General features: G+C 41.6%; 5 protein-coding genes across 8 annotated transcripts in view; 1 reads left to right on the forward strand and 4 right to left on the reverse strand.

Moving 5' to 3' along the window:
* ANXA5 (annexin A5) overlaps window positions 1-11,528 on the reverse strand; it is a 22,815-nt gene extending 11,287 nt beyond the window's left edge. Inside the window, exons 1-5 of the mRNA XM_056358351.1 lie at window positions 11,422-11,528; window positions 11,285-11,340; window positions 4,092-4,176; window positions 2,937-3,031; window positions 2,020-2,133 (exon numbers count right to left, since the gene is read on the reverse strand). Coding sequence (XP_056214326.1) covers window positions 2,020-2,133; window positions 2,937-3,031; window positions 4,092-4,176; window positions 11,285-11,293 — 303 coding nt within the window. The 5' untranslated portion in view covers window positions 11,294-11,340; window positions 11,422-11,528. The remainder of the gene's footprint in view (window positions 1-2,019; window positions 2,134-2,936; window positions 3,032-4,091; window positions 4,177-11,284; window positions 11,341-11,421) is intronic.
* A 28,114-nt stretch (window positions 11,529-39,642) lies between these two features.
* Window positions 39,643-45,078, forward strand: EXOSC9 (exosome component 9). The gene is made up of 12 exons (XM_056358365.1): window positions 39,643-39,771; window positions 39,906-40,000; window positions 40,527-40,646; window positions 40,760-40,862; window positions 41,290-41,427; window positions 41,909-41,991; window positions 42,330-42,462; window positions 42,916-43,004; window positions 43,199-43,345; window positions 43,729-43,919; window positions 44,233-44,311; window positions 44,826-45,078. Exons 1-12 carry the CDS (start codon window positions 39,706-39,708, stop codon window positions 44,905-44,907), a joined length of 1,326 nt encoding a protein of 441 aa, XP_056214340.1. The 5' UTR covers window positions 39,643-39,705; the 3' UTR covers window positions 44,908-45,078.
* A 415-nt stretch (window positions 45,079-45,493) lies between these two features.
* Window positions 45,494-54,880, reverse strand: CCNA2 (cyclin A2). Of its 2 annotated transcripts, XM_056358385.1 has the most exons (8): window positions 54,672-54,878; window positions 54,359-54,587; window positions 53,046-53,161; window positions 52,444-52,667; window positions 51,662-51,866; window positions 49,573-49,686; window positions 48,946-49,079; window positions 45,494-48,521 (listed from the first exon to the last, which is right to left on the reverse strand). In XM_056358385.1, the coding sequence occupies exons 1-8, from the start codon at window positions 54,795-54,797 to the stop codon at window positions 48,470-48,472; spliced, it is 1,200 nt and encodes a 399-aa protein (XP_056214360.1). In that variant the 5' UTR covers window positions 54,798-54,878; the 3' UTR covers window positions 45,494-48,469. The 2 variants fall into 2 exon arrangements, with proteins under 2 accessions (XP_056214360.1, XP_056214353.1); XM_056358378.1 differs by having other exon boundaries at window positions 54,359-54,880.
* A 588-nt stretch (window positions 54,881-55,468) lies between these two features.
* BBS7 (Bardet-Biedl syndrome 7) lies at window positions 55,469-76,126 on the reverse strand. The gene is made up of 19 exons (XM_056358423.1): window positions 76,024-76,126; window positions 75,789-75,854; window positions 75,049-75,111; window positions 74,014-74,189; window positions 73,236-73,422; window positions 72,459-72,531; window positions 71,457-71,573; window positions 69,931-70,061; window positions 69,144-69,228; window positions 67,336-67,438; window positions 66,566-66,758; window positions 65,005-65,079; window positions 63,874-63,939; window positions 60,988-61,127; window positions 59,838-60,002; window positions 58,644-58,753; window positions 58,425-58,528; window positions 56,797-56,920; window positions 55,469-55,778 (listed from the first exon to the last, which is right to left on the reverse strand). Exons 1-19 carry the CDS (start codon window positions 76,057-76,059, stop codon window positions 55,642-55,644), a joined length of 2,151 nt encoding a protein of 716 aa, XP_056214398.1. The 5' UTR covers window positions 76,060-76,126; the 3' UTR covers window positions 55,469-55,641.
* Window positions 76,127-76,485: 359 nt separating this feature from the next.
* TRPC3 (transient receptor potential cation channel subfamily C member 3) lies at window positions 76,486-121,261 on the reverse strand. 3 transcript variants are annotated; one of them, XM_056358408.1, is made up of 13 exons: window positions 120,477-121,260; window positions 110,791-111,562; window positions 99,507-99,692; window positions 92,020-92,184; window positions 89,134-89,350; window positions 87,575-87,808; window positions 86,018-86,282; window positions 85,354-85,549; window positions 83,351-83,560; window positions 80,976-81,059; window positions 79,848-79,923; window positions 77,688-77,723; window positions 77,127-77,266 (listed from the first exon to the last, which is right to left on the reverse strand). In XM_056358408.1, exons 1-12 carry the CDS (start codon window positions 120,698-120,700, stop codon window positions 77,713-77,715), a joined length of 2,640 nt encoding a protein of 879 aa, XP_056214383.1. In that variant the 5' UTR covers window positions 120,701-121,260; the 3' UTR covers window positions 77,127-77,266; window positions 77,688-77,712. The 3 variants fall into 3 exon arrangements, with proteins under 3 accessions (XP_056214374.1, XP_056214371.1, XP_056214383.1); XM_056358399.1 differs by lacking the exon at window positions 77,688-77,723 and having other exon boundaries at window positions 76,486-77,266; window positions 89,245-89,350; window positions 120,477-121,261; XM_056358396.1 differs by lacking the exon at window positions 77,688-77,723 and having other exon boundaries at window positions 76,486-77,266.
* Window positions 121,262-121,896: the final 635 nt, after the last annotated feature.

Raw genomic sequence — 121,896 nt, forward strand, 5'->3', positions numbered from 1 at the left:
GATATGCCTCAGTTCTTCACTCTTACAGTCATCGACATCAGGGTAAGTGAATGACTAGAGTAACAGTTTCCATTTTAGCTCTAGTTCATATACTGTCTTTCATCAACTAGTGCACAAATAAACACAGAGCCACCCACCAATGATCTTTACCCTTCTATGAACTGTGCTGTGTTAAACCCACCCTTTCTTCCACTGCAAACAAACACATTTTACAACAGAATTGCTAACCCGGATAATTTAAGATGCTACACTCCAATTACAGCAGGCACAACAGGCACTCTTTGCTTTTACAAGGATAAAATTTACAAAAGCCAAGTCAGTATCTTGTTGCCACAAGTCTGAGTCTACTTTGCCTGTAAAAATAAGCCATTGCTCTTTACACTTCCCAAGAAGTCATTTCACAAAAGGAACACTGTAATACTGCACATTTTTTGCTTCAGCATGTTACTTACAACCCTTCCTGCAAGGAAAATCCCAATACCACCTGCATACAAAGATATCCAGTTGCATACAAGGATATTCAAAATACGAGTCTGCCAGGTTACATGTAATTGTTTTTAAAATACAGGTTGTTTCAAGAACATGTTTACTGCATAAGTGAGGCAGGCTCAGTTATATTAGTTCTAATCTAGAGCAGCAGCAGTGAAAATTTATAGGACAATCTTCAGCACAGACTTAATGCTCTTAGCTGAGTTGTTATCTTGAACAGAAGACTCTGTTATCGCATCTTCTTAACTGGTGATACACACCTTAACTGAACTGCAGCCAGTATTGACAACTTTTCCTGTGCAGACACATTCTCTGAAATCCTGTGAGCTTGTGTTTAACATCATTCTTTGTAAGTGACAAGAACAAAACCACTCTTGTTTCACTATCTCTATTTTCCCTCCTACACCCATCTGTTCTGTCATTTCCCTGTCAGTCTTTGACTCCTGAGTCAACAAGAGGAGTTTGGGAATACATTTTTTTCCTTTTAGTCAACAAGGCCTTTATCAATTTCTTTGTCAAGTGCCATGTCCCCTTCCTCCACTGCATATAAAGAGATTACAGAAAATTTCCAGGATTAAAGTTTCTGTTGTCAGAGATACTATTTGCTGGGTCATGGGTTCACAAGCACTAGCTTGCACAGTTACCTACATATTAACCAGTTGGTCATCAAGGACCTTGGCAGTTTACGTGTAAGTGTCGCCCAGCCAAGCACTACCTGACACTAGTCAAGTTCAATGTCCTCTACTTTAATCAACAGGTTCTGTCAATAATCCAGGGACATGTAAGTCCAGAATTTCCACACACTGATGATATCAGACAAGTGTGACAGAGGGGCAGGGGAAAAAAAAGGACTAATGGAAGAAAACACACTAAAATATCTACACATACAGACTGTAAATTTTTTACCTGGCCTTCCCAGAAAGGCACTGGATGCATTCAGCTAAAGAGAAATGTTATAAAGGTAACACTGCAGGGCTATCAACTCTTCCTTCTGCATTATTGCAGAATTTCCCTTGTGATACTGTATTATACAACAACTTTAATGAAATGCTTTGAACTAATTTGCAGCCTAGGCATAGAGCTATATAGCTATTAAACCTAGGCTGCTCACAGCACAAAAATCTAGTGTCTGCTGGACTGCAGCAGCAAAACGAATGTAAAAACAACATGTACATTTACCCGTATTTAAATCAGAAGGAGTAAGTCATATGCTATATAGATTTTAATCTGCATCTACAGTAACACTGTTCTCTTAAGATTACATAGTTTCTAATAAAAATAATTTCAAATAAAACATTATACAGACTACATTTCTAAACTACCTGTAACGAGTTATCAGGATGAATAAGAAACCAGGCAAAACCATGGTATTAGCAATAATAGCTGGTGTTCGCATAACATTCCTAATTTTTTTTAAAAAGGCTACTTCTATTAGCATTCCTCTTACCAGCCAGGAGATCATTCCTAAAAAACAAGAAAGCAACAAACATTTCATATAATGTATTTATTTCCTTCCCTCACTCCTCTTACCTTGATGGCATGCTTCAGTGCATGAGCATCAAAAATATATGTTGGTCTCATCAAAGATACCATCAATGTTTCAAATTTGCCGGTAAGTTCTGATTTCAGGTCATCTACAAGATCCTAATGCAGAATAAACAGTGCTGTAATCAACAAAGACTACCCATTTTAAACGGATGCATGTGCATCTGCAAGTTAGAAGACTCTGAAGACAGCAAGGGGTGCAAGGGCTCTTTTTAATAGGTACCTGAACTGAAACAAATGTAGCCAAATCAGGCACAAGGATACATGGGCATTTGGAGAACCAGAAACATACTGATTTTTTTTTTCAATACAGAAATTCTTCAAACCCTAGTTGTTCACTGAACTTGTTATTTGAAACAAAGGTTACCCAGCCAGAACATTAAAGGATCCAACAATGCTGGAGGAAAGAAACAAGCTGCCTCTGCTTTGAACTCACTCATGGCTTTATCTACCAATATATCTGGTTTTGTTCTCTCATGCTGTATTAGGCTGCTTTATTTCTGTCACGTTTTCTAGCTTTAGAAAATTCTTTTCCTGCTATCACCTTACTTTGCAGACCTTGCATCAAAATAGTTGATAACTCCTCCCATACTGAGAATGAGATCAGTATTAGAAATATATTAACAGGAAACTATAGGAGCTTTTGCACAAAACCCCACCTCAGACATACTGGACCAAAAGAGGGGAAAAGGAAGTAACTTCCTTGTGCTGACCTAAAGGGAATATTCTAACTTAGTCAGCAATTAAGGATGTGGCAGGATGGGGGAGAAGGGGAGACAGAAGGAAAATGAGATTTTCTTCAAAGGACCCGTTTACAGGGAACATGATGCATATGCCTCGCAGTTTTAAGTAATCATTACAAGCCACACTCAGCTCATTTCCAAAGGTATTTTTCTTCTCACCCTGCCAAATAAGGTTTTAAAAGCAGATGCAATTTCTTGACGCTGAGCATTGTTTCTGCTGGTAAGGATCTTCAGAACAGTTTCTTCATCAGTCCCTGAAGTTAAAAAGAACAAAGAGTTACAAACACACTAAAAAACCAAATAGCAGTGGCACAAACCCAAAAGGCAGCAAAAGATGCTTTGAAAATAACAGTCTACTGACAAACAGCAGAAGCATTTAAATAACAAATGTCACCATACCCCAAGCTGAGCCACCAGGTTTGGTGTTCTGCTGTTGCAAAAATATGACTGGAGGACATACATGTTTGTTCTCCATCAGTGCTCTGTTCCAGGCACTGCTCCCAGCTTCCCAAGCATCAGCTGGAACATTTAGTCGGAGTCTGTATTCTACATAGGAGTCTTGCCTTTGGGATCACTAAGGCATTTGCTCTAGACTAAACAATCCACTGACTCGCAGCAAAACTCAATCCAGTAATGCAAAACACCCCAGAGCACAGAAGTGCTGAGCTACTACCCATTTTATATACAACAGTCTGCAAGGTAGCCCTCACAGCACAGCGTCTTACTAGCCCTAGTGAATTTGCCAATAGGCCGAGGTGTATCACATTCATGCTTCCCCCTGCAGGCAGCTTCAAACAAGTAGCACATTAGGATTTGTTCTCACAGGGAAGTTTTGGGGCAGAAAGCTACAGTGTGAGTTTACAGACCACTTGTTAAGTCTACATTCATGCTGTGTGCTTGTATTCTTTGTTCACACTGTCACATGCTTCTGCACTTCCAGACTGAGGGGACTGTTGCACATCTTCCAAGCACAGAGCTTCTACTACACCATCATAATTCTCCATAGCTGTTGCCTGTAAATCCAGTCTAGCTTGCTGTACAATAAAACTCTGTGCAGAGAACCCTGTGGAGTATCAATTTTTAATGGGGAATGGGCAAACCACGTTCTTTTTTTCCTTATGCTAACTTAAACATCTTTGAGAGAAGCGCAGTCAAAACTAGGGCATGCCCAGACCCGAGCAGTCCTGGGGTTGTCATTCCATGGCATGTAGACACATGCCCGACCCTCATGTGCTAATATAAAAAAAAAGCTCTGAAAGGATATTTTCAAAGGAGTGAGAGCCCTTCCCTTTTCATAAAATATATTACTCTTACCCATTCCTTTCATGGCCTTACGAAGAGCTTCTGCATCAGCTCTGGCATCAAAAGGAGAGAAGGCTGTCACGGTGCCTCTCGTGTACTAGAGGGGGGAAAAAGGGGTGGGGGGAAAGGGAAGGAGCCATGAAATAGAAGATAGCATCTTCCGTTCTCCATACATGAGCTCAGACTAATTTTGAATCCACAATCCAAAAGATGATCACATTTTTTTTGCCATTGCCTGACTAAATAGCAGTCTGTGGGTATTTAAACACAGCTCATTCAAAAGGTACTCCTATGGTTTTACTCAGCGGTACACCAGCTAAGTTCAGGTATATTCACATAATGGTGGTTTGCAGGATTGGTATTTCCAACACTGGAGCCTGAACGCTAGAAAAGGACTAAGAAATTACCACTTGTAAAAGTAATTTGGAAAACTAATTACACAAATCACGTATGCTAGAAAAGCTGCACAAAGATCCAAGACTTTTGGAAATGACAACTTCCTCTCCTCAAGAAAAAACCGCTGGAGCTCTCAACCTGTATTCACATTGATTTTCTCCATCACGTTATAAAGGAGACCTACTGAACTCTGCAATGGCTTTCAATTTTTCATCGTGTTTCTTTTGACATAAGCAACTTTTTACTCGAGTGATTAAGCTACTTTCTCACAGTAGTTCACAGCTAAAAATAAAAACAGTTCAAACATAAGGATAAATATCAGCCCATCCAAACACAAAAATAATTCCACTAGGTTTCCACGGAACATGGCTCTTCAGGGACTTTCTCTTTGGGCCTAACACAAAAGGATATTCATCACCCTTATGGAAAAATCTTGCCTTTATTTAAATATGACTGTTCAAGAACCTGTAACTGGATAGCACAGGAGTTAAGTTATAAACTATAAAAGTTGAGCAATGGCCAAAAGGGGAAACAGCTGGGTTTTGTGAATAGGGAGGTTTTTCTAACAGCTGAAGAAGGGAAGTTTCTCAAAAGCATTGCGGTACAAAAGCAGTAATTGGTACAGGCAGGGCATTTTTCCACTCTCCAGAAAGAGCATGAGAGGACACCTACTGAGACTGGCACCAGATTACTTCACAGGCAGCACAGCCATCTGGCCTCTGTGATACAGCCTCTCCCTCAAGTTAGCAATTTCAGCCACACAGTGCTTTGGTTTCAAGTCAACGTACTCATCCAAAAAGAGAGAAAAGAGCAGGTGAGCACTAACCAGAAACTGCCGCGAAGCACTGCTGCCTCTCAGGCCACCTGCATGTTACTGCCATCAGAGACTCTCTACCCCTCCCCATGACAGAAACAGTAATGATTAGGCTTACCTCCACGGTATTTCAGCAAACCAGAACACAAAGTATCACGGTGTTTAATAGCAACAACAAACTTCTTTCTGGTAGATGCTTTCCAGTATCCAGCGTACTTCAGACACATGGCAATTCCCCTGAAGCATTCTGCTTTTCTCATTACAAGAAAGTTTCCAGGCAGTATTTCAAATTTAGGCACACCAACATGTACTTATTGCCATTTCCCCAGCTAATTCTAAAGGCTATCATGAAAAAATCTCAAGGATTTGGGACTCAGTTTTAAAAACTGGATTTAACTTGGTTAAACAGTTCAGTTAAAGACTGAAAAGCCTTTGTACTCCTCCTCCCTTATTACCATGCCCATCAGCATGGGGTAATTTAAAAGTGTGTTTCCTGCTGTTTTGTATCATATCATCTTAACATAACTAATATTATAGAACTACCACAATTCTCCTTTGTAAATTACCAATGGTCAACAGGTCTCAAGAGGAAATAGTGATTGATCTTTAAGTTAAAAGTTTTCCTTTGCTTATCTTATTATAAGCAAGTGGAATTCCCCTGCACAATTCCTAAGTCTTGTGACAACGGGCCAACATTCCTCTGTGGCTGTTTTAGACAACATGTGTGAAGACTAAATGCTAGATTAAATCTATCTCTGCATCATCCTTCTCATTTTTGTTAAGTAAGAAGAATCCTTCCATAACTCTCTTTTCCAAAGCACAGTGTGGAAAGCCTTCATACATACTAAGGTCCACATACAGTTCCTGAAAATCCTCCAGTGCAGCTGTAGTCTGAGTTTTCTTGATGTGAGCACCATTTGCATTCCAGGCATTCCCTTCTGATTGCACAGTATTTACTGGATTTTGGCTACTGACCTGCCACAATCACCCTCAATCAGTACCTGAGCTGCACCTAGCTGCAAACCAGAAGTATTGCTGTGGTTCTGCCATCCAGCATAACAAAAATCCACGTTACCTGCAGCTATAACTGCAGAATCTCCAGCTACATCTGCTGCCCTTGATACTATACACTGGTGCAAATAGAGCACAACCACAGCAGGAACAAGCTTTGTATAAGACAAGCTCGGATACAGCTTTGTGGGCCCAAGTCCGACCTACAGTCTAACTGCCTGAAGAAGCCACGTATGGGTAGATGTGACATTGACAATAGTTGGTCCATTACTGGGAAAGCGTCAAGGCATTCCTAACTTTCACATCAGAAACCTACTCACCTAGCTTTTGAGAGCGCTGCAGCAGGGCCCAGCAGTCAGGCTCTGGCAGGAAATACTCAGACTCGCCATGTTTAACAACCACAAATCCATCTAAGACACCTCACTGTCCAGAAGGACCCTTATTAACTATTCCAGTCTCAATTTCTCATTTACAAAATCAATGGACAATGGCAGAAAGCTCTGCAGTGGCAACAAACTAGACCCCAGAGGGAAGAGCTGTCTCCTCCCTCCTTCCCAAACATGGCACTTTTTGGCCAAAGAGGGGGCAAGCATCTATTCTAAACTACCATCACTGCTTCAACCACTGAGGTCAACTTCCTGTCATGGAGAATCTGCAACAGGAGCTACAAACCAGACATTTCTAACAAAATAAAACATCCACACAGTCTCTGACAAAAGCCAGACACTCATTTACCAGACAACTCAGCTACAGTTTCAACATTAAGTAGTTTAAACTTTATCAAAATGAACTGGTCCTTGCAGGTGGATCACAGCATCACAACTAAAGCCACCCTGACCTAATATGAGAAATGGTGAACTGAAAAACAACTATTTAAAGCTTATTTACAAACTTTGTAACTTTTTATAGAGGTAAATAAATTATCTTACTTTTAGTATCTCTAAGAATGTTCCTTGCCATTTATGCAAACAGATACACAATACCACTACAGCCTCACAGGTTTTTGTTTTGATTAGTAAACGTCCCACCCAGTAGAACCCAAAGCACATCAATGGCAAGAACTTGAATAGGCTTTGATACAAATCCTTTTGTAATCTGGAGTGATCCCTTTCTAAATCGCAACACCCAACACTGGGCAGTAAAATACAAAGAGAAGCACAACATGCAAGACCTCAACAGAAAGAATACCTCAAGACTGTAATATCCAAAACCTACCCACCTTCTTTCCTTTCTCCATTCCCCAATACACTGCCTGTTGTTAAGCAATCGTGTACTGCAAGCACAATTTGTGATCATACACTAGAAATAAACACCAGCTCCCATTTTCTCCAGACACCTACCAATGAGACTAACGAAGCCCCCAGATACACAATATTAGCGTGAAGAGGAAAGGCAGCGGGAAAAAAAAAAAAAAAAAAAGAAAGAAAATAAAAAAAAAAAGAAAATAAGAAGAAAAAAAAAGACTTCAAAGCAAGAGATGATCTTGCTTTAGAATTTATACCCCTCCAAATGAGGAAATACACATTGTCTGTTTTTGTTTATTCTGCTCTAGTAAATGTTTTCAGGAGAATATGATAGTCTCATCAGGTAAGACGTTTCTAACTAGCACCTCAGAGCTACATAAACTTCTCCCAAGAGACAACTTGGCTTCACAATTTGAAGTCATGTGGCCACATATCCTGGCAACAGCATTATCTCTAAGATCAACAATAGCCACTTAACGAGGTTCCTTTTAGGTTCCCCCCCCCTTCCCGAAAAGAACACAAAAGATTTCCCACCCACAAGATCCCATGTTTAGCCATTGTTAATACAAAGCATTATCAGCAAACTAAAGACCATACTTGAACCTTGAACCGATTCAGACTTCCCAGCTTCCCTGGTCCATACACACTCACTGCAAGTTCTCACCCATCAGACTTCCCACAGGTGATGAGCTACTCCCTTTCAGTAGCATCTCATCAATTTGCCACTGGAAAGCCCAGTGTCCAGTGTAGAGAAGGTAGTATGTGATTTTATTTTTTATTTATATTTAAAGCAACTGTCTGTTCACAAGATGGCACAGGAAAACTGTGGAGTGGTAAGAATGGAAATGGAGAATGTTTTCCAACACACAGCGTTGAGGAACAGAGAAGGTATGCTATTTTCAGAAGACAGAAGAGAGCCCAGAAGGTCACATGCTGGAATAAATCAAAGACAGCCTTAAGATTTCCTACAGAAGAACAGCCATCTTGCAGATAAAGCACAACACAGTGTTCACTGGTAAACTGAAAGCCTTTACAAATGGCTATTGAAGACTACACAGAGGTCCCAGTTTAAACTGTGCTTTAAAACTAACATCATGCAAGGTAGATGTAAACATTTCATTACATTCGTACCAATATTTCAAGGGCAGTAGGATGCAAATTACATTGTGGATGGATGAACATAGACGCAGAGCTGACACAAATGCACAACTATAATGATGCCTCTCTAAGTCTGGTAATGCTTCAGATGTCCACTTCAATGAAACTGGTAAACCCTGGTCAGCAGATTATATTCACATCTGGCCCACTAAATCTGAACTCCTGACAAAAAACTGAATTACACAACATCTGTGTTGAACTCTGAGTCAGTACACCACAGAAATACCAAAGATTGGGGGGGGGGGGGAGAGAGAGAGAAGGGCAAACAGCAGCAATGTAGGAACTAATGCAGGGACATTTGCAAAAACACTCAAAGAACCTGTCCTCACAACTAAGCACAAGAAAGCCCAAGAGCTGCTTAGGACCCGATTCTGAAAAGTGTTCATACTTTGGAATGCGACACAGAACCCTCTGAAGCGCTACTGTAGCTGGTGATAACAATTTCTGTGCTCCAAGTCACACATGCACATTGGCAGAACAGGAACTCCCGATATGGCACACAAGCAGCCACACCTTCACCAGCAGCAAGCAACCCTTTCCAGGCAGTTTACAAATGGATACACAAAATATTCCTAACCTCACATTCAGGGAAAAATTTGGGAGTAGCAGACCAAACCAGATCAGTCCACAGCATGCAAGCAGCAAATATTCTCGTTGGTTTCTTTCCAGATTTCCAAATTAGCAAACACGGGGTAGCATTTCCAAGGCAGCCTAGGTGTTCACTGAGCAGGAAAAGATCATGCCATGTGCATCTACGCAGTAACAAAGACCACTACACATACAGATGTCTGAGAAAAGGCAGCTTGTTAGGACAGCAGCGCTTCTCCAAAGAAAGCAGATAAACACGGGCATGGAGAGACCAGCCTGCACCGTGCATTTTAACATGCAGTAGTTTTCCCACAAAATGAATGAACCTTTTTGTCCTGGACATGGAACACACAAAAATCCTCAGGTCTTGGGGGGGGGGGGGGGGGGGGGGGAATAAAAAAAATCTTCCCATAACTGAACAAGAACAAATACTTCAATGACCAAGACTCCAACGATAGCTTACCTTCTTCAAAGGATTTATTCTTCAGTTATGCACCTACACTTAGACTTCAGTAGACTGTGCTATGCAGCCTTTGTGAACTTGGAACCTTTGGCTGTACATATAACTAGCTGTTGTCAATTGACACTCAACATTTCGTGACTGACAGACATTTTCATTTCTTATCATTACTTCATGGTACTTTTTGATTTTCATAAAGTGAACTACAGCCTACAAAGCTTTAACACTCCCAATCTTTCATGGCTGCATAATCGCACAGGCAAAGAGTACTACCAAAGTGGAAAGCAGCCCTCTGAACGTGGAGGACAAGGCCTACCTAGTACAAGACCTCCTCGTTCCAGTGACTGCCACCTACCACCATCCACGGTTACAGTTAGTAACCCTGCCCAACCTCAGGCAATAGAAAATTCTACTACATTACGACAAGAGTAACTCATTTGCACTAGCGAAGAATGAAATACTCCCTCTACAAAGATCAAGAATTAAAGTTTGTGTCTCTGAGGAAAACAGAATTGCAAATTTCCATGCTTTTATTAAGAAGTTACCCACAAGCCTATAAGCAATGCTATATATACTGTAATAAAAGGCTGTCCAAGTAGATCTGTCTTGTTAGATGCCCTGCACTAGCATGGGTAGGGACCCCTGTTTTCCCAAGATGCGTCCTGCAAACCAGGCCTGATACTTAAAGAAAGAAAAATCCCCTTTGCCCCTCAAAAAAACCCAAAACAACAAAAAAAACAAAAAAAACCCCACACACCACAAAAAAAACCACCAAAACTTCAAGGATTTAGTGGAATAATTATTTTTTTTTTATGCAGTACACTTTCTTCCTTTTAAAACTAAATCCAGACAGAATATGAGTAAATATTTACAGGAGTGTTAAAACACCACTAACCATTCCACTCATCAAGTTAAAATGAGACTACTACAACATTAGTGTGCAATTACCCCGACTTTTGTGAAGGTACTCATACAACTTGATGGCTTTCACTTCCTACAGCAGTACAAAACCCATAAATATGCCATTAAACTCTCATTTTACTTTTCAGAGCACAGGCATTTGAGGCAACTATAGAAACAATCACCAGAGTCCACCCCGTTTTCCAAGCCTTCATCCAGGCTCAAACCACAGCGACTCAAGGGCTGCAAAGCAAAAAAAAAAAAAAAAAAAAAAAAAAAAAAGACCAAAGTACTGCACAATAGCTGCAGGGTTTCCAGAAAAATTCAAGTTAGACACAGATCAGCCCACGGGGCAGAGCCACAGCAGTGGGGTTTTTTTTACTCCTTCCACCTCCAGTGGAAGGAGCCTCCACCCAGGCACAATATAAACACAAGAGACCGAAAACTTGGCCAAATTAGTGGAAACTAGCAGAAAGAGAGAAAAAAAAAAAAAAAAAAGTTGTGCCTGACATGCGCCTCACATGATGAGCTACCCTGTCCCCTCCGCCCCTGCCCAGCGGGCTGCTTTAAGGGAGACCGAAAACAAATCTGGGGACAGACGGGACGAGGGTGTCCCGGGCCGGGCCGCGCTCACCTTCGCCATCCCTGGGGTCCGCCGGGCCGGGGCCGAGTCCGAGTCTGAATCCGAACCTGCAATGAGAGATACGCCAGTGAGCGCGCGCCCGCCCGGCCCCCCCCCCCCTCACTCCCCGCCGCGGGCCAGCGCCTTACCGCCTGCCGCTCCGCCGCGCCCGGGGCTGCCCGCAGCACTGAGCAGGGCGGGAGCTGCGCCGCTCGCCTCACCAGGGGCCGTGCCGGGCCAGCCCCACCCCGCTCTGGGCTGGGGAGGGCGGGCCCCGGACCCGCTGTGCTGCGCGGCCCCCGCGGCCTGGGGCGCTGCCCGGCTGGCCCGGGCGAGCAGGGGTAGCCGTCCTGCGGCCGCTGCGCCCCCGGCGCCGCTGTGCCGCGCAAGGGTGCAGTTAGTGCTCTGCTCCTTAGCAATAACCCCTTCAAAAGGAAACTTGCATTTGCAAAGAGAAGGCCTCCACCAGGTGCTCCAGCCCCCTCCTGAGGAAGTCTGTATAAAAATCCGTTCCTGTTAACCTGAAGAGGGTCCCCCTGTTACTGAAGGACAAGTCTGCCCTGACCTCTAAAGCAGGCCTAGGTTAGCTTCCGAGTAAGCTGGCTCTGCAAAACAAGCTCCATGCTGGCATGGAACGTATGGGGTGTAGCTCTAGGCCTTCCATGCGGTAAACGTTTGGGGTGATGACACCCTGCATCCCAACACCTCACAGCAAGGCATCCCACTGCCCCAGGTACAGAGAGGCTGTGTGCTGTCTGGGAGAGCAGCGAGGACACAGTCTGCACAGCCTTGTCATCTACAGCTGAGGACGTGCTCCCTCACCCATACAAATGCAGCCCAGCTGTGTGTTAGATCAAGCAGGAAAAGAGACCGCAACACAAATGGAATTCAGTGTCTTTGCCAAAATAAGATATGAACATAATCTCGCCACGTGAGCATTTTAACATGTAATGGTCATTTCTGTCTTCAAGTCTGTTGTGTTTACCTCAGGAAAAAACCAAAGAAATGCAGATCGTGATGTAAATTTAAATATTAGTCCATCATTTCTTGTTGTCCCAGGAGTGCACATAAAGTTCAGCAAAAACATGAGATCCACCCAGCTGGCTTCCTTTGCAGGACCGAGGATCAAATGGCTTGCTAAAAAGGCCTGATTTACTTATTAAAGTCTAATTTGAACCTAATCCATTGCAGTGGCATGCCACATATGCTGAAAAATGCACAAAGGGAATAGCGAGCTGCTCATAATACGCAGGTGGAAATGCACATATGGATTACACCTAGAATAACAATATTTAAGAAAACATTTTGGGTTATGAAATGTTTTTTAAAATAGTGGTTGATGTTCAAATGTGTTGCTTTTGGTTTAAGCAGAACCTCACTTACACACATATGCCTCTTTCTGCAAAAGTAAGTCTTTTTCTCCTTACACATTATATCCAGAGCAGATACAGGCCATGCTGCAATCATGTTTCAAGCTTTACTATCTACAAAGTGCACACATGCACACACAAAGAAATGCAGTGGGATTTAAATCTGCCCTCTGTAACACACTCCAAAATTCCGTCCATCAGACTGAGGCACATAAACACAGCAGTAACTGCGTGTCAAGCACCAAATGACATGGGTGTAAGCACAGCTAAATGGAATTCAAACCTTAGCGACTCAAATCTGTGATAAGGAAAAGTTATTGGGTAACGTGAAAGTTAAAAAAAGGCTCTATCAGTATCATGTGAACAATTAATAGGTGTCTAGAAACCAATAAAGCTGTAGACGTCTTCACTTTGAAATATGTTAATAGAATCTACTGCAGCAAAATCATACACAAAGATTGGTATAAAAATGTAACTATTAAATTTCACAAATAAACTCTTGAATAATTTGGAAAAAGGTGTATATTTGTCTAACAAGGTATTTAAGTTCGCTTGTAACCACCTGGAATGCAACTGCACTGCCTCAGAAAGGCAGCAGTCCTCCAGCCTCCCCTCCTCTCCACTGCAGACCCGCGCAGCTGCCAGCCCTGCAATGGGTGCTTTGAATCCTTGCCTTCCTATAGTGTCGAGTCTAGTTTAAACCAGGCAATGTGACATACAATTTCCGCTAGCATCATGAAAATGGTGCTAGCATGTCACCTGTATAACAGCACGTTAAGAGGCAGGGGGGGAAAGGCTTGTTTACTCCACACCTCTTCTCAAACATGCTCACTTACGAGGATGGATTTTTCTGTATTATAGCATTTTTGTCTCCTATGTCTTATTTAGTGTCCCTGCTAATTTATAGCAACTCTCACATTTAAGGAAATTATCAAGCAGGTGACTAATTCCATTTTTACCTTTAGACTTTGTGTTGGAGGTTGTGGATTTGGAATCAAATTTACACGTGCCTTTTGTTCTGCAGTAAGTGCCTCTGTGTACACTTTGCTTTTCATTTCCAACAGAGGAACTCTATCTTTTTCATTTCAAGGCACTTGAAATGGATTTTCACTCTTCTGCCTCTGACTAGCTTACACACAATAGTTAATTATTCTGATTTATGTGCACAGTGTTACCCTCAGCCACATAAGAGGTGATGTTCAGTCAATCCAAGGTAACCTCTGGATTTCTAATCAATGAAGGACAAAGAAAAGAACCTTGGGTGTGAGAACACAGAATATCTTCCTTCTCTGCTGGGGGTCTGAAATACATGATCCAAGATGAACTGCAATGGTAGGAAAAGGCTAAATGGAGACAAGAATGATCTTCTTGCCAACAGATGAAGTAAGGAGTAAAATCTAATCAATCTAAACTGTCATGATTATGTGGCTAAGCAAGAAAATATTTGCATAACTTCATGAAATAAAGAGGCAGGAGGTGTGGGGGGAAACGTTAGAGTAAAACCACGTGAAAGATTTGCCAGTCCATTTGGCAAAAGCAGATGCTTTAAAAAAAAAATATCTCCTGATCATAGAATTCAGCCTTGGCAACAATTTGAATGCAAAGGGAAGAGGCAGAAATAGCTATATCAGCAAATCTAGAATGAAGACATGAGCATAAACTGGAGGGCAATGCAAATTGTACAGACTGCCTTCAGTGGAAACAGTTCAAGTTAGGCTAAAACTGTTACAGATGGCAACTCATAAGCACCAGATGCAGGACCTTCATGGTCACCACAGGCAAGTAATTAACCTGACAGCAGCTTTAGTGTTCAATAGTGCTCACCCACAAGCCAAAAATAGGCCTTCTGGATTTAGTATAATTCTTTTTCTCTCTCTCTTTTTTTTTTCTTTTTTTTTTTTTTTTGTAAATGAAGCCAAATTTTCATACAAGGAAAAAAGCCACATTAGGCAAAAGCCATCTTTTCCCCTTCCAAGGCCCTCCCAGCTCTTTGCCTCTTCAAACACTAGCAGAATCATACCAGGATGTAAGTCTGCTTCTCAGTGCTGCTGCTGGCACAGTGCACTTCCAAACCTTCCTTAACAAGGAGCTGCAAGCACCTGGAACAATAAAAAGCAATATAAGACAATGAGAAACAGATTGGCAGTGCCTTGATGATGTATTTAGCACTGGCACACACTGCAACTTTGCAAGCAGGGCTCTGCCAGTTCCCAACTCGCTCAAAGGCACAGGTCTTGTCCATACAGAGTGAAATTCTGGGGTTGGTCTCCATGTCACACTTTCAAAGGGAAACAAAATGCTGAAATATCACACTGAGGGTGAATGTGCCTTGATTAAGCAACCAGAAGGTATTCAGCAGCCAGAAAGCCAAAGTCACCTCAGAAGTACAGGTTACATTAGCCACCTTGCCTTTTCTCAGAAGGCAAAGCTATTAGGGACACACTCCAGGGTCAGGTTTTTTGTTCTGGAGATACATTGGCTGGTGTTGCTATGTCACAGCTTGCCGCTTCTCTGACCTAAGCTCTTGAAAATGGATTTTTAAAATGACACATTAATCCAAAACTGAGTCATGACAAAAAGATGAGATGATTAATCTGCATCAGGGCTTGCTCACTATGCGTTTCTGTTCCTCCCTAGGAGGTGAGGACTGGGAGACACATGGCTAGCCTGAACTAGCCTTCTATGGGACTTCACAACATCTTCCTGCAGAGGAGGTGACAAGAGAGAAGAAAGGAAGATTATCATGAAGACCCATCTTCATTTCTCAAAACACTTCTCTACATTTGGGAGAGGACAGGTTTTGTTGCTTCCCAAAGAAGTGCTCCAAAAGCCATCTTTTGTTCTTTAAAGTTACTGCTCAGTACACTCTTTTCCTTAAAAAAATAGTAAATCCAAAACCTCAGCATAACGTGCACCTCTTGGCCTAGGTTTGAGAGCCTGTAGGCAGGACTGCATATTACATAGGACAAAACCAGTATGCACCCGCTACCTGAATAAATGTGATCCCAGTAAACCTTCTCACTTCTGTGTGAAATTCAGATATGCAAGTAGGTCTAGGCATATTTATTTAAAATAAGTAAGCAAGCAAATTTTTTCTTGAGCACTGACCACAGCATAAAGTCCAAAACTGCCATCACAGCATAGTCACACAACGGAGTAATTACAGTTGTAGAAGGGAACAAAAAGGCTGTGTACAGGAATCATCAGATAGGTGAAATAGCTAACTTGACATGGAATTTCTAATAAGGGGCTAGAAAACGTTTTCAAACTCTGGTTGTGGCACTCAAATGTATCCGCATGTTTTTCCAGAAACAATGTAAAAGTCTTAGAGGATGACAAGTTAGCACAAAAGCAGTGCATTTCAAAAGCATGCCCTCTTGCAGTTGCTGTCAAGAGCAGGCTGCTAGATCACAGAAAGACCAATAACTTTTTTTTTATTTTATATAAACAGAAAGATGGATGGTTTGCTGTATCAAGATGGTCCTCCAGTGGGTATCCTCATCTCCTGCCCAAAAAGCACCATACATCATTTTGCTACCAATATTTCTGAGCTATTATATGACACTACATAGTTACCTTTAAATGCATCACAGAAAAAGGAAAAAAAGCAGGGCCTGCGTTAAAGGAAAGTTTGCTTCTGCTATGTATCCAAAGGCTGCTGAAAAGTGTAAAGTTCTTCAATTTCTCTAACAGAACTGAAGCACAGTAATCACATGAGAGCCTTTTTCACATGACACAGAAAGGCCAAGGACACGTATCGTCCAAGTTAAAATATTTGCTTTTTTAAAAAAAATCCAATTGCAAAATAGTTTAAAAGCTATTGTAGAGCCACTAAAGTGCAATAGGTTTACCAAGGGAGATTTTCAGGCTTGGGAAATTTCATGGAGCAGACAGTTTCCTTATGAAATTATAACTGAAGCTCAATCTTAAATGCTTTTCCACACTTTAATATCTCTTTCGAAGTGAAACAGTCAAAACTGCTTGATGAACCACAACTCAGAAGCAAGGGGTGGGGGTGGGGGAAGAGCAATTTCAAGTTCATGCTTTGATTCATACTGACAGAGAAGAAATCAGTTCTGTTCCAGGCTGGGTGCCAGTAGATGGCAATTTCTTAGTGCCTTATTTCCCTCTGCTCTTACACAGGGACAGCAAACATTCCAGCTGCTAGCACAAATGAAGAGAGCTTTGTGCTGCATTCTAGCACCTTGTGTGGAAGGTACGAGGCAAACACTAAGCAGTAACACCATTAAAATAAGGGAGAAGAAGGGAAGGTGATACTGGAATATAGGCAGGGTAAAAAGTTCAAATTTTAATACTGACAGAAAGTTTATAAAATTCTTTCCATGCTGTATGTGCCAGCATTAGGGAGCTGCTGCAGGACAGGCTAAGAGTACAATGTAGAAGAAGATGTATTTATTTTTTAAAAGCACTCTGAGGCTTGATTTGGAAACTAAATATTGGCTTATATTCCAGCAAAGACAACTTCTTGTAAATGATTCATTACCTGTAATCCACAACCCATTACAGAGCAGTGCTGTCAGATCTTGATTTCTCTTGGAACACCAGTACAATGTCAAAAGTTTAATAGGAGCTAAGTGCATCCATACCAGTTACAGCACCAGGCAGCTGAATTCATCTTACCGGGAAAGTATGTTATTTTAGTCAGCAGAGGTGCAGGTTTCTTTGAAATTGGCCTATTAGAGAAAGACACATCACAAGGATGTGATTAATGCAATACTCTCAATTCAAGCAAAAATAAATCACTTGAGCCAGATTCCAATACTTGTCTCAGGCCCTGTATGCTAATCGTGATTCCTAAGACAGCTCTGCAGCGCTACACTAAGGCACAGCTTGATCTCTGGGCTGCCCTTAATCCTTCCTGAGAAACAGAATGCCCATCCCTGATGACTAGTGATAAGGACTCCTCCTCTGAGGCAAAGGGAGAAAAAAGGAGCCAAGTGCTTAGCTGTATTTCTGTATTTCCAGCTGTTCTGCACTACAATTTACTTTGAGCAGATCACTTGGGCTTTGTGCTCTACGCACTTCCACACAGTGATGGTGTATGATGGGACAGCCCATCAATAACAGCAGGACACTTGTTTTGTCCCCCATCTAGGAACTTGAAGCATTGTGTGAAGATTTTAAGAGCCATCACAAATCTTTGAGATAGCACTAAGTAACTATTGAGAGTAACCAATGCAAGTTCAGAAGATATTTCCCTTAACCAGTTAGGCCATTAGTTCTACTTATGAAAGAGGAGCAGAGAGAAAAATAATCCCATTCTCTTAGCTTAACAGAAATCTGAGAAATCTGACGGAAGAAAATGAAAATCATCTGTGAGTGGTTGTCTCCCTCTCTGTCGGGAAAAGAAATAAGAATCAATTTAGCTGAAATGAACTAGCATAATGTCACTAAAGTTTGGCCTTTTGCATTTATTATTCCCAAATACTTCTAACTGAGGTCCTGTAACATTAGATCTCTTTCTCATCAAGGGACCTACTATTAGCATCCCCACGAGAGTCTTGAGATACAAGAATGCTATTATCTTCATTTTCAAATGGAGAATAAATGTAAGCTGAGGCTCAGTGGTTCCCCCAAAGTCACAGCCAGTGACTGGTAACTGAACCCCGGTTTCAAGTCACAAGCTAATGACTTTGCATTTCTTTCTATTTACTTTGCCGAAGGGCGTTGGTGTCACTGAAAACTGCCTCCTTGGTTTACATATTCACTGATGAAGAAAAGAATCCATAAATTATTCTAAAGGTGCAAGGATAAGAAGCATCCTCCCACCTCTGCAGGGATGTTCTTACCTGAAACAGTACGAGCCCTGACTCCCGTAAGTGAGCAGAATCAGGCCCACAAAATTTTAGTTTGATTACTTAGGAAAGAAGTCTGAAGGCAAAACCAAACAAAGCCTAGATAAATTTCTTTTCATTTCAGCCTTTCATTAAGTTTCTAAAGCATGTTGATCTCAAATCTTCCAAGCCACTATTTACCCAAAGCCTCAAATAACAAGAGTGCTTCAACTGCAAACTGTGTGCAGCCCACACCACCACCTAGATAACCCAAGTGTTTTATCAGGAGGCTCACTAGTGTCTTACTAGTGTCTGGAACTTAACTTACTTCCATTTTTTCTGTCTATAACTTTTCATATATTCCCCTGACAATGGGTGTTTAGTGTTCCAGTAAACACAAAAAACATTTTTAGCACTTAGTCTAAGACCTAAAAAGCCTATTTCCTGGTTTCTATGATACGTTTTGATCTGACACCTGAACTAGGACAAATCTACCAAAACTGCCAGCACATAGTAAAGTTTGTTTTAGCTGCACCTGATAAGTCATTGACAATCCACACCCAGACACGCTCAAGATTAAAAATGCTCCATTTCTTTACTTAATTTTGAAATTCTGAAAGGTGAGCAAGTCACTCAAAGGCTTATACATGGACAAAGACCTGCAAATGTGAGACTCTGGGTATAGTCCTGTATAGGACAAAATTCCATAAGCCTTCTCTTGCTCATTCTCATACAAGGTTGAAGGGCCCACCACAGCCTAAACCCCAACCCTGGCCTCAAAAAAAAATTTGAAGACACTTTTAAATAGCGTTTCTTAGCATCATTCTGTTCCCACTTTGATCATTGCTATGCACAAGGGGGTTTTCCCCTCCATGGATTGCTGGCACTATTGTTCAAAAATAGGACTAGCTTTCAAGTAGTGTAATGTCCATTTCTTCTGTAATTGTCTCTGGATTGCATTGCCAATCCTTTTCTCTATAGCAACAAATGCTGGGTATTGGGGGTGTGGGGGGTATATGTTTTAATGAAAGGTGAGATTTCCAGGTGATAATATGATTCGAGGAGTCCATGTTTTAGCAAAGCAAGGCAGAAAATATAATGTATTTCATAAATTTGTATGTGTAATCAACATTGCCAGTAATTTAAACTTCTCATCCCCATCATGTTTTTAAGAGCTGGCTGTCCAACAGAGTATTTTTGTTCTTCTTAAACTAGCTGTTTGTCTGAAAATAAACTATTAGTTTGGGAGAAATGCCTGTGGTAACATTCCTCTACACAGCCTCAGTGCCTCTGCACCTCCTCTTTTGGTGAGTTTTTGTTGCTTTAATTTACGTATTCAAGCATAAAACAATTAATATAGCACACCAACAACTTCCAGTAGCAGCAATCACAGCAGAGCTTTAGGTAGAGACAGGTTAGAGTCCAGGAACACAGTAATGAGATTACATCCTGAAAGTCAAGGGCTGCAAGTCCTCTTCAAGATCCACTCTTAGGCTACTATGAAACCCCAAGTCTCTTTTTCCAGAAGTAATATGGTTAAAATAATATTTATTCTTCATAAAAGCACTGTGATTAAAATCTCTACAGAAGATCTAATGTTATTAGCACTAAATTCTCAACTATAGTTTAGCATCATTTTTGCAGCATGCATGTAGTTACTGCCACGTATCCTGATCCATTACCAGACCAAAAACCTGGCTGGTTTTTGGCATTCAGATGCAACAAGATGAGCACATTTGCTAGGGGAACCACAGACCTCGTTATGTTAAATGCCATTCCCTGCCTCCTCCTTGTTCAGCTCTTCATTTGGTTCCATCTATTTCCAGTCAGTAGTTTGAATGGCTTCTCATCGGTTGCATGCAACAATCCTTGCTTGCCCATGTTGCAGGTAATTAAAACACTACAAATAAAATTGCAATTACATTTCAGGTCTGGAGGTTATTTCTAAAAAGCAAATACCCAAATACCTGCTTGGAGCTAAGAAGGAATGAGATGCCACAACTGAGCTAGTCAAATCATTTTCCCAGAATAAGAAAAGAGAAATACCCAGACCTCACTATCCCCTTGCATATTTGCTTGCACTTGGAGCAGCAGATCAGTGAAACAGAGCTTAGAGAACACTAAAGTTTTGACACACAGCTTTTCTAAACTCGGCAAATCTTGCTCCTATGTAACTGCACGCCTCCCAGCTCTGGGCTGGTGAGACCGAGGAAAAGGGGAGAAATCCCTGCTGTGATCCCTCCAACATTCTTTTAAAAACCCTCAGGGCTTGCAGCACCACTGGCATAGGCAGGATGGGCAGCAGCAGGCTGCGAGCTGTGGGGAAAGGCAGTGCATTCACATCTGTGCAAGGGCACTAGGCAAACAAGCACGTCTAAACTCTGCATCCAACCTACCAAACATGAGCAGGTGCATTTTATTCTTTTAATACCCAACTTATTTACTTCCTGGTGTTATATTATTTGCTGAAGACATCTGCAGACATCAATTACCTTTTTTCCTTCAGTCAAAATAAATAAATATTTATGGCTAATTTAGGACTTCCCTTTCTCAGTTGTGAGTGTTCATGTAGCTAAACTGCTGCAATAAGAGGCAAAGCAGCAAGGCTGACCTGAGCAAGGTGAGCAGCCATATGTCCCAGAAATGGGTAGCAGCTGCTGTGCCTCTAACCCCAGGAGGAAACCAGTAAACACACAAACTTTATACCAACACCAGCTTCCATCTGTACAGTCATTAAGAGCAAGCAACACCCCTCCTGCCTCACAGTGTGGCTCTACGGGTCAGAGCTGCAGAGACAGCTTCAGCGCGCATTACAAAGGCTCTTGGGACAAACTTCCAGGGGCTTACAGCAAGAGGATCAAGAAACGCTCCTGTGGGATCTAGAGGCCAGAAACCCCTATTAGTTGTGCCTGCTTAGTTTTGGAGCCCTAGTGTATATAATCTGCATGAAGGCAGTGGTGAATGTCGCCATCTGAACACACACTGGTGCTATTTCAAAGTATAATTCATATACTGCTGCACAGAAGCACAAACCCTCTGCTCAGACCTGCACAGAGGCGTGACACACAGCACAATTCATGCATAGCTTTACTTCACAATTATTTTTAAATCAAAGGAGCCCACCAAACAAGTACTTTATGCCAAATATCTCCCACTGTTAGCAGCTACAGAGCCAAGGGCTTGGGTTTTGTACAATAATTTAATTAAGATGTATATCCTAGTATAGCAGTGCTGCTATACAACAATTTGAAACCAAGTTATCCTGCTGAATACAGTGAGAAGGGAGGGATGCCTGCATTTTGTCAGACCCACATTCCCAGTCTTAGCCACTGTAGGAATTTCAGTTAAACCACTCTTAGCAGCAAATTTTTCAAAAATAGCTATGGTGATAGTCAAAGGGGAGGTGAAAACATCAATAATGTAAATGCTGACTTGCTGAAATCCTTTCCCATATTTCCAACACAAAATAAGAGCAGTGATTTTGAAAGCGCTACAAACCTTATAGAAAACGGGACATCTAGTGGCAGTGCGCGGGGACTGCAGCACAGAGCAGATCTCAAACCCTCTTCCATGAAGACTGTGACAAAGTAGAGCATTAACAATGACGACACGTAAGCGTCCTCCAAAATCCTGACACATGGTAAAATTTTGTTCCAGAAGTTCATGCAACAACGTCCCTTTCTAAATAATTTAAAAAAATACCACGAAGTGATCAGGCAGATATTCCACCTGATGGGTTTTTTCTTTTACCACACACTTACTCGTTGCTTACTTTTCTTCCCCCAAACCAGTCGAAAGGTTTACATTATGACATCCCACTGTATCTAAATTATGGATTCACCTTTTGAAATACCATGGTTTTGCCGTTATCTATAATAAATTAAAGCACAGAGCTCTGGTGTTGGGGAAAAAGAAAAACGTTACCTACACTATTCCCTACACATCCTTGTATTTGATCCCAGAATACTTTTGTTTACTCAGCATTCCTAGCAGGTGTAAACAGGTCCCCCACTAGCTCTGCTCTTTTCAGTATGAAATCATGAGCAGGTTTCTGTAAGTAAAATGCTCCATACTGATAGGTAATCTCATGCCAAGACTTTAACACATGAAAGCTTATTTCTGAGCTGGAAATGGACCCAATACAGATACAGTAGTGCCAAAGGAGAAGAAAGTAAAAGGCCCTGAGGTTTTTGATTTTTGTTTCATCAGTCCTTATTCAGACTTTGCATTTAAGTTTGGATTGTGTTATACATCGAAGAAAAAAATTTCATGCCTGAGAAACTGCATACTAGCAAATCCTACAGTAGTGATGAGCAAATAAGGAGAAAACAATAAAGCCTGCAGATCAGTCAGGTTACTTCAGTACAGACCGCAACAAAAAATATCACAATTCATAAAAGCATTCCATTTCCCCCTCTGCACTAACACGGAATAGTGTGTCAAAACCTTCTAGCATTCAAATAACTCCCTTCAAAGGAAAGCTGAAAGGGGAAGGATTTTCATAACAGTGAACTGTCTGTACAGTCAAGGCAGGCTTCGGTCAAGCAAACCTTTTTTAATTTGATATTCGTAAAAGACATCAAGGAAACTGCTTTTAAATGGCAATAATCCAGTCATGCATTGACTGTGCTTAAAACACTGGACTAAACTGGAGGTACCAAATTAAAAAAAAAAAACAAACCACAAACTAAAAACTATTTTTCATTTGATTTCTCTTTAAATTAACATTGCACAGTTCCGGGATTATGCATTTACTTTAAAAGCTGAAGTATTTCTACAGAAGTTCAGAGGTAATATTTCCTTCCTCAGAGCTGCAGGCTGAGACAAGCAAACAGTTTTGTTACATGTCTTCTCACATCAAAAAGCTCTGCTCTGTCACAAGCGTTTGTTGGTGCTTGAGGTCTCCTACTTTCTGACATGTTTTGTCACCTTCAGGTTTTCCATGGAGCCTCCCATTACTTTGGGTGCTGGCAGCAGAAAGGAGAGACTGAAAAGGAAATTCATTTGGGGGCTTAAAGCTACCAGTAAAAGCCACCAACTTGCTATCAAAGTGAGGGGGGGATGACTTCCATGGGTTCATTAAGCAAGTTTCCACAATGCATCTCCTAGTAACCAGCCACCCACGTGGCAGAACAAACTTTCCCCCTAAGCAGTTTCACCTGCCTTTCACACAGTAGCAGGACAAGTGCTGCGTTTTGCCTGAAGGCCAAATTGCAAGCTTTATTCACCTGGCTTTGTAACACACTTTCTGGCAGCCTTTTGGGTTTCTGAGCAGCATTTAAGCAGCAGGTAACAGCACATGTAGGTATAGCTAAGTGCATTTGGATTCGGTTCCAGGGACCCAAAATTTTGGCTTCAGCCACCAAGGAGCTCAAGGCAGGTAGGACACCTCAGCCCATACTCAGGTTCTGGGAGGCACATGAGCTCCCCACTGGTGATCACCACCAGAACCTTGTGTTGCATCCCTGCCACTAACTGTTCCTGCATGCTTAGAGCCAGTTTATGCATCAGTTTTCCCATATGAAGAATAAGGGTAGTGGGGTTTTGCCAAACACAGAAGCTAGGAGAGGATGAGCAGTGTGCACACGGACCAGGTGCAGCACATTTTCCTCCTGGCTTTTTTAGCCTGTGTAAGGTGACTGAGTTCAGCCAAGTTTGAGTGTGTTATGTGAATACAGGGCTAGTGTAGAGCAGTGATGAATCACCTTTTCCTCTACGCTTATTCTTTGCACAATAATGTATTGCAGACCTCCGATTCCTCTGCTAAACATCCATAATCTTATGACAGCTGAAGAATCTCCAGGGATTTCATATTTGAATCAGGGCAACAGGCACAGACAGGTCACTTAAAGCAGACTTCAGTAAATCAGTTACAGAATTGGAATACTTCTATTTTAACCAAACTGTGCATTTTAACACAAAAGTGGCTTACATCACTTCAACTACTGACAAATTACCATAAGTCACTCTTGAAGAGATAATTTCATTAAGGGTTTATAAAAGACCATAAAGATACAATCTCTTTCCCCCCCAGTTTTAGAGTAAAAGAGGGCACCTCACCCTGAGGAGGGCCACACCTCTCTCCAGCAAGAGGATACTAAGCTGTACTTGCAGACAGAAAAAACTTTGTGCAAACACCGAAACCCCTACAGAAGTGCTGCGAGTGTGTTAACAGACCTCTCCATATCTCCCCATGTGCTAGCTTAGGCCCCCCCTGCTAGATACAGGGGTGTTAAAGGCTTGCCTTCCCATTCCTGGCATGGGGTGGCTGATTCCTCTTTGAGGGTCCAGAGGTGAAGATGAAGGCAGCAAGTCTCCTATGCAGTCCCAGGGTCTATCTTGTGCCCAGATTTGAAAAGCATGAGAGGTCTCATTATCTATTGTTTTGTAAAATCTCACTGTTTTCCTGGGTAGTATTTGGCTGAAGAAGAAAAAAAAACTAAACTCACAAGCACAACTCCCCTCCATAGAGGTACTTCACCATACAGGACCTCTGCTCTTTCCTACACAAAAGAAACCAAGTATGGCAAAATACACATACATGCCATCTGCTTTCCTGCATCGCCACTGCTCTGAGCCAGTCCACCTCCCTGCCTCTCTTAACACCTACCAAGGTGCTACAGAGGGCATTATTACTGCCCAGGTCAGCAGGCAAGACCTAGAACACCCCTCCCCATGCCTCACCTTTCTCCCAGGAAACCCACACAGGTGCCTGTCCCACTCCTCTTAACCTCTCTGTTCCTACCCTCCCCTGCAAGTAAACAAGCCAGCTCCTGTCTCTAATGGCCACATCTGTGCTTTGTCCTGCTGCCCACCACCCACTCCCCACATGGCTCCATCTGGCTGGCTGCATCCCACAGGGCTCACAAAGGCAGCCCTGGGCTATCCCAAAGAGTCTGCAAGCCAGTGACACTGCCATAATATGAAGGTCTGAGCTGGGTTTTGGAAGGCTTTTATCAATTCCAGCATGGGAACGTCAAGTTTTCACCACACAGCTGATGTTACATGGCATTCATGTAGTGTAGAAAGGACCGGTTTGAGTTCATCAATCACCCCGAAGAAAGAGAAAACAAAAGAGGAAAAGTATACGCCAAGGATCCTTTCTCACTAAGCAGAATAGCTAAACTTGTCTTCAGCAATCAATCAAGGCTCCAGCAAAACCTGTTCTCCAAAGACAGACGAACTTTTGCGAAAGAACAGATACCTCTGAAAACTTCATTATCATTCCTTAAGACAAAGAGTTGCCTCTTGACAGTCTCCTTAATGCAGTATAAATTTTAATAAGGCATGTGCAAATGACCAGCTACAGTGCAGCTTACAGACTCCACTGAGCTTTAGGAAAACAATTCTCTATGACTCCTTTTCACCTCCTGTCCCAGTATTGCTGAAAGTCTCTCCTGCTAATCACATGCCGGAGAAACAGCAGCGTGCATGTGCAGGCTCCAGGTCTGGTTTTAAGTTTACATCCATCATGATCTTTCTAATAATCACTTGTTTCACATCAGCTGCTACAAAATCGCTTAGACAATCCAACTGGCTTTTTTGAATCATTAACTGGGTACCGAGAATACTATTACAAGGGGAGAGTATTAAGGTCAGAAGCAATGGATACTTTTTTTCAACAGCTACTTGGTAGGATAAAGAGATCAAGTAAAAATCTCTAGGTCATTCTGTGCTTCTTAGGTCAATACATAGATATTGCAGCCAAGCCATGGAATTAATTTTTAGCATTATATTTGTGGTGGGTTTTTTTAATCTTGGTGTATTGTGTGTTATGGATTACTTTGTGCAACATTTTTGATACAGCTGATACATTTTTAAATTTTCTACAAATATTAGCACTACACCAACTGTAAAATTAGGATTTGTACTATATTACCAGGCACATTGATTATTAAATTCTGATGTCTTGATAACACTGATAAAGAAATATCTCACAGTAACATCAATCTGTATGAAGGATACCCAGGCATGTGAGGGCTCACTTCACTTGGAAGGAAAACATAAGGAAACCTAAGTTCAAAATGAAAAATAGCTATTTCAGAGTGTAACAGAAAAATCTCACCTTAGCTAGAGTTTTCCTTGGATTCAGCCTCCACCACTGCCTTACACTAACTCAATTGCTGTTTAACAAACCAAAATAAGGTTCATTGCTTTTAGTTGCTGTGGCTTGGCAGAGTGCCTACACCCTGGGAAGATCATTAAGCAGCCTTTGCATGACTGCAGAGGTACTAGAAGAAAGCAGCCTCCCAGCACAGCAGGTACAGCTCACATGGAACGCATCTTTCACCCCAATTCAGGTGTTCATGCCATTTCAGCACATACAGGGCTCCAGTATGAACAGGGGAGACTCACGTCCCAGGTCACACGGGGTCTGAGGTCATGAAAATCTAAAGATGAGAAAAAGACTCTTGGATGAGACCAGTCCAAAGCACCAGGCAGGTTGTGGGAGACAAGCAATGAAACAAGTCCTCATGTTTGCTGTTGTCATCTTTTAACAACCTTTCCAATTCTTCTTTTGTCTCCTGGCTGCGCTATTGAAAATGAAATCACAGACAGGCAACTGAGTACTTTTTACTCTATGTCCATTTATCTTAAACAGAGCATCCCTCACTGACACAGGAACACCCCAAGCTTGTGGTCAACCCATTGCAACAGTCTGGAGAGAGAGGCTGTGTTAGGAGGTATTTCACTAACCGCTTGAGAAAATGTAAGCACAAGGAAAATAATATTTACAGCGAGGAAAATATAAGCACAAGGGAAATAATACAGCGAAGAAAGCAGATTTAGTGTTCAGCAGGAGATGCATGCTAGTACACACAGGTGTTAAATAGGTGTGAGTACAACTTGGTGATCACAGCAGACTCACAGTCAATTCAGCATTTAAGGATATTGAAAACATTATACTGAATCTTCTTGGAAGAGCAGAAGTGCCACTTACTAACATAGAGATTAAGTAAAGCCTTGCGTACAAAGACTGATATGAAAAGTAATTTGTTTTTCTCTATCATCTGATATCTTCAGCAAGCAGGGACTTGGTCTTTTAACCCTTTTTGCAGAGTGCTCTTTCTGTCAAGGCAGGTTCAGAAAAAGAGTACCAAATTAATTTCTAAAAAACACCCATGAAGACAGAAATAATAAACTAAGCAGACTGAAGACATGTATTTTATCCTAGATCAATAAAAAAAAAAAACATAAAAACTGGAATAATTTTAAGACCATTTCTATTGACAAGCTCTGTTCTAAAAAAGTCATTTTCCTGTAAAAAAAAATAAAGTAAATGCATTTTCAGAGGGAAGTCAACTGAAGCATATGCTGCTGAATTTCACTAAAAGGCATACTGAAAATATATAACATTTGGATTTGTGAGGCTGTTCTTACACAATTCCTCTAACAATTGTCTAGGTCTCTCATAGAACTGAATCATACTTCCATTTTTGTAAGTGACATTTTCTAAATTTTCTAAAACTAGTCATTATCATGAGGGAAGGTAAAATATGAATCTAAGAAACAAACAAAAATTTCTTCTGTAAGCCCTAATCAGATGGAGCATCATATTCTGTACTGAAAGCTTTGTGCATTCAGAGTCCTTTCCAGCTATCTGAAAAAAAAAACATAAAAAATCAGGTATTTTCTGCACAAGGAGTAAGACACAACCACAAGACCTTTGCTGATTACCTTCTTCCCTTTCAAACTTCTTCCTTGCATCGCGGGATCTAGAGAGCTTTCTGAAAATGGAAACAGATTTGTGCCCACCCACCCAAGTCCAGGAGCCAGGACTCTCAAACCAGCACTGGGTCTTCTGAGCGTGACACAAGCCGCAGGAGTGGGTGGCTCAGCACAGGCATGCGGGTACGCCTGAACAGAAAACCTGTTTGGCTGAAGTCCCACCAAGACACCTCAAAACAGGTCTTAAATGACTGGGTGAGTTTTGATAGCCCTCCACAGAGGCAGATTTTCAAAGTAAAATTTGAGAGATGCAACAACATTTGAAGAGAAGCAAAAGAATAAAGAGTTTCTTGGGAATGCCAAGGAATTAAAGCTACTGAGCAGGTCTGGCACAGCTGTGCCTATGAGTAGAGCTACACCACATGTCACTGTGAAAGTACTCATACCATATTAACCGTCAGAAAAAGAAATAGCTTTTTGTACTTGTTTTAGAGTATTTGCAAATGCCCAAAGTAGGACATTTCTGGCATAAATCTTCAGGCCTCACAGGAAATTATTTTGGTCCACTGAGCCTTTGTGTCTTTCAATATAGAGATGGGGAAAAAGGTGATTACATAGTCAATGCCTCTTCATAAAAGCACAGCTTTATTCCCTCTTGTGCACTGTTTAGTTTTCAACACACAAACATTGAGTTTTGTGTGTTTTCCTTGGGAGATTATTTCTTGACTTCTCATCAACTACTCTCTCCTGCTCTTAGTTTTACTAGTACCTTTCTGTACCTGTGGTGTTATGCCTACTTACAGACTATGCTAAATAAGTCATCTGCTTCCTCGTGTTTTATATTTCAAGTATTTGCAGATGATTGTTCCCCTATAGCTGCCAGCTAACAAAAGCATACATTTTTAACTATTTTATTCCTTCCTTCTGAATTCCCCAAGGGCTTTTCATTGCTTTTATCTGAATTCCCTCTGGCTATCAACAACGGCCTAGTAATGAAGTGTAAATGAAGTAAAGAAACTGACAGCACCCAGCACCTTAGGGCTGAACACAAAGGAGACCTTACCCCCTCCTAGGACACGGATACCTATGCCTATGCAGCTCAGCAACACATAAGACACTTTTGTTGCTTTGCAAACTCAGGATTAATTTACTACTAATGATCACATCTTGTATTTCTCTCGCCCTGGCCCCGCAGTTTATCTGTTTATCTTGTCTTCCCAAGATGATTCATCTGGCTAATCTTTTAGAGCCTTTCACTTACTTCTGACTCTCCCCACTGATTAAACAAAATGATGCATGTCCTTTGTTGTGAAGTTGGACACTGGGAATTTAGAAGCTTCCCAGAAGAGCTCTGGACAGTGGGACAGGCACTCTTTGCACAAGAGGTGGCCTACCCTCCTCTCTGAGCAAAAGGACAAGGAGCTATCAGCAGCATCAATCTTCATTTTGAAAAACAGCCAGATACAACACCCACACAGAAGATCTTGGCCTCCATTCACCTTTCTGCCCTGTGACACCAGAGGGGAAGGTGTTGCCTCCACAGCTGTACCCTAAAATCCAGAAATGGAAATCCATTTGAATCATGCAGATGTTTGATGCCACTTGTGTGTGTGATGCCAGCTTCCCTGCTTGTCCTTCCAAATTACACTGCAGGTGACAGCATTGAAACATGGAGATTACTTACAAGGAGCGTTCATCTTACTTGCATGGGAAGTTTGAAGTATTTATTCCCACACTGCAGGTATTTGTGAAATTAGGACATTTGAGATGCAGTGCTAATAGCGAAACAAGACAAAGAGCTGATAATCCTCTGACTTCCAAATCTTTAACTGAGGTAATGCCCCCAAACTCTTTTATTCACTGTGTTGCTGTACAAGGCATATATGCCAGAGGGAAATCATCTATTAGTTTCCATTTTCCAAATAAAGGTAACTCAGCCTGTGCATTGTCAGTCAGAGTCATTACAAAAATCAGATTCTCGCTACTCTATGCAATACAGTAAGTATGAAGTGCTTCTGAAAATCAAGTTATTAAAAGTACCCCAACCATTTGCATGATGTGAAATACTTCAGGGCTACTTATCTGCAAAGTCAGCTGGGTATAAAGGTAATCTCTTTGTGCTCATGCAGAATATGCTATATAGTTTTATGGCTACTTATATGGATTGAGTAAAACCATTAGCCACCCATTTCTAATCACCAACATGAAGCCAAAGTCATTCCCACCACTTTCATAGAGGAAGAACAAGAAAGCCGTATAGATAGGAGGTTGACTGGTCACAGGCAGGAAAACACATACAATACTGTTTTCTCATCATTTTCCCATGACTTTGGAAAAGCTACCCAAGAGTGCAGAAGGGCACCAGGCACTAGGAGGAGGCATGGCAGGACTAGAGAGGATTGAGGCTCTGGCCCTTGCCCATGCACCCACTCTGGGAATTTCACAGATATAGTTTCCTTCAATCGAGCTTAATTTGTCCCTGCCACCCTGTGCGCTGAAATCCTCCTGGTGCAGGAGGATGCTGGGCAATGGTGAGTGCTGCTGTCCCTGCCTGCGTGGCTTAGTTACGGCACCGGGGTCCAAGAACCAGAGAAAGGCTGCCATGGACAGTGGAAGCCACAGTCCTGACTTCACAAGCTCCTACCAGCCAGCTACAGACAGTGAATCCTTGCAGCCTGAAGTGTGTGAGGCAAGATGGCATCAGCTCCAAGCCTCCCGTACTAGTAGCCGAGATAAAATGTCCTTTGTCTCACAAAGTCCCTGGCAAGCAGAACTGCTTGTTGGGACAGTCTGTATAGGAGATGATGGGGTCTATAATGATGCAGATAAGAGACTGACATAAATCACAGAGCGTGCAATCATTTCAAAAGCTTGCAATAAAAAGCCAGGGCCAGCCAGATGGAAGAAGAGCCAGAGCAATGCCAACACCCTCTGGAGGAAGGCCTCTCCCACTTGCTATTAACATTACACCTGCACCCTTGAGAGACTCTTGCCCCCATGCCAAGTTGCCCAGCAGTGAGCAGAAGGAGAAGAGGGCTCAGATTCACTGCTGCAAGGGCTGGGGAGCCCGAATATCATATGTGCGCTGCGGCCTCTAACACTGGCCCCGTCATCATAGCATATTGCCTTGCAACAGAAAAGTGCTCAGCAGGTGTGAATAAGGCAGGCTGTGTACCGAGAGGCACTTATTTGAATTAGCAGCATTCTGCCCTGTAAAATTCATCCCATGGCAACGCTGGAGACCCAGCTGCCTGCTGTTCCACAGCCAGACCGCCCCCAACAGCTGTCATCTAATGGGACCTAAAAAAGAACCCCTAAAGCCCATGCATTTAAAAAAGAACACCAGCTCTATAGTACTTCTAACATATTTTCCTTTTGCCATGCTTACTGCACAGCTGTTAGCACCTGCCCTGAACTTCTCCATGTGTCCTTCCTGTAAGGACAAATCTGTGTCCACCCTTTGCCACGGTGCAGAAACTCACTTGAGAGCTTCATCTTCTTGCTTCACTGTGGTGACTGCTAGCTGCCACCCCGATGGCTCAGTAACCTCAAGCCCAACGCAGTGCATTACTGAGCAGTTTGCCTCACAGACCCAGCAGGTATCTACATGCCATTCCAACCATCAAAAGTCATTCCCAAATCCTCCTCTCAGATTTTTGCACTGATAAACATGGAAATGGTGAGAGGCTCTTGTAAATAAATGGATCAAAACTTGTGTCAGGGTGCAGGTTGTACACGACAGAGCTCCCACTCGCTTCAGCTCTCTCTCTGCAAACCACTATGGTACAAGAGAGCTATCAAAAATGATGCTGTGAGAGAACAACTAAAGGTCGTGCCTCAAGCACGAGTTTCCTAAAGGCGCAGTGGCCGAGTTGCTACCTCTGTGCCCCTCCCAATGCCCAGCACAGGGTGGGGGCAGCCGGGAGGAAAGTGCCCTGTGCCCCAGAGCTCTGGCCCTGGCAGTGCCTGGGGAACAGCAGCTGCGGGTCTGGGGCCAGAGCAGTGCCTGGGGATATCAGGGATGGGGAGAGGGCAGCTGGGGGATGTTGCCAGGTCTGTCCTCACCTACAGGGAGTGATGCCTACTTAGCATCTTAGCCATATGAGGGAATAATGCCTGTGGAGTAAAAGGAGGAAAACTGTTAGATGTGGTTAAAGTAAAAAAAAAAAAAAAAAGACAAAAAACAAAAAGTAATTTAAAAAGGTGTCTTCTGCGCTGGAAAACGCTAAATTTAAAAATACTCTAATCGGGCCAAATTCAGATCACTGTACGTCCAAGTAAAACCAACATAACCTCTTCCGCAAAGAGGGCCCGAGGAGAGTTTGGTCACACTTTGTTACAGAGTAAAAGCTGCAGGGCAAGCCCACCCTCAAATTTCCCCTGAATTTTGCGTGGTACATGTAGCTGCCCCAGAGCGAGCGGGGACCGGGGGCGGGCGGGGGCGAGCGCTCCGGCGGGGCAAAGCTGCCGGAGCCGCGAAGCCGGCCGGTGCCTTCCCAGGGGACGCGGAGACGCGGCGGCGGCCCCCGGGAGCGGCCCCCCTTGTCCCTCCCTGCCTCTGGCCGCCTGGAGAAGCGGCGGACTCACCTGCGGGGCGCCCCGGGGCGGCGGCGGCGGGGGGGCTCACAGCTCCCGGCACGCACCCCAGGGCTGCCGCGGCGGCGGGCGGCGGCGCGGGGGGGCGCCGGGGGCGCTGCCCGCCGAGCCCCGCAGCTGCCGGAGGAGCAGGCAGAGCAGCAGCAGCAGTAGCAGCAGCAGCAGCAGGAAGAGCGCCAGGTAGAGTAGCAGGTTGAGCTCCCACTCCATGCCGTCCGCGGCTCGGCTCGGCTCCCCGCGGACCGCTTGGTGCCGGTGCCGGCCCAGCCGCCGCTCCTCTCGCCGCCCCGAGCCTCCTCCCCTGCGGCAGGGCGGCCGGCGGGCGGAAAGGGGCACCGGGCGGAGGGGCTGCGGCCGGCCGGCCGCCGAGCCGATGCTGCCTGCAGCCCCCGCCTCTGCGGCACCTCCCTGCCCAGGCCGGGCAGCGGGGCGGTGGGGCCGAGGGCACCGTGGCGGCCGCTTCTGGGGCCGCGGCCGGAGCTGGGGCGCGTCGGCCGGGCTGCCTGGGCATGGGCTGCCTGGTACAGGAACGGTGCTCCGAGAGCGCCCGTCACCACCAAGGGAAGCTCGCTGGGGGGACTCGCCTGGGAACGGAGCCTGCCATCCCAAGTGAAATGCCCCCCACAGCGGCACGCAGGCCCTGCCTCCCCACCCTGCATTTCACATGCGTTCACCAGCACAGGCCAGCCAGCTCTCAACTTTATGGGTTATCAGGAAATGTCTCTCTCCTTGAAGACATTTGAGAACCGTCCCCTTGGCCAGGAGCGAAAACACCTGTCAGATATTGCCACAGGAATAGAGAAGTTAGATTTTTAAACCACTTGACTCAGATTTCGGTGAACAATATAATTGTGATGGACCTGCCATGACTTTTGCTTTGAAGGCGATGAAAAAACATACTTCAAAAATACCAGATGCCCGTCATGGTATGGCTAACACCCAGCTGTCGGTCAGGTAACAGAGACACTGCCCTTAGAACAGAGGGATGCACCAGGGTTAGACCTGGCATGACCTGGTGGCTCTTGCACCCACTTTCAGAAACACTGCTCAGTGCAAAAATCCCAACAACCAGACATATTTCACAGTCTCAAACTATTGCATCTCAGCTGCCTCTGCTTCTCCCTACTCCTCAAAGACCACTAGTGCACTGAGGCTGCAGCAGAGCAGGCAAAGGTGGTGGAGGGATGTCAGCTTGGACTTGCACCTTTTGGGTAGCACCTATCTGCTTGCCCACAGGATTCATCTTGGCTCCAGTCACATCCCCAATGCCTCAATGGATTTCTAAACATCAGAACTGAAATTTCACAGAGTGAACATAAGCACTGCTGCATATATCGCAAATTTTGTCAGTGCCATAGAAAGTGTGTTACTTCCTGAAGAAATACACCCAAAAAAATGCATACTACTACATAAAGCCTCCCACATTCTTAACATAAGTATAGCATCACGCAAGTGTGAGCTAAGGAGATAGCTATGTATTGAGTTACCATTTTACACTGAATCATCTATCCTTATTGCACCTCTAGAATAATACTTTGTAATAGTGCTCGATAAACCAACTTGAAGCAATTCAGGAAAATGATCGTTCACCTTTTCTTGAAGTAGCAAAACTTCATTCTGACATCCTCATCAATACTGCAGAAAGCATTAGCTGGTGGAAAAAGAAAAGGCCAGCATCCATCATTCTCTGGTGCTCACACATCCCAGCTCTGTATTCTCTCAGGCGCAATAACTAGCACTTTCCCATTTCGCTTGTGTCATTAGCGAGGAATTAAACTACTCAAAACACAGTTTTCTTATCAGCATTTCTTTGCAAGGAATTAAAAGTTAGGATCTTTGGGAAACAGGGCAAGATTAACGCTTGCATTTGATACGCACAGAATATTATCAGAAGCTCCATGAAAGACAGTCTGTTGTGGTGCAGGAGACACTGGTGATACAATGCCTTGTGAGCGGCTGTTGTACACGACAGGGGGTCCTTCCAAACCATGCTTTTAACCTTTAACAATGACTGCATTTTAAGATACAACTGTAAATGTGAAATTGTATTTAAAATCAGCTGAATCAAAAAAAGATACGTTGCTTTGGGGGGGATTTGTGGGTTTTATGACCAAAACAGGTTTCTGAAATTTCTTGAAGCTGTATGGAAGAGAAATAGTTGATCTTCTTTTACTATTAAAATGTTTTGCTTAATCCTATAACTAAATGGTGCAGGCTGTTTCTTATAGTCTGAGCAGGAAAGTGTAACAATCTGAATAAGCAGGTATGCTAGAATTCCTCCAAGTCCTTACTCCTCATATAAAGAAGCAGTCAGGCTCTATGGAGCAGTGGCAACAGGATTACTCAGAAGAGGCATATGCATAAATTTTCTAAAATGTACCTCCTGATTTAAAAGAAACTTTTCTGTATCAAGAGTTATTAGTCTCAAAAGAGGTTGGCCATACAGAACAACAAAAAGACTTGCTTGGAAAAGATTATGACTTTCAATGTTTCAAGTAACCAGGCGGTCAAGATTAATTTCTGGTTTATAACAGATACGTGGAAGCTGAATAAGCAGGAGAAATAACTGAAAAGAGCTGTTCTGATTTAATGGTTTAACTGGATCATTTATTATTTATCCCAATTATCCCGGGGCTGATACCATCTTTCCTGTAATTGCATCAAGATGCACTGTTCTAACATGGTTACAGCAGGCGATGCTGCACGTGCAGTCAGATTTTCCTTGCCTGTTTGTAACTGAACACACGTGTTCATTCAGTTATCGCTGAGTCACGATGGCACTTTGGAGAATCTGGGAATGGGGATAGTACTGGTTTGTTAGAGCTGCAAAGCTGGGCCGATTCAATTCACAGGCACCAGAAATCCAGATCACGTTATCTGAGCAATCCGTAGATACTTTTTCCACCAGTATACCAGCAGCAGTGTGATCAGGCATTCAAGGCTAATAGAACTGTGGACTGTGAGAAGAGTGGCACAACACTGAACTGAATTATTCAAAATAATCCACATTTCAAAAGAGAAAATTATCCCCCAAGTTTATTACATGTGCTATCGTCTCTTACAGATCAAATGTGACCTTAGAAGCTTTTCAGTAGTCTGGATTTCCTTTGCGTTGTATGAGTATTAACACGTGGAATGGGATCATACATATGTGGTACCAGTAAACATTTTCTGTCTTCTTTTTCCGTAGAGAAAACCAAGTTGCCAAATTAATATTCACTTCAGTTTCACGCTCCTGTGTTCTTGTATCAAGCCAGTATTTAACCTGTCTGCCAAGTAATATTTAAGACTAGGATATGAGAAAATTTTGGGGTTTTTTTTTCCCCAACAATTTTGACTTATTTCTGCCTACTCTCCATGAAAGCAATCTAGAGTTTCTATTTTAACATGAACATTTGTTACTTTTTAAGGGAATTTGAAGATGCTTCTAAAAGGCCTGAAAATCTTAAACAACACTAAAACCTAAACCTAGATGTTGGGTTTGCATGTTAGAGCCTTCAACTCTAGCTGTAACAATGTTGGCTTAACATGAAGCTTAACCCAGCAACTGTTTTCACTTGAATCAATAAAAATCATGAACACAGTTTGCGTGGAAACAGAGAAATTGTAGGATGTGGAGACAGCTGACCTCTCAGCCTTTAGCTATTGTGCTGAGACTCAAAGCTGCACATTAATTAATCGCACTCACATGTGGCAGGACAGCACTTTGGCCATTTCAGTAGCTCTTTGGAAGACTATTATAGAGTGAAATAGTCCCCCAGCTTTGTTGCTTGTCTAGAATCCAGCCTTGCAAATACTTCTCACTTCCCCAAAAGGATTGCTGGGAGCTGGGAAGTTCTGGATGCAGCACTGTCTACAAGATCAGAACTTCTGGTAGGACTCTTTGGTGCAAAAAGCTTCTTTCACAAGGGTAACAAAACCCAAGAGATTATGTGAAGGCTAAGTATGGGTGGAAAAAGCAAGACTATTTTAGAGTTTGCTCAGAAATCTAGCCTATGAAAGACAATCAAACAGACATCCAGCGAGTAGATGAAGCAGAAGTTATTACCAACTTGCTTTAAGATGGTATTTGGATGTTGTAATGATGGTTCCAAGTCCCTTTTTTGGAATAAAATTACTTTAGCATACATATTAGGCAACAGCTTTCCGTTGCAATTTTACCGTTGCAAGCTGTGACACCTTCCTTCTAATAAGTAAGGGACAAATGTGCTTATAACTGCACTTCAGATAAAAAGCCTGTTTAAAGTGCTTCTCTGGACCGGGACCAGAATACCCCACACCTCACTGCATCAAGCTAGTACGCAAACTGTACCGTTCATGCTTTATTTCTGCCAGCTGCATTGCTTGCAATGATTACTTATCCTCCCACCTGCGTGGAACTGTTATCTGTTTCAACGCCTCAGAGGCTCTCATAAAAACAAATTATAAATGATATTATTACATCTATGTGGAGCATTTCTTCCCAAATAACCTCATAAGCTGAAGTACCACATACATCATGTTGTGTGTACATGTGTAAATGTGTATACTGGAGGCTCTGGAGGACAGGACTTGCAGCTAACCAGCAAAGGCACATCACAGTTAAGGCTACCATAGAAAAAGAAGATCAATTTTTTATTTATTTTTATTAGACCATAAAATGTGATTGCTGGAAGCTTGCTGTCAAGATGCTGAGATTCTGATGCAGTTTGTTTTTTTCTTCAGTCCTCAAATGTGATTTTCCCTCATGGCTCAGTTGGGTAAGGTAATCCAATTCAGGCATTTCAGGCTACAGAGCATTCATCTAAAATGAAGAAATGCTTCTATGTGGGCACAATAGATCATTTGGCTCTTCTTTCTGACAATTCCTGCTTTAGCGTAAGTGCCTGTGATTTATTCATGCATTTATTCACTCTGCAGTGTAAAACACTCATGCCTTTTCTTTCTGGTTTCAAACACCCAGACTATCAATTCCTATTACTTGATTACAATTGTAACTACCTTTGTACAGAAATGTAGTAATTGCTCAACTTCCATTTCATTAACCTATTTATATTGACCTTATTTTCCATGTAGTCTGCTTCAGATTTCAGGTGCTATGATTTTATGCCTTTTTAATTTGTACATGAAATTCTTTACCCTTCCTAGCACGTGTGCATGCACAAAATCTGCAAAGTAGACTTTGTGCAAAGAAGATGGTGCGAGTCAAAGGATGTAGCGGATTTCCAGCCACACACCACACCCCCACACACCCCCCCCCCCGACTTGGTTCCCCTGGAATCACATCCACTTCCTCCTGAAGTTCACCATCAACCTCTGTGTGTACTACTCTTGAATAGGAGCAACATCAGCAACAAAAACCCACCACACCTGCCTCCCAGGCAATAAAGGTATTAATTAGTGCTTCAGTAAATGTTTCTGGCAGAACATGTACAAGAAAGCCTAATGCAAAAGCCTGACAATCTTGTTGAATGTTCTGGTTTAATGAAAAAAAGTGTGATTCCTTTGAAAATACTGTTTCATCAAAGCTGTTACAAAATTTCTCTAGCAAAAAAGCTATTGCTGTGATTTGCTAGCAACAAGACTGCAACTCCTCACCAGCCCAAACACTCAGTCACTCACTTCTGCCAGGAGGAGTGATGCCAAAGGGCGCTTTGCCACCAGCCTGACAGATCGAGGCACATGATGGTTCACTGGGAGAGCCGGAATTTTCCCCCCTCTAGCCTCAGCACATGCCCCAGCTGACTTTTTGTAATTGATGGAGAATAACACAGTTTAGAAGACTCCTACAAACAATACAAACCCTTTCCAAGGCTGTTGATAGTAAACAAAAAGTTCAGAATTCAACCCCAAGCCTTTACTAATGACTATTATTACTGAATTTAAATAATAATAAAAAAGTAAAACCAGTCAGAATTTCTGCCTAAATGCTGCCAGTTAAACCCCAAGGAAAACACGCAGTCAACCATACAGCTGCGATGAGAGAGTGCTTTATGCCAAATGTTGCTTTATCTGTGTCTAGAGAAAAAGTTGCAAGTGTTACCTCATTTTTCTCCTGTCCCTTCACAAGTAGTGCTGTTTGGAAAAATTATATGCTTATTTTTATCCCTAAAGAAAGATGGTCTTTTTGTAATCTCTTCAATAGTCTTTTACACTGAGTTTTTGTGATGGTATTAACTTATCCTTATGGGAAAATGTAAAACCAGCACAGAAAAGTCAAGACAGCAGTTGTCCTCACTCTCACAAACCTGAAGTTTCTGAAACATGACTCACTTTTCAGTTTGCACTAGAATTTCAGCATGTTACTAAGGTTTAAAAAAAGACAGTATAGCTGAGATATTTCTGCAATTTTGGGTGAGAAAAGTCAGTGTCTGGGGTTGAACACTGGTGGGAAGATGCAGTAATGGGCTTTCTCATTTCAACTCGAATAGAGCATAAAAGCCACTTGTAAAGGCCTGGAATTTTTACTTACAGGTGATACTCCAGGGTAAGAGGGAAGGCGGTTCTGGTGAATCTGAAGCTTTGGCTGCATTTTTTCTGCAGCGTTAACCGCCGTGACCAGCACGGCCGCCCCCGGAGGCTGGGCCCTACAGCAGTGTCACCGCTGGGAGAGCCTGGGACGCGTGTTTGGATTTCCAGATGGGTTTTCCCGGTGGCCAGCAGAAGCCCGCTCGGCCCCTGTCCCTTCGGCCGCTGAAGGCGCCGGGGGGGTGGGTGGGGTGGAGGGTGCGTGTGTGATGGGGGTGACTACTGTAACAGCCCCATAGCACGCAGCCGGCCTCCAAACAGTGGTTTGAGTTGTACCGAAGTTGTACCCACCGTGAGGCCGGCCCACGTGCCCGTAGCGGGGCGGCGGGGACGCCAGGTGCCGGCTGAGTGGCGGCCGGGGGCGGCTTTACCTCAGGGCCGGGCGTAAGGAGGGGGCGGCGCGTGGGCGGGGCCGGCGGCGGGAACGGGGCCGCTGGCGCGCGGCGGTGATGACGCGGGCGCGGCGCGCGGCTCTTCCCCTTCATCCCGCCCCGCCATGAAGGCGACGCCGCTCTCCAACTGCGAGCGGCGCTTCCTGCTGCGCGCCATCGAGGAGCGGAAGGTGCGACCCCCCCCCACCCCCGGCGCCCCTTTCCCCGGCGCCCCCCCCCCCCCCCCCCGGGCCGGCGCGGCGCCCCGCTCCGCTGCTGCCGGTGGCCCCGGGGCGGCGCTGACGCGGTGTGTGTGGGCCCGCAGCGGCTGGACGGGCGGCAGTGCTATGACTACCGGAACGTCCGCGTCTCCTTCGGCGCCGACCGCGGCTGCTGCATCGTGGAGCTGGGCAAGACCAGGTGAGTGTGGGGCAGCGGGCCCGGGGGGGGGTGGGGTGGGGTGGGGTGTCCCTGGGGACCGCCCCTCTCCCCGCCGGGGCTGGTGCGGCAGGGGGAGGGGGCGTGTGTCGTTCTCGTGGTACATTATAAATAACTTATAAAAGGCAGAGTTAGCGTCATCCTCCCATCTCCTCAGCCAGTGGCGGGCCTTACGTCCTGCCTGCTTCTACAGGGCCAACGGCCCTTCTCTGTACGTGGAATATACACACTGGTGGGTGTAAACATTTAGCGTTAGCTTCTTCCGTGTTACAATCTGTATTTCTAACCCTAAAAGGCAGGAGGATGCGCCAGCTCCTCCATTTGGTTTGCTCAGTTGTTGACCAAAGTCTAAAACATATGCTAGGCGCTGAATGAGAAACTCTCAGGAGTAAGAAATGCGAACTAAAAGACTAAACCTGTGCTTTTTCAAAGCATGTATTTTATCTCTAGTGGTAGGAGGTTTTTTCCTGCTAAATTCCACAACATAGGGGTTTATTTACCTTTGCAGGGTTCTTGCGCAAGTCTCCTGTGAGCTTGTACCCCCCAAGCTAAACCGGCCTACGGAAGGTATACTTTTCTTTAACCTTGAGCTTTCCCCAATGGCTGCACCTGGTTTTGAGCCTGGCAGGTATGTGGCTTTCTTGAAAAAGGCTAAACGAGGATGCCAGAAGAGCCGCTGTTTTGATACGCATAAGTATATGGTGTAATCGTACTCGATTTGGGATAATTTTCTTTGAATAGGCAAACCGAGTTACTGGTGAAACTGAACAGACTAATAGAACGATGCCTGAGAAATTCCAAATGTATAGATACTGAATCTCTCTGCGTTGTTGCTGGTGAAAAGGTAGGAAAACCTACTAGTTTCAAACTGAAGCTACGTCCAGTCTGTTTTTAAGGTCTTCTCTATCTTCTTTTGGAAACTAAAGATTCTGATTTTAGGTTAATGTAATGACCCACACATCTGTCTTTACAGGTATTTTTATCTTGTGTACCTATATAGGCTTTCTGAAGTAGTTGGAACCCTGCACACTCAAATATTTCCTTGCAGGATAAAACTTTAATCTGTACTGAAATGTTATGTGTTTTGATGTAATTAAATCCAGAACACTGGGTACCTTGGAACATAGATATCTTTCATCTTCTTGAGCACAGACCCAAAGAATATCTGCTGGTTCTTTCTGTGGTTCAAAAAGTGAAGTTGTTTTGAAAAATAGCAACTCCTGTAGAATCACGTCACAAATTACCAAGCAGTCCTGTATGCTTTTTCTCAGGTTTGGCAAATTCGTCTGGACTTGCACCTGTTAAATCACGATGGTAACATTATTGATGCTGCCAGCATAGCAGGAATCGTAGCTCTGTGTCATTTTCGCAGACCAGATGTGTCTGTGCAGGGAGAGGAAGTGACTGTGGTGAGTTGTACCAGATCATAGTAAATGTTGTGGCATCGCAGGTAGCTGTTTCTTCCTGTCTAAAAGGGAGAATTAAATGTTTGTGTAAGCAGATAAACTCCTGAGATCCTTAAGTTTTAGGATAGATGTGTTGCTATTCAAAAAGTGAAAGTACAGTAAGGAAGTCTGCTGAGTACACAGTTTTATTAACCTCAGTTTATGGGAATATTAGTTGTAAAAGATAAGTATTTTACAGTATGTTGACCAAATTAAGCATAAGACTGATGAACATGCTATATTTACCTGTGAGGTAGTAAACAGTAAGAACTGCACAAGAAGAATAAAAAGAATTTTTTTAACATTTAGATAACTAAACATTTGCTAGCCTTTTTTTCTTTGTGGTTTTTTTAAATTATTTCTTTAAATATCTTTGTACAGTACGTAACTTTACAATGAAATCTGTTTCGTAAATAATTGTCTTCTGGGTCAATTATTTTCAAAGTTCACTCCTGAGGAACGTGATCCCGTCCCTCTAAGTATCCACCACATGCCTATTTGTGTCAGTTTCGCCTTCTTCCAGCAAGGGTAAGATTGTTTTAAGTCTTTTGACAGAAATGGCGTATTGCCAGTGCTGCAGAATTTTTTTTTAGACATAGAAGAGTCCTAAAAATATCTTGACAAGCCGATTTCATAAAACACTTTATCTGAAGTGATATGCCATGGGGAGATATTGTTGTGTTCCTCACACTGTAGCTAACCAGCAGCTTTCAACAGGTGACAGAAAAATTTTGGGGGTGGGCGGGGGGAGTTTACCCATAACTACTAATACAATATGTAAACTGATCCCTTTTTAAAATTGTTTTAGGGGTAGTAACTCACCTTAAACTTCTATTGTCACCTTATATTTAAAAACTTGATTCTAGGACCTATTTAGTGGTGGATCCAAGTGAACGTGAGGAGCGTGTAATGGATGGCCTCCTTGTAATTGCCATGAATAAACATCGTGAAATTTGTACCATCCAGTCCAGTGGAGGGATTATGCTGGTAAAGGATCAGGTAAATCTTTGCCTTGACTAGTCTTTCTCTTGTATATAAACTAGTTCCTGTGTTGTAATCTTGATACTGAAATATCCTAGACATTTGGAAGCTAAGAAATTAATTGCCTGTCTGATTTAATTGGAAAAGGTTACATATTTTCAGTCCTAGTGGAAGAGCGTAGTACTGTGTGACATTTTGAAGAGAAGACACAGAAAAAAGATACTGTTTGGTCAGATAAGCATCTTTTTCCCCTGTGATTTGGCTGAGAGAGTCTAAATTAATTCAGACTGCACTCTCATGAATAGCTGGAGGCTGTTTTATTGACCCTTTGCATCAACTGGCGGCATATCCAGTCCCTCATACTAAGATGACATATTTTAAGTATTTGTGACTTTTATGATGTTCTACAGTTTTAGTTAAAACCATCTTGCTTTCACGATCATAAACTGTTGCTGTATGTGTAACAAACAGGTTTTGAGATGCAGTAAAATAACGGCTGTTAAGGTTGCGGAAATCACAGAACTAATTCAAAAAGCCTTGGAGAATGACAGGAAAGTTAGGTGAGTGTTTTGGGAAGGAAGGGAAGTAGTACATGTCTTAAAAATACCCGAAAAGTGATGTCAGCTTGTAGTTTGAACAGTAAATTGTTTTCACTTCTTTTAAATAGCAAATATTTGTATAGTTGAACTTGAAAAGAGAAAGCATTTTCAAGTGTGAAACATCCTGAAATAATGTCTTGTCACTGAATGACTAGGAAAGAAGGTGGGAAGTTTGGCTTTGCAGAATCTATACCGAACCAAAAGATCACGACCTTCAAAATGGAAAGTGCTGCCGTTGATACCAACAACGTGGAAGAACAAGCAGAGGAAATCATCACTAAAGCTGACCCTCCTTCAGAAGTGTATCTTTTCTGTTGTATTATTCAGGGGAAAACCAGGCTTCCCCTCCCCTGTGTTAGCACTGCTAGAAGCTAAACACACATACAGGGTTCCTCACGGCTTAGGTAGCCTTCAGAGCAGGTATCAACCCCAACCCAACTGGTTTGGGTTCTGACTGCTTTTGGATAACTTATGCTTAAGTTATGCAGAACGAGCATAAAGTGCAAAACTTAGGTGTGAAGTGACTGATTGTTGCAGTAACTGGGGAAGTACTCTTTCTTTCAGCTCCCTGTTAAGGATGTTCTCCCCTGGGGAGAAAAAAGGTACAGCTTAAAAAACAGCTGGTTTGTTCTCAGAGTACAAAGAGTTTACCAGCTGACACTAAGGGTTTTCTTGACAAATTCAGTTTTGCCAAACCGATATTGCACACTCCTGGAACAGCCCAAATTGGAGAAGGAATAGAGAACTCCTGGGGGGACCTTGAAGAATCTGAGAGGGAAGAAGCAGTGGAAGAGGAAGGTGAAAGTGAGGCTACTGCTTTTGAAGTTCAGAAGATGGAAACTGAGGATACAAGTACATTGAGGGAAGCTGAGAAGGGCAAGTATTTATTTGTCTTGATACCAGATATGTTTATTATATCACTTTATTAACAGTCTACAATTAAAATGTGACAGAGGCCCTTAGAAAGGGGGACCATTGCAGCCACTTCTCACTTGAGTTACATGCATTTGCTACTTCCACTTTGCCTGGTCGCTTCTGTTTTCTTCAAAAGAAAACTTGATTTCTGTAGTATATGGGGGGCTCCAAATCAAACTCTAGCTGCTCTGAACGTTTCTTTTAAAATGCTGTACTTATTAGTTATAGAAGCTGTAAAACTGATCACTGGTTTGTGGTTGGTTTCTTTGTTTAGATGAACCTATTGTACTGTCCGACAGTGAAGAGGAGGAAGTTATCATTCTGGAGCCACAGGAGCTGCCAACAAAAGCAAGGTAACAATCATGTGAAACTGGGAGGGAAGTGCGTAAGGAGTGTTTTCACAAAGCACTGAATTTTGGCAGGGCTGAGAAAGGTCTTGATGGATCAAAGGGAGGACTACAAAGGTAGCAGAGAGTGAGGAAGTTTAAATCTAGGCTAGTTTGCTCCTGTCCTAGGAGGCAAGTCACCCTGGCTGACCTGTGGCTCTATGAAACAGTTATAGGCATCTGACTAATTTTAATCGTTCCAAAAGGAGTGAGAGCATAAAAGTGGATGTGAATCGGCTGCTTCTTAGAGGTGCTGCAGATTGTACGTGCTGCACTACAGCTAACCTTAAGCTTTATCTCCTGAGAAGTGAGATTGCTTGCTGTATCCCTGCGCTCGTTGTGTGCAGTATGCTTCCTAGAAACTAAGTTTGAACATTGCACCGAGTGTGGTGGATGGTTGTCCTGTTATGGATGATCAGCCTGTGGTCTTTTGAAATAAAACTATTTGGTCCATTTCTTTGATACAAATGTTTGCTCACAGACCACAGGCCAACTTGAAACAAGAAAATACAAGTAAGAAAGCATTTAACAAAAGGAGAAGAAAGAAGAGAGCTGTTCGTTGAAGCCATTGTCCCTTCTTCAGAAGTGCTGTGTAATAAATAATTTGGTCTATCATTACTGAACTTATTTTTGTAGATAACCTTATTTCCTGTCACCTCATTATCTGGTCCTGCTTTTATGTACGTGTTACAAAACTATTGTACAAGCTTTCTATAAAATAATTTTGCATGTAAGTGAAATTCCATAGTTAGCATCCAGCTGCAGCAGAAGAGTTGCTATTGGCCTTGAGCTGACTCAAGTTCTACAATTTGAATTGCAGAGGCAAGATGCAAAGTTTTCTTAACAAAGCAGCCTCTGCTGGGGTGGGAGTGGGCTGCATGTAGGCAGAGTTCGGGTGGTTTAATGCCAGCAAATGCTTCTTCTAATTAGGGTAGCTATTCACCACCCCTTGGAAACATTTCATACCTTGGAATGTTCTTCACGGGGGGGAAAGGGTGTGCTGTGACTGAGGCGTTGCCCGTGTCCCTCTGTGTCTTGCCTTTCACTGATTCTCCCTTTGTACAAAACCAACCCGAGATGCGTGTACTTAACCAAACAGCGTAGAACTAATGCAAAACTTTCAGAGAGAAGCCACTCGTACTTCAGCAATGGAGTTTCTTAAAGACAGTTTAATTAAACATTACATGCAACAGACAGGAATGCTTCTTGAACTATATTCAGAGAATTATGCTCTGCGTTTAAAATCAGGCAAAAGGAAGAGATGAGGTTTCCATACCTGACATAGTCTTTGTTAGAAAACAAATTGGAAACATGCACGTATTTACAAGAGCAAAGAAACATGTATTTTACATGTGACTTTAGTATTAATGAAACATGAAGCTGAGAGAAGTTACTGTTCCAGATACTAGTTCCCCAAACAGGTTTAAAATTTCATGTTAAAAAAACCCAAAACATTGCTCCCAGCCAGGCAAAGCTTTAATCAAGTAGTGCTCTTTCAGAGAGGGACAGACACAGAAAGCCCCATTCCTCCGGGAGCCAAAGCGGTGCATTTTCTTAGTGTCAGTTCTTCCAACCCAAAGTCACTGTCAGGAGTACAAGAATGAACGAAGCTTCAGGTGGTTCATCCCTCCACAGTACCACACCACCATAAAGTTCTTCAGGGAAAGGAACAGTATTCTTTGCACCGCTGTTTATTTCTTCTTTGCACATAACCCCTCTTACCCTATGCTCCTTAAAGGCTTTATTTTGAAAGGACTAGGAAAAGTTAACACTGGATAGGCAAAACTAGTACGGTACAACCTGGGGTATTTTCTTCAGAGATGCCAGCCCCCAACCGAAGCATTTTTTAGGCTGTAGGGGCAGTTGTATCAGTATATTGAAAGGTAAAGCTCAGGGAGCAAGGGAGAATTTTTCTCTGTGGTACAGGAACAGTAACGGAACAACTTCCACTGAAACTAGAGCAAGGAGACGTTTCATCAGGCGGTAAATTAATACTATAAACAATTGAAGTCTTTCCACTGAAGTACTGCTACTTGCTCTTTTTCTGGGGAAAATACGGGATAAGCTTCCTTTAAATGACTTCTCTTCCAGTGTTCATCTTTCTTAGTGGTCTTGGAAAGTTTCCAGCACACACCACAAAAAAACAGAAGGGGAAGGCAGAACCCAGTTTTTCAGGCAGAGCACTGTGCTCTGTTTTCTTCAAGGAGGAATTGCCGGTTGGCATTCCGAGTCACTCTTCCAAGGTCACAAACTGATGTTGCAACTGTGGCAAACGGGTCCTGTATCTACAAACTCCCTCTCCTGCAAGGTTAGGGCATTTCCAATACTAAGCACCAGATGTGATCTACTGTGACATTTTCCTCCCAACTAGTTTTAGCTTTTCAGTGGCAACCTACTGAAATTAAGCTTAATAAAGGCTACTGGAGAACATGGTAGACCTATTAAATACAGTTCTTCACTCAATATGTATAAAAGTCAAAGTGCATCCTAAAAAGCTCAGATTGATCCAAGTGGTGGTGGCTTATACAGTCAAGAGGAAAGTGCAGTACAGGCTGCTGGTTTTGGCCGGTTTTATAACTGAGTTGGTTCATGGAGGGCTCAAACTGCAGAACTGGGGCAGAACAGCAAGTTTTTAGTTACAGAGGCAGGTGAGTTGTCACACTGTAATGCTTGCTTGTCAGCTTGACAGAAGGCTGATGTTTTTTTGATGTTTTTTCTTTTTAATTTCAAATAACCCACATTGTAACAGCTGTTTGACATCTGTGAAGAATTTATGCTGCTACCTGCTGCATGTCCAGATAACCTGACAGTGCTGAATCAGCTTTAAAGTTGAAGCGGCACAGGTTTCACAGGGCAGCCATTGGCAAACAGCTTTAGAAATGAACGCCAATTTAAGATGGTAGTACCACCCCTCAGTGGTATTAAGGCATTGGCAAGACCACTAACATCAGATTTAAAAATTGTTTATTGGCCAACCTGGAAGCAGCTTAATTAAACCCACTTCCATGCACTCCCTGCTTTACACACAAAGAACAGCAGGTACAGGGCAACATCACTGGATTTACACAAGCTGAAGGTAAACATCCACTTGATTTAACGCCGATTATCTACCAATTTGCTTGTCTAACAGTTCTAGAACTAAGAAAAAAATAAGACTGGTCGGTCTGTATTTTTGCTGTGTGCTGCAGAGGATCCCTTTCTAAGCAAGGGGGATGTACAGGAGCTGTACCGTTCTGCACATAGCCCATCCGTGCCAGAAAACTTCCCCTCTTGAGGGCACAGAGCAGTAGTTCACTCTCCTACATTTTAATCCCCCACCGCCCCTAAAGTAGCAAAGGATAACCAGACTGATGACTTTTTTTTTTTTTTAAGTGGACATGGGCAGGCCTTCAGGACAGCTAGCATATCAGTGGGGACACTCCATGGGTTAAAATTCGTATCAGTTTTACACTTCATGACTAGAAAATACCTGTGGCAAGACTTTTCTACATACTGGAAGAGGGAAGTATGAATGGGTATAATAGCTTTAACCGTGTGGTCCCTGCAGCAGAGCATTCACCCTCAAACCTGATGGAGATCTGGCAATACACAACATAGGGATCAAGGCTTCCAGTAACCACCATGTCCCAAAGTGCCTCACAACAGTCAATTCTAGCAAGGTGTTCTCCTCAGAGCTACTTCATTTTTTTCTTCCAGTATTATAGCCGTAAAGCCACATTTTGGATCTATACTAAGTCTCAGTTTAAACTAGACAGTACAAAAATGCTACAAATACTGCTGTGGAGTCCAAGTCATTCTTGAAGTGGAAGGAGAAAAAGCCCTACTATAGTAATGCACTGCTAATATTCGTGTTTAGTCTATCGTTAGGTAAGCAGTCTCAAGATTTCACTTGGTCTGCATGGTTAATTCTGTGCTTGAAGAGATCTTTATTATAAAAACCCAGCTAAGTATTTTATCAAAATTGCATGTACAAAAGATTTACATTAAAACTAACTTCATAATTAAGCTCCTCAAAACCAGTATTAATATTATGAATGATCACATCTAGAATTTCGAAGCATGTTTAAAAACTGTACATCATTTTCTTATAATATACATCTTTTTAAAAGATCAGTCTCTTGATTGTTACAATAAGTCTAGTGTCTCTGGTGGGTCAATAAGCGATACTCCATAGTACCTAGAGAGGGAAAGAAAGATGCAGGATGTCATCTTGCTCAAGAGCTCTCTGCCATACAGAACAGCCTATATACTGCAGCGAGGCACATTTCTCACACGGCAGGAAACATACTGGGGCTTTGTCAGCGGACACAGATTTGTAGGAGTGTTAGGTACCATCTCCTGCCCACCAATTGTAGGAACATCATGCAAATTCCCCCCAGTTTCTACCTAACAGTTCAGGCAGCCATAGCAGGCCTGGTAGGGAACACAAAGTATTGCTCAACAAGGTGTTGTGCAAAAACCTGAGGAGTCTTGTCACCATTTCACTTACACGGTGGCTTTGGTTAGTGGGGTCTGACTGGAGGCTCCAGATACACCCCAGTAGTGCTAGGACAGCTTGGGTGTAACACACCACCTCATCATACATCTCCACAGATACTTACTTTGCACTCTTGTACTTCTCCCTTATGGACTGTTGCATGTGCTGTGCTGCTTTGAGGTAGGTCTGGTGTAGGTCCATGAGGCAAGGCTTGATGTCTTCAAGGGTGTAGCCTGTTACTTCACACAGGGATTCGGGCTGAGGGAAAAGGGAAAGTAAGAGGGATATTTGAACATTTCTGTTTGCTTCTGACAACTGCTGGCAGAGCTTTTAGCTTCCTGTTGAAACTGTTATTCGACTAGGTTGGTAGTGTTGTTTTCTCAAGCACAAAGTAGTTTAATACTGCTCAGATTTTAGCAGTAATCCTGACAACTACCATATTAGAAACAAGTATTCCTTGTCTCCAGTGCTTAGGCTTTCTGATTGCCCACCTCCTCATCACAAGGAAGCTGCTTACAGCTTTGAGAAGGTTTGCCAGAACTAAGTGCCTCAGTAGATGCCTCTTCCTTCCAAGAAAAGGCATGTCGTCCCCCTATGTTTCAAATACCATAGGGAGCAATCCCTAATTAACAGCCTTGGAGCGCAGAGGGACTGGGATTCCTGCAGCCCAGGCTTCAGCATTCGGAATTGCATAAGAATGTGCTGAACAGGCATAAAGGCAGTTGACAGCTCAAGCGTTGGTGCTACATACCCAAGTTTGTCCAGTGATCGTATAGCCTGCTAGGTGAAACGCTGCAGCAGCAATAACTGATGGCAAGTATTTCAGGTAAGGATCAGCATCAATGAGACTCAGCTCCCCAAGGTACTGCAAGGGAAACGAGAGAAAGGGAATCACCTGCTTCCAAAAGGAAGTAAAAGTGCATTTAACAGTTCACTAGAACCCAAATTTAAGCTTCCTCCAACTGATGGCAGGATTGGAACAGCTTTTTACCTACCTTCTACTTACTTTCTCTTTTAGCATCTACTGTTAGCTACTGTCAGTGTTCCCAATACCTGCTTTTTCAACACCACATTTTATATTTAGAGGTATGCAAGATCTAGAGGGCAGAGTGTAGGCAAGCCTGACCTCTGCACAAGAAGACAGACTTTGTATGGGGTTGGTTTGCTTGGCAAAGTTTTGGTAGTGGGGGTGCGTGGGGGGCATGTGTGCTACAGGGGTGGCGTCTGCAAGAAGCTGCCAGAAGCTTCCCCTATGTCTGACAGGGCCAATGCCAGCCAGCTGCAAGATGGATCTGCTGCTGGCCAAGGCCCAGCCCATCAGTGACAGTGGTAGTGCCTCTAGGATAATGAATTTAAGAAGGGGAAAGCAAAAACACTGCACAACAAACTGCAGCCAGGGAGAAGAGGGAGGCTATGCAAGAGCAACAGCTCTGCAGACACATGGGTCACTGCAGAAGCGGGGGAGGGGGAGCTCCAGGTGCTGGAGCAAATTCCTGGGCAGTCCACGGCAAGGCAGGCTGTCCCCCTGCAGCCTGCAGAGCCCTCAGGGGAGCAGATCCCCACCTGCAGCTTGGGGAGGACCCCAAGCCAGAGCAGGTGGATGCCCCAAGGAGGCCATGACCTGTGGGCAGCCCAAGCTGGAGCAGCTCCTGGCAGGGCCTGTGGCCCCATGGGGAGAGAAGCCCAGGCTGGGGCAGAGCTAGCGCCCCCACGGGGGACACGGACTGGAGGAGGCTTTGTCTGGGGGGCTGCAACCTTTGGGGGGGACCCACACTGGGCCAGTTTGTGGAGAACTGCAGCTGTGGAAAGGACCCACACTGGAGAAACTTGTGGACAGCTGTCTCCTGTGGGAGGGACCCCACGCTGGAGCAGGGGCAGAATATGAGGAACCATCCCCTGCAGAGGAAGTAGCAGCAGAGACAAAGTGTGATGGACTGACTGCAACCCCCATTCCCCATCCCCCTGAGCCACACTGGTGTAGAGGCAGAGAAACTGGGAGTGAAGCTGAACCTGTGAAGGGGGGAAGGGGGTGGGGGGGAAGGTGTTTTTAGGGTTTAGTTTTCTTTCTCATTACCCTACTCTGATTTGAATGGCAATAAATTAAGTTTCCCCAAGTTGTCTGTTTTACCAGTGACAGTAATTGCCAAATGATCTCTTCCTGTCCTTATCTTCACCCACAAGCCCTTCATTAAACTTTCTCTCCCCTATCCAGCTCAGGAGGGCGGTGACAGCAGCTTCAGTAGGTGCCTGGAGCTCAGCCAGGGTCAACTCACCACAGGCTTCTATTTAGGAGCTCTGGTAGCTGCCATACAGTTAGGATTTGATGTAACTAGCCGAAACGTTATCTGTGCTCTGCTTTAGAAGTTAGGCTCTGGATTTACAGCTCACTGCTTGTTGAGGAGAAAACAAAAACAAAAGCCCTTCAGCAAAAGTGGGTGGGTAGATGTGGCAGTTTTAGATAAGACAGAAACATCTAGCAGTGAAACAACCCCCAAGTTACAGTTCATCAATCTCTGCCTACTCTGAGTAAGCACGCATGCTTGAGCCAGGCTGAGTGCCAGTCTGCGACAGGAATGGGTTATCTCAAACAGCAAATGGTGATAGGGGGCACTGGCTTCTGGAGGAACACACGAGCACACGGCACACCGCATGCACTCTGCAGCGCTCTCCTAGACAGACTACACATTTAACAGTAAGAAGAGGCAGGGAAGCCTGGACTGAAGAATCCTTTAGCATCTGTTTTCTTTTTCTACTGGGACTAGGAAACAGAGCTTGTAAAGTGCATTAATAATAGTAACAGAACTCTAGTTATGCAGACTGAGCTGGTACTTCTTACTTACCATTGATAGGCTCTCCACTTTACCATTTGTCTGCTTGTGTAGGAAATACTGAGTGAGGAACTGGTTGATTGTTGGAGCTGCCAAATCAAATGACAAAACCTTCAAAATTAAGTGCTCCATCCTTAGAACCTGCTTCTTGGTATAGGTGTCATCTGTGATGTAAACAAACTCTGCTACTTCAGGAGGGTAGATTTCTTCAAATTTTCTGCCAGAAGAAATATAGTTATGAGCAAATAATTCAGTACTAGAAGACCAGATAACCAGCAGCATTTAATGAAAGCCAGCATGCCAATAGAAATTCTGACTTGTGAAATAGCTGGGCACTGCTACCAAACAACTTTGCTGCTCTTGGTTCAGCAGCCCTTGAATCAGTAGAATTTGAAATTGGAGAGCTACCATAGCCTGTTATTTTAGCACAAAGCAATTTGGGTCTCAGAGTTACCAAAATTCCAGAAGAACCTACCAAACTAATAGATGGTGCAAGCAAAACTTCCTTTCCACATGCCTCACACATATTCCCTTCAAAGACTGTTCAGAAGCCTGCTGCTGCAGCTAGAAGTAATGAGTCCTCCCATTAGAGCAACCTACAAAGCTAGCCTAGAAGCTTGCTTGCATAGTTCCATACAAACTGCCAAGCTTTTAGGTGGGTAACTCCGATTTTTCTTCTAGCGTGAAGCCCTCCCAAGTCAGTCTGGCTATAGGCAACAGAAATGCAATAGCCACAAGATTCCCGCCTGTATGAGACCAGCAGGTAGAATTTTAAATTAAGCAGTTTCACTTACGATGCAAGAAGCATAGCTGCAGTACCCACAAGCTGGAGTTTTCCTCTCAAAACAGACATTGAGGAAAGAAACCTGTCAATGTAATTTACAGCTAAGTGCAGAGTTTCATTCTGTAATTTGTATTCTTCTCCAACTTCCACCAGCCAGTCCACAAGAATAGCCCGCATGTTGTTTGTGATATCAGGTTGTTTCTTCATGTAACCCATTTTAGGCTTGCATTTCACCTGTAGGTTTAGATGACAGAGATAAGATTTAGAATGGACCAAGTGCTGGCAGGGAAGCAAGTGTTTAAGCTCCATTTACCACAGTTTAAACAGATCAGAAGTAAACAGTGCTAAGTCTAGTTCCTAGTACTAGGATCAGTAAGTTATATTTCCACGGTCTTGCTTTCCAGCTTCTCTTCAGCACATGGCACAATCAACTTCATCATGGGAAACCAGTCTTGTGTTCACAACTGTGGACACAGCATCTTCAGTTCTCTATTTCTAGCAAGCTGATTTAGTCACTGTAGCAGTAACCAATGTTTAGATGCATTTGCCAACCCCAACCCCCCCCCCCCCCCCCCAAACTGTAAACAAAGAAGAAAAGAGACAGCAGCTCACCTCCATTTCCCTGAGGTACATATGGATATCGCCGATATAGTCTGGCACGTTATTAACATTTGGCTTTTTCTCTTCTGGTTCTGAGCTTATTGAAATATCCAATTTACTTGGAGAATCTAAGCAGAAGACAACAGCCTTGTTAAAATGGCCACCGTCAGACCATTCCCTGGCAGTACAGGGAACTACCCTGTCCTGTCCCACATCAATGGCAGCTCTCCAGGGCGGCTGGGCCTCTTGTCTCCCAGACAGGCAGAGAGGGCAGACTAACTAAAGCTCAACTACACAGTGAGGTGAGGGGGCTTTAGGAAAGCCAGAGTGTTACTGTAACAGAGAATGTTCCCATCCCCCTTCCTCTTCTTCACCTTGAGAACCAAGGGATGGAAAACTCTTTTTGCAAGCACACAGTGCTCAGGGCATCCTGTGTTACCTTATAACAGAGACGTGAATCCTATCAGCTTAGCTATTACCCCTTAGAACAGGACTGGAGTACCAGAGCTTTTTGTTGACTGCAGAAGTGGACCCTGATGAAGTTGGCCCTTGGATATTCATGCATATATTACAGAAAAAGGATCCGACAGCTCACATTTCTTAGGTACTAGGAAAAGCTCAAAACTTTTGCACTGGTACAGGAAAAAAGTCTGTTGAGTCTCAGAATCTGCCTGAGTAAAGTCCCCTTCTTGCTCTACAGCAATAGCAAAGGGCGAGGCTTTAGGTGTTGCTCTTCTCTGCAATCTGGTTTCTCTCTCAAGGCATCGATAGCTGAGAGCATAAAACTACCGACAGAGAGGAGGTGTTAGGAGCACAGAGGCTCGAGTTCTGGAAAGCTCAGCTGGACAGAAAGGCTATTGCATCTTAAGGGCAAGCTCAAAGGAAAAAAAACGGTGTCAGCAACTGAAAAGGTGTCTTTTGGGCCAAGCCATGAGGGTGGCGAGGTGCTGGCCCAGGCTGCCCAGAGCAGCTGTGGGTGCCCCATCCCTGGCAGTGCTCAAGGCCAGGCTGGACGGGGCTGGGAGCAGCCTGGGCTGGTGGCGGGTGTCCCTGCCATGGCAGAGGGGCGGTACTAGGTGGTCTTTGAGGTCCCTTCCGACCCAAACCGCTCCATGACTATGTGCCAAGCGGCTGCCGGCCGCGCCGCCCCCACTGGCTCGGGAAGCCGCCCCCGGGCAGCGGCTGGCTGGGCACGGCCGCCCCCCGCGGCTCCCGCGGGAAGGGTCCCGGGGCCGCAGCGGCGGGGCCGGCGGGACGGGAGCGCGCCGACGGCCGCCAGCAGCGCCGCCCTCCCGGCGCGCACGGGCCCGCGGGGCGTCACGTACCGAAGCTGATGTCCATGGCGTTGTCCAGGGGCGCCAGCGGCCGCCGCAGCCCCACGGTGCAGATGGCCGCACGCAGCCCCAGCGCCGCCTCCTCGCTCTGGGCCGTCGGGCCGCCCCGCCGCCGCGGCCGCTCCCCGTCCGGCTCGTCGACATGGATGGTGAAGGCCTGCTGCTGCTGCCCGCCGCTCGGCCGCCCCGCACAGGGGCCCTCATCGCCGCTCCGCGCCGCCTGCGGGGGAGAGCGGCCCGTCAGCGCCTCCACCGGCCCGGCCCGCCCGCTGACAGCTGCCCCAGCCCTCCCGGCCCTCCTCACCTGCGGCGGCTGCCCGGACCGCTGCTGGGCGCCCCGCAGCAGCCCCAGCACCACCCGGGGGCCGGCGGGCGGCGGCGCCTTGCCGCCCGGGAGGACGTTCTCCTGGTTCTCCTGCCCCGCCAGCATGGCCGCGCCGCCACAGCACGGGGCGCGATGGACGGCAGCCGCCGAGTCTGACGCCGCGGCGCCGCTCTCGCCGTTCAAGTAGCCCGCGACTATTGAATCAGCCAATGAGGGGCGACGCCGCGCCGCGCGGCCTACGGGTGGCTGCAGGGGACACGCCGGGCGGGGCCGGAACGCGGCGCTCACTGGCAACGCCCCGCCCTGCCCCGCCCCCGCCCCGCCCCCCCGCCTCCCCTCCCCGGGCAGGAGGGGCCAGGAGCCGAGCCAGCGCAGCACGGCAATGAACGGCAAGAAACGCAGCGCGTTTAACACCATCCCCGCCCCGGCCGGGAGCTAACGCGCGGCTCGGCAGCCCTCAGCCCCCAACACAGACAGCGCCCCCGCCGCCCACGGGGAGGGTCTCGTACCCCCCCTCCCAGCAAACATCCCAGCTCCATCCAGCAGAATGCACGCATCGCCTCTCGCTCTGATCAAGCCTTCGAAAGCCAGCATCGCCAGGCACGCCTGCTGCCCGGGAGCAGCCTGCCGCACGCTGCCTCTTGCTGCACAGAAAGCTTTTCTGCGAAGAGGGTGTTCGGTATTTCGCAGGCAATTCCAAGCGTGCTTTAGCTGCCAAGGACACCACGTACAGCGAGACTCCGCATGCACTCAGCACTTTACAGATACGCAACAGCTGATGGGAACCGTGTGACTACTGTATTCTGTACAATAATGAGTATGAATCAAACCAAAGAGTTGACAGTACAACGAAAGAGTTAAAAGTGTTTTTCTTAAAAATTGTTTTGGACTTAGTATTGAACTGCTTTGACTAAAAAAAAAAGTAATAAAAATGCTGCTTTTTTCCTTGTCAGGCTGTAGCTTCAAAAAAAGCAATTAGTCCATCTTGATCACAGCCATCCAGAATTTCCAGAAGAAGAGGAACTTTAGTTTTCACATTAGTGCCTTTAAATTTAAATTTATCTATGAAGAGATCCGTGATCATACCTGCAAAGGTAAAAATCCCAAGATTTATTATTTGCCTTGTTTTCATTATGAGGTATCTCTACTTTTAAGTCATTCTTATATACCCACTATTCTAGTCGATTCGGGGTTTAGAGACAAGAACTCTTTCTAAACTTGATGTTTTAAACAATGATTTAATTTTAAACAAGCCCAAAACGCTGTCAGAACAGCCCGGATTCCAGCTCCATCCTGAAGCATGTATTTCTGCCTTAAATTACCCACATCTGAAACACTAAAGAGAGGAATTATCACAGGATGGGTAATGTGGGCTCTGCTTAGCGCTGTATACACACAGGCTTATTAAAGCCGGTGCCTGGCAGATTCCCCAGGCAGAAAGCTGTACAGGCAGCACCAGGGAAGGTTACATCGTTTCCTTCACTAAACTAGATGATCTAGGAGTCTCTCCACCCCATGTGCATTTTTCTGTTTTTCTGCCCTCTTGCAAAGCTTAACCACTCAGAACTTAATTGCTCATTTACCCTGTAAGCATTCTTAAATGCCATCCTGAATTTGAATACAATCCTTAATCATGTCCAGAAAGACAACGATCATCCAAATATAGGAAGCTATTAAACAAAAAATTGAAAAGTCACTGGCATATAATTCTGGTATTTTTGTTCTCAGTGACACGCTTGTGATGCCAAATCAATTTTAGAAGTTTTTGGGTGACCAGTTCTTGAGAACCTCAAGAGTTACTCAAATTTGTAGTAGCATACAAGCCATTTTCAGTATGTCCTAAGTTTTACTGCCTCACCTCTGACTTCAGATTTGTATGATCAAAACCATGATGTAACTATGCAGCCTCAGCTGTATGACCAAATGGACATCCATGCTTGGCATACCTATAGCTGTCCTGAAGCTACCCAAGCCCACCCACTTACCACATTATTTCAATCCTGCTAATACTGACTCCATAACTCTTTCAGTCATGTCCAGCATGCTCTCTGGACATTAAGCTGCATTTAAATAAAAGTTAGAACTGATCAACTCATCAACAAACCGTAAAGTCTCTCGAGATGTGCAGGTTGCCTCTTGTATTCCTCGAGCAGCTGATCTGCCTCTTCCAAAATGCTGCGGTACTTTGGTAGCAGGAAGTCCACATTTCCTTCATGAACTTGTAATTCCTCAAAGATATTTTAAATCATAAGAATTAAGAGCAGTTAAGCATCATAAGAGAGCATAAAAGCAAGAAGAGATTAAGCTTGGGTCTAACAGGAGGAAGTACTCTCAGAGGCAAGACAATCCCCTTCTAAACTGGCAAGAGTTATTTTCCAAGTGCCTCGTTTTCTAGCCGTCTGATGAAATGCCAGATGTTACTTGTCACTTTATAGACTAGATTTTCAAAATTCTGCATATTACAGCCTCCAGCTCTGAGTTCCTGCCAGAACAGGATCACACGCAGCCCAGCCCTCTGCAGAATCAAGACTGATGAAGGCTTAAAGCCTTCACCGGGCCTTCATTTTTAGAATAAGTAAACTCCTAGAAAGTATAGCACATGCTAAAGATTGAAGGTAAAAAGCAAACTCTGAAAGTAATCACTGAATTCGTGGCAGCAAAAAGTTTTAAAGACTTCTCTAAAATGCCCTGGGGTCTACCATCAGACCAGCTTCAGATGGTCGATAGTATAGATCTTTTTATCCTCCATAGAAAGACTGTTCTTGTCTAGATGAAAGGTAATTATGCTGTGCGTCGTGAACTTGCTGGGATAACAGCCTTCATCAATCATATTATTTTACTACCTATGAATAAGATATTAACCAAAAAATGACTGACAAAAAGACTTGTCAAAGATTTGCTGACTCAAAAAAGCCTACAAGCGAGATGTGCAACATCATTATTATTGTATAAACATAACATGCAGTAAGAATAAATTCTCTATTATTCTCTGCCTCTCAGATTTGCTAAATCAAGCCCAAGCAAAATACTTTCAGTGGTAATGAAGATACATGCTATTCTCACAGGCAGTCAGTTTTTTTTATTAACTCCAGAACTCTGACAGCTGGTATTTGGTTCCCCCAAAGGACAAGAGAGAACTGGCTGCCCATTTTCACCCACTCCCCAAATAAATACCAAAAGACATGACGGCAAGTTGGCTGCTGGAAACAGTGCAAGAACTGAGACACACTGCCTAACTGGTACTTCCCAAAGACTAACCGTTGAGGAGGAGGGTATTAGATAGGGGGGTATTAAGCAAAGAGTAAAAAGCAAATAATTCAGAAACTATGACACACTGCGATGAAGTTCCAAAGCAAAGAAGTCGCATCTGGCCTGGATGATCATTCTCAGATCTAAAAAACTTTTGAAGGTTAGTGGAAAGAGACACAGAAGGAACTGGAAAATAACAGCAGGCAGAAAGAGAACGTTAGGTGATAAAGCTGGCTGCCTTTTACTGTCCGATTTAGGCATCCTCAACATCAGTCAGTAATCCTACATGTTATTCACTAGCTACACAGCACAAATGGGAATTTGCCTCAAAGAAGTCTGTCTCCTGAATAATTAAAATACATGTTCTGGGAACAGAAACGGAACAGATACCAGTATGACACACATCTGACTTAAGCCATACAGCTTGGTATCTGACAGCGTAATACCGCATAAAAATCCCTTCATGGGAGTTCAGGTACTTACCCTTAAAGCATCTATTAAGTGAACCTTCTTGGCCAACAGCTGCTGATATTCTAATTTAGGGTGGATAAGCTTTAATGTGTGCCTCACAGATTCTTCATTTATGTCTAGTAGGGAGTGAAAAAAAAACCAAAAACCCAACAAGCAAATGAATACTACATATTCCATTTATGAGAATATAAAATGAAGTCAAGGACAACAAAACAGAAACAAAAGTTTTACCATATGATATGCTGAGATTAATCTTCCTTTTAGTAGCCTCTTTGGAAAGCACATCTTTTAGGATGGATATTGTAGAAATGTTGTCAGACTTGAAACATCCCTCACCTTTTCTATAAAGGAAGAAAAACTTTAAAAGAACAAACTTAAATGCACATCCATGCATTAGATTTGTCCCTACGTTCAAACAGAAGGCCTGTAAATCAATGCCCAAATCGAAGAAAACCACCTCTGTAAAGGTCGCAACGATTCTCCATGTATCGGGTGGCTCTATACACACCTACGTTATTCCCTTCTTCCCAGCGTAATCTTGACACAGAACAGTTTGTTCCAGTAAATAAGACACAGTGGTGTACACAAATCTTGAAGTTGTTATCCTTACTGTATGGCACAAAGGTCATTCAAGTGAGATTCCCGACTGTATTCATTCCTCCTAAGTTTTATCATTGCAATACCTTGAAGCAAAACAGCAAGCTTCGATACCAGAAGGGAGAAAAAATACTCTCCCTTTCCCCACAAAAAAATCACCACCCAACAGCTTTCTACATTATGAGTAGACAAGACGTATGGCAGGCTGGGAGCAGGCTGCAATCTGTACAATTACAACAATTATTTTTCCCCTGCTTTATAGTTCCATTTTCAGGTGGGCATATATGACTTGCTGAAGGAAGATGTAATTAATTTGAGAACACAGTATTAAACACAGAAATAGTATTTGAATTAATATAAATTGCAGAAAAAGGTTTTCAGCTCAATGCTTATCACGTTTTTGTTTGCATGTGCATTAAATACCTTTTAAGTTATTTCTGCTCCTCAAAACAAAAAAGGAAGTTAGAAAACAACAGGCATTACACAGTATTTTCACTATATTAGTTAGCTATGTTCCTTAAATTCTAAAAGCAAGCCATCATCTCAAAAAATCTATCAAGCCTTTCTGCCCTGGCAATTTTGTTTTTTGGACCAGCTTCAGAAAAACCCTATTCAAGTTACAGATGGCATCATTACCAGATAGTTCTCACTCCTGGCAAAGTTTGACAACCCTTTTTAAAAAGACTCCCGTCTTCTTTAATGGGAGTTTTGATGGGGATGAGAGTGGAGAGGTACATGTATGAAATGGTACTTGCAGACTGGTAAAGAATGAAAAAGACAAAAGGCCCAGCACAGTCACATTGCGCTTTAGTAATAATTGTATCTTACCTGTAAGTACTTTCAAGCTGTGTACCCAGGAAGGTGTTCTGAAAATAAAAGGTGATACTTTCTCCAGCGGGAGTCTTTTCAGGCACCTCAGGCAAGCAAAACACAACCCACGAGTGAATTTCAGCAAAGCTGAACTGGCCTTTGAGCGTCAGTGTATTCATGGGTCTGTGACATTATGAAATTAAAAAAAACAACCAACCAAACAAAAAACCAACAGTTAGTAATTATGATGGAAGGGCACTGTCACTGCACTGGTTATCCACATGAAAAAAGTTTAGTTCCACACAGTGGTTTCCTTTTAATCAACACCCTGTAGAAGGTCAGGTACCTTGCAAAGTAGTTAAGTGCTGTGGATTATGGCTACTTTTCAGTATTTCAAGAAGCTATGCAGACATTCAAATTTTATCTCCTACTTGGCATGTCAGAACTGGATAAGAAACTAGCTGGAAGGCTTTGACATACCTTGTTTCAAGCTGTTAAACCTGAAACTTATGACCATGGCAAATATGACTAAGAGCCTCAACGGCTTCCCATGCTGTAAACCACAGGCATAACACTTGTATCAAGAACGAGGCGCAATGGAGCTCATTTGCACACAAAAGCATTTGGTATCATTCCTTCAATCTATCAGCTTTGTTTTGAAGCAAAGCAATGCCTTGGTGGCAACAGAAGGTGTTAACTGAGGGTGGGGGGAAAAATATCAAGTAGGAACTGCATAAAATACTGGGTTCCTAACAGAGAGATAAGCAGGGGTGGGGGAAGTCTTGGCTCAGTTCTGGAGCCAAATTAAGCTATAGGAAAAAATTACATTAAAAGGGTGGAGGGGAGAATGAGGCTGAAACTGAGCCTGTGGTTACTAGTACAGGGGAGCTTCCTTTCTACCACACCCTCAGCTCTATCAACACATGCGGCTACGCTATAACCCAGGTCAGTAAAATGAAAAATGACCTGAAAACAGGGATTAAGAACAACAAGGAAAGCAGGAACCCATCAAACCCACACATTCTGTCAGAAAACCCGTAAAATGGGCTCAAAACTGTAGGTTAGGAGTTAGAAATGACATACTCAAGTTCATAGAATCAATGTTGTAACAACCGGATTTTGACAGTTTTTCAAGAGAAAAAGGCATTGATTTTTTCTTTGCAAATACCTGTCGTGGTCAATAGAATGAGTTCTCTGATGAAGTGAAAGTGGTTTAATTTGATATTGGTGAACTTGGCAGGTTTTTGGTTGAATCCTTGGTGTTACATATGCTTGAAGTGTCCCATACTGTCCTTCAATTGATCGAACCTGCAGAAATAAAAGCAGAGCCCAGAAAAAAGAACAAAAGGGAACAGATTAAGTTATCACGACTTGGAAAATTGGTGGGTACTCAAAATAGATTAAAGAAAGACTGTAGTACTTCAAGAATATTTAGAGTACTGTATTTACTTGATAGTGCTATTATAAATAGAGCAGATCAAAAATGTTTTAGAACTAGATGAAGTAGTGGCCAATGAAATGCTGCTGTATTAAATGAATGAAATTTTAAGTAAAGAAAACCCACTAACTTACTTTCTGATCAGTTAAAATAAAAAGTCTGTAATTTGTGTTGAATTCTTCAGTGGCTTGCCCTGGTTTTGGCTGGGATAGAGTTAATTTTCTTCTTAAACTGGTACAATGCTGTGTTTTGGACTTGGTATGAAAATAATGTTGATAACACACTCATGTTTTAGTTGTTGCTAAGTAGCGCTTGTGCTAAATCAAGGACTTTACAAGTTTCCTGTGTTGGCCAGTGAGCAGATGCACAAGAAGTCGGGATGGGACACAGCCAGGACAGCTGACCTCAACTGGCCAAAGGGATGTTCCAGACCATGGGATGTCATGTTTAGTATATAAACTGGGGGGAGCTGGCCTGGCCAATCTCTCCTTGGGGATTGGCTAGGCATCATTCAGCAGGTGGTGAGCAATTGTATAGTGCATCACTTAATTTCCACCCCCACCCACCTTGTTTCAGTCCTCTCTCTTTATCTCTCCTTTTCATTACAATTTTTGTCGCTGTTACTATTATGATTATTATTATGTTTTATTTCAATTGTTAAATTGTTCTTATCTCAACCCATGAGTTTTACCTTTTTTAGATTCCCCTCCCCATCCCACCACAGGGGCGTCAGGGAGTGAGCCGGCAGCTGCGTGGTACTTAGTTGCTGGCTGGGATTAAACCACCACAGGCCCCATTAGTATTGTTTTGGGTTTTCTTCAGTTATGGAAAAAATAACATTCTGTAGCAGTTAGGAGCCAAGAACAGATCAAAGAATTTAAGAGTAAACTGAATTTCACAATATGTGTTCACCTCTTCATAACATTCCTGAGCTATTTTTGGAAAAGTAAGGGGCCAGATTTAAGTTCAAGTCTCAGAATGCCCAACAAGCAGGACGTAAAAACACATTCAAGACACAGTGCGCACTCTCCACACCTCTGAGGACACAGCAATGCATCAATCACTTCTCTGCTGAGATCAGTTAGGCAGCCTGCAGTAAGAAGCCTGCCACTCACACAGAACTGCCAAGAAACAGGAGTGTCCCACCTACAGCACCAACACAGCCGTGAAAGTAGGCAGGAGAGCTACCGAAATAGCTTCGTAAAAACAAAAGAGCAGACCGGACTTCAAGTACAGGTTTGCTTTATAACCTTGGTTACACTTCTATTTTACAGGGTCTCAGAAGTCAAAAAAAGCACCGTTTTGTAGGAAGACATCCACATCAATGTTTTTAATAAAATCTAGTAAGTAAAGGATTCTCTTTGGCAGTAAAATCACCAAGACTTAAAGGCTGTATTGTCTGCATGTGCACAGACGAAATACATGAAAATGAGCTCCGGGTGGCAGGTGTAAATCACTGGAGACCCTCAATGTGTTGCAGCAAGGTGGCAGTAGAACATGCGCAGACTGAATCCATCATATCAGGATACAAATGCAACACTGGTAGTACAGTGTTTTGATAATACACTGTGTTATGATGACACACTACAGCAAGTTTATAAAGGCTTTTTTTGTGGGAGAGTGAAAAAAACCCTCTTTTTGTGTATCGTGAATGCATTTGAATAATTTTTTCTTGAGCTATTTACCTCTTTACCTAGCATCTTCAATATTACAGGTGGCCAGGGTCACAATACTAAATTAAGAGAACTGAGACACAGGGAGATAAAGAGACCTGCTCAGAACCAGTAAGCACACTAACAGCATTTCTTAAGAAGGGGACCTGGAAAATAAGAGTCTTAATTCTGCACACTAGGTCCATTATTGCAACCTCACCAAAAAACAGTTAACCACCCCCAGCTTCCCTACATTTGGTGCATCTTATGCAGGCTTAAATTTCTAATGGTAATCTTTTGACTGAGAGTTTTACATAAATGAACACATATCAGAATAGGAGGCTGTAGAGTTAGGCGACAACATGAAGAGAAAACATAGAGCCTGTGTGCATGTGGAGGACCTTCCTAATTATGACTTCCTTCCTTATTTCCCCTGGTGACAGCCACAAAACACGTGAATTTAGTGGATCATTAAAAATAAACCCCAAAACATTCACACGTCTTTAGTACAATAAACATAGAACAACAGGATTTGCTTCCTCTCCAAACCACAAATCCAGCCTATATTCCCTGGTTACTTCCCAGCATAACTTCCTTTAAACACTTCCAGGGACAAACAGTGCCAGAGCTTGCTTTCCCACACCTCTCTCCACCAAGTTCCATACACTGTCTCCAGAACCCAGTACTTTCACAATCTGCAATTTTCCAGCTGCTTTTGTCTTAGGGACACGCAAGAAGGATCCAGGCTCTCCCCTGAAGTAACACACTTTTAGAAGCCTCTGGAAACCCTACAGGAGAATATAAAGCCCCGGAGCAGAAGGTCCAGAGGAAACAAGAAGCAGCAGAAATTGGACTGATCATTCGCTCAGGGTAAGCGGTCAGTCTGGGCAAAGATCTTTCCATTCCTAAGCAAACATCCACATAACCATTAATTTATTACAGAAAATATTTTGGAGCATTTTACCTTAAGTTCAAGCCTTGTAGTATTTGCTTGGCATCGGTATGTTGCAAGAAGGAAGTTGCTATTTGGCTGTAAACAGCAAAAAAACAGAAAAATAGTAAGAAACAACTCTCTTGATTCACAAAAGCTCTACTGGGCTGTTTTAACCGTAGACATGTACAGCAAAGTTTCTGCTATTTATGTACAGCTATTTTACAAAAGTTAAATACAAAAAAGTAATCTTTGGTTCCCTTGAATATTCTGATTCATTTTAAGTATGGTAGAATTTAAAAGATTTCTCTATATAAGGAGAAATCAACTGAAGCCCCTTATAAGCTTTAATACCACCACAAAAATGACATAGGTATCTACTTTTCATCTGAAGAATGCATGTCAGCCTGCCCCACTCATCTGCAATACTAGTCCAACATCCAAAAACTAGTAACAGATCAGTAAGAAAACAAACCCCAAAAAGCTAAATTAATAATCATAAATTAAAAGAAACGTAAAATAAAAACTTGATTTCTGAAAGCTCCAGCGTAGACTAACGAATGTGCAAACAGCTCTTGAAACTAAAATACTTAAGAGGACTGTTACAAGGAAAAGGACTTCACAGATTCTGATAATGCTTAGGTAGTTCCTGGATTTTCCCCCTGGCCCTACGCATTATTAGTAACTTTGTAAGTAAGTTTATTATATAAAAAATGCACTTAAACATATGACTCCCCAAACAGCAGAATATTCACATTCTAAAGTGATTTTTAAGAGAGAAGCTAAGTATGAAATACAATGTTTTTCATCTACATTACTTTGAAGTAAATATACATATGTGTGTGATACTGGCAAATCCAGAGAAGGAAAAAGCAATCATGCATGTGTCTTTCGCATTCGCGATCAGGCAGAAAAAAAGCAAGCAGTTGCTCCTGGATCCTCTTGCACACGTTTAGCTTTGCCTTAGGTCAGCACCTGTTACTAACTCCTCATTCTGCAGCATCTCTAACAAAGCTGAGCTCTCCAAAATTACCAAATGAGTAATTTAACTCAATATATTTAATATATTACAAATATACAAGTCCCAATTCTATTTTTACCATACAGTATTAAGAGCTTTCATCATGCGATCTCTATAAATATCATCTTTTTTGTTTCACTTACCTCAGAATCACAGCTGCTAAAACTAACAACAGCAGAATTTTTATCCACATCCAGCAAGTCTATTGGGACATCACTCTGCAGAACACGTGAAGATGGGAAAATAAAGAGCTTAAGTGCCAGCGTAGCTTCTAATGCATTTATCTTCTAACTGTCATCACTTATTTTAATAAGGGAGAGGCAACGACTGCTTCATCCAACAGACATGCAGCTTACTACTTAATCCTGGAGTAACATGATGATCTTTTATTTCCTTATGGATTCCTGAACTCTTGTGTGTCCAGCTTACAACAACTACAGTATAAGATGTGCAATTATCTTTCGGACATGAAAGTATACTTCATTTACATGCCTGACAGATATTCATGATTGAAGTGTTCCCATGTTTCAATAGGGGGATTACAATATTCGTTCAAGAAATGAAGTATCTTCCTTTTAACATAATTGTTAATGATCCTTTTACTTACAGTAACGCTTCTGACACAGACTACTTCTTATCTAGATGTCATTTCACTAGAATTAAAATTAAATCTAACACTTTTAAAAATTAGATCAAAGGGTATTCAAATGATTAATTACTTAATTTGGTGCTGCTTTGTAACTCCACTAAGTATCAGGAAACACTGATAAATACACAACATACTTCTTAAAATAGAATTTTAAAAGCAGTTTCATTGTCTTCTCACAGCAGAGGAATACCAAATACTGCTTTCTATTTCTTTAAAGAAGAAGCCAGTTCTAAACTCTACAGTAAATTCAAGGATAGATTAAACAATTTTATTATTCCTCACTCAGCTATGGAAACAGCAGGTACTACAGAGCTGCATATTAGCTGTAGCTTCACAGTGCTCCAGTAACATCCTTAATAAAAATAAGATTTTTATTAAGAAGTGAAAAATAAAATCCGACAGTAGCACTCTCCCACGTGTTATGGCAAATTCACCTCACAAATTCCTCCTTGTCAAATTTTTCTCCCCATGTATATCCCAAAAGAAAGCAATTCAGTACCACCACTCTTTCTGACTACCAAAGATAACACTAATTGCTGCTGAGGCAGTAGGAGAAATAACTAATTAAGGTCACTCTACTTGGCAGGAGTATTTATCACCAACTGCACCCAAATCAGATGCTGTTCCACACTGAAAGTGCACAGGTGGCCCACACCCTTCTAAAATTAATTTTCTGCTACAGAGGATACTTAACTGGGAGAGTGAGAATCTGCGCCTCGTTTAGGATATAGTGAGTTAATCCATGTTTAAATAAGGAGGGACATGCGAAAACAAGTTACATAGAAGCCTGCTAGTGCAGCAGGCATTTTGGTCTATTTTGGTCATGTAACGTTGCTTTGTTCAATAAAGGTTTGAGTTGTATTTGGCCCCTAACAAGCCCTTACAACAGTTACTTGAACGTTACAAGGCTATACACTTCAATTCCCTCTTATAACAATGCAGACATTAAAAAAAACATATACTTCAGATACTGTAACTCAGCTTTTTGAAGCAGAAAGTCTCTGAATGTTTTATTTACATATCAAGAAAGCCAAGAAGAACAAAACCACACTCACCTGTACCAAGACATTATCTATAGCTGTCTGCACCTCCAAGATGAGGCTGTAGCTAGCATCATCCTTATTTAATGTAAACTTATCATTCACACTAAACGCAGGTACTGATGAAACAGCAGTACTGGACTGGGCAGACTGCTGGTATTTTTCACGTTCCTGAAGTACTTTAATCTGTAAGTGTTCCAACTCATTCCTAGAAAAGGGAAACCATATATAATGTCTTTGAAAAAGCAACTATAAAAGCTACCCCAGAAATTAAGTTGATTAAGCTTGCAAGGCAATCATGTTTATCTTCTGTCCACAATTTTCCAACCAGAAGTGACTGCTAACTCCCCTTCCATCTACATAAGAAAGATAAAAATTGAAGTCTATATGACATGAAAACGTAGCTTCTAGCATACCTTGCCAAGAGAGATTTCTATGAGTCACAGGAAAGGGCAACTTTTTTCCTTCAAGAGGACAACACATTTTGAATTATATGCTAATGACTATTTTCCTCCCATCATTTAGAGGCTATAAGCAGCATTGGAAGAAGGGAATCTTATCTTGCTGATACGGAGGAAGAAGGCCATTAAGACACCATCATGTGAGGGCAAGATAAAAGAGAGACTGTGAAATGAGGCTGTTATTAATTTCTACTTTGAAAGGGCTTGACTCTACTTCCAGATACATTAACGATATAGAAAATCTAGTGAGATAGGAAGCAAAGATGACATTTCAGCTTTTAACATTTCAGTTCTTCTACTTAAATTTCTTTATAGTGCAATTACCTTAAGGATGAAATCTTGTTCTGCATTTCTTGACTTAATTTTAGTTCTTCACCTGATCCACCTTCTCTATGGACAGGTTCTGTGGTCAGTCCTGTCAGCCAGCCTAAACCAATATATGAAGTTTATATTCCTTATAAGCTATAAATACAAGACTTCACTCAGCTTTTGTATGTGCGGAGCAATGTTTGTTCCAGATACTGGGTAGAGAGAATCGAGACTTGAACTTAATCCGTTCTTTTTGCTGTTGTTAATCTAGACACTGAGCATGGTTTTTTATGGGTTTAATTCTTAACTTATAGATTGGAAATCATTACTTATTCTTTTTCATGAAGCACTTCGAACAATAAGTCCCTCTGTGGCAGTTTTTAACCAAGCACTTAAGTATTTTCCCACCTCTCTTTCTCCAACAAAACCTTGAATAATTGGCAGTACTATAGTTGAAAACAAAACAAAAACAAAACCTGTGCAATGTGTTTACAGCAAACTGTATGTTGCACTGTGTGTTTTGAGACGGACTGCTGCCGGTTGAAGTGTGTGTATGGAATAATTATCTTTTTGTTTACTTAAATTACATTTACTTATAAAAGCAAATACTAAATGATTACACCCTGACACCTCAGGTATGATATATGGACTTGAACGGGCATTTATGGCTCTAGTTACCTCATCTAATGCATGCAGACAGTAAGATAGGATTATTATTTTAAAATGTACCAGAGAAGGTGGCATCCACAATCTTTCACATTCCTCAGCAAGCTACTTCAGGTACCAAAAAGGCCCAATAATGGAGCATAAACTTTAAAAAAAAATCCACAGAAATCCTACGCTGCCAGGCTTCAAATCTAACTTTTACTACTCTAAGGCAGTACTTTTCCTGATCTGCCAAGATCTGCCAAACTGAAATCTACTTCACATACTACCAGAGTTTACTTTTGAAAACCTGCTTTCACTTTTTTCCTTCTTCTATGATTCATGGATCTTTATAACGCTCCCGCTGAAAGAAGCCACAAAGGGCTTTGGCCACAGTATTGCTGCGGCCTATCATACCAAAACAATTCATATGACGTGAGGTATAAGAAACTTTTAATCATCCAGAGCCTATCCAAAAGAGCTTGAACATCATTACTTCTCAAATAACTGACAACTGCATCTTGCCAAAATACATGAATTTGAATACGAAAGGTTTCAGTAAGCTGATTTTTCAGCACTGAAGATAATCAAAGATAGAAAATTTACAATCTTTTAGCTCCCAGCAGTTAACATATGTAGCATATTTACCATGGCCTCTGCAACAGCCAGGCCAATAGCTCGAATCCTACAGAGGGGCTGCTGAGATGCCTCACATGGGGAAGCTTTATTTTCTACTGAAAGCAAAATCAGCCCCACTTAAAGCCCTGTGAAGCTGAAAGGGAAGGAAATTTATGTAAAAGGCAGGAAAACAACAACAGCAAAAAAACCGTATCATATTATTTTTAATACAAAAAATCATAAACAATTCCTTTGGACATAACATATTAGTTACTTCACCAGTTAGGCAGCAGTCTATTCCAGAGAATAACCAGCCACTGTGTGACATGGTGGAACACATTATGAGTACCTCACAATATAAAACCACAGTTTCAGTGTAGGAAACATTTTTTTGAAGTGTAAATATTAAATTAGAAGAGGTCTTTTGAACAAAACATTATCCTGGTTCCGATCAGAACAAAAACGTCAAAGAGATGTGAGCTGTGCTAGCAACATAGCCTGCTTCATTTTTATCACATCATCGTACATGACATTTACTACGTAAATGATAGGAAGCTTACCTGAGTATGTGGATGCTAGAATTTCATCATACCCATCTTTTCCTACACAGCCACCCTGGATTGATGCAATACTCTCTGACAAAGCCTTCAAATAAAAGACATTCAAGCAGAGGGAAATATCACTGCACTCGTCGTAGAAGTCGGGGGGGGGGTGTGTGTCGTGGAAGTTTAAGAGTTGTGCTCCTCCTATCTACCTACATAGATGTACAATATCTAGACCTACAAAAATCAGGGTGTTTTAACAAATGCATCCTGATTCTACTCTGCATAACAAAGACAAAAAAAAGCAGTTTAAATCAAAACACTGCTGGACAATATTTTTCCAGCAGGAATTTGCAATCTGACTGAAGGCTGAAATAATCTCTATGGATCAAATCTAGTATTTTAAACAAGTCATAACCAAAATAATTATGCTTAGTAAAGTCCTGAGAGCTTATTAGTATTTCACATATAAAACACAGATTATACATATCATAGGTTTGGTTTTTCACTGAGAGAGAAGCACTCTCTTAGATTTCACCCAGGAGATGCTTCAGCAGTCAACAGAGCCAGAACTTTTAACATACCCTCTACATAATTTTTATTTTTGCTCAAATCAAGACTACCCCCCTTTCTGGTTCTTAAATATTACAATATTGCTTTGGAGTTCCTATTGTCAACATTGGAGAGCTCATCAAATTAATAACAAACCACACATTTTAGTAGTGGTGGTCTAATAAGTTTTGAAATACAGATTATTTTTTTTTAATTCATTTTTACAGCAATGAAGAGTATGATGCAGGCTTACATGATCATATCGAAGGACAGGATCATCTGCATTCTCAAAGTTATAGATTTCTAGGACTCCATCATCTCGTCCAACAAGCAATTCTTTAACTCCATCTCCCAGAATGTCAAAACTATCAATACATAAGATACCTAATGAAAAAACCACACCAAACCCGTTTACTTCATTTGTATTCATTTTTGACACAATAATACACAGGCCACATTCTGCTACACAGAAAGAGATTCTTAGTTATTTTTTAAGGTCTTATTCGTGCCATTTCTGATGAGCCCGCTAGAGGGGTGAAGTCTCTCACCTGTGCCTGTGGTTCAAGACTGAACGGTGGGTTTTACAGCAACCAATTCCAAATCAAAACCACTGAACAGAGACCCCTTCTGACGTTCAAATAGCCTGCTTCTGAGGCATTTCTTAATCTTCCTTCGTGAAACATTTCCCCAGATGAATTATTTCTCTGTCCACACTACTGTAACTTTGCCAGTTGAAGAAGCAAGCATTCTTTGTTTCCCATAATTGACTTCAAGCTATTGGTAAATGGACTACTACGAATTCTGACTAAAGCAACAGAAAGAGGGTTCTGACTTGTGCCAGACCTGGACCAGGTACTGCTACTTGACATGGTAACAGACAAACCCACTACTAGCACATGTGCATGTGGAACCAGCCTGTGACAACTAATCACATCTTGATAGGAAAGACAGTTAGGGTCTGGAAGAAGGAGAAAGCAGTGAAGAAAGTTTGTACGAGAATTAATAAGAAAAATGAGATGGAATTTAACTTTCATGACTTTTTCATATGAAAAGTAAGGATGTACTAGGAAGTGTTTTAAGAAAATAATCTGGCGATACCTTTTATGAGATAATGAAAATTTTAAACACATACATACAAATACCCACACACCTCTCTCTCTGTTTTATTCCTGGTCTTCTCCTTTGCAAAGGAGGATGAGCCAATAGACACTGCAGAAGCAGCATACCAAGGCTAAAATAGGGAAAGTGTTATACTGCGCTCTAATCAATTAAGTCTCCTTGCGGAGCTTTAATGAAAGCCCTGTTCCATTTTCAGGGAAAAATGCTTACAATGGCTTTTTTTTTTTTAAGTAAAAAAAAAAAAAAAAAAAAAAGTCTTGCAGGGAAGATGCTAACCTTTCCTCTGAAGACATTCTAAGACCACTGAACATCTAAAAAATTTGGCAGGTATATCTGCACTTAGAAATAGTCACCAAGATGATAAAAACATCAAGTAATCACATATGAATTAACTGTTCCAAATGTCACTTTAAAAATACTGTAAAAATGAAAGTATACTAAAGTACTCAAAATAATATGAACAGAAAACTCAGAGCAATACAAAATGATTAGAATTATTTATAAGAAGCGCAGAAGAATGAGAGTGTACCCATATTTATATCACATACTGACATAAGAATACTATGCCTCCAAAGTATCTATAGATTTCCCAATTACTATACTTGTAATAAAGCCTCAGATATGCTGAAAAGCTGAAGAGTGAGAGACTGAGACACATACCTCCTCTCTTTTTTTCATTTCCAATTTCCCACTTAGGTATAGGCTTGGAACCAGTAATCTGGGTAAGACCCAGTTTACCATCAGAAGTTCCATACACAATTTCTTCTCCAGAATCACCTAAACACATAAACTGAATTTAGAATTAATAAAATCAAGTACGCCAATTTTTTTATAAAATTTAAAGTATTGTGTAGTTACACTCTACAGCCGCAAGGAAAAAGAAAATACTAACATTAGTGTTGTGTAACAGAACCATCAGGCTTTAAAAACAAAAAGAAATACATGAAAACTGCACATGTTCTGATAATTTCTTTATGGCTGTCACTCTCCTGCATATGAATGACCCCCTGCACTGAAGTTCTGCCTAAAAAACATTCACAATCCAATATTTCAAATTTCAAAGACAGGCTATTAAATTGCCTTTACAGAAGAGAAGCAGAGATTCGTTCAGAACACACATCCAATAGTGAATGTTGTGTCAAGACTTGAGCAAATAAGAATTACTTTTCCAAACCAGCTCTGAATGTTGTTGTCACACAAACTTAACTGAAACTAAATTAAGCACCAGATTAACTCCCTAAAGCGATTTCGATCAGATTAGCAAGAAGGATGATCAAACTATTTTAAGCTTGATCCTTCCACACCTTAGTTTATGTAAGCTCTACTCAATATTCTCATCCATCCATGGATGGATGCAACTAGCGATTCTAGTTATGGAAAACCATGTGGAAGAGAAACCAAAGCCCCAAACCGACAAGGCCCCCAAAAGTCCAGTTCCTATCTACACAATGAGACCATCTTATATCTCACTGCTTTTGTAAGACTCTTTTGTATATATTTATTTGTATGTAAGAAATAACTCTACATAGCCAGTTTTCTGTCGTGTTTTTAACACCAGCTTAAAAATCAAGGAAAAATGTAATTAACAATACAAGCAATAAAAATTTTAGAATACAGTAAAATAACATGATTCAGTTACGTGTATATTCAAAATGGTGTTACCCCCATTTCCATTGTTTAGAGAGAGAACAGTAGGTGGTCCAGGGACTTCTACTTCATACAGTAAATCAGATCCCTAAAGACAAAAGAGAATCATCCTGAATGAGTTTTGTCAAAAAGAAAAAAAAACACAACCCAAAAAACAAACCCACAAACAAATCCACACCAACCAAAACAAAAAAACCACCAAACCACAAAACACCAAACACAAAACAAACTCAAACAAAACCCCACAAGCATAAGAACAAAATTATTATGGATAATATCAACTGATATGCTTCACTTACACAAACTCTCAATACCTATGGGAGAACCATTTCTAAGCCAAAACAGGGTGAAGTCTATATAAATAAAACATAGGACTCTTGAAAGGTGTTACTATTAAAAATAATCCACGAATCTGTCTGGCAAATAAATTTGTTAAACCACTTAATATCACTCAGACTTGTCTCAACAGTAATTAGTGAAAACAAGAATTCCCAAACTGATAAGAGACCTACGCATTTAATTCCCTTATGCGAGCACTTTTAGTTAGAAGGGACCAATTTTTTATCTACTTCCACCAATAAATTCTGAAGCCTATTTATAGTGGGTTTATTAATTCTCATTTTACAAGTTTAGAAAAAAACCCCCCAGCATTATAGACAGTAACACTTCCAAGTAAGATACAGTATGCTTATCCTTATGATGTTTCAGCCATGCTAATAGGCTGATTTCCTTAAGAACTAGTCCAGTTCTATGGCATCAATACACAAAACATAAACAAGCAAGTATTCTGACCTGTAAAACTCTGAGGACTCTATCCTGACATGCAAGTACCGGTGTAATGCAATTCACTTTATCTACAGGAAGGCAGAGAACATCATTGATTTTATCTCCCGATAGGTAGTAGTGCTGGTCTTTGCAGTCGCAGTAATGGTTATAGATGTAGCTTGCACAAAGAAAGAGATCTGCTCCTGAAATATGCCTGAGAAAAAGAGAAGACTTCCTGTAGCATTTTCCAAGTATAGCTGCAGTGGTAAGTCTTTTAGCTTTACTATATTGCATGCACTACTGCTTGCAAATTCAAGGCATTAGTGGGCACCGCAAGCTGTTAAAAGTTTCTTATGAATGCTAAACCTACGTGATTTCTATAGTTCTCAAATTGTCTATTTTGTTTTCAGGTAAAATCCTAAGAATATCCTTACAGAAATTTCATTAATGTATTTTGATGATAATAATTCTTCTCAAGCCAGTTTGCAGCACCTTACAACACGATCAAAAAAAAAATTCAATTGTTCCTGCTCTGCTACAGGAAGGGTATATGGACATGATACACTATGGCTCCACTCACCTGCATTTGCACTGAGGTGAGTGCCTCCAGACCCCTCCCAAGCCCCCCTACACTTTCTAAACTTCACCATGATTTTCTAAGTTCCTTCCTACGTGTCGTGTCACAAGCCAAAGCTGGACTGGCACTCAGTGTCACCTACAAGCATATAATATAGTAAAAAAAAAATTCATAAAACCATAAGCCAACAATCTGCTATGGCTATGAAGTGCAAAATACCATACGTACATAGCTTTGATGCTTTCAGTAAGGTTAGTCTGAAATGAAAGAAACTGCTTCCCTCTTTTTGTGAAACCTCTAACTTCTGATCCTATAGCCACAAAAATTTTCTCTTGTGGTGTATTAAGAGCTCCTCCCAACTCCAGTCTTGCAATTTTTTGGCCTGGCAGTGTCTTGAACACTGGCTGTAAATAAAAAAGCCATTTTCATCATCACAGTATCATATTTATGGTAAACTTTTAACATAAAGGATAATAAATCTGCTTTACAATTTCTGGCAAAACTCAAGACATTTTGGATTACATGCAGACAAAAATAATCTGTACATTTCTCTTCAGAACCACAAAGTGACCAAGCTTTTTGTAAGTCAATAAATATAAAAAGCTGTAAAATATAATACGTTAAGATTTTATTATTTCAGTCTTATTTATCAATGGGAATATTCAGCACTGCTGGCAGCTTAAGTTTTTTGTTTGTCTGTGTTTTGGTTTTCCTTACAAAAGAACACCACACACACACTCACTCACTCGTTCCCTCCAACATGTTGCATTCTTGTTCCAGAAGACTACACAGATTTCTTTGCATTATACTACAGGTCCTTCTGAGCTAGCTATGAACTACCTTAAGGGGAACAAAAATTAATCATGAAGTGATAAAATTTTATTAAGCTAGGCATAAGTCTAGGCTCGTAAAAAGCAATCAGTTTGTCAAAACCCCCTTGGGTGACTGACTTAGTGAATCACTGCAGGTTTTTGTCCAGGAACAGTAACCAAGTGTAGGCAAGGCTTCACCCCAACTGAACTGCAGAGCAAGAGATGTTCCTGTGCTGATACACGCTAGGGTCTGACTCCACAACCGCGGAGGACCACTTGCTTGTCCAGGCGTGAAATCACATGCCCTCGTCATGGCTAGGTATCAGTCCACAGCTCTGCCTAGACACTTTCCACAGGCACCTCACTCGCCATGTCAATAAAAACAGACTTTTGAAGTTCATTAGGAAGACTATTTAAAAAATAAAATGTTAAATGGAACATTTCCACTTACCACGGCTTCCCCTTTTTTTATGCCAAAACATGTAACGACCCCATCCTGATCTCCAACAACCACCTTCAAAAGCATAATACACCGTTATTTTTTATTACATGCAAAAATGTGTTTTTTAATAGTGCTCTTCCTGTCTGAATCGTATTTTCCTGCATATAAGTAAATTCTACATCACGTAATTTACACAGCTACCTGGTGGTATGCTTTAGGTTACATGCAGACAAAAACATTTTTAGATTTTTAGATGTCAGATGGGCTGCTACAGATGGGAGATGACAGCCGAGGTGCAGCAGCTGAACCCACAGACAGCACTTACAACCCCATTTCTGCTTCTACATACAAACGCCAGCAGCCATCAGGCGCAGCGCTCCAGAAAGGCGGATTTAGGAGCTGTTGTATTGTTGCATTGAGAATTTATTATGAAAACCAAAACCAGACTGTCATTTCTACTGAGTTTTCCTAAGTTTCCTTAAGGAAAATTTAAAAGGATGTATTTAATCTCTAAGAAGTGTTAGCAAAACAGAAAAAGAGAAATAAGCAGGAGCTTCCTTGTGGTTTCAGCGATGCCTGAAGCTCGGAAAAATCCTTACTGCTCCTGGCAGTTTTCCAGACACAAATTCAGCCTTTTTTCCCCCCTATTTTCCCAAGCGTGTCGCAGCGCCGTGGCTGCCCCCGTGAGGAGCCCCCTCAGCCCCCGAGCGGAGCGGGCCGCTGGGCCGAGGGCGGGCCAGGCCCGCTACCTTCTGCGTCGCTTTCCGCCCCGACGCGGGGAGCAGCCTCATGGTCTTCTGGGCCGTCACCCCCACCTGCGGGAGACACGCTCGTTACCGGGGACGGGGCCGCGGGGCCCACCCGCCCCGGGCCGGCCCTGCCGAGGCGGCTCGGGCGGCCCGCCCGGCCCCGGCCCCCGGCAGCCGCCTCCCCGCCTCAGTCCCACCGTTCACCCCGGCGGCGCCGCCGGCAGCCCGGGCCCACCTGCAGGTAGTCGACGCGGGCCAGGCTGAGCTCCATGGCGACGGCGGGGAGCGGCCGCGGCGCCCCGCAGCTCCCGTCACCGCGGCAACTCGGCCGGCCCCCAGCCGCCCGCCCATTGGCCAGGCCTGGGGGCGGGGGGCGGGCCAGCGGCGCGGCGTGCGCCGCCATTGGGCAGAGCGCTCCCGAGCGGCCGGCGGCCCGGGGCGGTGGGGCCCCCGCGGGTCCCGGGCCGCAGTACCGAGCGAGGGGCAAGACAGGCAGCACCGGTACAGTCGGAATATTTTATTGAACAATGAAGCATCGGAGGCATCATTTAGAACAGTGTAACAAAATAGCAGCCCTGCTCCGGGTCCGAGTTAAAAAAAAAAAAATCCTCTCTCCCATGGAAAGAGGCGCTCCGCCGGGCGGGGGCGGTAGGCACGTTGCCTTCCAAAGTTTTGTTTTTTTTTTTTTTTAGAAAAAAAAATTAGTCCTTATTCTTGAAAGTAAATACCTTAAGAAAGGGTAGTTGTGGGTGCATGTATATACATACATATTAAACCGTGCCACTACGGTTCCGTTCGCACTTAGGTACCTGAATGGCAAGCGCTCCTTGTACACACACCACGAGTACTTGGCCCACACACGTTACTACCACACATTACTACCACCGCTACCCCTGAACAGAGAGCCCGAGTAATCCTCCACCGATCTCTAGCCCATTTATTGTACCACGAAAAATCCCGTTTGTACCTCGTTGCTGCAAGGAACTGAGCACTACACGCTGTACCTGTTATTTTCATTTTTTCTTGCAAATTTAGCGCAAAGAATTCTTAGTATGTATTCATGAACCAGCAGTTGATACCATTATACCTTTTTAATGCATAAATGCAAACAAAAAAACCCCAAAAGGCAGTCCTTGCTTTTAGATTATTAAAATGAAGAGCGCGATCTTTTTTCTGGTGAGTTAATAAAATTTCCTAAGACTAAATTCCAGAGAAGCTGTACATAAAGTTATTTAGTGCTAAAAATCTACAATACATTTTTCAAGTATAAGATACTGAAATATTATTGCCAATAAATAGTTGTGCTGTAGTCAAAGCCATGGTTCCGGTGTTGAATCATTCACACCTCAGCATATTAGGATTTAGTTTCTCACTGAGTTTATGGATTAAAATCGCCAACTCTTCTGTTGCTTGGGACTTATCCTCCAAAAGTTCATAGCGAAGGCTGGAGATATCCTGTTTGATTTCCTTTAATTCACCTGTATTAACAATTGAAAGAAATACTCGTTAGCAAGCTCCCTCTTTTACTACCATTCTGTTCAGTCACATCAGCACGTATTTCAGATTATCATCTCAAAATGTCGAGGAGACCAGGTGCTGGGGTGGGCAGGAGGCTTCACCTCTTCCACAATCTCAAGATGTGTGTCTGTCTCCACCCCTAAACAATACTGAAGGTATTTTAATAGTCCCTTGAACTCTAAAGTTGCGCTCCACGTGGATACAGAACATCAAAGATTCCAAAAGCACTTTACATAGGTTAATGAATTAATCACAGCAACACTGCTGAACAGCTGGGAAATATTAGTATCCCGCTTTTAGAGAGAAAAGGCAAAGAGTTTTTTTTGAAGTGGTGTGCCAAGATCACACAGGAAAAGTGGCAGAGCTGGCAGTAAAACTCACAGCTTCTGAGTCTCTCTCCTCTTCCTTACCAACACCCTTTGAATTAGAAAAAGTCAACCAATTTAAAATGATGTTACAGTTTGACACACACACAAAACCCATACATTTAAATGAAAACAATTGTGAAGGCCTGGCTCATAACAAGCAAGAGCACGCTTTCCGTTATGGGATATTCAGCTCAAGAGCAGAAGCTTTTTAAAAAATATTCAAACACTGTTCTTCCAGCAAGCGTGAGTTATGTGAATTCTTATGCAATAGCCACCGCAGGAAATGATCTGTCACGTATGAAATCAAAGACTATGAAAAAATACCTAAATTCTCCAGTGATGCAAAATAGGGAAAAATCCCTAGACTTGCGTTAAAATAGCTGCAGTACATAAGAATGCCGAAGCTCTCTATTTAGAATACAGCAGACTTCAAAAATTGTATCTTCAAAGGATGGCTCTATACTTTGGGTACCAATGAGATGGGCATGACACAGAGAGCGCTACCTCTGCTATGCAGCTGAAGACTGAGGTTCAGGGGTTAGCTGACTTGCTCAGAGTGGACTTTCCTCTGTGAAGACTGGTGATAAAGCAAGAACCATGATGCCCATGAACCATGATGCTTCTGCACCACCTTGCTTATCTAAAGACATATATGCTGATACCAAACAGGCATTGGGGAACTAGGAGACTTGCATGTCCCTGGTGAGGGAAGAGTCTTTTCATCATCACTAGATAGATGATTTCCCCCACCACAGAGTGGGGAACAGGAGGAAAGCTGTGGGAAATCAGGAGAAGGGCACAAGGGGCACACAGAGGAAGATGCTTTTAGGAGCTTCTCTGCTTTTGTTCACTGTTGCTCAGCTCTGTACAGCCACACAGGATGGGGCAGAGTCACGGTAACAATCAATGCACAATGCTACCTTTGAAGACACACAGTGCAATTTAACTTACATCATCTTTTCTGCACTTTGCTTCTTGCTGCAGTTACAAGTAAGCGGAGAGTAACTAATAAGCAGGATAAAAGCTATGCTGCCTTAGCTGGCCCCTCACATCATATATCCATGCAACTGCCTGATGCTTCCATGCCGGTAAAAGCTGTTCTGATCTGAAGCTGTTCATCACTGCACACCAGCTGAAAACCACAAGGCTGCCAGCAGAGCAGCTTGGGTAAGCGTTCCCAGCATGTTGAAACCAACTAAACCAGCCCAGCCCAGAGCTACTTATGCCAATCAGGTGTGTTTTTCTGGTGGCCGTCACACAGATTTCTTACTGGCTGAACCATGATGGTTATAACCTCCAGCCTATGGGGAATAAAATAATTGCTGGGGTGTTACATTTCCAAGAGCAGAGCCAGCCCTGGAAGGGACATCATTCTATTGCCTGGTAATCTTTTAGCTGCAGCACAGCTTAAACATGCCCCGTGTTGCACACACCCCTATTAATTTGTTTAGGAACCTGCCCAGAGTCAAAGAGTTGGCTTTTTTTGGCCTGTAGCCCTGTGTTTCATTCCTGGAAGGATAGAGGACGGACAGCATTTGTCTTACTCTCATCCCCATGGCAAGTCGAGGTGTGCACCTGGAGCACACACCCCTCGCTGCCGCAGGGGCAGTTCTGCACTGCCAACGGACACCAAGCTCAGATCCACCGTTCCTCAAAAGATCTCTGGTTGCGCATTAAAACACTGGCTATAGCTGTCGTTTTTCTCACCATGCAGCTAACTCTACGCAGCTTTGTTTAATGATGTGCAGCTCCACAGATTAATATTCTGCACAGCTTTATGAAGTAATGCATGCAGTTCATGGTATAGAGTGGTAAATTGTGTGTTCAGTTGAATGAAACGAGAGAGACATGTCCTGCAGCTCTGACTAAGACTCTGTGAATACAGTTAGTGGCTTCCTCACAGATTTCCTCTGTAACTGTGCATCGTGTCTGTGCTCGTGTTTTCCACCTGTGAAATGTGGGCCATAATATTTCCTCGGTTCTACTTCTTTGGTCCTACTTGTCTGTTTTTGTTACCACAGGCATACGTTCACTAATATGCGAGTTCAGTGCATCTGAAGTAGAAATAAACCCTCTTTTTACCTGAAACCTCCATGCACCACTGTAATACTCAGTCCTAATACAATGGGACAAAAATTGTCTCTGAATATTGCAAATGCAGTCTTTTTCTTACCTTCATTTACTTCATCATTTTCTTTGTCCACTTGTGCTTTCAAAACATAACGTTTTATCAGTCTTTTCATTATTTGCTGCCAGATTGAAACAGTTATGTAATTAGGTGAGCATATATAATTAAAACTATTCACTTTTAACTGTCTCCCTAATATTCGGATAAGTAAAAGAAAGAACAGCCCCAGATCAAGCAGTTGCCTCACATCGGCTTTTTTGGTGGCATGCTGAGCGTGATCGTTACAAGAAAGCACCTTTTTCATCCAATTGCCTCTTACCTACAAAGCATCACGACATTTTGTAGGGAACAGGACAACATGAATATATGCCTGAACACATGTAATTTAGGCTTTAAGTAGCTTCAGAATAAGTCTACTCTTTGTTAAACTCAGTTTGCACGTAAAAGCATATGTAACAGTAAGAGATAAATATTTACCTTTTAAAAAGAAAAAAAGTTGAGATTTAACAGCATGACAGTGCAACGTCAGCAGTAAAGGATACAGTAAGATTATACCTGTATTTTTATATCATATATAAAAAAATATATACGTACTATATATATGTACATATACTGAACGTGCTAATATTCTTGTACTGTGTTACCATACCTAACCTAATGCAGCTCATTAACAGGGTTTACACAGGTGGATTACCAGACACTTTCACTAGGGGAGCAGAAGCTCCCATTTGCTCTTTTTTTCCTGAGCTGGAAAGACGACAGGAAGGTAGTATTTGACAGACTCCTCTTAACAGAAATGAGCATTGCCATCTGCAGAAATGTTGTATGTCACATCTCAGATCATGAGAAGGAAGGAAGGGAAAGTAATGCTAACCTAGTTAGCAAAATGCTTTTACATCCCTTCCCCAGAAGCCAGTTTCAGCTGTTTGCTTCTCACCCTTTCCAAATGGGGACATCAAAGGAAAAAAACTAAAGTTTTGTGTGGGCTAGTTTTTAAATGCTTCAAATAATGGGGCTTGAACAGTAACTGTCTTCTTTCCAGCAGCATCCTGGAGTTTGATTTCTATATTTTTTCTTTATCTGGTGAAGGCAAAATGTACTTGAAACACAAAATTTTGCTGGTACCTTCACATGGTTCCATTACTTAAAAGAGTGACCATTGTACATACTTACCTGATAGCGTGTCGGCTGATTGAGAATGCTGTTAAAACTGTGTGATTCAAAAACTCTGGAGTTCGACTGAGTGAAAAGGTTTAACTATGGAGAAATAAGACAAAATTAAAATGTATTATGGAATTCACAGTTAGAATTAAGCTCCTTTGTTGTTTGTTTGTTTTGAGAGATGTTTGGGATGTTCCATTAGCACAATATCAGAATATTATTTAAAAAAAAAAACACCTGAGATTGCCTTATTTGTTAGGTTTGGTTTTGTATTTTTTTAAAAAACCTGATAATTTTAGCCATCCTGTTCACAGCACAGCTTCAAAGCAAATGTGCTCACACAGCTGAGGAAATAATGAATTATGACTTGGAGGCAGGGATGAGTGGCTGGAGTAAGGAGCAATTCTCTAAACTGGCTTTAACAAAGAGCTTTTGTGGATCTGCACACTCAAGCATACTTTTAATGACAAATACATGCTCAAAACCACTTCTGCTTACTTTGAAGTGTTTTTCCAAAGCCCCATTTTCGGGAACAGTAATACATTTAGAAAAAACGGTCATTGTTCAATTATTTGAGGATCAAAAAGCCATCACATCTAAAATAATTGAAGATTTGTGTAGCAGTGGGCCAGAAACAGAAGGGAAAAAAGCAACCTTGGACAAGGTGGCTTTGTGACCAGTGCAGAAGGTTTGTTACTACCAAATCAGGGACCTAACTCTTATCTCAAACACACTGGTAAGACCTGAAGTAAAAAATGTGCATCCATAAAGAAGATTCAGCCCCCTAATGAGCATCAGTCGTTAATTTTCTGTGTGGCCAGAAAGTTGAAAGTCACTGAGTCAATGATAGCTGACCTCTCTTGTGGGGTAGAGGAGCAAACTCACCTCAGCCTGCATCTATATAGCAAGTTTGATGCTTACTGTAACTGTTGTGGGTTTTGTGCCCATACTGCATACAGCCTGTCACTTAAGCTGGGCCACAAGTGGGCTATTGTTACCTACTCCAGGTTGCCCACCTTCTTGGGGGCAACCAGACATCAGTTCAGCCACTGTTTTGGTTAGGGAGTGGTGCAGGATTTATCTTTGTGCAGCATAATACATGGTGCACCAGCCCAGCCTGACACAGAGGAGGCCTTTCCCAGAGAAAAGTAATTCAGTTTGTAGTTCAAGACAACAAGCTCTGCCCAACCTGTCTCAGCAGTGACCCAGAGAGGATTTTATTTCTTTAGTGACTTACATTCTGAGCATGATAGTAAGTACTGCTGTATATGTGAGCACTACTGAGCGTTTCGTTATAAAAGCATTATCTTAGGGTGTTGAGGGTTTTTTTTAAAACACATGTTCTGTGTTTAAACACAGTGACTGGAGAGAACTAATGAAGTTCAGGCACTTGGAGCACTAGAGAGCAAAAGATGAATGGTTAGTACCAAAACACTGCTTCTAGATAAACTGATTTAAATCCACGTTTTTATAAACATGTATCTGCTTTCACTGCCACAGAAAACTGGAGAAAATGTTTTTGCAGCTGAAGATTCAACACCAGCATCAGCTCAGAAGTCCTAGGCTCCAGAGAGATCTTTCAGAAAAAACGACTAGACTTGACATTTCTAATAATCTACAGGAAAAAAATATTTTCAAGGTACTGCTTTCAGTCTTTGTAATATACAGGGCCTTGAGCCTAATTTATAAAAAATGCCACATGTATCCTCTTTAACCCATCCATGCCCCAGTCCGTCATCAGTAAAACAAGGGGAATTGTTATCTAATTCTCACACAAGGGCGTTGTGACACTGCATTCCATTAATATTCGTAAAGAACATTTAGACACCCAAATTTAGAATGTCATAGAAGTGCTAAAGATTATTATTACCACACCCTCCTCTTTCCTGTTGCCTTCTGTTAAGAACACAGCTTTTGAAAATAGGAAGTGAGCATGATACTGACCACACTTTATCCTTTTCCTGTCCTAGTGAAAGGAAAAGCTTTCTCTCCTTATCCTTATCCTTATCCCCCCCATATTTTTCATTTTTTTTTTTTTTTTTTACCCTGAACTAAAAATCTTCCTAATGGAGGCTGAAAGCATCTTTATTCAACATTTAGGTCATTTCTTGTGGGAATTATTTATATCTTTGAACGCTCAGTTATTTTTGTTTCAATTGTATTTTTCTAGTCATTGGACCTTGTTGTCCTAAGAAAACGTATAGTTATTTTTTTTGATTTTACGCAGTATGTTTAGGCAGTCTGAAATACAGATCTATGTATATAAATGCTTGATAATTACCATACTATAATCACAAGCACAGAGTACACCCTAAAACTTAAAGAAAAGCAGAATGCTGGAATGAACACACAATTCTTCATTGCAATAAAAAGATTTCAGTACCTACCCTAGATTTGGAATTGCCCATTCCCATTTCTATATCCTTCTGTAGATGTCTCCTCCTGCACTTAGAAAAGTTAACGATCCTCATGATGAAATAGAAAAAAGATTTGGGGCTTGGTACAAGACTGAACGGTGGAGGTAATGTTTTTCCATCATCAAAATACGATAACCAAAGTTTAGAACGAGCGAACTTCCACTCTACATCACTGTCATCCTGGGTTAAGATACGAAAACAGGTACATGCTTTGGGTTTATGAAACACAAAATTCTTCCAAATAAAAGTTCTTTTAAATATCGACCCTTTCTGGTTTTACATAGAATGTTATTTCCTTGCTAATAAGACTCCCAGTATTTCTGAAAAAAATGCAACCACTTCATCAAATCTATTTTAACTAAATTTTAGTTGTCTCTTTAATGGCAACATCTCATGGACAATACTTAGTTAAAGCATGTGAACCATTTAAACAAGTGTTATTTTTGCACTGACTGAAAGCCAACATATAAACTCCTTACTATTTAAAGTGGACTTTTTTTGTTTTTTTAGACTTGTTTTTCTCATTAAAGACATCACATAAATTTGGTACTCACACAAGTGATTAAATACTAGTTTCAGGGCAGACATGGTTTAAAATGGTAGTACTCACAGCTTTTTGCATAGCCATGAGAAGCAATTCTGATTTATAATGGAGTACAGAAAATACAAACTTTGTTGTCATGAAGAAATCATGTTAAAAACTGACAAACTGATTTTGTCCTAATACATTCTTACTTGGATGAAGTATTCCAAGGCTGGACTTTGTTTACTCCACAGGTGAATTTTTTTTTTATTATAACTAGTTTTCTCCTGCCGAATTCCCTGATACTTCCCAGAAGTCAATGAAAGCACGAAATGACTTATCCATTTGTACACTATGTCTTAGATGATTTTTTTCCTCTGCTAGTGTGGGTATGTACCCACATCTATCTGACTGCAGTACTCTCTGAATAATATCAGAACTCATGGTCTGAAAAACTGGCACCATAAATATACTTTTTCTTCCATTTAAGCAACTTGGGATTTATTTTTAAAACCAGGTGTCTTCTCTAATCTAAATTTTCTGAAATTTTTATTTGCATTGGATGCTAAATACTCTAATTATCTTTAAAAATGAAGACACTGTGTAATCATAATGCAATTAAAATAAAATATATTTCTTTTAATAAGCAATGCAGTCAATAACTTGCTGTGAAATTCAAGTATTCATTCAACTGAGCCATTTGTCAAATTTGGAGAAATACTGCCACTGTGTTTTCAGGGCATATGGCAAAGCTAGAATCAAGTTTTAATATTGTACCTGATGTGGGAAAAAGCACACATCACAAAGAGTATAAGCATTGCAAAGTGTGACTTGGTCACAACAATCTTGAAGATAAGCACCTGTATCGTAACTCCATGTACAGAGGCATATAAATGTAATAAAGTACGTCCATTTATCACTGTGGTGTGTAAGTGTCTTAACTCCCGCACATCTAGCTAAAAAGTTTGAGGACTGGAACTAAAGACCAGATTTCCATTAAATAACATCTCAAAATACATTTAATCCATGTCCTAATGATGTGTCAAAGACTGAAGTGCACTCCATTAAGGAAACACGCAATAATCTTCCTAAGGATACTGGGAATGAACCACCCATGTCTAAAATGTGACACCCGGGAACTTTGTTTTCTACTTCACGGCAGTCTTCATTTGACTATTACTTTAGATTTTAAGATTTCTGGATGGATGACATCTCCTTAGATATGTACAGATGGCACAAGATGAACTACTTGTTTAGATCCTCTAAGGTTCTGCAGCTTGTCTGGGTGTCAGATAAAAGTTAGTCCTAAGAACATGGTATTTTTTGTGATCTCCTCCATTGAGATAATCTCTTCATTGTACTTTTGCGTATCAAGATGCGCTCACTGAAATAATTCCTAATAATTCTACCCTTTTTCAACACAAGAGAACAACTTGAGAACAGAGCCCACCTCAATTTCTTGATATGAACTGTTGATCATAGCAATCAGCATGTTGAGCAGAACTACCACCATTGTCACATTGTATATGCCATAAAGAACATAGCCAATATTCTCTATGAACTTGTGATCATATTTGAGGACAACAGAGGTTACTTCAGACAAGCCAAATATTGACCAAAATAAGGTCTTGAAACTTTCTTCCACTCTGTAGGGAAAAAGGAAAGGTAAAAAAAAAACAAACCAAAAAAACCAAACAAAAAAAAAAAAAAAACCAAACAAAAAAGGAAGACATTATTACTAGCTACACAAATAAATATTTAAGTTGTGTTAACAACCTCAAGTAATTTGTCTGTGAATTAGGTTTGTAGAACGCTGATCAAAACAACAAACATACAAGGTATCAGTAATGTATTTTTGCAATTGTTGTCCACAATCTGTGTGATTAACATAATACAAAGGTACAATTATTTTAGACTGCAATGAAAACTTCCATTCTACCAGTAGGAAGGAACTGGTCTTCTGCTAAGGTTCTGGGATAGCTGATTTCCAGCTGACTTCAACTGTCTGCACTTTTCTTTTAATGCTAGGAGAGAGCACATAATATCTTGCAGACTTTTGTTACCTTAGTGAAAAACCTGGAAGGTTTTTTACTGAAACAAAATTTCATACTTACGTTGTAAAGGCTGGGTTTAGTTTAGCTCCAAGGTAGTAGGAATACAGGATGAACATTCCAATCATAAATGCAAGAAACACCATAATAAAAAGGACCATAAACTTGAAGATGTCCTTAACAGTCCTTCCAAGTGAAATCTGCAAGGGCCCAAAACTCTCATTTGCAGGCAGGATATAGGCAATCCGAGAAAAGCTAAGAACAACAGCAATTGCATAAAGGCCTTCCGATATTATCTGAGGATCAGATGGAAGCCATTTATCTCTAGCTGGAAAATAGGAAACATAAGGGTAAACGTAAGGAGTTACTCATTTATCACAATGTTGAGAAATAAATCTTGTTAGGATTTTTCCATGAACACATCTGAATTTAGTTAAGACAAATATTTTAAGAGTCTAGTAGCTGCTACTCTATTCCTATTTCCCTTAAGTCAAAAAAGATTAATATGTTACATTACCTTTTGCTAGAAGAAAAACTGTACTTGAAGAAACATGACATTTGCTTCTACAGTTTGCATTTTAACCTGAACTACATAACAACAAATAATTCCTTACTGCTTTTCTTAACTGTACTATTAGCTGTCTTCGGCACTACGCTAAAGCCAGAAATTTCTTCATATTTTGTGTTTTATTGAGGGGAACAATGTTGGTTGATGAACAGTTCCATTTATTAATCACACCAAACTTTGTCGTTATTACAAGTTCAGGATGGAAATCATGAAGATTTTTGCCATTTATCTCAATGGAAGTAGGATTGTGGGTTTTACACACAACATGCACAGAAACAACTGAGTTATATGTAAACTCATAAAATATTTATTACGTGAATTAATGTACCATCTTAGCGAAACAACACTGAATTAAAATGTGTTTCATATCAAAATACCATGTGTTTCTAAATGTGTACTTACATCTGCACAAATTCAGATTGATTATATAGCAGTTAAGTCCAAGTCTGCTAGTATACTATATTGAAGTTCATAAAGCATATGCTAAAATACACCATCAGCAGCAAACACAGCCTTTGCTGGTGTTACAAATAGAGATTCATCACACCTTTAATTACAATTTCTGCACTGCAATAACTATTTAGTACTATTATTCTATTTGAGCACATCTTTGCTGGGCCAGCATCCTTCCTTCAGCGGGAGATGCTGATTGATCTTTACAAATATGAATAGCTGTATCAAACAACTGAACCAAACAAAAAAAAATCACATAAAAATTTTATCTGTTGTGCACCAAACCAAGAACAAAATAGAGCTTGCAAATGTTTAAAATCAAACAGTTATAACAAAATTGTGGATGGCTACATTTGAACTGAACTTCATTTATGTATCTTGTTTGGTTTTAGTATCTTAGCAAACTTATTTGTCAAATTAGAGTGTCATAACAGCTATTGTTTAAATAGCATAGAAACAAAAATACTGAGGCAGAAATGGTTAGACAATGCTATGAACAGAAACACATGCAAATATTAACCTTAAGGCTTCAAAACGCTAGCACATCCTTACCAGTTTTTCTGCGTTCAGATCTCTGTTGCAGAAAAGTTAAAACTCACCATAAGTAAAATATTCTATTTCTGGAGGAAGCGTGACCTCAGAGAGGTCATTCTCCTCAATGTAGTTGTCCACATATTGTTGTGCTTTTGTGGCCTGCAGGAATGCCAGAAGCCTCGCTGTGAAAGCAGCAATGAAAATGGAAAGCATCCCAAAATCCAGAACGTTCCATAACTGCAAAATATATTCCCTGGGTCCTTCCAGCCACAACTCCTTGCATTCTGACCACATCATACCTGCAACAAGAAACGAAAAAGCCCCACAACATAGCAATATTAGCCAAATTCTTTTCATTTGAATTCTTTGCATTCTCCCATTTCATGAAACCAGATGGTACCAGTGGAGCAAAAATTCACTTATTTGCAGAGTCACGGCATCATACACCTTGAGTAAGGCTCTCTTGGTTTCAACAGCGTTGATCAAATGGGAAGGTATTGATTGATATGTGGGAACAAAGCTCAGACATCTCCACATAGGGTAGCGTAGAGCCACAACTTTGCAGCAAGTCTTACAGCCTAACAACGTTAACAGTATGCTGTACTTCTAAAGAGGAAAAAATGCTAAATGTGGAAAAAGAACTCTCCCTTCCTTACAATTTGTACTCATAAAACACTTCTAAGGCAGAAGGATTAATTTTTACAGAGGAGCACAACTATCCAGCTACACACATGACCCTTTATGAGCACAATTATACTACTGGTTCTCTACTTCACAGAATAAGACCCTTTTCAGCACAGAAAGTGGAATTTGGCTATGTGTAATTGAGTTTTCTTATTCCAACTTCTCCTGAGAAAATAATTTCCATGGATTTAACCTACCCTAACATTAAGATAAAGGAGAACTTAGATCAGGAGATACAGGTGATTCAAAAGGCAGAGCAAGGCACCTTCATGTAGCAGCCCCAGTAACACTTCCTGTCTCTTCCACTGCCTGTAAAAGCTGAGAAAGCTAAATTATCATATGGCTAAGTGACATTTTGTGATGTAAAGCACCTGACTTTGATGAAATGCTAGAAGATAGCATTTTCTGCCATACAGAGTTTCCAACAGGCTGACAGTTGTTCAGGTTTTGTGAAAGAAACCCTGAGTAATTAGAACTGACTCAGCCCCTTGACACTGGTAGGAACTGTGATTTCTCCAAACGCTACCTAAGCAGCAATGCCACAGAGCACTGACGTGCCAACACATTAATACCGATCCGTAGGAACTCCTGACCTTCTGGCATATACCGCAGCGTAGGCTTCCTGACACTATTTAAGAAAATCATTTTAGTAAAGTATAATTTCTGTAGCGTTCTCTTCAGCAAACCTGTGCTCCTGCTACAAATGCCAGGACTATGAAAGATGAGGCAAATCAGCAAACAAAATTTTACCCCATACTGCAAAAGGAGGCAGATGCTCTGATGCTCTTATGAGATCTAATGCACTGTTATCTGCCCTGAGGGTTTATTCTAACCACACAGCAGCTGGAGCACAGGTTTGGGACCTGTGCTTCTCTCCTTTCTTTTAGAATTTATATCTGCAAGAAAACAGTTGACAAAGATGAAGGGGCAATATACCTACCAAGTACCCATACCATGATCAGCATTTCTGTCCAGGTGAACTGGGTAGTCTTCACCCTAAAGATCTGCTTAGGGTAATCAGTAACAGTGACATTCGGTAGCGTTGTTATACCTTCAAATCTGTCTGAAGCATTGAACACCAGCAGGCCTAGGAAAATAATGAAGGATGCTGCATGTGCCACAAATTTCATAAATGGGCTTCGAAGAATTCTTCCAAGCTGCAAAGGCAGAATTGAAAGCAGTCACTCAGTTTTCTCAAAGAAACAAACTATCTCATCAGGCATTCCAGAAGCATAAATGGGCACTGAAGAACTCAAGACACTCTGAAATCTCTTTTTAAAGGATGCTCTTCCAAGTGCACTGAACTGTGATGCTCTACCATTTCAGACAGAAGTCTCCCAAAGGCAGCCTCATGGAGTACGTTGTCCTGTTAGTGAGTGTTCATGTTATTCCATAAACTCTAGGTGGCAATGTTTGAGGGAAAACACCCTAAGGAGCTACAAATGTACAGTGGCAGTGACCAGAAAGAGTTCAATCTACTGCTCACAGATACCAATGGGGGGTGGAAACAAGCCCATGGAAAATAAACAAATAACATCTCCAAGTAGCAAAAGACTTTCCCTACCAACAAGTGTGTACTATTAGCTTATCTATGACTTTAGGCCTAGGGAAAATCACAGACTTATCTTCTCATCTTTAGCTACTGTATTCCATCCACGGAATAGATGTTCAGAGCTGTTAAGTGCTAAACAAATAACCTGTGCTCACTAAAAATAACAACTGTTCCATCACAAAAGACTAAGAAGGATAAGAACAGCAACATTACTATTTTCAAATAAACTCCACTGATTTAATTCACACCTGTACTTGGCAGAAGGACAAAACAGCAGCAGGGGCAGTCTGTCCGCACCACAGAAGGGGGCCAGCTGCCTCCAGAAGACCACAGTGGAAACAGCAATGGGCCCGGCACTCATTACGCATACGAAAAAGAAGAGTCTGCGATCCCATCAGTACTATCCTTACCCTGCAAGCCAGCGTCAGAAGTGCCAAGCTATAAACCCACTCCTCTGAGGGCAATACTGCCAGTACCCTTTATTTAGGCAGTGAAGGTTTCATGCGGCCAGTGCTGTTGCAACTCCCCACCCCGTACTCAAGACATGCAGGTATCAGTGAGGCTGCACCACATGCAGCAATTTGTGCATTGGCTCAAGCACAGAGATCCCTTAACAACGCTCTTTGGAGACCTCTTGGGGGTAATGCACATGTAGGGGTACTTGTCCTTCCCAGCCTGCTCCCCTCTGGGAGGAGCAGTACCTTTGGAATTCACCTTTCTGTGGCCTGAGCGGGACAACACTTGTGCCATCTCTGTACAAGGCGTGACAAGGTAGATGCTACACAGACCTCTTTGTCTTCGCTGCTGCACACCTCTTAAGGCCAAAGGTCTCCTGTCTCCTTCAGTACAACAGAACAATATACCGCTCTGCCATAAAGCCCAACCGTTAGCTTTCTTATTTCAAGGAATGGTTTTCCTCAGATGGGTCAGCTACTACGAACTAAGCGGACCAGCGCAAGCTAAAGAGCATTTACTACCTGTGCAAACGATCTCAAGTTCCCTTCCTGCTCCCAACCTTTAGAAAGTATTTTGAAATTACAATATCAAACAACTGATCTGAATGTACAGTACTTTATTTGACATGAGCACTAGGAAACATGTCAGGTGTTTCTGGTACTGGGAATTAAAGCTCAAGGACAAATGTCACTTTCGTATCGGACACTAGCTAAAATGCATTTCTATGATACGGAGCTGTGAGTAAGGAATATCTTTACTACAGATATTAATGGAAAGTGATATTTCAGAGAATAACAACAGGAACACTTACACTACTTTCATAAAGGTTTATCTTTAAGGTAAATAAGTATTCAATCCAGAGAAAATACCAGGTTCCCTTGAAATAGGCAGGAGATGAGCAAAATCTTGTCCTTTTTAAGGTGAACTACAGCAGCAAAATGTAAGTGAATGAAACTCACATTTCTTTGCTGTACACTTGTTAAGGAAATAAAATTGAAAGACCATACTCAGCACAGAAGTAAATTTACTTTGATTTTTTTCAAAAGCTAATGTAACAGAAATCTTCCTTCTCCTGTTTTACCAAAGACCTATTCAACATGCTTCATTCGCAGACAATTCACACACTACAGACAATAAAGATTTCAAAGAAACTGTGGTTATTTTAATTGTGAGATCATCAGGAAAGCTGGAAGCACACATATACTTTCACATAATTTTGAAGAGGTAAGAGTTTACAGTTGTCCTCTCTTAGGAATATATCGTAACACATGGTTGGAATACTGTGTTTAATTTAATTTCTGCTCTATGGTCCACCTGGTAAAACAGAACTCCTAGGGCAGGAATAACATATACTTTACTTAAGATTAAGTTCTGCATCAGTGAAGTCAACAGATGTTCTGCTAATGGTTTATATGGGAACGGCATCAGATGCCATCAGAGGAGACCTAATACACAATCTGAGCGGTGAATTTCAAAAAATCCATGTTACTAACACAAATACAATTATATAGCTGAGATTGTGAGATGAGCACAATCTATGGAAATTTTAAAAAGAAAAAAAGCTCTCGGAGAAGGTATTTTTTTTCTTTCTTTAAACTTAACAACAGTTTATTTGCATGCTTCATCACTGTGATCCCCTCTTTACAGTGCAAATAAAACAAACAGTATCTTTTGGCTCAAGACTACAGATTACTAAAAATACCATTAATTAGTTAAAATTTGGAAGCAGCAGCATTAGAGATACAATATTGCATTTTGAATGCCAGAAATGGAAAACCAGCTCCCAGAATACTATATGTAATTTATAAAATTCAGTACCCTGCTACATGGCGCAATCCAATAACCAATGGCTAGAAATGGAAGGCCCAATGCCACAACCAGCACAACGAGACACTTGATAGCTATGGTCTGCTCCCGTAATCCTGAGAGATTTTCATACCAGATAGTCAGTAGCTGTTGTTGACAGTTTGGATGGGCCACAAACTGTAAAGAAAAAGAAAGAAAACCAAGACATATTATAATTTATAAGAAGAGTTATATAACTGCTACATACCTGATCACCTGAAATATCTGGTGTTAAGTGAGAGCTTAAGTATCATGTTTTTTCTCCTTTCTTTTAAAATAAAAGTTAATAAAGAAGAAACTACTGAGCTGATTTAAAGCAGCACTTTGGGGACAAAGCTGCACACGTGGGCAGCCATTGCTGTTAGAAGTCTTTTATGCATTATTAGAACAGCTTCACATACCTGACTGGATCTTTTCAGAGCTGAACCTCAGTCCTAACTTCCAACAATTTCTCAGCAAATCAAGCTGATTCAAGGCACGTGCAGAATTTTTGTGGAGACTGAAAATTCTGGTCTGACCATAATCCACCGTGAGCCTCTCCCCTTCCTGCATATGCTCTTCACAAACTTCCTCAATGCCATTTGATTTGGTTCGTTGACAAAAGCTCCAAATACCTCCTTAACCATCTATACATTTTCAGTCTAAATCTTACTGAGGCAAGACATAAATGAAGCAAAAGTAGAGCACAGAATTTTAAACCTCACCAGGACACACAGAGATGAATATTGAAAGGGCTTCCTGTCTCTCACTACTACCATCAATGGTGCTAGCTATCACCTCTACTTAGAGGTACTTGGGATTTGAAAAATAATCAGGAGCAACTTACTACAAATACATTTTCATGCTTTGTGGAAAATAAAATTTAGCATTCAGTAATACAAGAAAATGCCATTTTGAGAACCAGATGAAAAGATGATCTTACGGTTTTGCCGGTGCTCTAAAGACTCTGTAACAGACTGTATTTTATTGTACAGTTTTGTATTTTCTCCAAGTTCATGCATTTGATACTATCTCAGCTGAAAAATATTAAATTCTCAAATTTGACAGTTCTCAAAAATAACTTTTCCTTTTTCACTTTTTCAAAATTTTAAAGGACCCTGAACATACAGATTGTTATCACTAGAGTCTTATGCTATTCTTTGTATTTTAATTAGTTGTTAGCAGCTTAACAACACACTGCAGGAGGCTCAAATAACATCTGAGGTATATGCTTTAACTAAAAATATAAATATTTCACTGTTTTCTGAGTAAGCCAGTTTTATTTTTAATGAATTATTTTATGAGATGTTTCTTTTATCTTTGCTGGTTAGTTTACATTAATGTTTATCAATATTAAGTATTTGCTCATTTCTATAGCAGAAGGACTAAAAGGTGCCAAACATAACAGAGATAACCACAAGGCCAGATGTGCACAAATATCTGAATAAATATAGCCTCTGATAAAATGACCAAAAGCTGACATATTTAGGCACTTAAAACAAGAATATCCTGATTGTCAGTAGTCTAAACATACACAGCTACAACTGAATTTCAGTTCGCTGAATGTCAGGCCACCTTTGTAACATTGAGCCCTACATCCACATTTTGGTATGTAATTTTCTCATGGAAAAAACTCAGACATGGACACATGAAAGATAATTTTCAAATATACTTACTCTCTTTTGATCTAACTCTGATGCCCACTGAAGTCAATGGTAATATTTCAACTGACCTTAACTAAGCAAAGCCGAGACATCATCAGGGGCTTTTGTAAACAACTGCTTCAAAACAGGGAGGGAAGAAGCCAGACAAACATCAAGACAAAGAAACAGGGTATCAAGTGAATTTTTTGGGATGTAGTCATGAAGAGACAATGAAACAAGTAGAAAAGCAGGCTTAGGATTAACACTCAGATTCTCCTCAGTTATTACAACACAAACTTGCTCTCCTGAGCCTTCTGCATAAGTTCTGTTCCTTCCTAGCTTCCACAAATTCTTTCTTAAGTGTCCCAAAATTGAAAGGGAGCAGAGATTGACTTGTTACAATAGTAAACCGGCACATATTAAGGATCTAGTAGCCATAAAAACCCACAAATAAACAAACAACGCCAACTTCCATCTTTCTCCTATGCAGCAAATAACATGCAAACACTATTTTCCTAGCTTCAGTAAGATTTCAGTATGATCACAGGGAAAGGGAACTGATGCTCAAATTAATTACGGAATGATGAAACAAGCTGCTGCCAACAACTGCATTTGTATAGATATGCTTTAAGTTTTATTTTACTAAAATCACTTTTGGTTGAGTTTGTTGAAAAGTGAGCATATATTGCTCTATTTTTAAAGCACTGCTGTATTTCTTTAGGATGAAGTAACGTGGGCAGAGGAAACTGCAGCCACTCCATCAGGATCATGTCATGTAACCTGAAGTGTGTAGCCCATGTTGGGTGCTGCTACTAAAGAGACATAAGGAATGGGAGGGAAAAAGAATTCTATAGCTCCCAGCTCCCTATGTTCTTTGCGCATATATTTACACTTCTGGTTAAGTCAATTTCTAAACTTTTATCATACTCATCACTATTACTGTTATACAATATCCTGTGAGCATGTGGGATAACAGTTAAGCACAAGGGTAAACAGCCTAGTTACCACAGCGATTTAAAGAAATCTGGTAATATACTTTCACACTGGTTGAGAACAACTAGTAAATCAGAGTAAAGAATGCTAGGCGGTTTCACAAAAAAGATTTCAAAATAATTCTGATAATCCATGTTGGCTTAAGAGTGAGATTTGATCCAAGTTGCTTATACTTAAAAAAAAAAATAAAATACTGTAAACCTTGGATATCCATTTTATTATCCTTTGTACTCTGTTGAGATCATAATGTACCATATGCATTCTTGTTTGCCAGGTCTTGCCTGCAAAACTCCATTTATATTCCAAATCTCATTAAAAAGTGCATACAGTAGTACAATAGGGCAGACTTTTTTTTTTTTTTAATATCAAATTAAATCATTGGCAATGAAAACAGGGAACCTTAAAACCCTCAAGAGGAAGAATCTGAAGCTGTTGCATGAACTTTAAAAAGGGAAGCATTCTTCATAATTTAATCTACTTTGCTCTAAAACTGAAGTCCCAAAATATTTTGGTGTGCGATTCATTAACCAGTTAGATTATGTATCAATGCAGTTTGTTCCTACAGTGGAATGGCCAACAGAAATAAATAGAAAGATTTAAAAAAATTTCTAAGAAATTAATGTCAACCTGAACCACCACAGAATCATTTAGGTTGGAAAAGACCTTTGAGATCATGAAGTTCATATGAACCCAGGACTACCAAAGTTAACCCAGGACTAAACCATGTTCCTGAGCACTGCAGCTACATGTTTTTTTAAGCACTTCCAGGGATGGTGATTCCACCACCTCCCTGGGCAGCCTGTTCCACTGCTGGAAAACCCTTTTGGTGAAGAATTTTTTCCTAATATCCAATCTAAACCTCCCCTGGTGCAACTTTAGGCCATTTCCTCTTGTTCTGTTGCTAGTTACCTGGGAGAAGAGACTATGGTTATATTTTTATTAGGCTGTCACCTTTGAAGCTTATGCACCATAAAAAATGCCAGCCTGACCCATTTGAAAAAAGGAGACTGTTTTTTTTTGTGTGTTTGGGCATTCTGAAACATGCCCCAAGCCTCTTCTTTTGCCAAGATAAATTTCATTCTCAACTCAGGACATCAAAGGACAAATCCCACAGCAGATTAACTGTGGCCAAAGACAGGAAAATAAATAATTATTTCAAATTACAAAGACATTTTTAAAAAGCAGGCTTGAAACTGTAGGGAAGAGGAGAGAGAAGAAACACCCACATCACTCCTACTACCAGAGGGAATAGGAAGAAACAGCAAAGGAGCTTTAAGGGAGCTCGCCTAGGGCTATGAATCAGCCCAAAGGCCCTCTTGCATCTCCTCCAGAGCTATGTGCTGGTTTATTCCTCCTCGTCTATCAACATTTTGATCTGACACTAAGAGATCTGCTTGTGCTATAATTTTCCCCAAAAAAGGGAGGAGTTAGTGAATAAGATGCCAATGGTTATGGCAAGTTCTTCTCTGGCAGTAAGTCTAAGGGCTCTTGAGAAGATCTTAGCAACTTATTTAACTGTTGGCCACTGCACAATATGCACCATTTCCAAGCGCTCAGAGCAACTTGTGTCACTTCTCTCATCCACAAAAACTCTGAAATTCATCCTTCTCTTCAGCTCTGCTGAAATACTTAACTCTATGATTACACTGCTTTTATTTTCAGCCACCTCTTCTATGTTCCCCCCGCCCTGTCTATCTGTCTCCCTCCGTCCCAGCTTCATCTCCTCCAAGAACAGCAGGTTCACATCATATTTACCTACCAATCACCTCATCCTACAACCCTGTTCCTTCTGCATTCCTCTTATCTCATCCTACTTTAGACACAGTTTCTTACTTTTCATTACATATGTAGATCTTATTATCATATTTATTTAATATTTGAGGATCTAATTCAAACCCCAGGGACATGCACGAGTACAGCATCTGGTCACCAAGAAAATCCCAATTTTAATTTAGCTGCTTTTCTGGGCATAATTGACTGTAACACTTCAGATGTATTCAGTTTTGTGACCAAGAACCAAGTCATCAGTATGTAAATATTTTTCTGTATGACTAAGAGTGATTATTATGTTATTTATTCCTAACATCCTAATGACTGAGTTTAGACGTAGCAGGAACAGATCCTGGCACACTCTAATACACAAACATACAACATACAAAGAGATTTTTGAATCTTCTTTTTTGTCTACTGATTCAAAACTTCAGTGTTTGAAAATTAAATCCTGTGATTTTACTTAAACTCTTAATGATTTCACTTGGAAATTCCATTCTGATTTTTATCTCTGCAAGAACTGCAGAACTTGGCCCAATGTCGCTTCTCTGAAATTTTGTTGACCATCTAAAGACAGAGTTAAGGTACAATATTAAAAGCGTGACATCAGTAGCAATTCAGCATACAGAGCAAGGCTACTTTTCTAACTAGTTTTTCTTGGTTTCTTAATTCCCTTAATCCTTCACTATTGGGGCTGCAGTTTCAGTATGAACTTTAACTTCAAAATCATATCCAGCTTACAAGATGGGCTACTTTAATGCAGTGCCTAGGGTATTAAGTGCAAGAGTTTCATTACTAATAGAATTTAAAACTCCGTTTCCCTAGCAGTAAACTTCTAAGCACATTTGCTCACTTGCTTTTTCCTGTCTCTCCTCCCTCTGAAAAGGGCATACAGCTCATTAACCATTTCATGGATCTGCTGTTCTGTTTGGCTGTACTGCTGGCAACGTTAGCTGACCTTAAAGTAGCTGACGCAGAAATGTAGCTAGAAATACTGAAAGCTAAGAAACGTAAGCCACATCCTTGTTTGTTTCCTACAGTTACAGGGTTGAAAGCATCCCATGTGGAGTTCCCACATCTGAATCTGTGCTACAGTCAGAATATTGCTATAATCTGCCACAGCTGTAACAGACTCAACCCCAGCATCAAGGGATCACCATGGCAGAGACATTTCCTGGCTCAATCCCTGTCATGCCCTTTGTAATGGCCATTTAGAGGGAACAGCACATGTAGAAATATGGTAACAACTCTGCACCATCTATTTATTTCCCTCCACCAAGATCACTAGTGTTGTAGGTTCTGAACTGTATTTGTCACAAATTGGAGCCAAAACCTTGGTTTATCTACAAATAATTAATCTCCGGCAAGAGAAGAAAACAAGTTTGCTAAATGAATTGTCTTTTTTTGTACTATGTAGATTTCTGTTATTCTTAACAGATGTGTGGCCCTTTGCTTAGCAATTAATTTCATCAGTGACAGCAACCTCATAGAATACCAGTGTCTTCAGAAAGAAAGCTGAGACTCAGGTCTCAGGAAAGGTTTGGTACACTTTAAAATGCAAGAGCACAAAGAATTCATATGTTATTTAGATATAACAACATGTTTATGCACCTTGATTCTTTTCCATTATTTTTAATTAATTTAATACTTGCACATATTTACCTGGAATTCTGGTAATCAATATGCATTTATCTGCTGTAGACCAGTTCTATATTGGAAATGATGAATTGCTCTTTGGGATATGCATTTACAATTTTTGTTAACCATCTTCTGGGGACATAATAAGCACCAGTATTTCCCAGCTGTTTGTGGCAGGTTGCTTACAATTCATTTTATGTGGCAGATTGGCTCCACAGGTGGCCACAGAATAGTGTTATTTATTCTGAAAGACACAAGGCTTCTCGTAGAGATGATGAAACTATAATGGCTGTTAAGAATGGAAATGATGCTAACCATGTAAATAGGTAGCTGTAAATAATAGAGGCATTGCTGTATTCCTTGAGCCCTCTCACAGTAGGACACAGTATTAACTATTTTCTGTGCCAGGGTAGTGGGATCTTGAAGAGAACACTATAACTATATATTGAAAACTGTTAAATGGATATGCATTGTGTCAAATGTGTGGTACACAGCTCCATTTTTTAACACATACCATTCATTCACAAAATAACTATTCATTAAAAATTATTTTGAGAGGCATCAACTGAAAACACATCGCACTTCACAAAACACTGATAGATACAGGTGCAAAGATAAAGAAATGAACTGATTAACTAGCCACAAATATATTCCATAATTTTTTGGCACTGAATTTTAAAATATTTTTTAAAGGAACACACAGAGTAAATCATGTAGAATTTCTCACTGAAACCCACACAGTTGCAGATTGGCTGTTTGATTTACTGTCATATTTTAAAATAAATTAAAAAATAACATACTTAGTGACAGCTTAGATGTTCTCTTTTTCCCTTTTCAAAGTAGTAAAAGGAAGACCTTTCTTTCCAAAGAAAACCCACCAAAAAAACAACCAAAACCAACAATCAAACAAAAACCCCCCTGTGTGTTGATAGGAACACTAGTAGAAAGCTGCAAGACTTACTTTCCAGAATTTACTTGCCCAATTAATTTAGTTAAGGTAGAAAGCAAAGATGATAAAAAGAAATAATGAACAGACCAGATCTTTTCAGTGGCTGAACCCAAAACTTTCACCAACACAGCCTTCTCTTTGGATTAGATATTACCACACAGACCAGCAGAAAGATACATTCTCACTCTCACTGAGTGAAAATCTGGCTCCAATGAAATGTCTTCTTTTGGATTAATCACAGGAAGGGTCTGACCAACTGTGTATAACCTTGCTAGCACAGCTGATTTACGTCATTAAAACCTCCTGCCAATTCTCAGCTGTGGAAAGTAGATTAAACTCCTCCACTGTAGTCCCCTTCTGCCAGCTTCTGCCTTGTGAAAATCTTGATTACACACACTATGTCTCCGTAAAGCATCCGATCACTGGTTCATAGGGACAACACTGTGTTCCTATTACACCGTCTGAAAGCACTGGCTATGTGCAGTTACCTTTTTGACTTCATACTTAATGGCCAGCTTCACGCGGCTCAGTGATGCTCTGTGCCTCTGCGCTTCAACTGGCTCAGAGTTTAAATCCCCGTTCAGAATGGCCTCCACTTCTTCTGAGTCTCGGCAGAGATCAAGAACACCAACCACAAAATCCTTGCACTGCATAGACAGCTTGCGATAGTCATTCTGGAACAGAAGGAAAAAGATGGCTCATGATGAACACACTTGAAGTCAACAGTAAGGAAAAAAGGACCTATACAAGTTCCTAAAAATTAATAGTGTTTGAGGGGGGGCTGGAACTAGATGACCTTTAAGGTCCCTTACAACCCAAACCATTCTATGATTCTATGCTTAGGAGCACATCAGACATTTAAGAATTTTTGTATAGCGGAACCATTTCTTCTCTGACACAAGGTAGCCACTTGAATAGAAGATGATGACAACTGTTTGAGAGCAAGGGAGCATTAATAATAGTGTGATGAAAATAATCCAGATGGGCAGCAAGGGGAAGCTGAATGGGCAAATAAGAATTGCACAGACAAACTGGGACCAAAATTCTTTAAATACTAACCTCACCTTTGCAAAAACTTTGCAGACAATTAATGAAATAATTCTTACAGGGTTGCCTCCCAGGCTACAATTATGTTTCTACTCTTTCTACACTGCTAAAATGGCTGCTTACTCTTTAATATATACCATAGTCATTTCCCCCCTCTGCTTCTCACTTATCCTTGGAACCACTTTACACCCAACAGTGCATCCAGTGGGTTACAAAGTAACTGCACAGAATTACTGTGGCATCAACTTGGACACCAGTGTTGTGGGAAAAAAATACCCCAAATGTCCTGTACAGGCAACACAGAAACCAGCTTCTTCAAAGGACAGCTAAAAGATACTAGGCTCCTGACTCATTCTCCAAGAGGTGACCTTGCCACTGACAACACAGCTGAACTACAGAGAGACATTTCTGAAAATCTCAAGCCTTTTATTTAAGAGCTCTGTCCATCTTTCCCTTCCTCTCTCCTTCACTTCTGTCTGTAAATGCCACAAACCATTCCTTTTCCAAAAATCATCTAATATAACTCCCTCTTGTTCTTACTCCATCAGCTTTCCCTTCCATTACTGCTGGAGTCAACAGCTCTGCCTGTGTTACCTTCTGAAAGTATATTTGTTTTCTGTTATTAAAAAAATCCTTCCTCCTCCTATCCAGCTTCTTTTCAAAACCTAATCTTTTAGCAAAGCACTTCTTTTTCTCCCTCACTAGTTCAATTTCGGTGCAGTATCACTGGCCATTTCCAGACTTGTAGCTTGTTGACTACAGCTGTGAAATCTTACTGTGTCACACAGAAAAAACAACTACTTTCTACTCATCCTTGCTCTTTCCAGCTTTCCTCAGCCTCCTTCAACCATTCAGTGCTTTGGGACCATGTCCTGAGTTACGCCCATGTGCTGTGATACTTTCTGTGCAGCTACTATACTACTGCATCAAGGACGCAAGTGGTACTGCTTTTCACTAGGTTCATGACTTACATCTGGCATGCTGCTCACAAGTTTCACACTATTCATCCTTACAAGCAAGCTTATATCTGTCTTTGAGGTGATACCTTAAAACAACTCAGTTGCTCCTGTATGTTGACTTTGCAAAGATTTCCACCTATCTTTCTCTTCAAACAAAACATTTGTGGCTATGGTTCAGCATTTTAAGATCTCTCTGTAAAGCATGCACATGTAAAGCTCTGCACTGTTGCTCATGCTTGCCTTGTCTTCCACCACCTCTGTGACATTACCTATAAGCTCTTACCTGATACCCAGTTCAGCAGAAATCTTGGTCTCATTTATGTGTCCACGTCTTCTCAGCTAAATTTCTAGGACTTCTTTATCTGAGATGTAGCCTCTGATTTCCTCATATCAGGTTACAGTTGAAGGAGAAAACTTGACTGAACCTGCCAATTTTACCTTGTATCAAGTGTTTCAGTGCCCAACTGAAAATAGCATACCCTTCTTTTTAAATTACTCCACAGCTTTTCTTCATTCCACCCTGCCCCCCCCCCCCCCCCCCCAGTTCATCAAAAGACTAGTGTGAATCCTCTGCCTCTCCATTTTTGGGTGTTTACTGTTCATTTTCATACACTGCCATTTTAAAAAAAATCACTTTTGGGGGGGTAACAGATTTTTTTCCTTTGTGGTTCCTGCCTTCTCAAAAATGATTCCTTACTGCTCCTGCCCTCATATTTTTCTCATTCGGTCTAACATTTTTTCCTGAAACCTTCAGTTTTTCCCCCTTGCCTAAGTAACTTTTCCTTCCTTGTGCTGGTAGTTTTGTTAAATTTTCAACTTGGCATCTATAAAATGGGACAGAGAAATTAATGTGCTCCCAATAGTTTCAAATTATTTTGGGAAAATATGGGAAAAGAGGCTGCATAGGATAATTGCAGGAATCAGCTATCAATCCCACAGGTCAGACTTAGATATGAATCAAAATGAAACACTACTGGAGATAAACAAATACTACTAGGAATTGTGTTATTATGGAAGACTAACATTCCATAGAGACTTGGAAACAACCAGTCCTAGTCATAGACCTAAACAGGACTCAGCTATTTCCTTTGATCATAGAGGGCAAATTAATTCAGTTGTCAGTAAACCAACAGGATGTAAGGTTATTTTAGATTTGTTTTTGTTAACCAAGGAGAACAGTACAGAAGAGTCAACTATAAAAATAATACTGGGATACACGATTAAATTCAGTGAAAGGATAAGCAAGCATATGTATGACTAAGCCTTAGGACGTTTAAAAAGGCCAAGTCTCATAAGAAAGCTAGTCAAGGGAGTGAAACTTACTTATAATTATGCATGAAGGTCCAAAGGCTTTTAAGCAAAAGATGTGAAAGCGATCAGACATCAGTTCCTACAGAGATAAAAAACCTTGCAAAGGAAGACTCCAGAATGGTGGCTAGAGCAGCAGTCTTAAAGCAAAGGGGAACAGTCTTTCCTCACAGTCTAGTTATAGAGGCCATGAACTACAAGCATAAACTGCTAGAAGTCAGGCTTGCAAAGGATATTAAGCAAACCATAAAGCTGTAAGACAATGTAAAAAGAAATGGGGACTTTCTTCAGTGAAGACAAAGCAAAGACTAAAGACATCTTGAGTAAATCCAAAAAGAATACCATGTCTTCAGTTCACTGAAGTCGTATGCTCTTAATACTGTTTATATTGTTTTCACAACAGAATTATTACGGATCTGTGCAAACTTGAACACTCTTCCTTAAATTTCCAATTTCAAGCAACAGTTACTTACACATTTCACTACAGCTAAAGAAAGGCAATTTACTGAGATGGCTGGGCAAAACCCACAATGATCGCCAGACAGAGCATAATATTAATTCAACAGGAATAAAACTGACAATCAATTTTTCTTTAACGCTATAAAGTAGCTGTAAATCCTCTGCAGCACATGGGAGGATATACTAACTTCACTGACTTCAGCAGTAGTACTATATAGCTAAAAGATAAACTACATTCTTTCTCACTTGAATGTGCAGGCACTTGTAACTTTACATGAAAAAAAAAAGTCTTTGCTTTAGTATGATTTCTATCTATGCTCAAAGGTGACATCTCATTAAGGTTTCATGAAGTTTAGTTTAAATGCTTTTGTATTATTCGAGTGCTTTATGATATAAGACAACCCCAATTGTGTCCTTGCATGAGTGAACACAGATTGTCAAGTTGCAGGGAGTGTCTTCATTTAAGTCTTTTCTCATTACTCTAACTGTGCAGAAAGGGAAAGAGAAACAGTGGACCTCTAACAGGTAGGAAGTAACAATAGTTACTCTTGCTAAAGGTTCACTCCATTTTCTTTACCTATTAATTATTCTCTTTTTCTTTAAAATAACACAGAAATGTTACATTACTAAGAAGCTGCTTCTCTAACAACTTCCATATGAAAGTCAGGAAAATGCTATAAACCAAGTCTCACACATATGCAAGTACCCAAGTACAGCCTAGCATCAGGTTCATCAAACGTAAACATTCAAGTAAGTTTCTGCTATAGTCACACACACAGTTTAAAAGATCAATTAACATAGTTTTCTCAGTTAGTGCAAACTAAGCAAGAAGAATACATTTTCACTAGCAGTTACAATTGTGAAACATCGCCTACAAATGGCAAAGTGGCATAAAATCACTTTACTTTGGCAAAAGGGAGACAAATTGCGATTGCAGCAGTATCTCACTAAGACTGTTATTTCAATAGACTACAGATTGTTTCATTTTGCTGTTCTCTCACAAATGCAAACTCATTCCCACAAGTGTGTCAGAGCTTCTGACTCATCCTGGCAGAGAGTGCAAAGCTCCTGCCCTCAAAACTCACACTATATTAACTGACATCCCAAAAAAATACTCCCGTCCACTCTGTGAATGGCCCTGCTGGTTCCTGCTTTGCATGGACTACTTGCCTACTACACAACAGTTACCCACATTTTTACTGAAAAATTACCAGTGCTACATGCTTCTTGATAGGTGGATATATCACTTGCTTATGAAAGTTATGCTTATTGTCAGACAAGATTAAAGATACGATGGATTAAATTTTACTGTGTCAAATCTAAGGATTAAATTCAGGCTACATTATTTATAAATGCTATTACGAGAACTGAAAACGAGTATGTGCTATCTGACTCAGGCTTTGAATCTTACACTAGGAAAACTTGTCGGATTTCCCTCTTCAGGTGTTTACTTACTTATGGATTAGCAAATCAAATTTACATCCGTCTACTTGATCACTTTACAAAATTAAACAGAGAAACACTACCCACATTGTAACCATGGGATGCAATTCTCAAACAGCCTTCTACCTCTAGGGTGTTGTGTGAATATCAAAAACCAGAATCTGTGGTCTTAGTCATCCACATACACCTCTGCTTACTCTTGAGAATATACAAATGAAGCCACCAGATCCCTCATCTCTTACGGGTCATAAACAAGGCTACCAGAACTCCCCATCTGGAGTATCCATGTTCAAAAAGCCCTGCTACATGCTGTGCAAGTTGCCAATTTGTTAATGTGAAGCCGATCTTCAGGGGAACGCTGAGTAAGGCACCAATAACCCTGCTTATATAGTGGGGTTCTTTGCGCATAGTACAGGGACTTGATCAACAAAGTGCTTCTTCAATTAATTCACAACCTAACTCAGCTGGTTTTACTAGCTATATCATCTTAAATGGTAACTCTCTCAAAAAAATAACTGGTTACACAGACATCTTTGTAACATCAAAAATACCAGCCTGTATTCTGCATTTCACAGATACTGTAGCTGACACTGGTACATAATGGACAACTGATGACAACTGGAATTGCAGAACTGTGTCTCACGAGCAGTAGTGGAGGACTCTGGCACACGTCAATGGCTGGATCTCAGCCTGCCCAACTTTGCATATTCTGTCCTCACTCATAACACTAAAGACTACCTTATGAGTTCATCTAGAATTTTTACAAAGAAAATATCGACCTGTATGCAAAGAATGAAGCATATCAATTAAAATCTTCAGCCGACTTCACACTTAAAATTTTGAACTATTCCAAAGAAAATGTACACTGAGCAATCACATGCAGTCAAACAAAACATATAGATCCATTTTCTATTATGAGCGTCACATTCCTGTAAGCACCACAGTTTGTGGCTATGCACAGTTGCCTAACTAGTTCACACACATTATATGCAACCATAGACTTATGTTGAGTATTATGTAATAAATGGCCATTTTGAGATCATGCATATAGTTTACATATATAACTGCAGGAACTGTATATGCAAATAAAGCACATAATTGCAGTAATGATTATGGATCTGGGCCCTGTCCTTTTAAAAGTTGGACCTCAACGTAAATCAAGCTTGAACACTCTTTGTTAGTTCAGCTGAGATAACACTATGTAAATTTACTTGGAACGGTGACAAATTCCGCTTTTAGATGCACGTCCACATCTTCCATTGGTTTCAGTAGGGGCTTTTAGCAAAACCGAGAACAGGGATTTATCCTATATAAAACAGGACTACAATCTTTTTGATCCTTGCTATGATAGACCAAATTCTGACATGGTATCAGCTAGCGCAATTTCAACTGGGAGAATTGAACATGCTTACACAGGACAGCATTTAGTTGAAAGCTGGTATACAGAAACAATTATGTGGCTTTTTAGCTACCTTGAGATGGTTTTTTTTCTATGATGACTCCAAAAGAAAGTTCCATCAGCTGTTCTGACTGCTAGAAATTCTCCCATCACTGTGCAGTCACACTTTTAAAGTTCTCAGGGAGGAGGGTAAATATCAATTAACTTCAATCAAGCAACTAAGCTACAGCAGCCACAGTGGCCAGGGTCTGCTAAAAATTATAATAAGAAAACACAGAAATTGAGAATGCTTGTATTGCCCAGTATTTTGTGGTGCTACTGCGATTGGAAAACATGATTCTCCAACTACGGTAATGAACACTTTTTTTACATTAAGACAAGATACAGTTCCACACTGAACTTCCCTAGCCAGTCTAATCAGGTACAAAGTGGTACACCTCTGAGATCTCTAACTGCTCACAAAGGCAGATGCCAGTAGAATGCCACTCTAAACTTTTTCTAACTTAACAGTTTTTGTCCTTGTCAGCAAAAGAAAGGAATCAAATCAGCAGATTATATATACTTTGAAATCACTTTCAGATCAGGCACATTGGTTATAAAAGCTCTTAAAAATACTAAAATTGGTGAAGAAGCCCAGAGTGAAGAATAATTTTAGGTTTGTAACTTAGATGCAGAACTTCATCAACAATGCTGCTTGCTTTCTAACTATCTCTACTACATATAAAACACTCCTAAAAACCTGACAAGAAGGAATCTCTCAGCTGCTTCAAGGAATTGAAATTTGGTGTGACAGCAATAGGCATGAAAGAGTAAAGGGTTTTTTTTATGATGTGGTAGCAGTCTTGACTCAGATAAAACAAACTGAAATTTCTGACATCATCTGAAATCCTGCTGTCAATCCCTGGAATGGGGACTAGGATCGCCAAGGAAAGTAAACTAAATACTGTGGCACCTGCCTTGGCCACAGGGATGACATGCCGCTATACTGGAGATTGCTGCTTAGACAGCCAGGCACTGATAATCTCTGCTGTTCCCTTAGCTGGTTTCCAGACCTAAAGAGGAGTCACCCAGCATGTTCAGACAAGCCAGCCATGTTTTACCAGGATTAGATAAAGCAATAAAGAAACTAAAGTGAGGAAGACCGAGTTAAAAAAAAAAAAAAAGTAAAGAAAATTAGGTGAGCACTTAGAAAGGAGATACGAAAAAAGGGAATTCAGAAGGAACTTAAAAGAAGAAAATAGGGGAAGATGACTAGTGGATGCAGGAATGCAAAGAACAAAAAATGATAATAATGTCAAGAAGAAACAATAACAAAGACGAAGAATAGCAAAAGGAGCAACAGGAGCTTCAAACAAGGATTTCATGAAGGAGTAAGAAGTAAGGAAGCTTGAGGACAAAAGAAGTAGAGTGAAATGGTCTTTAGGGCTCCTGTTTCCCCATCTATTTTTACTCATTTTCAGTACTTATTTTTGGCTATGTGTCTTGCATCTTCCAGGAAAAATGAGGATTCACTGGTTTCTTTGAATCCTTTCTCTTATTTCTGAAGGGGAAAGAAAATAAAAATAAAAATCAGAGTTATTAATAAGGTTTTTTAATATTCATGGGGAACTGACTATCATGAATGTATGTCCTAAGCCACCTTCCCACATTTCTAATACACTTGTGCAAACTTTGGTTTGCACACGAGCATGAGAATTTGTTAGGGTAAATCATAAGTGATAAAGAAAGACTGGACTTTGTATATGCAAAAGATAGAAGGTTAGCAAGCATTTACTAGGAAGCTTGGCCCTCAGGCATTTTTAAACAGGTTCACCCTATATTCTTTCTCTGTGGGAAAATCACCTAGAAAAGTATTTTTAAATTAAATTAAAATAATTTATTACAAGCTCTCCACATCCAGGAAAAGCATTGCTGTGAGCATGCCCAGGAAATGATATGGGCCTTAATGTACCACAGATACTAGGCATAAATCATGAATATCATCAAAATTGCCTTTAAACAGATTTGTCAATTTCTTGTGCGAGTTGAACTATTTTGTCCATTTTTCTTTACTCTCAAACAATTCTGCTTGTGTTGCACTACAGACTGAATTTGATTGGAATACTTAAGCATTTCCAGTGATGATTCTAAAGGAGAGTGCGCCAGAAGTCTATCAGTCATTCTGCCTCACAGGGAGTGCAAATGTTGGACTAGAAGCCTTCTCTTCTGGGACATGATAAAGCACACAGTTATTAGCAAAACACATTCACATGACATCGAAGAAAGCACCGATCAGACAGTTACAAATTGGACTTACATCAAATGTGTCAAGCTCTCACAACAGAATTCTGCAAGACACGGAAGCGCTGCTTGCTTTCTCCTTGATCTACCTCTACAGCTTTCAGTGCAGCATGTTGTACTACATCCATGCCAGACCAGACCTGCCCACAGCCCCAGTGAATATACAGTCTTCTCACCAGCCATGCAATTACAACTCTTTCTGGACTGGGTTTAACAGTGATACTAAAAAATTCCTCCCCTCTTCTTTTTCCTCCTCCCTCCCTTCCTCCCTTTTCCGCTACCCCTTCTACCCAGTAAGGGCAGCCAACCATCGCTGCCAGAGGAAGACAAGCAACTCTCCTACCAGGCTTGGTAGAAACTGAAAAAAAACAAACCCTGAGACACACAAGAATCAAAAGGAAAAGAGACAGACGTTAGGTCAATGAGGAGAGTAATTATTTCACTGAAAATTTTGGTGTTGATGAGAAGCCGAAATCTCCATGCTAGCAAGGAGCCAGGAACAATTTCTACTGTAGGTGCCCAAACTGCATTACCTTGTACCACTGGCAAGGTTAGCAGCCATGTAAGTACTACACAAAAATACTGAAATCTGTGAAAATAGAGGATTTCTTGGGTTCTTAGGCATCCCAAAATATCAATGAATAGAGCCTAAAGAGTTCAGAAAAAGAAAAACAAAAGAAAAACAAGAAAAAATTGAAAACCAGAATATTTTATTCTGTGACAATTTAATATTTTAAAAAACAAAGTATTTTTTTTAAGGTCTGGTTTGAAATGAGAAGTCCAGCCAAAAAAATCAGTTTTGCTCCTCCAAAACTTCGAGCTTTTTTTCTGATGAAATTTGTATTCATGGTATTAGTACCTATGATATGGGAGCTTCCCCTGAATTTATATTTTTACCGAAATTTTTCTACTCAGTTCTAACCATCTACATCCTCCCCTTACAAAAACATGATACAGCTTGCCTTAATTTAGCTTTTGGTGGCAGAGATTGTATTTTGGGTTCCTAGGGAGTTGCACAGCACTTAAATTGAGTCCCCAAACCCACCAGTGCTTTTGAATACAGGTATAACAACAAAATTTGTATGCAGGATTAGAAAGAAAAAGATGGATGGTAGAGTTTCTAAGGTGCCAACCTAGAAGAAAACTTGTGTCTATGAAACCGCAGGAGACAAAAAGGAAGGCTAGGGGGTGGGGAAAAAGGTTTGCATCCACACCACTGAACCGTCATTCAGAAAACCCATAAACCTCCATCTTGGTCACACAATTCTGGAGACCCTGTGGCTCTCAGGTTATTGGCCTAGTTGAAAAGGAATCAATAAACAGGACCGATACACATCAGTGATTTAACCCTCTATAATGGTCTCTAAATGAGGCACTTACCTGTAATTCATTGTGTGAAGCACACAAGCCAAGAAGCTCTGTGCTATGATAAAACTTCTCTAATTCTTCAATTTTATGTTCACAAAGGGCTTTCCCAGTTCAGTATTTTTTCAACAGAGGGAAAAGAAAAATCTGACATTTTCCCTATACTCCTGAATAAATACATTGAGGAAGTACTCAATCCATTTGCCAAATCACACAGTACGCAGCATCATATGGCAGCGTTCATTCAGCAAAGGAAGCAGAGTAAAAGTTCAAGCCAACTTTTACACTTTGTAGTGCATGGCGTAACACATGAATCCTTCTCAGCACTGACATCTTATTTTTAAATTATATTTTAAGTCACTCAGCCACGTGTGGAGCTATTCTTTCTCAACGGTTTAAAACTGTTTGTTCCTCTTCTGGTAAAGTTCACTTTATTAATTTCTGTCTCTATTTCTCTACGTTGTTGTATATTTCTTCTGAGTATTCCACAGTGTTAGCAATGTTTGCTGTTGTTTGAAAAGGTTAATGCATCTTTTCCCTCTCTCAGATCCTTTATGAAGATACTTAACAAACAATTGGTACCCAACACTGACCCTGCAGAAACAAATTTTTCATTAAAACTAGAAACAATGCTGTTGATATCACTACTCACTGAGAACAATCTGTCATTCCCAGAGCTGAGCTTTTCTTATTACATGCAGCCTACTGGGGTTTCATTTTTTTGTGGGGTTTGGTTGGCAGAGAAGGGGGGTGGGCAAGGGGAAAGGCGAGTGTTACTGCATTTTTCAAGGTATTCAATAGAACTGCAAAATCATTAAAACAAAGGCACTGGGAAACAGTTAACTAATCATTAGTTAATGTATATTATTAATCAATCATTAATTGTCAATAATATTTACTTGTCTGATGGAGAAGCTGAAATATACAGGGAAGTCAGGGCACTGATATACTAAACCAGATACAGCCCAAAGCCAGGTAACAGGACCTACGTTTGTAATCAATCTAACAGCTGGTTTTGAACAAGTGACATTTCCAAAAGGTGCATCCCCCCCCCCCCTTTCTATATTCTTAACAATTTGGAGACATCATTCAAAATTAGTACAAATAAAAAAAAGAGGGAATAAGGTCAATGCTGCAGCATGCTCAAGAAAAGTGTAATGTTTCTGCTTTCTGCACTTAAAATTACCCAGCATTTGTAACTAAAAATAATCTTTGTCTGCTACATCAACCAAAATTGTTTTCCATCTGCTGCAAGTTTATCAGAATACACGCTGTCCCTTCTTCCCATTTTCTTCATACACAGTAGGTGCAAAAGAAATTTCATTAAGCATTCTTTTTTAAAGGCTTACATATGGAAAACTACGAAATCAAGAACAAAAGAGACAATAAATATCATGAAAGCATTTGCAACTGAAAAAGCAAAGACACCGAATAATTTCAAGCATCAAAGGACACCATGAAGTAGCAGCAACTTTAAAACAATAACAGAGAGAAACACCAAAACACCATTACCTTGAATTCTTTTTCAATGTTGGCCAACTTGGCAAGTTCATTGCTGAGTTCTAGAGCAGTAAGTACCGGATCTTCACTGGAGAGGGACAGGTAAGCCGGACTAGCCAGTCCTTTGTATGCATTTATTCTTGACCTTGAGTGACTGAAAGAATCATGCTTTTGCTTCTCTGTACAGTCATTACATTTGCAGAAATAATCATGAGGTCTCTCTATCCTTGCTCCTTTCATCAGTAGCATGTGCACAACTTCGTATTTTTGGCAGTGGGCAGCTAAAATTATGGGAGTGATATCTGGAGAAAAGCGGGTACCGTCTTCGTCGTAGGAATAAAAATCATCATCCTGGAGCTCCTGCTCACAAGGGCTCAGAGTCAGTCGCTTATTTACTGAAAACCCAGGATGATTCAAAATTGCTTCCACTATCCTAATGTAGCCCTTGCTGATTGCAAGCAGCAGGGCATCTCCAATCCGTGCCAAGTTCTCTTTCTTTAACAGAAGTTCTGTCACTTCCAAATGTTCATTCCCCACAGCAAGCTGCAAGGCGTTTTGGCCCATGTAGTCAACACAGTTGACATTCAGTGTTTTCGACTCCTCCAGCATTTTGCGCACCACAGGTATGTTCCCATACTCTGCTGCATCTAGAAAGCGCTCTTCTTCAGCTGTAAGACTGGTGCCCCTGTTGTTGAACATGAATGCTGGGCCTCTAATGGCCTGTCGCCTTCCCTTTTCCCTCATCATAGTCATACGTCTCAGTGACGGACTCTCTTCAATGTACCTACGGAGAAAACAAAAAGGCAACAGGATTTCACCATGTTGGTTATTTGTAGCTTCCACTACTGTGGCTACAATCATGACTTATTTTGGCCCTTGTCATTTGCCCATCTATAGACAAGAAGTATTCTTTATTGTGATCCTTCTGCCTTTGTGCTTGCTTGTTTGCAATCTAAAGGCACTTACAGGTTCAATGCCACAGGCCATTTCTGTTTTGTTTACCATGGTCAAGAGTGGTTGTGGGTTGTTTTTTTTCTTTACGTAAGACATCTCTTCAGAAAACCCTCTCAACTCACTTTAGTATGTATACAAAATGAAAAAACATCTACTGTACTACTTCCAGTAGTAATTAATACTACCTACCATAAGCACTCAAGCTGATGGTTTAAGGAAGACAATATTTATGCTTACCATATTGTAGTTCACATAAATGAGAGGTGAAAACAAGCTTTCTTCCCGATGTCTGGCCAAGCAATACACAGTGAAGCCTGATCTCAGACTTCTCATCCAGTGTTACTACTAGAAGCATTAACCAAGTCTGGAAGATTCTACACACGAGTCAGTCTGGCTAAATTATAAGTCTTTGAAAAACAACAGTTCATGCACATTCAACACATTTTCTGGATGCTAGTAACTAAACTGCTCACAGATTGAGACACTGGGCATGATCCAGTATGGACTGGGATCAGCTCTCACTCCACTTGGACTTCTGCAATGCCGTGGGTTATGTTGGGCCTATTTCTATTATCCATCTACCATTCCAGAAGCTGAAAAGATGCTATCTGATGTTATTACATGAGTATATACATATCTTTAAAAGCCTTCATGCATTCTTGTAATACAATCAAGAAAAATGGGAAAGCCAAAGATCTACTGAATGAAAATGAAAACAGGGATGGCAAGCTGTACTGGAAAAAGGAAACCTGGGTGGAGGAAAGGGAGATTGTTTAGGAAAGGGAACTGAGAACCAGGGAGGCTGTGAACTCCCCTCAAAAACTGAGTGCAAGAACAGAAAGAGGGGAAAAAAAAAAAAGGGGGGGGGGGGGCGGTAAAAGAAAGGGTGAGCAAGCTAAATCAGGAAAGTCAGAAACTGGAATTATGAACCAGTGAAGGTACTGACTGAGAGCAGCAGGGAGCAAACAGGAATGGTCTGAGAGAACCAACAGATCAGATGCTGAGCTGGATCTAACAAGTTAAGGAGACTAAAGAGGGGAGAGGAGGTTCAGATAAGTGAGACTAGGAGCTGCAAAGAAAACATACCTAGGACAAGAGGTTGAGAAGCAGACACTACCTAGCTGGAGAAAACAGCAACAGGAAACAACTGCCTGGCAAGGCCTCAAACAACAGAATAGAGGGGATTAGGCTAAAGTGACCACAGCTAAAGGAAGAACAAAATCATTTATGCCTGCCAGAGCAGATGCCAAAGGCCTAAAAAGTTATTTGGGATACCATAACCTTCCTTCACTACCGTCTGCAAATAAATGTGAAATCTATCAGCAATCTCCCTTTCCTTTCTAGTCCAGCTTAATACTGAGAAAGACAGCCTCCAGCTGCTATCAGTTAATCCATTAGCTCAAGGAATAGAGATCACTTGAGCTGATTTGATGGGCACAGAGACACCAGTGCAACTGATAAACAATATATGAATTAAAGGACGGTGTGCTTTGAATACATATAACACTACATATACACTATATAGGGACAAACAAACCTTATACATTTCAAATTTGGTCCTTAAGTCCTACGTGCCTCTGTTCCTCATCTATAGAAAAAGAACAGTTGGATGTTACACAGACATTGTGAAAATTAATTTATTCACTTTGGCAGATACAAGAGTAAAAGGCCAGACAAGAAAACTGAAGAGGAAATGAATCTTCTACTCCCAGTACAAAAGCCAGGTAATGTGCATTAAGAGAGCTGTGGGTCCACACAATGAATGATGAAGGCAAAACAAAATATTAAACGGCCCTTTTTAAGCAAACCCAATTCGTCTGCAAAAGGACAGAATTAAGGCAAAACCACCACACACACTTTGGCACACACAAAGACTAAGCATTTAAGTGAACACAATGGAACCTGCTCAGGCAGCTTTAAAAGCCGCATATTCTCATTGCTCCAGGTTCAAATCCACAACCAGAGCAACAGCCTCTTAAATGCAGGTGGGGTTTTTTCTGTGTGATCTTTCAACAATGAGCGTAGCTATATTACCACTGCACAAAATATGCCTGTTGACATCAATGGATTTCCCCATGTGTAGCAATGTCAGCCCTAACAGTTTTCATCAGGCATAACTAATTCTATTCAGGTTATAAGAATACGTCTGGCCTTCCAGCTATCTGCATCAGTTGTAATAAATTCAGCAAAATATAAAGTCTTAATCACTTTATCACAGCTATAAATATCATGAAAGCTAGTCCATGCTCTGAACATTTCAGTTAACACAAATGGGCATTTCCAATGCAGACCAAGTGAAGGGACTGTGATAATCATTACCAAGGGCAGGCTTCTCCTGGGATGAAGCATTTGATCTTTTTACATTTTCATCTGTGGTTGGTGTTTCTGGACTACCAGAGATGACCTGAGTGGCACTGCAGTACAAGCAATGCTGACTGGTGTTCACTTTTTGAAGTACGTGCCAAAACTGCTTTGTCAAAATGACAGGATCTTTTTTTTTTTTTTTTTTTTTTTTCTCTCTCCTCACTTTTGTACCACTTTCTTTAAGTCTATGAAACAGGCTCCACAACAGAGTGGATTTGTGACTCTAACTGTTAAACATAGAATTGATTTAATGTCTTAAAGCTCAGGCATACTTCACATTTGGGAGTACCCCAGATATAAGGATAGAGTGCACGTGGCGAAAAGCCACACCATGCTACTACCTTATTCCCCAACAAAATCTTAAGTAAAACCAGATATAACTCTTTTCAGAGTTACCTTTTAAACAAGATCTCATTGTCTGATATGCTGTTACGTTTCTATTCTTCCTCCACATCTAAAAACATCGTCACAGAAATATAGTTGTTTACCGTAAGGTTATGAAGAAAAAAGTATGGGTATTAAAAAGTAAAAAAGACAAAGAACAACTTGACACACTCTGACTTCTTGATTTAAGACAACTCTAAACTGCCACCCTGAATCTCATTTATCTCTTATGAAATACATAACAATATATTTCCCTCTTTACATTCAGTTTAATTTTTCAGAATATTTTGAAATATGACACTTACTTTCTGGTTTAGATACCTTTCTTTCAAAACCCACTGTCTGACGAAGATGACTCATCTGACTTCCGTAAAAAGATATATATCCTTCCAAAGGTGTTACATTAGAATATCTTCCCAACAAGAAAGATATCCTTAGCTATAAATCTTGTGACAAAAATTATATATTTGAAGTGACTGCAGTATCTTCTCAAAATAAAGATGAAAGTTGCTTGGTATTTGAATGGCTACAATATTGTCCAGACTTCAAAAAAAACCACCAACCAACCAAAAAGCAAAAAAACTTGTACAGCACCACACAGCCAGAAGACTGTCAGGTTCATCCATACCTCTCTGCTCTCTTCTTCCCCTCTTCCCTCAGCAAATTCAAAGACCTCGAAGTCAGCGCAGCTCTGGTCAGAGTACTGCAGGCAAGAAGCACTGGGTACAAGGTCTCCTATTCCATTTTCTGCTCTCCTGTTCTTTCATCTAATATTTTTAGGCTATCCCAACGCATTAAGGAAATGGTTAAAATTTTAGTTTTAACTGTTTAACCATTTTCAGCACATTCTATATGTAATATTTGTCAACTGAAATAAAACAACAAAATCTCAAGTTGCATCTCTAAATATCATTAGACTGGCTTAAAAATATGATTAAAATAGAACTAAGTGTGCATTAATTATTTGTGTTCTATTTCCTAAAGCCTTTAAAGTTCATATTCTCAACCTTGTCTCTGTAAGAAGCTGACAACTTACATTAAAAGAGGAAAGGAGAGATGGAAATCGTGATGTTCCTATTCCCAACTGTTCCCAAAATAGTTGAAAGAACACAAAAATTTAAAAATCTGTAGAACGCATGGCAAAAAATCCAAAAGAACACCAAGCAAGAAAAATGCCCAGTTGTTTTACATTAACTCTTCAGCAAAGATACACCATGACATTAAGTAAAGTTCTAGTCCTAGTACACAGGTTCCATAATTATACTACGTGGTATGCAGCAGGAAGGTGAGAGGAGAGAATTCCTTTACTTGTCCCCTTTACTGACATGAAGCAGCATTTTTGCTCCTGCAGTTTTTTCCACAGCCATTTTTCACCTTACACAGCAGAAAAATGGCCAAGGGGTCTATAAAGCTTCAAGCCTCCATTTGCTGCTCAGCACAAATAAGCAGCATGGAACTGGAGAAGAGCAATCGCTTTAACTCAAGTACACCAGTTCCACCACATCTGGACACATTTCACTTGGTCTGAAGTGTGCACCAGTTAGGCTGCTGTTTCAAGGAACCACAGCGCTTCACTGGCAAGAAGGAAGAACTTCAGGAACTCTGCACCAACCTTCAGAATCATTCATTCATCACTGTGAAATAAGGATGGTCTCAAATTAGAAGTTTTATATACTAACTATACTACTACCAGCTTAAGTCTAGTTCATTGCTTCATACTTAGGCAAACTCTCAGTAACTTCAGCAATAGCTGTAAATGAACATAACTTACTAGAAGACAATTAACCAAGACGTGACAGGACCCTAAGTCAGCCCCTTGTTGAATAACACAAAAGCAGGGCACCTCTATTTCAGCTTTGCTGAGAACTCTCACATTACTGAGGCCACGGCTCCTAAAGGAGTAAACCACCTCTCAAGGTCTTTACCTAACAATAAGTATCACAAGCTTTCACATCAAGCAATGTTATGTACACTCTGAACAACATGTATGCTACATACCAGGTAATGTCGTAAGACACAAAAACCTATCCTATATTATAACATATTTATCTTTACCTTAAATATTTTCATCTAAAATGTATGACCTTTACATGCCCAATAAAAAAATATTTGTTAAAAAATTTCCACTAAACAAGCAATGGCCACTTGCCTCCTGTTTCGCATGCATCACATTTAGTATGACCTTTTATTGCATCGTATGTTGCATGGATAGAGTTACTCCTATGTACAAAGCTAGAAATTTGAGCAGCACAGCAACTGTAAAGGACTGAAGTAAGCATGATGATTCCTCTGCTTCTACCATGAATTGTTTCAATTACAGATTTCTACTCTGTTAGCTCAACTATCTCTTTTCATGCTCAGACTTTCAGCATTGTAGTAGAAGGGCAGAAACGTGGGACAAACAGTTGACCTGAGAATTCCTTGTGTTCTGCTGTTCACTGCCTCATCAACAGCAATTCAAAAGATTTATAATCTTGTTCCTAAGTCTATTTTTTAACAGTGAAAATTGCATAAGCAATTTTAAAAGAAAAGAAGTTAGAGAAACATTCTTGGCCTTCCCAGATCTGTAGAGCAATTTTCTAACATTTGTACTGAAGAACAATTCACCCTGAACTGTTAAATGCGATAAAGAATGGCATCAACAATTTACAAGGCAGTTTACCCCACTGCTAAACTGCACTGCAACACTAGTGATCTTGATTCCATTCTAACCCTGGAAAGGAAATGCAGTCCAGTGATTACAGACAGATCAGATAAGCGCATCACGGAAACAGCGATGTGCACGCACATTTAAAAGCAACAAACCAGAGTGAGCCGCATAGGAGATGCCAATTGTGCCTCTTGTTCTGCTAAAACTAATGTCTGAGGTCCCAGTTTTAAAACAAAGGAATGATGATTGCCTTACACATGCACATATCTATGTGCAAAATTTTTAGCTCGTGACTCCTGAGATCTCTTAAACTAAGTGATCTCAAGCATGTGTTTTGTTACCATCACAGGAAAAGACTATCAATCCATGTGAGGTAGCAGCTCCTGGCCCCGTGCAGGGCCACAGGCAGTTAGAGGAGCAATCCCTCCCCACCCTCACTACCTCTTGCAAACCAAGGCTTTTCCAACCCTCCAAGCTCTGCTACAGCCATGTGCCTGAAGAGGCTGCTGGTAAATTTGTTTCTTCACCAGTAAAAACAGTGTCACACCCATGTATGTTTTCATGGAAGCTTGCATGTGCAGACACAATTTGGGAATCTCTGCACCAAATCTAAAATGTATTAAAATGAGAGCTTCCTTCTCCCTTCTGTGAACTACTGCCTGGGCTTTCCAGAAGAGGGAGGCTAATTCAGCTGAACAGCAGAACATAAATCAGGCCAGCTGAAAATCTGACTCAGGTCTATACTCTCCCACTGGTCTGAAACGACATAATCCATCATCCAAAATGCCCTCATGTCAGCTCACAGAAGTTCTGGCTCCGAACTGGAAAGAATTAGTCAAAAAATGGAACAAAACAGAATGAGATATCAGGAGGAGGTATACACACACTTAGTTTGTTCCTTCTCCTCCTGCCCCACAAACTATGCAGAGCTTTTTCCTGCCATTACTCTTCACTAACTCCTCAACAGAAAATACCAACCATCTGAATTCCTGTGGGAAAATAAGGACTATATTTTGATGCCAGGAGTGCATCTACGCACACACAGAAAAAGGCAAACAACTCACCAGGAAAGAACCAAGTTAACAAGGCTGTGGCAACAAAGAATTTTAAAGCTCCTATTACACTCAGTCCTTTGCGTTCTGTCGTTCCACTCGGGAAACTAAGCTACGATTTTCAGAGACTCAGAAAATCAAGCTTTCGATGCCTACAACATTTAATTTACAGGTTTTGCTCACATTTATCCTACTGGGGCATATAGTACCTTGTGAAACAAGTATTACATCTAGTCTGCAGTCTTAGTGGGAATCTGAGGTTAATTACATTTTCCAGCAATATTTGGCACAGGAGGGAGCCAGCTGTACACTGACAGGTACCTTGCACAGGTTACAGCTTTCAGAGTGAAACCATTTCAAATACCAACTAAGTGCATCTTCTTGCGCAAACTACTTCACATATTCCTGTCTCTTTCCCCTGGCACTGTTTGTCAGTACCGAATATTTAAGACCATAAATTCTTCCTGTCAAGGATTCTCATACCCACTTTGTGTACACTAGAGCCTTACGCATATCAATCTTGGTGCATTATGAGCAAACTGATATTCATTTATTTCATTAACATATGCTATGATTTTAGGCATTAGTAGCAAACGCAAAATGTTACTCCAGAAGAAAAATCGCAGTGCTATGCTGAGGATGACCACGGGCACATAACAGGGGAAAAGGCAGTTGTGGGTCTTTTGCCTCTATGCCCTGTCAGTTCAATACGCTCCTGCGGCACTGACTAATGTCAGCCCTTTTGTCAGTCCACAGGGCAGTGGCTCACAATCACTGCTGAGATCGACTCCTGGGCCAGGATCATAAGAATTATATACTAGGGAGCAATTCCAAGAGTAGGAGCTTACTCCAGGCTCAAATGCCTATAGCTGTGCAAACTGAATTCCAGTTTTATCCCCTGGTGGCATAATACCCATTTCCTAAAGGAATATGCCAACAGTTCTAGGAGGACACTAACCTAAAAGGGATCCAGAAGTTTAGGACTCATAGCTTAAATTCAGCTGAGCTAGCTTCATCTGTCTAAAAATAAAGTGTCTGAGTCTAAACTATATCCTCTAGGCTCTTCTTATGGTGAACGAAGAAAGACAGGCACCTCAAGAGAGAAAATAAATGACTACGCTGCTTTGGCCACTGCCGTTTCCTCTCTCAGTCCATCAACTACAGAGAGAGCCCAGACAAACGACTTAAACCCAGCAAACTTTCAGACAGCTCAAGACTTGTGAAAGACACTCTTGCTCGAAGTCTGGATCACCAGGTACAGTGTATTTGTGAAGAATTTCTGCGCCAGGATGGTAAAAAGCACTTTTATTTGTAGTTATCCCATTCCAAGCGCTACTCTAATTATTTCTGTACTTTACATTTGTCTCTAGGGTGATTTTAATTGAAGCTGCTTCTATAAACGCTGAATATGTTACCTTAAAACTCAAAACAAAGTGTGTGTCACCCAGTAATTAAAATATTTAATTAAGAACTAAATATTGTCCTGCAAGTATAAAATAATCAAGTAATCCTCACAGGCAAGTCTGTCTAAATTGCAGCGCATTATAAATGTAAGTGAATAATTAATGGACAACTTTCATTTTCTAAGTCAAAGAAAGTTAACATTCCCACCCCTGTTAGTAAAACCGAATTTGTTTCTCTTGCAGTAAGTCTAGGCATGGTCAGTATGTATGTATATATATATGACTGCATCTTAAAAAACCTGAAATTTCTGACGACGACATCAAACAGGACAAGATGCATCTCAAGAACTGAGGCTTTTCTGCACAGGTGTCCTAGATTTCTGTGGGGAGTCTGGTTTTATCACAGCCTAGATTTTTTAAAAAATATAAAAGGGATGCATTAGCGCTGCCCGTACATGAGGGTAGAGTGGGTTCTCTAAACCTCCCTCAGCCGAGCCAACAATTAGGTTTTGCCGCCGGCTACGCTAACGGCCGGGGGTAGGGGGGGGAGGAAAGAAGAGGGAATCTCCTCCGCCCCGGCACGCCTGCCCGCTGCCCCCACCTCGCCCGGAGCCGGGGCCGGGCAGGGAGCGGGGCGGGCAGGCGGCGGCCGGACCGTCCCCTCAGGCACTTTCTCCGGAGCCTCCGCGCCCCAGCCGCCAGCGCCGGCCCCATCTCCCGCCCCAGCCGCCGCTCGGGGCCAGGCCGGGCGGCTGCGCTGCCGCCGCGGCCCCCGGCTCGGCGGGACGGGCCGAGCGCCGCAACTTGCCGGGGTCCGGCGGGCGGCCCCCACGGCCGCTCCGGGGGAGCTGCCGGCCAGCGCCCGCTACGCGCCCCCCGGGCCCCACTTACATGGTGCTGGCAAACGGGGGGGGCGGGTAGTAGCCGTAGGGCTCCCGGAGGGTTTTCACAGCTCTGTGAGGCGGCGGCGGGGGCTCCGGCCCCCCGTTGACGCCTCTCCAGCCGCGGCGCCGGCGCTGCTGCTCCTCGTCTTCTGCCTCCTCCTTCTCCTCCTCCTGCTGCGGGGGGAAGGTCACTCTCCCTTGCTCCTTGCTTTTCCTGCTCTTGCTCGACATGGTCAGGGTCCCCTCAGGCGGCGGCTGCTGCTCCCGCTCCCGGCCGGCCTCGCCCGGCAGCGTGTGTGGCGGGGAAGGCGGCGGGAGGAGGAGGAGGAGGACAGCCCTGCCCGGCGGGGGACCGCGCACCTGGAGGGGACAAGCCCCTCACCACAAAACCCGCCGCCCCTCCGCCCTCGCCTCCCGCCGCCCGGTAGGACGGCAGCGCGATGCGGGGGCCGGGAAGTGCCGGGGAGGCGAGCAAGAGACCGGGCTCCCGGCGGCAGCTCTACCCCTCTCCTCTCCCTGTCATCATCCCTCGCTAGGACAGCATCGCTACTGAGGCGGCGGGGGCGAGCCGCGCCGGAGAGGAGCAGCCGCCTACCGCAGCGGGCGCTCGGGAGAGGAGGGGACGCCCCTGGCCCCCCCGCCCGCCTGGCCCCGCGGGTGGGGGCGAGGGGGAGGTGCCGCTGGCGCGGGGCCGGTACAAGTGCGGCTCGGCCGCCGCTGAGGTGAAGCCGCCCCCCGGCACGGCCGATCATCGGGTGCCAGTACCGCCGCGGCGGCGGGACCCGCGGGAGCTGCCCGCAAAGGCGGTGCCGGGCCCGTCCGGCGCTGCGCGGGTAGCTGGGCCGGGCTTCTGAGGCAGCGGCTGCCGGCAGGCAGGTAGTTCCGGGCCGTTCTTGTGAGAAACGTTCGGCCCTACGCTGCCAACAGCTGAAGTTAAAATTTTCAGGTAAAAAGAGGTTTTCTGATCGGCTCGCTGGTGGTAAAAGCGAGTCGGGGTTGCCAGAGTGCGCCAGGTGGCCCTGCCTTGGGCTTGGCTGGTGGAATCCTGCGCGGTGTCAAGCTAAGGAACCGGGAGGCTGTTAAGACGCTCATTGCATGTAATCAAGGCTAATTATGCTCTACAGATACCAGTTGCAAAGATTCGTGCTGTACGGAGACATATAATCTCTTTCTTATTATGAGGCGTTTTTTTGATGCGTTATGACATAGGGGAAAATTACCCTATGATAGACCTGCGATCCCATTAAAATTGAGGCTGAGCATGTGTGCGTTTATACACAGTATGCAGAACAGTAGGTACACACAGACTACATGCCTTGATTTATATATACAGCAAAGCTATTCCTTTGCCTATGTGCTGCTGAGATGCCGTTTTCTTCTCGCTTTAAACTTTTTTGAAGCATTGTGTGGCTATCGGTATAAATTTG

Source organism: Falco biarmicus, chromosome 1, assembly GCF_023638135.1.
Source record: "Falco biarmicus isolate bFalBia1 chromosome 1, bFalBia1.pri, whole genome shotgun sequence".
Lineage (NCBI taxonomy): Eukaryota > Metazoa > Chordata > Aves > Falconiformes > Falconidae > Falco > Falco biarmicus.

Excerpts from the sequence above, each read along its gene's own strand:
- EXOSC9 (XM_056358365.1), top strand. The coding sequence starts at position 39,706 with ATGAAGGCGACGCCGCTCTCCAACTGCGAGCGGCGCTTCCTGCTGCGC. Across the intron at positions 42,463-42,915 it reads TTATGCTGGTAAAGGATCAG|GTTTTGAGATGCAGTAAAAT; the intron begins GTAAATCTTTGC and ends TGTAACAAACAG. Across the intron at positions 43,346-43,728 it reads GCTGACCCTCCTTCAGAAGT|TTTTGCCAAACCGATATTGC; the intron begins GTATCTTTTCTG and ends TGACAAATTCAG.
- CCNA2 (XM_056358378.1), bottom strand. The coding sequence starts at position 54,797 with ATGCTGGCGGGGCAGGAGAACCAGGAGAACGTCCTCCCGGGCGGCAAG. Across the intron at positions 49,687-51,661 it reads AAGTGGAGAGCCTATCAATG|TACCTTGGGGAGCTGAGTCT; the intron begins GTAAGTAAGAAG and ends TTTCCCTTGCAG. Across the intron at positions 49,080-49,572 it reads CGATCACTGGACAAACTTGG|CCCGAATCCCTGTGTGAAGT; the intron begins GTATGTAGCACC and ends CTTTTCCCTCAG.
- BBS7 (XM_056358423.1), bottom strand. The coding sequence starts at position 76,059 with ATGGAGCTCAGCCTGGCCCGCGTCGACTACCTGCAG. Across the intron at positions 74,190-75,048 it reads TAAAAAAAGGGGAAGCCGTG|CCAGTGTTCAAGACACTGCC; the intron begins GTAAGTGGAAAT and ends TTTTATTTACAG. Across the intron at positions 69,229-69,930 it reads CTGTCCTTCGATATGATCAT|GCTTTGTCAGAGAGTATTGC; the intron begins GTAAGCCTGCAT and ends TTTTATTTGAAG.
- TRPC3 (XM_056358396.1), bottom strand. The coding sequence starts at position 120,700 with ATGTCGAGCAAGAGCAGGAAAAGCAAGGAGCAAGGGAGAGTGACCTTC. Across the intron at positions 85,550-86,017 it reads CTAAACCCAGCCTTTACAAC|AGTGGAAGAAAGTTTCAAGA; the intron begins GTAAGTATGAAA and ends TTTTCCCTACAG. Across the intron at positions 81,060-83,350 it reads TGGGCAATTCCAAATCTAGG|TTAAACCTTTTCACTCAGTC; the intron begins GTAGGTACTGAA and ends ATTTCTCCATAG.